This window comes from Oryctolagus cuniculus, chromosome 9, assembly GCF_964237555.1.
Source record: "Oryctolagus cuniculus chromosome 9, mOryCun1.1, whole genome shotgun sequence".
Taxonomy (NCBI): Eukaryota; Metazoa; Chordata; class Mammalia; order Lagomorpha; family Leporidae; genus Oryctolagus; species Oryctolagus cuniculus.
In genome coordinates this window covers 84,719,881-84,864,059 of record NC_091440.1, presented here as the reverse complement: position 1 = coordinate 84,864,059, position 144,179 = coordinate 84,719,881, and the positions used below count along the sequence as shown (strand labels likewise).

The 144,179-nt window shown below is 43.6% G+C and overlaps 1 protein-coding gene and 1 long non-coding RNA gene across 3 annotated transcripts in view; both read right to left on the bottom strand.

Annotated features, from left to right (window-relative positions):
* LOC138843702 (uncharacterized) overlaps positions 1 to 12,755 on the bottom strand; it is a 19,907-nt gene extending 7,152 nt beyond the window's left edge. The window contains exons 1-2 of one of the 2 annotated variants that reach the window (XR_011378662.1): positions 12,465 to 12,755; positions 2,851 to 3,039 (exon numbers count right to left, since the gene is read on the bottom strand). This is a non-coding gene — a long non-coding RNA (uncharacterized lncRNA). The remainder of the gene's footprint in view (positions 1 to 2,850; positions 3,040 to 12,464) is intronic. The other variant, XR_011378661.1, reaches the window with a different exon arrangement.
* Positions 12,756 to 37,395: 24,640 nt separating this feature from the next.
* UBL3 (ubiquitin like 3) lies at positions 37,396 to 107,057 on the bottom strand. The gene is made up of 5 exons (XM_008273523.4): positions 106,913 to 107,057; positions 51,077 to 51,185; positions 46,935 to 47,021; positions 40,480 to 40,557; positions 37,396 to 40,176 (listed from the first exon to the last, which is right to left on the bottom strand). The coding sequence occupies exons 1-5, from the start codon at positions 106,937 to 106,939 to the stop codon at positions 40,124 to 40,126; spliced, it is 354 nt and encodes a 117-aa protein (XP_008271745.1). The 5' UTR covers positions 106,940 to 107,057; the 3' UTR covers positions 37,396 to 40,123.
* Between the last annotated feature and the right edge of the window lie 37,122 nt (positions 107,058 to 144,179).

The window sequence follows — 144,179 nt, the reverse complement described above, 5'->3', positions numbered from 1 at the left end:
GCTCTCCCACAATATGGCGCTGGGAGAGGAGGAAACAGCTTCTACACAGCTGCCTCCAGTTCAACCAATAAACTGTAGGACCTGCTCCTGATTGGAGGAGAGCAGCGTGCTCGGCGTGTGGGTAGCAGAGTTGGGATTGGTGGAAGAGGACTATAAAGGAGGAGAGCGACAACATTCACCGGGAACATCTATCTGAAGGAACACCTGAGCAGCCCCCGAGAGAGCCGGCTGGCGGTGTGCCGCTCCCCCGCGGAAGTGGGGTGTCGCTCCCCCTCTTCGTGGAGGAACGACACAGGACCCTGCGCTGTTCTTTTGTCTGCTCGGCCCTCCCCGGGTTTGCTGCTGGTTCTTCCTGCTGGTTCCCCCTGCCGCGGGGGAGCGGCACACCGCCGGCAGGCTCTCTCGGGGGCTGCACAGGTGTTCCTTCAGATAGATGTTCCTGGTGCATGTTGTCTCTCTCCTCCTTTATAGTCCTCTTCCACCAATCCCAACTCTGCTACCCACACGCTGAGTATGCTGCTCTCCTCCAATCAGGAGCAGGTCCTGCTGTTTATTGGTTGAACTGGAGGCAGCTGTGTAGAAGCTGTTTCCTCCTCTCCCAGCGCCATATTGTGGGAGAGCAGATGCATAGAATAAGTCTTAATTCCAGTAACTTAGTCTAGTCCGAGTTGCTCCCAGTTGCTCCCCACAGTGGGGAAAGTGGCAGGGGGAACCGCCCTTCCACGGAGGTGGAAGGGACGGTAGCCAACCCGGGAAGAACCAGCAGCAAACCCGGGGAGGGCCGAGCAGACAAAAGAACAGCGCAGGGTCCTGTGTCGTTCCTCCACGAAGACGGGGAGCAACAATTAGGCAGACATTAGGAGACAGCTGGTAGCCTTTGCTACAGCTCCCCAGTCTACACCTCCAAGCCAGACTCATCTGTTGTTCCTGCAACCTTGGAATTCGAGGACGTCCCAAGCCCAAATAACCAAGGCCAAGCCTGTTCCACTCCTTGCAGTCACTTCCCCAGTGAAAGTTGCTGTAATCTATGCAGCTGCACAAGCCGGAAATGTAGGAGCCATTGCTGACTCCTCAGGTAGATAGTGAGTCCACACCGCGTCTTCACCAGGGTACAGTGTGATTCCCTGCCCCACTGTCTTTGGCCTCCTGTGGCACATTTAGGTCTTCTCCTTCCGAGGCTTGGAAGGTGCCTTGTGTTTTGGCATGGCCTCTTGCCCGTCTACCATTCAACATGGAAGGGCTTGCTCCTTGCAGCTGCAGGTCCCGCTCCATTAAATCCCACGATTGTATCTCAGCCAATCTTGTAATCCAGTCCTTGTCTCATCTCCAGTGTCATCGTCATCTTAGCTCAAGCTGCTGTCGCTTTTTGCCTGGGCCCTGGAACAGCTTCCTGTCTGTCTCACAGCTCTGCTCTGATTGCTAGCATCCAGTTCTCTTGCCAGCAGCCAGAGTGCCCTTCGCAAAAGGCCGATCTCATTTATACCAGGGCTGGGTCTCAGCGTCATCCTGGCTGCGGGTGGTTCTGCTACTCCCATCCCTGAGCAGAGCGTAACCCCAGGCACAGCAGCGGATCTCCCCCACCTGCGTGTGGCCGCGTTACTACAATCTCTCGGGGCAGGGAGCCTACATATGCCCGGTGCCATTGACTTGGGGATGATACTGTGGGTGAGCTGAACCTTCCTGCTGGGCAGGAGCTTCCTGCCACAGCGCCGGCCCCAGTGGTATGGGTTTTGCTTCTCCCTCCAACTAATTGTCCACGCTGGTTGGAAACCCAGCCGCTGTGTTCTGCCTTCTGAGCTGCCTCTGCCGCTGAACCCTCTCTCTGCTCTCCGCTCTTAATCCTCCTTCCCCGGGAAGGCTGGCCAGAAGCTCCTGGCCCGTGTGGGGCTCCCCCTTCTGGAATGTGCCTCCTTTGATCCGAGCTGTTTCTCTCCCCCTTGAGTGTGTAAACTGTTGGAGAACTGACGTGTGGTTCTCTGGCCTTCAGTGAAGGAGGGCATGGAGCAGACAGATGGACGGTAGCAGGAGAGGGAGGTCGGTGATTCAGACAATGCTGCTGCAGAACGCGGTCCTCCACTGCGGCCCATCAAAGTGGCCAGTGGACAGTGACTGTCTTCTGAATGGCCAGGGTACAGAACTGCCTTCTTACACTTTCCCATTCAGTATTACACCTTAGGGTTGGTCCTCGGAACCTACTACCAAAATTCACATAATTCTCAGTGGGTTCCAGCCTCATGAACTACATTTTAGGCAGCTGAGTTGACTGCTGATCCCTGGGTTCTAGGAGAATAGGGTTGAGGAAGCTAAGGAGATGAGGGGAAAAGGAGGAAGGGGGGGGGGGATCCGGAGGCAGCGGCAGACCCCTGAGAGGGCAGCCACGCCACCCAAGGTGTCACCAGCATCACACTCTTGCCAGGCTCCCATCCAGCAAAGATCATGTCTCAGCTTTGATCTCGCCCCACCCCCACTCCCACCAGCACCCAAGGAGCAGATACGGAAGCAGGAGAAACTTCTCCCCAGGTGAATACAGCAGAGAGACAGATGTTTCCTATTGGGCATTTCTTCTTGGAACACTTCTCTCATTTATCCATTCCCGCGATGCCGGTGAGCACCGACGGGGTGCCAGGCACTAGCAACACACAACGAACAAAACAGACACGGTTTTTACCCCGTAGGAAAATGGGTGGGAGCTTCTCCCAAGGGCTCTTAGAGATCTGGGCAGGGGTTGTCCTGGGTCTGCCTGGACAGGCCTGCCTGCCTGAGGTTATAACTTCCAGGAGGGGTGGGGGATGGGAGCTTGAGCTTGCTGGGAGGCAGGGGAGCCTCTGTGGGAAAGGAAACAGCACTAACCGGATCCTGCGTTAACCCCGATCCTGCCTTTTCCATTGCGGGTGACAGGGCGCGGAAGACGGGGCGAGAGCGCGGGGCGGGGTGGATGCTGCACTCCTGCAAACGTCTCCTCCGCAGTGAGCGGTCCTCAGCCGCCTGATGCTGGCCTGAGGCTTCCAGGCTTTGCTGGAGACAGAACAGACGGCCGCCCTGCAAAGCAGAGTTGAAGTGCTGGGGACACGAGAAGCACTTTCATTTGCTACAACTTGCTTCACTGGGTGCACCTCCTCTGGGTCCTCATCTCCAGCGCCTACCCATTTTCAGGAGTGTAAGGACAAGATCTTCAGGGCCAGCATCCTTCGCTTAATGAAATTCCTTTTCCTACGTTTGTCACACATCCTCCCTCCCAGGGCCTGACAGAGGCCAGGTACAAAATAAAGCCCCCTGGCCGGCGCCGCGGCTCACTAGGCTAATCCTCCGCCTTGCGGCGCCGGCACACCGGGTTCTAGTCCCGGTTGCCCCTCTTCCAGGCCAGCTCTCTGCTGTGGCCAGGGAGTGCAGTGGAGGATGGCCCAAGTGCTTGGGCCCTGCACCCCATGGGAGACCAGGAGAAGTACCTGGCTCCTGCCATCGGATAGGCGCGGTGCACTGGTTGCAGCGCACCGGCCGCGGCGGCCATTGGAGGGTGAACCAACGGCAAAGGAAGACCTTTCTCTCTGTCTCTCTCTCTCACTGTCCACTCCTGCCTGTCAAAAAAAATTAAATAAATAAAATAAACAAAATAAAGCCCCCTACGACTTCAGATGCAAGCTATGGAATCTCTGTAAAACACTGCTCCGCTGTGGAAAGTCACCATTTGTCCCTTAGCCTTTTCCCGTAACCTGGTCAGTTTTACAAAATAAAATCTGCAAAAATCAAACACCAAGACAACAGTTGTATCCTTTTTTTAAGATTTATTTTATTTATTTGAAAGGCAGAGTTACAGAGAGAGGGAGAGACAGAGAGAGAGGTCTTCCATCCACTGGTTCACTCCCCAGATGGCCACAACGGCTGGAGCTGTGCTGATCCGAAGCCAGGAGTCAGAAGCTTCTTCCGGGCCTCCCATGCAGGTGCAGGGACCCAAGGACTTGGGCCATCCTCCACTGCTTTCCCAGACCATAGCAGAGAGCTGGATCGGAAGTAGAACAGCCGGGACTTGAACTGGAACTCATATGGAATACTGGCACTACAGGTGGCGCCTTTACCCACTATGCCACAGCGCTGGCCCCAACAGTTGCATTCTTAAAAATTCTCCTTAATTTATGACTCTCATATTTCTCAGACTTTTATGGCCCATGTCATTGCTGGCTAAGCAAAAACAAACAAACAAACAAACAAAAAACCAAACAAACTGGTCCTGAACACTTTGAGAAGAAAAGAATAGTTAAGGTCTCTTGGTCTCAGAAAGGGGTGTGGAGCAAGGGCTTGGAATTCTCAGCAGGATAAGAGGATGAGGGCAATCCTGGGAGCCCGGTTAACAATGTCCACCACAGAGGTCAAGAGCAAGTTCTTCCCTCCCTCCTCTACCCTCACCCAGACTATGGGAGGAGGGCAGCGCTGGAGTGGAGGCGGAGGAAATGCCAGCTAGTCAGACAAGGCGTCCGGGCTGAGGTTGAGAGCAGCCAACTGGGGAAAATTAACATCTTTCTCCATGGTGTGGGGCTGTGCCCTGCACGCTCCCTGGTTGGCACTAAAGAAAAGCACTCGAAAGAGCTGTGTGCCAAGCGGTGTGTACTTCCTCCGCCATCCATGTCCCTGCCTTGCGCTGAGGCCCTAGCTCAGATCACCCGTGCCCTCCCTACCACCAGCTCCAGGGTTTGTTTTGTCTTGTAGGCGCTCTACTGGACAAACAGGGGCACTCCAAAAAGTTCACGGGAGATGGAGTTCAAAGATAAGTTTATCTTGGTGCAAAAACTTTGTAAAAATGCATGCATACTGTGCTCATTTCCCTTGGGCTTTTTGAAGACCTATGAATGGATTTCAACATTCTTTGCATCAAAATAAACTTGTCTTGTGATTTCCTTTTCCATGAACTCCTTGAGGCATCCTTGGCTTTGGCCTCTCCTTCAGCAGCACACTTCTCTCGTGAGCGCCTGAGCCTCTCTCAGAGGCAGATGCCGCTCCAGCCCTGTCTTGCTCTTGTCTCCTCCACTTAAGTCTTGCGTTCTGCCGTCTCCCACATGTTGGACTTCCTCAAGGCCTGATCCCAGGCCCTCTGCTACTCTCTACATTTGCCCTTCAGATGGTTTCATTTGGCAACATTGCCACTTAGGCCAGGTAGCGTGGGGCAGCTGTTTGTGACACCTGCATCCCATATCCGAAGGCCAATTTGAATCCCAGCTGCTCCTGTTCCGATGCAGCTTCCTGCTAATGCATCCCGGGAGGCAGCAGAAGGTGCCACGAGAGCCTGGGCCCTGCCACCCACGTGGGAGACCAGGATGGAGCTCTGGGCTCCTGGTTTTAGCCTGGCCCGACCCTGGCAGTTCCGGGCATTTGGGGTCTAGACCAGCAGATGGAAGATTCTCTCTCTCTCTTTCTGCCTTTCAAGCAGATGAAAATAAATAACCAATAAAAGCCAAAAACAAAAAAAACATTTCCACTGTTAGATGTCTCGCAGGCATTTAAAATGAAGATGTGGAAACACATTCCTTGAGGCCCCTTCCTCGTTCCAAACCTGACTGCCCCTTCCCGTCTCAGTAGGAGACGATGCCAGGCAGCTGGTGAGAAAGCGCTCAGTCCCGGGGCGGTCCTGGACTCCTGGCACTTCTGTCCCTCTCCCCCTAATCCGACAGCAAGTCCTATCGGGCAGCCTCCCACATCTATCTGGTCTGATCGTCTCCCCCTTCATCTCCACCCCAGCCATCCGGGTCAAAGCCACGGCCGCCTCCCTTGTGGTTGATGGAGCAGCTTCCTAACTTCCCTGCTTCCTCTCCTGCCCGTTCCCACCCTTTCCCCACAAAGCAATCATTGAAAGGCAAATGATGTCACTTCCCCACTTCCATCCCATCAGCCATGTTCCGGTGCCCTAGAGAAAAGCGTTCACAATGTTCGGCCTGTTCTGGCTTCATTTAACTTTACGACCTCATCCTATGACCGTCTCCTGCTCTCTCACTCTGCACCGGTCACAGAGCAGTTCCTCAATCTTCGAAATGCATAAAGCTCTGTCCTGCCCCAGGGCCTTTGCACTCACTGGTTTTCCTGTCGGAAACACTTATCTCTATTTTCTTGGTGGTTACTGTCTTTTTTTCTTATCATTTATCACTCAGCTCAGCATGAAAACCACCTCCTCAGAAAGAAGCTGGCTGGTCACGCCATTCTCTGCCCTAGGGACACAGCTATTTGTCTTTAAGAAGAAATCACCATTTGCTATTATTTATGTGTTTATTATACCTCACACAGGGAAAGTCACATCTATCAGGTTCTCCATTTGTCCTTAATGGCAGAGGAAATGTGCTCAAGGAATATATTTTTTAAAGCTTTATTTATTTATTTGAAAGGTAGATTTACAGAGAGAAAGGGGGAGAGAAATCTTCCATCCACTGGTTTGCTTCCCAAATGGCTGCAATGGCTAAGGCTGGGCCAGGCCAAAGCCAGGAGCCAGGAGCTTCTTCCTGGTCTCACAGGGGTTCAGGGGCCCAAGGACTTGGCCCGTCTTCTGCTACTTTCCCAGGTGCATTAGCAGACAGCTGGATTGGAAGTGGAGCAGCTGGGATGCGAGCCGGTGCCCATATGGGATACTGGCACTGCAGGTTGTGGCTTACCCTGCTGTACCACAGCGCCAGCCCCAGGGAATAGGTTTTGAATGAATGCATTGAACTAAGATCAATGATAACTAATACAATGGCCGTCAGGGCTCTAATTTTGAGTAATGAACTATAAATGTTTTTGTGAGATTTATTTTGGGAAATATTTACACAATCTGGAATTGGGGCCATGTTATGTCTTAAAATGTACTCAGAGGGGCTGGCGCTGTGGCACAGTGCGTTAAAGCCCCGGCTTGCAGTGCAGCATCCCACTTGGGGGCTGGTTTGAGTCCCAGCTGCTCCACTTCTGACCCAGCTCTCTGCTGTGGCCTGGGATAGCAGTAGAAGATGGCCCAAGTCCTTGGGCCCCTGCATTCACATGGGAGACTCGGTAAAAGCTCCTGGCTCCTGGCTTCAGGTTGGCCCAGCTCCACCTGTTGAGGCCAACTGGGGAGTGAACCAGCGGATGGACGACTTCTCTCCTTTCTCTCTCTTTCTCTCTCTCTCTCTCTCTCTCTCTCTCTGCCGCCACTCTATAAGTCTGCCTTTCAAATAAATAAATAAATCTTAAAAAAATAATGTACTCAGAGAAGTCTGCGTTAGTTTCTCAGAGGACAAAGCTACCTTCCTGTAGCAGGCATTAGAGGAGGAAGATCGCCAAAGCGAGATGATTTCTGACTCCAGTCAAAAGTGATCCCAGCAAGCTGGGCATTTAGCAGTTTGCTACTGGGAGGACGCGGACTCTGCCCTGGCACCTGCGTCTGTGAGCAAGCAGGAAGATGAAATAATCCTCTGGAAACAGAACCACATCTTGCTTCAATAAAACCTCTCAGTCTCTGCCTCGCCAACCCCCGCAGGAAAAATCACAAGGAATCACTTCAAAAGAATTATTTAGAGCTAAGAAAGAGACGATTCTTTGAAGAGGGTGTGAGGGGATATTTGAAGATAGCTGCCTCCTTGATTCAGCTGAGGTAAGGTGCAGAGAGCTTTGTCCATGGCAGCAGCATTTTTGACCAAACCATGTTCACCATTAAAAAATATACCATTCTGGCCAGGGCTGTGGCACAGCGGGTTAATGCCCTGGCCTACAGTGTCAGTATATCATATGGGCGCTGGTTGGAGTCCTGGCTGCTCCACTTACGATCCAGCTCTCTGCTATGGCCTGGGAAAGCAGTAGAAGATGGCCCAAGTCCTTGGGCCCCTGCACCTGCGTGGGAGACCCAGAGGAACCTCCTGGCTCCTGGCTTCAGATGGACCCAGCTCTGGGCGTTGCGGCCAATTGGGGAGTGAACCAGCGGATGGAAGACCTCTCTCTCTGTCTCTCTCTCTACCTCTCTCTGTAACTCTATCTTTCAAAAAAATAAAAATAAATCTTTAAAAAAATATACCATCAAGCCTCTTTGATTTTTATGACTGAACTCTGAGAAATGATCCGCGTTTATTTCATTTCCAACGATGCCATGAAGTGTACTTCATTTTATGTAGCACTCCCCTTATTTTTCAAACGTTTCCTTTTTAGTGAGTTCTCCTTTAATAATTTAGTAGTGAATGATAAATTTACCAATTAGAAATGCTACTCTTGCTCTCTGTAGGACGTTGATAATTTCTCTGACGCGCAAGGCATTAGATATTTGTTTTCACGGATTGCTTTCCAAGTTCGTAAATTCCACATGCTTAAAATGATCAGTGTCAGTGTCCCTATTTCAGCCTGAGTCTAAAAAGATGCTGACCACACCGCGGCTTCTGAGTTCTCCGGCAGCCATCACAGCAGTTGCAGGCGGCAGCAGACAGGGGGCGCTCTTCCCGCGACGCCCTCAAGATTTGCTGGTCAAGGCTTCCGTGGCCTACCTGCTCCGCTCTCGGCTGGTGGCAGGCCTGATTCGAACTGAGGCCACGTGATTACTCACCCAAGGGTAGGTATGCCTCTCTTGTTACCATCCCGGTAGCCCTGGCACATAGGTAGTATCGGGACTGGTTTGCAATTGAGGACAATCCAGGGCTTGAACATTTTTAATTTTAAATATTGTATTTATGTATTTGAGAGGCAGAGTTACAGACAGAGGGAGAGACAGAGAGAGAAGTCTTCCATCCGCTCGTTCACTCTCTAAGTGGCCACAGCAGCCTAAGGTGGGCTGATCTGAAGCCAGGAGCCAGGAGCTCCATGCGGGTCTCCCATGTGGGTGCAGGGGCCCAAGCTTTCAGGTCATCTTCCACTGCTTTCCCAGGCCATCATCAGAGAGGTGGATTGGAAGAGGAGCGGCTGCTGTCCATATGGGATGCTGACGCTGCAAGCTGAGGCTTCGCCTACTATGTCACAGGTTTGGCCCCAAGGGTTTATATATTTTTAAGTTGTATTATTATTTATTTATTATTTTATTTGAAAGACAGAGAGAGATCTTCCATCCACTGCTTCACTCCCTAAACACCTACAAAAGCTGGGGCTGGGCCAGGCTGACGGGAACCTGGAATTTCATGCAGGTCTCCCCCGCGGGTGGCAGGGACCCGAGTACTTGAGCCATCACCTACCGCCTCCCAGGGTGCACATTAGCAGGAAGCTGGAAGGCGGAGGCAGGTCGCAAACCCAGGCACCCAATGTGAGATGTGGGCATCACATGTAAAATCGTAACTGCTGCACCAAATGCCAACTCACTTTCAAAAAAAAATTTTATAGATTAAAATATTATTATTGAATTACTTTCATTTTATTAGAAATATATAGAGACAGAGAGAGGCAGACGGAGGCATAGCGGGCACGGAGGTATAAAGAGGTTACGTCATATCTCCACATTCTGCATCTGGGGAGGGTGAGAACCAGGAGTGGATTGCACGCCCCACACTAGCAATTCCCGCTGTGTGTGTCCCACGGTATGGGGAACCACCGGAAACTGCGGAGACCGCTCCGCTCCCTCTTCCTGAGAGAAAGAGGGGTCCAGCGGCTCTGCCCCGGGCCAGGACGCTGCAGGCGTCTCAGAAGCAAGCTCAAGGCTGCGCAGGCTGACGTGCGGCGCTGGTCACGAGCAGGGCCCGGCTCACAGGGCCCCATCGCCGTGGCTTGGGATGAGCCGACGGCTCGATGGAGAAGGGTGGTCTCATTCCTGCTCTTGTCTCCAAGGACATCTGGGGAGAGTCTTGTCTCTGAGAACATCTAGGGAGGCTTTTCTCGGAGTTGAACTCCTGTAAATATCAAAACCCTGTACCACTGGAGCTGCAGGTACTTCCTCTGCTCCAGTGCGTGATAATGCTTCCCTGACTGCTGCCGGCACCGCTCCGCCGGCCCACGTCAGCCGCCCACCGGTGCTTCCTCGTCCACCCAGATCCTCCCCGACCCTGGCGAGGAGCGGCGAGGAACACATAAGATAAAAGCTAAAGTGCAGCTTTGTGCTGAGAATCCCAAGGCTCTCCTATGCACGGGTACTATAAATAGTGGAAAGAAATATCTTTAGGGTATTACTATTTTTACAGTTGTATATCCCAACCACCAGTTACTAGGTACTTAATGTCAACTTGTGTCAGGATGTTCTGTATGCTGTTTGTTGGGAACTGATTTTTAAATGCAGTTTCTAGATCTGAAAAAAAATCCCTGTTTGTTTGTTTGTTTGTTATTTCTTTAAAAGCAGAGCAGTGGAGACAGAAAGGTGGGGGCGGGGGGGGGAACTAGAGAGAAAGAGAGCACTTCCACCCACCAGCTCACCCTCCAAATGGCCACAACAGCCGGGTCTGAGCAGGACTGAGGCCAGAAGCTAGGAACTCAGTCCTGGCCTTGCCCGTGGCTGGCAGGGGCCCAAGCACGTGGGCTGTCCTCTGCTGCCTTCCCAGGTGCGTCAGCAGGAAGCAGAGTAGCTGAGACTTGAACCGGCTCGTTGATACAGGATGCCGGCATGGCAGGTGGCGGCTCAACCCACGGCGCCACGACACCAGCCCCAGATTTGTTTTTATTCAGCACATATCCTATCAGATTGTTGTGTTTGCTTCTGTTTCAACTTCAAGTAAAATCTATTTGCGGCTAAATTGAATAGGTAAAATGTACAAGTAATAACTGAGCAAACATTTGTGACTGAGATAAAGCAGAACGCCTTTGGAAATAGAGGATGTTTGAACAATTGTGTGCACCCAAAGTATTGTAATACACAGAGTTAAATCTCTCTTAGGTAATGGCAGATTGCAGGGGCTGTCACATCTGGCGTGTCCACAGACCTAAAACAAATGATATCAGCTTCTTAGCCTAGGAGTTTTGATTTTAATTCAAAACCACCGAGACCTATACTGGGTTTCAATGACATGCAAATGGTCACCAGGCCTTGTATGTGCCCAGGGTTACAGCTAAGAGAGCGAAGGAGCAGAGTCCTACCAAGCCTTACCATCAACGGTCAATCTGCCTGTTAGGTAAATAAGCACTAACGAATCAGAAACCCATTTAGGTTTGGGTGTAGGTTCTATGTGTTGGAGAAAGTAACCTTCTTCCCCTGGAGTTTTTAATATTATGATTATTTTATTGAAACCATAAAATTAAGATTTTGCTAAATTCTTAAGCATCTGAAGCCTCAGGCGATGTTTGCACTGTTTGGAAGCATAGATACTCTATTCCAAGTAACTATTCTATTCCCTATGCAAACTTAAAGAAATCGAATGATTTAGGTTGTCAACTAGACCTAAAGAGCTATTTTCCCGAAGTAAAGGCTTTAATAACAAACATTTGAAACAATTTAAAAGCACATCAACACAAACAGTGCTAAAATGTAAAATATCTCAGAGCTAAGGCATTAAGCAAAAAATAAGTTGCAGAATAACGCCATCATTTTTATTAAAAAAAAAAAAAAAGAAGAAGAAGAAGAGAAGCATAAAACACTGTGAATGCAGGTACTTGTATGTTCCAGACTATAAAGGTTCCTGAAAGGAAAGAGGAGATGAGTGGCTGGCACTGTGGCATAGTGGATTAAGCTTCGGCTTGCAGTGCCAGCATCCCGCATGTGTGCCAGTTCAAGTGCCAGTTCAAGTCCCAGCTACTTCACTTCCAATCCAGCTCCCTGCTAATGGCCAAGGAAAGCAGTGAAAGAGGGCCCAAGTGCACCCGTTGGAGACCTGGAGGGAGCTCCAGGCTCCTGGCTTCAGCCTGGTCCAGCTATGGACGTTTAGGTAGTGAACCTGCAGATGGAAGAGCTCTCTCTCGTCCCTTCTTTCTCTTTAACTCTGCTTTTCAAATAAACAAATAAATCTTTAACAAAAATACATAGGATCTCAGGCGACAGGAATAAAGCCTGCTCCATGCGTTACCCAAAGAGTGCCCAATTCTACCTCGAAGGAATCACTTTTTTTGAGCGCTTAAAGTAACACTCTCCAGCAAGAAGAGTTTGGGTGGGAAGGAGCGAGCCCTCTTGCTCGCTTCCTCATACTCACAGCACAAACTGATTTGTGGGCACATATTTGTACCCAGCTCAGCCTCTGTTCTAGGTCCAGCACGAGTTGCCCGGGAACATTCAGTTCAGGCTTTCACACTTGACTTTGACCTTGGAGACCGTTCTCAACTGTTTACAGCAACTTCCGCACTTCTTACTCCAGAGCTGGTTTGGGGTACCCCCATAACAGTTTGGGGAACTGAGACCAGAGAACAAATTTGCCTGTCTGGGTCACGCACCTGCCCCACGTGCTGCCTTCCGAGTGTCCTGTTGCTGGGACCTCAGGCATCCTAGCAGCTTGGGACAGGCAACAGGAAGACCCCCAAGGTCAGGTTCACTCTTTGCTGGATTGTGGATCCCCTGCCTCCCTCCAAAGGCACCTGTGGGCACATCGGCAGAAACGAGCTAGCCCATCACAGAAAGACAACGGGAAGGAAATTCGCACATGTTGGGTGCTTACCGTGTGTCGGCTTCTGCACAGATGTGAGCTCATTGAATCGCAACAGTGCGAAAACCTGCCTGGAGACTGGGTGTTCACAGTGTGGGTTTCACAGGGAGAGGCTGGTGTTGGGGGAAGCCGAATCATGCGTCCACACCCATTTAACTGCTTTGTGATGTGTCTGGGATTCGAAAGCACCTGTCTCTGGCTTCCACCTTGTCCACAACCCCAGCAGGCTCTAAGCCAAGACTGGGCGGATGTTAGACGCAGGAGACCAGCTGAAGAGGGTGCTGCAAATGGAGAGAAAACAGAGCCGAGAGTTGCCAGGCAACCAAGGAACAGATTGCGGGGTTCTCATCTGATAAATAGGTCACAGCGATTCATCAGGACAAATCCACTTTCCAAGAAATGTGTTACAGAAATCGCTTGTAGTAATGAGATCGATATAATTATGTTCCATGCTCCCCACCTTCCAGGGACTTTCTCATCTCCCTCCCTTGGACAAGGTTGCACTGAGAGGATGTGGGTGCAGCAGGGGGAGGGGGCCAGGGGCCAAGCCCTGGGGAGAGTGAGTGGCAATTACTGGAATAAGAGGCCAAGGAGAGGCCAGGTCAGGCTCAGAGTGACCCGGGCATGGGCAGGTCTCCAAGCGGAATGGATCTGGGTTGGAGGATAGAATCAGAGTGAGCGAGGCAAGTTGCGCTTGTCCGGTGCCTTATTTGCTATTGTTGCTTTAATAGTTGCACCCCTACGGCTTCCTGATGCACCTCTCAGACCCCTGCGAAGAAACAGGCAGTAGGGGTTTCCAGCTGGCCATTTTTGACATCATCCCGTGATTATGGGTGGGCCATCAGTGCATCCCCTTTTCGACTCTGAAGGGAAGGGCTGGGTGTGACCTCCCACAGGGGCGGCCACTTCTGCCGGGTCAGTCATCTGCCAGGCTCCACAACACTTGCTCTTCGCCGCTGACTTTGGCAGAGCCGCTAATGAAGCCCAGCATGCCCGAGTCCTTTGTGCTCTGGGCCTGGTCGTCCGCCTCCTTTGGAACAGGGACCAGGAGCAGCTTTGGATGGTCACCAAGCAGGCCCTTGCTGTGGCCTGGAGGCCCCGGGCCACAAGCTGGGTGATTGAACATATGCAAGTTGTTTGCTTTGTCCCTAAAGCCCTGACCACGTTTGCAGGCAGACTGGCCTTGTTAGAGACCTGGTTCTCTTCCTTCTCGCTGTGCCTGGCCCTGCCCGCACCAGGGATTTGCTTCCTGGTAATTAAATTAAACAATTGCACATGTGTACCGTCAACCTTGCGGGTATCAGGAAATCAAGATGTCACAAAACTTGAAATAAAATGTGTTTATGAGCAGGGTGGCATTCTTGAATTAGCAAGTGCCTTTTCTTGGAGTTTCGGACTCAGCTTTAGAGTTAGGCGAGCACGTGGTGCCCACAGGCTCAATGTCCACATCTTGGCGGCGGAGGAAACAGGATGAGTTTCCCCGGAGTCACCTCTGGTCAGTGGAAGAGCTGAGACCGAGCCAGCCCCAGACTCTCTGTGCTGTCCGTTGGAGATGACGGGGGGCGGGGGGAGCCACAGGGGACAGAGGAGGCTGCAGGGAGAGATTTGGCTCAAGATCTTGGATTAGAGGACCCAGTGGGAAGAGGATCAGGTGTGGGGGAGGAGAGTGTGGTAGGGGCAGGCAGTGGTTAGACCCCTGGCTGGGACACCCGCAGTCCGTGTCGGGGTGCCTGGGTTCAAGCCCTGGCTCCACTCCCGATTCCGCTTTCCTGCTGCCGTGCACCCCGACACAGCAGCGAGGCTGCAGCCCTCGTGTCTGCTAGGTGAGAGGCCCGGGCTGAGCCCCTGCATCCCGACTTTGGCCTTTGTTAGCGTTTTGGGGAGTGAACCAGCAGATGGCAGCTGCCTCTCTTTCTCCCCACCTCAAATAAATGAATAGTGAGCATGGAAGCAGAGGCTTGGGGCAGGAAAGAGTAAGGGAACATCCCTGGGGCCAGAGAAGGGGCTGACCTGAGAGGTTTTTGGAGGAAAGTGTAAATGAAACTTGGAGAGGAAATTGATATGCATTCATAATTGCAAAACCCAGGCTCTGTGCTAGCTGGTGAAAGGAGGAAGGGCTTAGCACATAGATGTCCCCTGGTATTCATAGGGAATTGGTTTTAGGATCTCCCTAAGATACCAAAGTCCACGGATACTCAAGTTCCTCATATAAGATGGCTTGGTATTTGCATAGAACCTACACAGAGCCTCCCACCGACTTTAAATCATCTCTACCTTACTAATATCTATTACAACGGACATGCCAGGTAAACAGTTGTTATGGTGCATTGTTGTAGGAACACTGACTCCCAAAAGTCTATACATGTTCAATACAAATGCAGTTTCTTTCTTTTTTTTTTAAGAGTGTTTTAAATCTGTGGCTGCCTGAATTTCAGCATGCTATGAACAAACTATGCATAGATTTCAAAACATTTTTTGCTCCAAAATAATTTTATCTTTTAATTCGACTTTTCACAGAGCTTTATATATTTTTTTAAAGATTTATTACCTGGCCGGCGCCGCAGCTCACTAGGCTAATCCTCTGCCTGCGGCGCCAGTACTCCAGGTTCTAGACCCAGTTGGAGCACCGGATTCAGTCCCGGTTGCTCCTCTTCCAGTCCAGCTCTCTGCTGTGGCCCGGGAAGGCAGTGGAGGATGGCCCAAGTGCTTGGGCCCTGCACCCACATGGGAGACCAGGAGGAAGCACTTGGTTCCTGGCTTCGGATCGGCGCAGTGCGCCGGCTGTAGCAACCATTTTGGGGGGTGAACCAACGGAAGGAAGACCTTTCTCTCTGTCTCTCTCTCACTGTCTAACTCTGCCTGTCAAAAAAAAAAAAAAAAGATTTATTACCCTATTTGAAAGGGGGACTCACAGAGAGGCAGAGGCAGAGGCAGAGACAGAGAGAGAGAGAGAGAGAGAGAGGTCTTCTATCTGCTGGTTCCTCCCCAAATGGCTGCAACGGTTGGAGCTGGGCTGATCCAAAGCCAGGAGCCAGGAGCCAGGAGCCAGAAGCCAGGAGCCAGGAGCTTCTTCCAGGTTTCCCATGTGACTGCATGGGCCCAAGCATTTGGCCCATCTTCCACTGCTTTCCCAGGCACATAAACAGGGATCTGGATCAGAAGTGGAGCAGCTGGGACTCAAACCAGCACCCATATGGGATGCTGCTACTACAGGCAGTGGCTTTACCTGCTATGCCATAGCACCAGCCCCAGAGCTTTATTTATCTATTTTTTTTTTTATATTTATTAGGGCCGGTGCTGTGGCGTAGCAGGTAAAACCTCTGCCTGTAGTGCTGGCATTTCATATGGGCACCAGTTTGAGTCCCAGTTGCTCCACTTCTGATCCAGCTCTCTGCTGTGGCCTGGGAAAGCAGTGGAAGATGGCCCAAGTCCTTGGGCCCCTGCACCTGCATGGGAAGACCCAGAGGATGCTCCTGGCTCCTAGCTTTGGATCAGCGCAGCTCCAGCCGATGGGGCCAATTGAGAAGTAACCCAGTCATTGGAAGACCTCTCTCTCTCTCTCTCTCTGCCTCTCCTCTATTTCTGTGTGACTCTGACTTTCAAATAAATAAATAAATCTTAAAAAGACTTTATTTATTTTACTTGAAAGGCATAGTTAGAGAGAGAGAGAGAGAGAGAGGGAAGGAGAAGCAGAGAGAGAGATCTTCCATCTGCTGGTTCACTCCCCAAATGGCCATGATAGCTAGAGCTTGGCCAGGAGTTTCTTCCAGGTCTTCTATATGAGTGCAGGGGCCCAAGGACTTTGGCCATCCTCCACTGCTTTCCCAAGCGCATTAGCAGAGAGCTGGATTAAAAGTGGAACAGTCAAGACTCAAACTGGTGCCCATACAAGATACCGGTGCTACAGGCTGAGGCTTAACCTGCTGCACCACAGCGTCAGCGCCTGAAGGAGCTTTTTGAAGTCCCTTGGTACATCAGCAGATCTCCAATGAGGACAGCGCTGGCTACCTTGGAGTTCTCTTCCTCCCTCTCTCTTCTATTGCTTTGCTCCATCTCCTGAAAGTGCAGAACCCTGTAATCAGAGAACTGAGGTGTCAATCTGAGAAGGTGGAGAGCTGGTCATAGCTGAGAATCCAGTGCTGCCATGGAAGACAGACTCAGGGTCAGCTCTGAAAGCAAGCGAAGAGGAGAGAAGTGCGCATGGCAACCGAGGAGGTCACATCCACGGTGCAGGCATGGAGATGAACCAACACAAGAATAATTGTGCCCCCGAACTAGCGGGTTGACAGGTGGAGCAGAAGAGGGCCTTGAAATCACACACACAAAATCTCCCCAACAGAATGGAATCCACACCCTAACAGCACAGCCCATGTTCTTGGGGGCTTTGATGCTGAACATCCCGTGCCAAGGCAAACTAAGGAATCTCTAGGCCGCCGGAAGAATACAAGCCGACTACAAATGAGACTGGTCTCAATGCTGCACAACTACAGTCAAAGATGCACAGGGCTGGGAAGGGAAGCATTGCCTAAGATCCTTAGATCCCGTCAAGACAGCTCTCAGATGTGAGGACAAGAGGCAGGCAGCTCCAGACTGTATCATGAGTCTTCTTGGAAGAACATTTTATCATAAAACCGTAGCAATTGGAGATGAATCATGATTTAAAAACCAACCAAACCCATCAGGATATTGAGCTAAAACAGAAACATGATGAAAATATATCAGTACAGGGGCTAGCGCTGTGGCGTAGCGGGTAAAGCTGCCGCCTGCAGTACTGGCATCCCATATGGGCGCTGGTTTGGTCCCAGCTGCTCCTCTTCTGATCCAGCTCTCTGCCATGGCCTGGGAAAGCAGTAGAAGTCCTGCACCCATGTGGGAGACCCAGAAGAGGTTCTTGACTCCTGGCTTCGGGTCAGCACAGCTCTGGCCATTGCGGCCATCTGGGGAGTGAACCAACAGATGGAAGACCTTTCTCTCTGTCTCTCCCTCTCACTGTCTATAACTCTATCTCTCAAATAAATAAATAAATAAAAATAAAAAAAAAACAGAAACATGATGAAAACATATCAGTACAGAGCAGGATGTGTAGTAAGATGGAAACTATTGAAATCATATCATCCATGAATTTTGGAGGGGGTCAGATGAGAGAATTAACATCTCCATTTTTTCAGAATAGGCTTGATCAGCTTGGCCTAACGCTGATGTGTTGATGCAGTGAATACAAGCTATAGCCCTAGCCTCTACCCTCTTCCCTCCCCATAACTGCTCTTTCCTTAACTCCAGGGGGATCATTAGGAAACAACCCCTCTGTGGGGAAGACATTTTTATGTGACAGCCAGGGATTCCTTCAGTCTCACTTCAGTTTCTTTGACAAATTCAGCTCCAATTCAGTGCCTAGAAAATTAAGACCAGCTGCTAGTCTGTGGTCCCAAGTTGACAGGGGGAGTTTGCTTGTTAACTGTTCCAGCTGTCTACAGGGAGAGCAAATACACAGCGAGTGTTTCGGTTATGTGTGCGGAGCCAGCGGTCACATGAGGCATCTCTCCATGTGGAGAACCTTTGGCACAGCTTAGAGCTTGTGCTTTTTTTTCTTTTTACAAAAACAATAAAGTAATTTATAATTCACAGTGCTGAAAAAAAGCGGAGGGGCATGACCGTCTGAATCACGCGGGGTGATGTGAATTCGGACGGTGCTTGTGCAATGGGCTTGGAGAAAGCCCGGACTTCAAAGGCATTGGCAGAGCTTCCAAGGCCCCTCGCATCGTGTTCCTCGCTCAGCTTTTCCAGCCACATCTTCCCTCATCCCTCCCCATGAAAGTCCCGTGTCCCGTGCTCCGGCCGCTTGGAGCTGCTCCTAATTTGCTGGCTGGCTCGCCCTCTCGCACTTCTGTGTCTTTGTGTTCCAGCGGCTTCCTGTTCCTACTTCCTGCCTAGGTACCTGCTTTTTGGTTTTTTAATTTTTCTTGTGGTAAAATAGGTATAACACACAATTCACCATATTGGCAATTGTTAAGTGTCTGATTTGGGGGTTTTTAAAGACTTCCACCATGTTGTGCAACCATCACCACTCTCAATTTCCAGGACCCATTCATCTTCCCAAGCGGAAATCCACTGAAACGTTTACTCTCCTTTCTTCCCTCTCTGGAGTCCCAGCAGCAGCCATTCTACCTTCTGCCTCTGTGGAGGAGAGGACTCTAGGGACCTCCTAGGAGTGGAAGTCCTGATCGTAGTTGTCATGGCTTACTTTATTTGGCAGGATGCTCTGAAGGTTCATCCATGTAGTAGCATGTGCCAGAATCTCCCTCCTTCTCCAGGCTGGCTAATATTCCACGGTGTGTCGTTATCACACTTCGTGCAGTCACCCATCGATGGTCCTTTGGGTCGGTTCCCTCTTTGGGTGTTGTGAACAGTGGTGCTGTGAAGAGTGATCTAGGAGCCAGCAGTGAGCTGTCGTGGGTTAAGCCACACTCTGCACCACCAGCATCCCATATGGACGCCAGTTTGAGTCCAGGCTGCTCCTAGGGAACTTCTGATCCAGTTCCCTGCTAATGCACCTGGGAAAGCAGCGGAAGACGCCCCCACGTGCTTGGGCCCCTGCCACCCATGTGAGAGACCTGGATGGAGTTCCAGGCTCCTGACTTTGGCTTGGTCTATCCTTGGCCATGGCAGCCATTTTGGGAGTGAACCAGCAGAAGGAAGATCTCTCTCTCTCTTGCTCTCTCTCTCTCTCTGTAACTCTGCCTTTAAATTAATTAATTAAAGCAAAACAAAACACCCCTCACTGATCTACAAGCCCTACTGGTTTTCAAGGGTTCCACTTAGACATCATTGTCTGGAAGCCGTTCCTGATTTTCTTATTGTTCTCATGACATCTAGCGCATTGCCATCCTCCACAACTGATCTATCACAGCCTCCACTTTATGCACACTGCTTGCCATCTTCCCTGCTTAAGAGCGGGAAGCATTTCAGAAGCCCCAGTGGCTCACGGAATGCTTAGAGCACAGGCCGCTGTGTGTGGGAGGGTTCCTTGGCCAAGCTTGCCACAGCTGGGCCAGGAGCATCAGGGCCCGTGAGACTCCCACAGACGCTCTAACATGCAGACCTGCCAGAGTCCAAAGCTGGTATGGGAAAGAGGAACACGAAGTTACAAAAACGAGGAAACAAGAGAGAGTGAGGCCAGGTCTCTGAAGCTCTCAGGGTGGGAGAACCACAGGCCACGCGGGTTGCTGGGCCTCACATCTCTTGAGCAATTTCTGTAGCAGAGCAATTGTCAGAACTCTCCAGGGAAACGGAACCAACAGGATGTGCGGGGGAAGGGACAGAGAGAGAGAGAGAGAGAGAGGGAGACTGTAAGGAACTGGCTCGCACTGCTGTGGAGGCTGGCGAGCCGTGAGAGCCCCGGGCTGAGTCAGCAAGCTGGAGTCCCCGGGGAGCTGATGGTGGCAGGTCCAGTCCGGATGCCTGCAGGCCTGAGACCCAGGAAGAGGCAATGTTCCAGTTGGAGTTTAAAGGCAGAAAAGAGCTGAGCAAGCAGGAAGAAGTTTTTCTAACTCAGGGCGGATTGGAGGTTTGGGTTCTGTGGAGTGCGCCCACAGATGGGGTTAGGCCCCTCTGCTCCGTCAGTCCACGCGAGGCTCCGATGCTCATCTCACGCCACAGCACGCTCACAAGCCGCACATCTGGGCGCCCTGGCTGTGTGGCTCAGTCACGTGCAGCCCCAACAGCAACCGCAGCTCAGAGCTGTCCAAATCGTGCCTGTGCCCGGGTTTCTGGGGCTGAGATGGGGCAGTGACATTCAGAGGGGAACCCGCTTACCTTGCAGGGAGGTGGAGAGAGCTCCTCCCTCAAAGGCAGCTGCAGGCCACCCGCCGACGCGGGGTCAGGGTCATGGCCAGCTGGCTAGGAAAACTCATCCGAAGATAGGAAACTGAGAACATCAAACAATGACTATTGATTTGAATCTTATTTTGAGAAAATGGAATTCTAAAATTGAGTTAAACTAAACTGGGGGAAAATGAGGAGAAAGCAAGCTACACTTCAGCTCCTTACGCTGCCTCCGGTGCGGAGCCCGGGTCACACACACTTTCCTTCCAGAACATTCCGCTGAAGCTGCCTCCCAGCAACTGGAGACAGAGCAGCTATGCTGAGTGAATAATGAGCTTATTTGTCCCTTGGAGAAAGAGGACTGGAAAATATAACCCTGGAGCTTTCCATGGAGAGAGGTGTTCGTACTTGCGTTTCAGAATTCAAGGGAAGGAGGGGGCGTGCACAGGAGAAGTTGAAAGCTTCATCTTTGTCTCCTAAGACTTTGGGTGGTCAGTAAGTGCTTTCTTTGAAAAAGGCCAAAGAGTAAAGTCTGGAAGAGAATGACTCTTTTATTTTAAGATTTTATTTATTTATTTGAGAGATAGAGTTACAGACAGTGAGAGGGAGAGGGAGAGAGTGAGAGAGAGACAGGGAGAGAGAGAAGTCTTCCATCCGCTGGTTCACTCCCTAAATAGCCGCAACAGCCGGAGCTGCGCCGATCCGAAGCCAGGAGCCAGGAGCTTCTTCCGGGTCTCCCATGTGGGTGCAGGGGCCCAAGGACTTGGGCCATCTTCTACTGCTTTCCCAGGCCATAGCAGGGAGCCGGACGGGAAGTGGAGCAGCCGGGACTCGAACTGGTGCACACATGGGATGCCGGTGCCACAGGCAGAGGATTAACCCACTATGCCATGGTGCCAGTCCTGAAAATGATTCTTACAAACAAATTACTTGGCTGGAAAGAGGGAAGTTGCAGAGAAAGCGTGAGAAGTATTTGTGGCTGTAGGAAGGGAAAGGTATGTGAGTCAAACAGAGTTTGAAGAATGTAGGGCAACAGACAGAGGAATGGATAAAGATGTGGTATATATACACACACCAGGGTATTATGCAGCCACAAATAAGGGGGTGAAAACCTAGTACCAGCGGCAAAATGGAAGGTCCTGGGGATCTCTATGTTAAGTGGAATGAGCCTGGCACAGAAAGACAAATATTGCGTGCTCTGTCTTATATGTGAAAACCGAAAAAGTCAGCCTCAGAGGAGGAGAGAGTAGAGGGGTGGTCACTGCAGGCTAGGACTTGCAGGGCAGAAAGGGGACGGAGGGAAAAGGGGTACTGAAGACCAGAGCAGAATGAGATAGGAGGAACGAGTTCCGGTGCTGCACAGCAGGGCCGGCGGTCTGCGGTTTACAAAACTCCTTTATAGGTTTGAGAAAAATGAGAAGAGACTTTGGAGGCTGCAAACACAAAGAAATGATAAGAAGATGGAGATGCTAATGACCCATTACACACTGTATATGCCTTTTGAAACAGCACACTGTTTACCTCGTAAATATGTATGGTTATTATATATTAACAAAAAACTCTTTTTTAAACGTAGGGGAGCCCAATTGAGACGAATCCTCCTCTCCTGGGAGGCCATATTTGTGGAGAGACACCTGAGCTTTGGGGAGGTGCAGGAAGGAACAAACACTGTGAAACATGAGGCAAGCGCTCAGTGTTGCATGTGTCACACGCGTCATCGCCAGCTGTCTGGTGAAACAGACGTCCTAGGTCTCATGCTACTAATGAGGGAAGGCCATGTAACTTACCTGAGTTTACCTCGGTCTTGCGGTAGGACCCACAAAGATGCCCACGTTCCAATCTTGGCACCTGTGAAAATGTCACATTACACAGCAAACAAGAGGTCAAGTCACAGATGAAATTATGGCTGCTCCTCAGTTGTCCTTAACGCAGAGCTTATCCCGGATTCTCGAGCTGGACTCCAGGTCATCACAGGGGTCTTAAGAAGTGCAAAAGGGAGGGAGAGGATGGGGTCAGGGTGGGGCATTGTGTGCAGGACTCAACCCACCGTGGCTGGCTTTGAAGGTGGAGGATGGGGCCACAAGCCAAGGAATGCAAGTGGCCTCTGGAAACTGGAAAACCCAGGGAAGCTGATTCCTCCTTAGAGCCTCTGTGCGGAGGTGCAGTCTCTTCATCACTTACGTTTGAGTCCAGTAGGATGTTTTCAGACCTCCAGCCTCCAAAGCTGGAAGGCGAGCCATTTGCATTGTTTTAACCAAGTTTACGCTAATTTGTTACAACAGCAACAGGAAACTCCTAAGCATCCCTGTGATCTTTTTTTTTTTTTTTAAGGTTTATTTATTTGAAAGGCAGAGTTATAGAGAGGCAGAGGTAGAGAGAGTAAGAGAGGTCTTCCATCCGCTTGTTCACTGCCCAGATGGCTGCAACAGCTGGAGCTGCACCAATCCGAAGCCAGGAGCCAGGAGTCTCCTCCAGGTCTCCCACGTGGGTGCAGGGGCCCAAGGACTTGGGTCATCTTCTACTGCTTTCCCAAGTCACAGCAAAGAGCTGGATTGGAAGTGGAGCAGCCGGGACTAGAACTGGTGCCCATATGGGATGCCGGCACTGTAGGCGGCGGCTTTACCCACTACGCCACAGCGGCAGCCCCTCCCTGTGAGCTTTTGATGTCATGTTGTCTTTCCCATGGCCAACTGTGACTCACTTGTCCATCCAGGCCACTTAAAGTCGTGATGTATATCACGTATAAATACAAGGCATTTTTACACATAGCCTTTCATTTGTCCCCACAACACTTCCTACAAGCGCAGTGGGGTGAGCCTTCTCTTTCTTTTCTTTTCTTTTTTTTTTTTTTTTTTTTTTTTTTTTTTTTGACAGGCAGAGTGGACAGTGAGAGAGAGAGAGACAGAGAGAAAGGTCTTCCTTTGCCGTTGGTTCACCTTCCAATGGCCGCCGTGGCTGGTGCGCTGCGGCCGGCGCACTGCGCTGATCCGATGGCAGGAGCCAGGTACTTCTCCTGGTCTCCCATGGGGTGCAAGGCCCAAGCACTTGGGCCATCCTCCACTGCACTCCCTGGCCACAGCAGAGAGCTGGCCTGGAAGAGGGGCAACCAGGACAGAATCCGGCGCCCCGACCGGGACTAGAACCCGGTGTGCCGGCGCCCCGCAAGGTGGAGGATTAGCCTATGAGCCGCGGCACCAGCTGATCACACAGCTTTTACCGACTGAAATAATAACATGGGATCGTGTTGATGTCTTCAGGGTGCCGACAGCTCGTCAGGCCAAGAAAGGAGGAAATAGGAGCAGGTAGGAAGGGACAGGGGCGTCCAGGAGGTTCCCAGATGCGCAGGGACGCGCAGGGTTCAGGAGTACGGGGAGTGGTGAGGATCAGTGGTGAGAGGGGCCAGCCTAGGCCAGGCTGCCTGTGTGGTCTTGACGCTCCAGCCAGCTTGTAACACCACCCTGTGTGTGCCTTCACTTTATTCCAACCTCCTTCCCTCTTCTGGCTCACTCCTAGTGCCTTGGGATGGGAACTTGCAGAAAAGCCTTAAGATGTTAGCTTTTCCCGAGCCTCTATTTCGTTGCGACCCTTAGCTTAGACAAAGCTATAGGACAGTCACACTTTAGTTGAAGCATAAAAGTGGTTCCTCGGAGAAGCTGAGTATGTGAGGAAGATTAATGATTAAGTAGAGGTCCCAGGAGCATCCTGGATTGGTCTTGCGGGGAAAAAGGCAGTGAGGGGCTGCCTCCGAGTGAACGCTGGGTGAGCACAGGCAGCAAAATAACCTTGTGCAGCTCGGTCCTGCAAAGCCACACGGTCGGGAAAGAGCAGGGCGGAGGTGTCCTTTGCCCACAGAGAAACACCGGGTAAGGCTCCGATGAACATGTGCGTTTAACAACAGCCACGTATGCTTTTTAAAGAGCAGGGAGAATGGGACGTAACTAACTCAGGGGAACGCTAACTATAGGACAGAACCGACACTGGCGCCACTCTGCTTCTCCAGTCAGCTTGAAGGTCACGTAGCTTTGCAGGAGGGCCTGATGGGCCTGGGCCACACCAGGGAGCAGTTTGCCCGATTGGCAGAAGGCGGGGGTGGGGAGAAAAGTGCTCTGTTGGGATCGCCCACAACCTTGCCTTGGAGAAGAAGAGCAAGAATGGACAGAGAAACCCAGCAGGGGTGGAATCGGGGCTGGAAAGGAGCACAGGCTCATTGCACTAATTCATCCTAACACCGACGCCTGATCCTCTGCACCTCCCCGCAATGCAGGGCCCAGAGCTCTCCGTGGGGCCGGCGCTGTGGCGTACTGGGTAAAGCCGTCACCTGCAGTGCTGGCATCCCATATGGGCTCTGGTTCGAGTCCCGGCTGCTCCACTTCTGATCCAGCTCTCTGCTATGGCCTGGGAAAGCAGTAGAAGATGGCCCAAGTCCTTGGGTCCCTGCACCTGTGTGGGAGGCCTGGAAGCTCCTGGCTCCCGGCTTTGGATCAGCACAGCTCCGGCCATTGTGGCCAATTGGGGAGTGAACCAGTGGATGGAAGACCTCTCTTTCTCCGCCTCTCTCTCACTCTGCCTTTCAAGTAAATAAGTAAATCTTTCAAAAAAAAATCTACCTCCCTGTGAATTCTGTCCATCAGCTTTGGCCACTGTTGCAACTGACGTGAGATATAATAACACTTTTCTACATAGAGGCCCTGCAGATATTTGAAAATGGGGATCTGTCTCTTTTCTTTCTGTGGGGGTTGAACTTCCCCATTTCCTCTGATGGCCCCACCCACGGCATCATTTCTAGATCCTCAGGGTCCTTCTCGGTCATCTTTGAATGTACTCAGGTATGTTTGTGAACCTGAAATGTGGAACCTGGGATGGAACACCACATTTCTTGTGACCTCATGTGACCGGAGCACACTCCTGTTGCTTGTATGCTGAGATTTATTGTTTAGTGAACAAAGTGTGAGATCGAATGTACTCTTTGGGAGCCATTCAACCCTATTGAGCCATAACTAATGTAAAAAAAAAAAAAGTTTTGAAACAACTTCCTGTCTTCAGGTCAGAGCATATATCCTAGGGGTGCTCTGGTTATTTGATTTCCGTTTATTATTAAAAAATGTTAGGATGAGCACAGTATGGTGAACTTTAAAAATTATCCCAAGGAAGAGACTTTTTTTTTAAAAAAAGATTTATTTATTTATTTGGAAGTCAGAGTTACACACAGAGAGAAGGAGAGGCAGAGAGAGAGAGAGAGAGAGAGAGAGGTCTTCCATCTACTGGTTCACTGCCCAATTGGCCGCAGTGGCCGGAGCTGTGTTAATCTGAAACCAGGAGCCAGGAGATTCTTCCGGGTCTCCCATGTGGTGCAGGGACCCAAGGACTTGGGCCACCTCCCACAGGTTTCCCAGGCCATGGCAGAGAGCTGGATCGGAAGTGGAGCAGCCAAGACTCGAACCAATGCCCATATGGGATGCCAGTGTTTCAGGCGGTGGCTTTACCCGCTGTGCTACAGCGCTGGCCTCAGGAAGATACTTTTTAAAAAACAAAAGGTTATTTCTTATTCAGCATTAAAACTCCAGTGCCAGCATAGTTGCAGGCATAAAGAAAACTCTAATAAATATTTGATGAACGAATCAATTGCTCTCAAAAATAACAGACACAGGACTAGGGAAAATGATATCAGATGGAATTTGTAGCTAAAAAGGAGTGTAGACTTTTAGAACTGGTAAATATACACATAAACGTAAGAGCATTAGCAAGGAACTGGATCGGAAGTGGAGCAGTCAGAACTCGAACCAGCGCCCATATGGGATGCTGGTGTCACAGGCGGCATCTTTACCTGCTATGCCACAACTCCAGCCCCTAGATTTTTATATTTAAAGCAAGAACATACTATACGAGGCTGGCACTGTGAAATAGTGGGTTGGGCATCCATCTGCAGCACCAGCATCCTATATGAGCACCAGTTTGAGTCCCGGCTGCTCCACTCCCTATCCAGCTCCCTCTAATGGCCTGGAAAAGCAGTACAAGATGGGCCAAGTGCTTGGGGCCCTGCACCCATGTGGGAGGCCCAGAAGAAGCTCCCGGCTCCTGGCTCTGGCCTGGCCCAGCTCCGGCCATTTCAGCCATTTGGTGAGTGAACCAGCAGGTTCTGTCTCTTCCTCTCTCTGTTTGTAACTCTGACTCTCAAGTAAATAAATAAATCTTTAAAAAGAAAAAGAACATACTGCATGAAGTTTATAGGAAACACACTTTAAATATAAAAATATTAAATGCTTAAAAATACAAGTACGGAATGGAGTGGGCATTTGGAGCTGCATGTCACATGCTGACTGGGACAGCCCGCCCGTGTCTCATATTGGGGTGCCTGGGTCCAAGTCCCAGTTCTGCTCTGATTCCAGGTTCTTGCCTGTTGCACCCTGGGACGCAGCAGGTGATGCCTCAAGGAGTTGGGTCTACGCTACCATTGGGTCTACGCTACCATGTGGGTGACCCAGATTCAGTGACCAGCTCCTGACTTGAGCCTGGCCCAGCTCTGGCTATTGCAGGCATTTGCAGAATGACCCAGAGGATAGGAGATTGCTGCTTGCTTCTTTTTCTCTGTCTTTCTGTTTCTACGTCTTTCAGATAAATAAAATAAATACGCAGAAAAGATACACTTGGAAACTCCAGTCGTTAGAAAGTTGCAATGGAGATAAAACATCAAGGGAAAAGTGGAATTTAGGAAAAGTAATATCTGAAAGAAGGAAAGACATTTTGTGGGGCTGGCGCTGTGGGGTAACAGGTAAAGTCGCTGCCTGCAGTGTCATCATCACATACGGATGCTGGTTTGAGTCCCGGCTGCTCCACTTCCAGTCCAGCTCTCTGCTATGGCCTGGGAAAGCAGTAGAAGATGGCCCAAGTCCTTGGGCCCCTGAATCCACATGAGAGACCTGGAATAAGTTCTTGGCTCCTGGTTTCAGATCAGCACAGCTCTGGCCATTGTAGCCAACTGGGAGTGAGCCAGTGGATGGAAGACCTCTCTCTCTCTCTCTCTCTCTCTGCCTCTCCTCTTTCTGTGTAACTCTGACTTTCAAATAAATAAATCTTTAAGAGAAGAAAAAAAAAAGAGATTTTGTAATGCTAAAAGGTTCAAAGAGATATAGCAATCTTGATTGCGTATGCACCTAATTACATAGCTTCAAATGAAGACTAACCAACAAAAAGAAGAATTAAACAAACCCAGATTTATAGTTGGGAATTTCAACAGTTCTTTCAGTAATAACTTGAAAGGTAGACACCGGTTGCCCCTCTTCCAGGCCAGCCCTCTGCTGTGGCCAGGGAGTGCAGTGGAGGATGGCCCAGGTGCTTGAGCCCTGCACCTCATGGGAGACCAGGAAAAGCACCTGGCTCCTGGCTCCTGCCATCGGATCAGCGCGGTGCGCCGGCCGCAGCGCGCCGACCGCGGCGGCCATTGGAGGGTGAACCAACGGCAAAGGAAGACCTTTCTCTCTGTCTCTCTCTCTCACTGTCCACTCTGCCTGTCAAAAAAAAAATAAATAAATAAAATAAAAAAAAAAAAAGAAAGAAAGGTAGACAGAATATTAGTAAGACCTGAACAACCATACCAACAAATTTTATTTAATTGGTATTTATAGAACACTGCACACAAAAATTGTGAACTATATTCTGTCCATAATACACCTTCTAACCAAGGGCTCATGGAATTTCCACCAAGGTAGATCCTGTGTTGGGCCATGAAGCAAGTTTTAGTACATTTAAAAGACTTGAAATCATACAGAAATGTTTTCAGTCTCTAATGGAATTAAATTGGAAATCAATAACCAGGATAGTTCTTGGTAATAAAACATATACTGCTGAATAACCCGTGGGCAGAAACCACAATGGAAACTAGAATTCTTTTGACTGAATGAAAATGAGAATGCAGCATATCAAAGCTTGTGGGATGCAGTTTAAGTAGTGCTTAGAAGGAAATGTATGCTTTAATACTTACATCAGGAGGAAAAAAGTCCATCTAAACTTCTGCCTTAGAGGCTTGAAAAAGGAAGAGCATATTAAAATAATAAATTGAAAGAAAAAAACAGTAGAGATCAATGAAATAGAACATTTGTAAGTAATATAACCAATGAAAAAGGCTTCAATAAAATCAGTAACATAGCTGGGAGAGAGAGAGAACAAGTGGGAGGGAGGGAGGGAGAGAGAGAGAGAGAGAGAGAGAGAGAAATTACCTGTATCAGAAGTGGGAAAAGGTCATATTGCCACAGCTTTTACAGGCATGAAAAGGATAACAGGTAACTATTATTCACAACTTTGTCAATAGGTGTGCCAGTTGTAAAATGAACACCTTTTTTGAAAGACACCTAATAACCACAACCGAAACATGGCAGAATAGAAAATATGAATAGCAAATTGATCGTGGTGGCAGCTACAAGGCTGCAGACATTCATCAAACACATTGAATTACATACTTAAAATAGGTGTGTTTTATCTATGTAAATTATACCTCAATAAATCTGACTTAAAAGACCTAGAGGGGTAGGCTTCTGGCACGGTTGGATGCCTGCAGCCTGTGTTAGAGTGCCTGGTATCAGCTCTGCTGCAGCTTTCTCTCTCTCTTTCTTTCTTTAAAGATTTATTTATTTATTTGAGGGGTAGAGTTAGAGAGAGAGAGAGAGATCTTCCAAATGCTGGTTCACTCCCCAAATGGCCACAATGGCCAGAGCTGGGCTGATCCGAAGCCAGGAACCAGGAGTTTCTTCCGGGTCTCCCATGCGGGTGCAGGGGCCCAAGGACTTGGGCCACCTTCTACTGCTTTCCCAGGCCACAGCAGAGAGCGGGATCGGAAGTGGAGCAGCCGGGACTCAAACCTACTACATATCGCCCGCCCCTCAGTTCTGCTTCTGATTTCAGTTTCCTGCTGATGCACACCCTAGGAGGCAGCAGGGGATGGTTCAAGCACTTGAGTTCCTATCACTCTCTTCTTTTTAAAAAACTTTAAGACATACAACTTTCATGTATTTTATGTATACAGATTTGGGAACATAGTGATACTTGCCACCTTACCCTCCTTCCTGCCCACACTCCCACCCGTTCTCCACATTCCTCTCCTTTTCCCTCTCCTAAGTCTTACATTAGTCTGCTTTCAGTTTACTTCATACTCAAAATTTCTGTCTCTCTGCCTTTCAAGTGAGAATGGAAGTTTTTTAAAAATTAAAAAAATATTGGCCAAAGCCGCGGCTCACTAGGCTAATCCTCCGCCTGCGGCACCGGCACACCGGGTTCTAGTCCCGGTCGGGGCGCCGGATTCTGTCCCAGCTGCCCCTCTTCCAGGCCAGCTCTCTGCTGTGGCCCGGGAGTGCAGTGGAGGATGGCCCAGGTGCTTGGGCCCTGCACCCCATGGGAGACCAGGAGAGGCGCCTGGCTCCTGGCTTCAGATTGGCGCAGTACGCCAGCCGCAACGTGCTGGCCGTAGCGGCCACTTGGGGGCTGAACCAATGGAAAAAGGAAGACCTTTCTCTCTGTCTCTTTCTCTCACTGTCTAACTCTGCCTGTCAAAAAAAATTTAAAAAAATACAAAAGACATCGGTCACAGCTGGAATTGTTAAGCAGGGGGTTTTGCTTTATTTGCTTGGAGGACTGCATGTTTCTGGGCTGGAGGAAGTGGCCCAGGAGAAAGGAAGAAATTCAGGAGACACAGGCAGTCGCCAACTTCCAGACATCTTCAATAGAGGGAATGGGATCTATGGTACAGCTTGAAAAACTGGTCTCAAAGAGGAGCGGCTAACAGAAGAGGGCGCAGAACTTGCATGTAGATCCTGACCATTGCACACATGGCGGAGGGAGGCGGGACTTGGGGAATTCCTCTTCTGTTTGTTCCCATGGGGTCTGCACAGAAGTCAGTATGTGGCGAGGGCGCCAGTGGCTGCACCAAGCCGTGCACTTAGACCAGTGAACGAAATTTATGTTTTCCTTTAGTCCTATCTGGCTGTGCAGTTGCGAGTGCAGAAGGGGTCGAGTTGGACTTAACCAGGTTTAGGATTTTGCCTGCAAAGCAGGAGAGGGATGAGAGAGCTGAGGGTATTTGCAAACAGCAGGATTAAAGGAGTGTCCACTGCATTCAGCTCTGTGGGGGAGGGAAGGAAATACACCAGGAGGGGGCCCAAAGAGGAAGCCCAGTGCTGTGGCGCAGCAGGTTAAGCTGCTGCCTGCTACAGCAGCATCCCATATGGCTCCAGTTCGAGTCCCTGCTTCTCCACTTCCGATCTAGCTCCCTGCTATGACCTGAGAAAGCAGTGGAAGATGGCCAAGTCCTTGGGCCCTGGCACCCATGTGGGAAACCCTTAGCAAGTTCCTGGCTCCTGGTTCCTGGCTTCGGCCTGGCCCAGCCCTGGTGGTTATGGCCATTTGGGGAGTGAATCGGTGGATGGAAGATAGAGATCTCTCTCTCTCCCTATCTCTACTCCCCCAGTAACTCTGCCTTGCAAATAAATAAATGAGTCTTTTTAAAAAAAAAAAAAAAAAGAAAATAAAATGCACGAGGAACAGAGAAATGCTGTCGGGTTGTTGGCTACAGACGGAGGTGAGGCTGTTGGGGTGCCGGGTGGAGTGACCCAGGAAACGGGGGTAGGTTTCACACTGAGACGGTGGTGGGGCTGCTGGCAGGGCGGAGGGGAGGACCTGGTCATGAGGATTCTGAAGTCATCAAGAATGTAGCAGGAAGGAGGACTGAAGGGAGTGGGGTCCTTGGATGAGGACAACAAGGAGGGGGACCGTGATGGGGGGAAGTGGAGGTGCTGATGTGATACGGTGACACCCGGAGCAGCAGGCAGGATGGTGGTCCCTCGGGAGCACGGAGGCCCGAGGAATGCCAGGATGCGGGAGTGAAGACCCCCCCGACCCCCAATGTCTCTGAAGAGGCTGCGCAGCAATAGGCTGGGCTCTTCAGAGGCGTCCGTGTCTTGGGAGACGAAAGGCCTCTGGGAGTTGTTCTGAGTGAGAGAATGACGCGGCCTGCCAGCTGCAGGGCACTGCGGGCCAGCGGGTTGGATCCTATGCGGTGGGGAGCAGGGGAAAGAAATTCTAAGACATTTCTAGGGAATCGGGGGTAGAATTTGGTACTGGCTGTGTTTAGATAGTATATTTAACCCCATGTGACATTTCTTGGAGAGAACTGGGATGGAATAGACCCATAGTATTAAGGGATAAAGCATCAGGAGATGTGCACTTTAAAAAAGATTTATTTATTTATTTGGAAGGCTGAGTTACACACACACACAGAGAGAGAGAGAGAGAGAGAGAGGTCTTCCATCCGCTGGTTCACTACTCAAATGGCCGCAACAAGCAGGAGCTGTGCCGCTCCGAAGCCAGGAGCCAGGAGCCAGGAGCCAGGAGCTTCTTCCAGGTCTCCTACAAGGGTGAAGGGGCCCCAGGACTTGGGCCATCTTCTACTGCTTTCCCAGGCCATAACAGAGAGCGGGAGCAGAAGTGAAGCAGCCGGGACTCAAACCGGTGCCCATATGGGATGCCGGCACCACAGGCGGCAGCTTTACTGGCTACGCCACAGCGCTGGCCTTGAGATGTGCACATTTAAGAAATTCACTTCTTGCCTCCAAACTCTCTGTCTCTATCACAAGTATCTAATTTCTCTCTATATAGAAACAGAGAGAAAAAAATGAGCCAGATATGTGGTTAAGAAATATATAGATTAGATTATTTTATAATTTTATGTGTTTCAAATTTTTTACACAGCTGGGGAAAATTTTTTAAAATGTATAGTCTTCATGTAGTCAAACATTGGTAGTTTCCCCTATGTGAGGAAACATTTGAAAAAGCATGTGGTTCACTTTTGAGCTCCGGTAAGCTCCAAGGTGGACAGCGCTATGACCATTATATCCTGAGTCTTGTGTACTTTCTGGCACACTGTAGGAACTCATTACTTGTTTCTTTTTACATTGTTTTTATTGAGATCCAATGTATGCCCAGAAATTATATGCAGTAAGTGTACTCATCTGTTATAAGTAGACAGCTTAATGATTTTTTTTTTGTTTTGGACAGGCAGAGTTAGACAGTGAGAGAGAGAGATAGAGAAAGGTCTTCCTTCCATTGGTTCACCCCCCAAATGGCCACCACGGCCAGCACTACGCCAATCTGAAGCCGGGAGCCAGGTGCTTATCCTGGTCTCCCATGCGGGTGCAGGGCCCAAGCACCTGGGCCATCCTCCACTGCACTCCCGGGCCACAGCAGAGAGCTGGAGTGGAAGAGGAGCAACCGGGACAGAATCTGGTGCCCCGACCGGGACTAGAACCAGGGTGCCAGCGCCGCAGGCAGAGGATTAGCCCAGTGAGCCGCGGCGCCGGACAGCTTAATGAATTTTTAAATGGTGGTATTAAATTAGTACCAGGTGGCCACAAACATTTCGATACAGGACATTTTCAGCACCTGGAGAGCCCCCTCATTCTCTCCTGGTTAACAGCACACCACTACCTCACTCCCCACAACTGAAGGTGGTCACTGATTTGACTTCCATAAACTATTTTTGCACGTTTTTGCATTTTATTTAAATGAGCACATCCAGTGTGTATTTCTTAATGCCTGGCTTCTTTCCTGGATGTTGCATGCTGCAGGAGTGGGCTCTTTGCTTCTGTTGCTTTGGTGCGGCTCACTGAGAATATCCTGCTATTTCAGAATCCATTCTGTTGCTGATGGGTATCTGCGTTGTTTCTGGTTTGTGAAGACAATAACTAAGAGTATCTTGCTTCTTATGAACAAGCACAGTTTTCTGTTGGCTACTTATCCAGAAGTAAAATTGCTGGAGCAGAGGGTGTACAAAATGTTTAGCTTTGGCATACACTGTATACAAGCCCTCAGTGACATGGTTCGAGTGTCCACCCGTCTAGGAATATATGAGCACTTCGTTTGCACCCACATGCTTGCTAACACTTAGTATTGTCGGGTCTTTTCATTCTGGCCATTCTGGTAGAATGTAATGCTATTCCATGTGGTTTTCACACTGGACATTAAACAAATAAATGAAAATGGCATGCCAACAAAATGGAGTATCACACAGCCACAAGGTATGCTTTAAGAGAACATTCTATGCTGGGGATATGCAAAGATGAAAAATATAAACTCTGTATGTAGTGTATTTAAATTTTTAAGATTTATTTATTTGAAATAATTTATTTCTTTGAAAGAAAGAGAGGAAGACACACACACACACACACAGATAACCTTCCATCTGCTGGTTCACTCCCCAAGTGGCCACAACGGCCAGGTCTGGGCCAGGTTGAGGCCAGGAGCTTCTTCTGAGTGCAGGGGCCATCTCCCACTGCTTCCACTGCTTCCCCAGGCCATAAGCACAGAGCTGGTTTGGAAGTGGAGCAGCCAGGACTCGAACCAGAGCCCATATGGGACGCCAGCACTGCAGGCGGCGGCTTTCCCTGCTACACCCTAACACAGGCCCCTAAAATTTTAATGTAGGCATGGGAGTAATTCCTCCAGACGCCAAGAGCTGATTTGAAGGTGGGCGTATGGAGCATCAGTTGAGGTGCTCTTGGAACGCCTGCTCCCATAACAGAGGGTCTAGGTTCCAGTTCCAGCTCTGGTTCCTAATTCCAGCTTTCCTGGGAAGGCAGGGACTGATGGCCCAAACGCTTGAGCCCCTGCCCTCCATGTAGGAGACAGGGACGGAGCTCCTGGCTTTGGCCTGATCTCGTCCTAGCTGATACAGCCATTTAGGGAGTGAGCCAGCAGATGGAAGATCTGTCTCTGCCCTCTCTCTTTCTCTGTCTCTCTGCTTTTCAAATAAAAATGAAAACAATTAAAAAACTTTAAAAAGAGGGCCATGTTAAAGCGGGAGGCAGCATCTCCCAGTGGGCAGGGTCGGCAGGCCCAAACCCCCACCAGCAAGCCAGCGAACAAAACCAAGAGCAGCGTGAAAGGCATCCCTCCTTTTAATTCATGTTGTCAAAATGGACTTTTGAAGCCAGGAGATGCCACCCAGGCTGCAAAGGAAGAGCCTAGGAGGAGAGCACACTGGGAATGCCTGGGGCCTCGGAGCTGGAACACGAGTTTCCTAAACAAACTGCGCTAACGGCTTAGGACGATCCCCGGGAGCCCTCTGCCGAGCAGCCTACACCCAAAGAGTGCCACCTAGATTTGCCTGCTCTGTTCTAGGCCAGCCTTAAACCAACCCCGGAGCAACTGTAAGCACCAATGGACCCAGCAATTCCTCAAATACCAAATTACAAGCCGAGCAGAGTACCTAGCACTCTAAAAAAAGAGGGTCATGAAAGCAATTCTATTTTCAGAAACAGTTGATTCTGGGTGATGACATTACTTTTCTTCCTTCAGACTTTTCTATAATCATGAAATGTTCTACAATGAATAAAAATCAATTAAAAAAACCTTTTATTTATTTCAAAGGTAGGTTGACAGAGAAACAGAGGTCGCCCATTCACTGGTTCACTACCTGAATGGCTGCAGCCACCAGAGCTGGGCCAGGCCGAAACCAGGAGCCGGGAGCTCCATCTGGGTTTCCCATGTGGGTGGCAGGGGCCCAAGTACTTGGGCCATCTTCTGCTGCTTTCCCAGGCACGTTAGCAGGAAGTGGAGCAGCCGGGACTTGAATTGGTGCCCATATGGAGTGCTGACGTCTCAGGAGGCGGCCTAACCCACCAGGATACATCAACCCCAGACATCAATCTTATAAGCAGAAAAAAACAATCAGGCATATATACTAAGGCATACTTGCCCAGTTCACTGCCCAAATGCTGTTATCAACTGGCGCTGGGCCAGAACTCAACCTAGGTCTCCCACGTGGGTGGCAGGGACCTAACTAGTCCAGCCATCACCTGCTACCTCCCAGGGTGCACATTGGCGGGAAGCAGGATCCCAGTGGAGGGGCTGGGACTGGAACCAGGCACTTGGATGGGAGGTGTAGCCACGCCAGGCAGCGACTTAAGGGCTTCGCCAAACACCCACTTCCAAGAGATTTTTTTTTTTTCTCTTAGCAAAGTGAACACAAACTCATCTTTGTATTTTCTGACCTTTTCGCGAGCTCATTTCAGAAAGCTTGGAGTACACGTTGGCGTTGTATCACTAGAGACGCTTTGGACTTGCCCTAGCAAGTACATCAGGTTACCCAGCAGGCGGCCTGGGCGCTCCAGGGCCCGTGGCTTCTCCTGCTGTGGCTCCCACTCGGTGAAACTCGTGGCATCTTCACAGAGCAAGGCCCACCCAGCAGTAAACACAACCTCGCTCTCCCACCGCCAACCAGCCACATCAGAGCTGGGGTAAGGGCCAGGCTTCCTGGAGTCACAGGAAAAGAAAAGCCAGGGCCCGTCCAGCTTGGCAGCCGCCAGAGTGTGCTAGTGTTATCCACGCGAGCCCACGAGGGCACACCCACCCCCCTCCTCGGCGGGCTCCCAACTCCCGCTGCCTCCTCCTCTCCCTCCGGGCCCGAATGAACCCAGGAAGAGCTCCTTGCTGCCCTTAGCTCTGCTAGCCCCGTTGGGTGGCATTCTCAGCAGGTTGAAGAGCTACAGACTCTGAGCAAGTAAGGCACAGGTGGGTTCTGCTCATTAAGCCACTGTGTCACCACAGGGTCTTGCCTCCGTGTTCATCTGAGCAGGCTCAGAACAGAACTCCCCAAGCCCCGGGGCCGGCGTTGTGGCGCAGGGACAGTCCTTACTTCACCCCAGAGCTGGTCCCAACGTTCCCTAAGACTTCTTTCTGTTGAACAGCCTGTGTGCGTGTTTTTCTACCTTAGTAACTAACAAACCCCACCTCAGATTCCCAGCCAGCTTCCATCCTTAGGGTCAGCATGACCAGTTCTGCGTCCTGTCCAAGCTCTTAACAGGGTGCAGCTGAGGCCACGTCTCACTGCTGAATTCCTGCATCCTCTACTCAAATACATGTCTTTGGACATAGAACCATCCACATATTTTCCATGGCCCTTCTGTGAACTACTTTTCTAGTCCACATTGGTGCCCAGCACGCACTGTGTATTTCCCACATCCAGCCCTAGGCAGGTTTGCCGGGCACTGGTTCTTAGGCAAAGTCGTGCTTTAAATATCCACTGTAAAGTAACCCTCGTAACAACCCTACCGAATAGGATGATTTTACGTAGGAAAATCTGAGGCTGCCTTAGTAGCTGGCTCAGTCACCCAGCTCAAACCCAGGCCTGACTCCCAACTCCAGCTATTTTTGTGGGGTTTCTGATTTGAAATCTCAGGTGCTACTGGATGACTGCAAGCTTCTCCCGCCACGTCGCAGACTTCTCTTCCACCCAGTAAGCTTCAAGGAATGCTTCACATACTGAATGTCGGGATATGCAGCAGCTACCTTCTCAAACCAGTCATGCGCTCTGCCCCTTTAGGAAGCTTACCCAGCCCCTCGCTCACTGGCCAAACACTGGACGAGAGTGACACGCCTTCGTGTCGATTTACAATGTCTACTCTGTATTTCTTAAAAGCTGTCATTTTGAAAAAGAGGCAGAAATATAAACATTTGTCCCCATGGTCAAGGACCACAGATGAAACTATTTTTCACACTGCAGTATTGGCTTACAGCTGGAAATCTAAGGGCTGGATGTTTCTCACTTCATCTCGGCCATCAACTGTTCCCGAAGTCAACCATGCCCCCACCCTGTGCGGACAAGAGCTGTAACCCGTTGCAGACTTCTGGGGGGTGGGTGGCCGGGTAAGCTAGCAGTCCCAGAGTCACCTGCCTCACTTGGGGCACAGACCCTGTGCCTAGGAAACCGCCAGGAGTCTGCGGTTTGTTTCTGCCCTGGTGACAGGCTATGTACTATGTACTACACCTCTTTAACGCTCCCTCCCGCCTCTATCACTCTGCTAGTAAGTGACTCTAGTAGAAGACGATAATGGGAGAAAGTAGAGTGCCTCTAAGATGGGGTTCTATTGACTGGGATGGGAGGAAGGCACGTCCCATGCTGGTTGATCACTTCTCTTCCATTTAGGTAAAATAAAGCCACAGTAAAACCTGAATTTTACTCAACAGGATAATAAAATATATTGGAAAAAAAAAAAAAGAGGAGAAAGATAGCAGAGAGGTAAAGGACAGGAAAATATACCAACATTATGAATGGAAGTCACTGAAAAGAAGAGAGAGATTCTACAATAGATGAAGAAAGTTTTAATTTCTTTTCACATTAAACATTATCACAATCAGCTAACAGAAATTACTTTAACATTGGTCACGATGACGTCATAAAACTAAGGATAAAAGCTTTGTTATGGAAAAAAACCTCCTTTAATGTGAATGGTGATGTTAGGTTCGTTAACTTATTTAGAGAGAAAGCAGAGTTCAGACCAGGAGCCAGGCTGGGGTCTGAGTGACGGAAAGCTGCTCTCCCTGCCCAGGAGCCCTGTGGGGAGGAGCGGAGAGGGCAGTGCGAGGGGAGGGGCACTAGCGCAGCCGTGACGCAGGCTTCCGTCCCCAGCGGGGTCTCTGTGGCCCTCGCCTTCAGGGAACAAAGCTGCTGTTTTTGGCAGAAGGATTTTCAATAGTAGCCTTGGAAAAGATCAATCATATTTCATCCATCAGGCGGTCCAAGGAGTTATTTTCAACGGGACAGCTGAGTTTTTTTTCACATATACACTATTAAGGCATTTAAATTTTTGGTGTTTTCAGTATATAATTTTACTGATACTTTTTATTTTTTTCATTTTGTACAATATGATATTAAGTGACATAATTCTTTCTCTATGAATGAACCAGTTTATCTCACTTGGCAAATTCTAAATCGAGGTCTTATTAAAGGGAAATATATAATGTGGGAACATACAGAAAAATATATTGAAAACCAAGAGAGAATATTTAACCATCATTAAAAAATCATAATTAACTGACAATCTTTATGGAAAAACAGAAGAGTAATTAGAATTAAAATAGGTATTAAAATAATTACCAGTAGTTTGTCTTACAAAAGAACAGAGCCATAAATGGCTTCACTGCCCAATTAAGTAACTACCAGATTCTTCTTCTTTCAACACCAACAGAATTCACATTTGAGCTGGTTAACAAGGCATATAAATATTTAACATCTCCCGACTATAACACTTTAGTGAAAACAGAGGCTACATAATTCTATCTGTTGTGTGACTGCACACAAATTAACTAGATTAAATATCAAAGACACACTGGGAATACTCCCAAAACCAAGAATAGAATATTAATTTAATGAATTTTTAAAGACTCAGAAATAAAACTAGAAAACATGGATGAGACGCTGCATTAAACAATTAACCTAATCAAAACCTTTAAAATTACCACCAAAATGCACTACAATATTTTTTATTTAGTTTACATAAAGAATCTATAAGTACAGGTTGCAGAAAGAAAATGTTTAGTGCTATTTACATTCGTTTTAAAACTCTGCTCTATACAAATTTAATTCTGATCAGTAGGAACAGTATCTTCGTAGATCTACTGCATATAAAGCCTCGCATCAAAGCATTAACAATGAATAAAATAACCTGATTACATTTAGACAAAGCTGACCATCTGAAACCACTTACACTTAATGTTTGCAAGGGTCATGGACATTCCTTAGAAGGACAGAACATAATGTCAGCCTGCAACTTCATTTTTAAAAAGGCTAAAGTTATTTATACGGATTATTGTTCTATATTCTACACGCCAATCTATATTTAGGTTCTATAGTTAGGTATTTTATAAGTCTTTTATTAAATATATTCTACATATTATTTGTAATTTCATCCAGGAAGAATTTCTTCCCAGTGAAAAAATATAAAATCTTTCATATTTTTACAGGTTTGGATGAAACTAGCTCATGCTTTAGTGCTGTGCAAATTGTTTTTAGCATATCAATCTTTAAATTATTGGTATAAAATAAAAGGGCATTCTTAATCATGTATGCCTTTAAAAAATCAGTTTTTGATTTTAATACAACTGCAAGCACTGATACCCAATGCAACTACATAAAGAAACAGAACTAGTTATCATGGAGATGCATCTTTGAATGGTAAGAATTCACCTGAACTCTCTACTGAGTATGCCTGACACAGGGACACTGTTACAGATGAGCAAGTATTAAGGAAAATTTCAATTTGCTGATATTCAAATACACAAAACTGATCAGTCAACGAGGTTTTCTGTTTCCGCACAGAACGAAAGCCTCCGGGCGACTGGAGCCCGCTCCCACATTAAGGCTCGGAGGTGCAGGCCCCCTCCTGTGCTGTCTCAGCAGGCACTCCGCTAGCGCAGGACTCAGTGCTCCTGCTGAGGGAAAGCTTGGTTTGGTCAGCCCTCTCCCGAGCGCTTTAGCAACAGGCACGTTTTGTTTCTGTGTTTCCATTAGTTGCAGGGAGAAGTCACACTCAGGGCAGCATCCTGTGTCTGCACGCTGGATCCACCCAGCATTTGACTCCCTCTCCCATATTTTTCCCTCTCCAGTTGGCCCAGTCATTAATTAACTTCAGTAACTGCTGGGTGTCTTCCTGTGGGGAACTGTACGTATGAGTATTTCTAGGTACCACAGACTGTTATCAGTTCTCCTGGTGAGGAAAATAGTGTCAATCTTTTTTAGTGCAAACTGTATTTGGAACACCTGATTTGTTAGTTCTGGTGATGAAAACCTTCGTGGCAGCAAAGTGGTTTCTGCTACGAGAGGGAACTTGTTAACTTTTTTCCTGGAGATTGACTACTTTCAAAAACCAATATATTTTAAAACTGCTCAACACAATAATACAAGAAATAAGAAATGATAGTGAAGAATGTTCCTGGTTCTCTTTAGCTCCTTGAGCAAAGACGACAGTCCGTGAGTAGTTCAGCTCTGGGATGCACAGGCAGGCTGCGCCGCCAGGTCTCTGGCCCCATGGCTACAGGATCACACAGCAGTTGCTCTCGCCCGTCTTCTCACGGTTCCTCTGACCTAGGAACGGAAGGAAAGCTGAGCTCACAGAAGTGCCGGAACCAGAGGCGGTGGCAGCAAGGCAGCCACGCACAACAAGAACTGTCTTGTTTCACTTTCTTTTTACGTTTGCATTTTTTAAATTAAAAGGCCAATACATGCTTTTTTATTTTAGCATGTTTCCAAAGTGGTTATTGGCTTGACAAGCTCTATTCATGAACTGTGAAGACCTCCTTACTCAGAATTTCCAAGGAAAACCCGGCCACCGCTGAGCGTGACGTCTGTCTCTGTGACTCAAGTGAGCCACCTTGGCACGCAGCTTACCTTGGGAGTTTGGCTCTGGCAGCGTCTCCCTGGCCACCAGATGCATCACTGTCGTTTTGCCGAAAGGAAGTTTCAATGCTATGTGAAAAGTAGGAATAAAACCGTTACATATACAGTGACCCACTAAAATTACCAATCAGAGCCAAAACCATTTAAAAAACTCAATTGCTTTTTGTATGATCTCCTCAACAGATCGAACTTACCAAATGGAGCATCTCCTCTACAGAATTAAATTAGGTTCATATTTTCAGAAATAATATTTACAATTTAGAAATCACTCTTCCCAGATATGGCCATTAGCTTGACACAAATATCCACATTATTTAGGAAGAGGATACAAGAAAAATATACAATCAGTTAATATCAGAGATCGCCTTTAGAGGAGAAGAGAAATAGGAGTAAGAAAATTTTTAAACATGCTTTTTGTAGATAAAGGACAAAAAAAATCTCACATTAAGAGACATGTCTCTCTATATAATTACATGTCTAATTAGCTGCCTAACAAAATTATTGCACTGAAAAGTGACTTTAATGTAGAAATATAAGAAATGACAAATTATTTTAAGCATTTATTCTCAACCTTCTATTCTTAAATTAGAAAATAATTTGAAAAGGTTAGATAAACAAGAATGTTTGCATTACTAATAATCACTGTTTTCTAACCAAGTCTTTAGATGTTTTTTCACTCAAAAGTAACATTTACTATGTAATATTTCAGACACAGAGACAATATCAAAATATCCATCCACACATCAATGAAGTGAATACAAACCTTGAGTTTTATGACAAATCTTTCTGTTCTGCGTACAAAAGTAGTCAGTATATCTCACTTCTAGAGACGTCCCCACAGCTGGGATGCTGCAGTTCTGACACCTCAAACTGCCTTCTCTTCACTAACTACAAACTTAAGTAAGGCTTGGGACCAAGACTTGAGCAAGTTCTGATCCTCCTGCTACCTGCCTTTTCAGTCTTGTCTATTTTAATCAAGGTGAGTTTCTATCTTATTTACAGTAGGCCAGCATAATTTAGCCCATTAACTTCTGAGGTTCAAATGAAGCAGAATGGCTCGTACACACGTACACACACAGAAAAATGAGTCTTTTAACTTACTATGTCTGATTGAACACAAAAATGCAAACAAGTATTTTTACAGAATTAAAAGTTCACCAAAGTTTTGGTAAACATGTTAAACTCTGAAATGAACTTAAATAGTGCATGTAACAAGCTATGAATCACTCACATCCTCCTCTTGATGGCATGGATGATCTAGACTGGGCTAAAAATGGTCTTCACTCCTGACCAACTGCATAGCTCTGAGAGAGTTATTTATCACTGCCTAAGCCTCCACTTCCTCAACCTAAGTTGTAGATGTATTTCTTGCCTCTTACAGTTGCGCCCACTAAATGCAGCAATCTAAGAAAAGTACCTTGGCCAGGGCTTGGCAAAAACAAACAAATAGAAAAAGCATTAACTATTACCACCATCATTAGCATTTTGTGAAATCAAAGGGAAACAAATCTCAGAAAACAGGCAGGTGGAATGGAATTGAAAATTCAAGGAAAGGCCTGGAAAGTTGAGCAGCTTACCATCTGAAGTTACAAAGTTAACTGTGCAGGGATGATTACTTTTCTCTGCCATTTGAATTTGAACTAGAAATGGTACTTATTGATGCTTATAACATTAAGGGTGAAGGAAGAGAGATACTAGAATCTAAAACGTGGTCTCATTCCTTCACTGTGAATGCTTCCAATACTGGGCAATATACGGAACAGAGGCTTTCAACCTTTAATGTATATTAAAAAATTACCTGGTATATCAATTCAGTAGTGAAACTGGGAGATGAGGGTGAAGGATGAGGGGGACATACATAAATCTGTATTTTAAAGAATTTACTTGAAAGACAGAAACACAATTAGAGAGAGAGAGTGACAGAAATCTCCCATCCACTGTTACACTTGCCAAGCACTGGGGCCTGTCCAGGCTAGGCCAGGCCGAAGACAGGAGTCTGGAACTCAATATGGGTCTCTGTGTAGGCGTAGGGATACAACCACTTGAACCATCCATCACCACTGCCTCCTCAAGGCACACATTAGCAGGAAGCTGGAACCAGGTTTGGAGCTGGGACTCAAACCCAGGCACTCCTACATGGGATGTGGGCATCCCAAATCTGCCAATCACCATAGAAATATGCATTTTTTTTTTTTTTTGGACAGGCAGAGTGGACAGTGAGAGAGAGAGACAGAGAGAAAGGTCTTCCTTTGCCGTTGGTTCACCCTCCAATGGCCGCCGCGCTGCGGCTGGCGCACCGCACCTATCTGAAGGCAGGAGCTAGGTGCTTCTCCTGGTCTCCCATGTGGGTGCAGGGCCCAAGTACTTGGGCCATCCTCCACTTCACTCCCTGGCCACAGCAGAGAGCTGGCCTGGAAGAGGGGGCAACCGGGACAGAATCCGGCACCCCGACTGGGACTAGAACCCGGTGTGCTGGCGCTGCAAGGCGGAGGATTAGCCTAGTGAGCCGTGGTGCCAGCCAGAAATGTGCATTTTAGTTTAAGTACTGGGGGGTTTCTCATGCCCATATCTCAACACTGTATTTCAGGAAACACTGAGCTGGGATGTACTGAACATCAAAGCTTCAGCTGATCATCTTGAACTTCCAGTTAGTAAGGCTGTCACATCTTTCCTTTAGTGGACTCAAGTTCTATATGACTAAAAGGTTACACCCCAAAGAGGATTCTGGGCAGTTAAAAGACTTCATTGCCAAAATTTCCTATCTGAAACTTACTAAACACAGAATCTCAAGACAGCGGAAAATGCCCAGGCCTCCTACTTTAACCTTTCTCAGTGACTGAATTCCATCAATGGCTGAATCCCTGACACTTCACAATCACCCACTGTTGACCATCACCTATGACAAGGCTGTTACTCTTTCCTGTGGTGCATCATTCTTTCTCTAGGCAGCTCAACACATTCAAATATTCTTTCTTATACTGAATAGAAAACTGAATGCCTTTGATTTCTAGCTATAGGTCCTAAGTCTAATTCACAGGGCTATGCTGAGCAAGTATGGGGTGCTGACAAGTCTAAGTCTGTTTCCACACTGGCCATTCAAAACAGCGGTTACCAGTCTGTTTTATAATTCACATTCACGAACACAGGAGGAGGTAGGTGTTTGGCCTAGTGGCTGACACTGATGAAGATACTTGTGGGCTGGTACGGTGGCACAGCAGGTTAAGCCACTGCCATCTCATATGAGTGCCAGTTTGAGTCTTGGCTGCTCCATTTCTAATCCAGCTCCCTGCTTAATGCTTGGGTCCTTGTCACCCATGTGGAAGACCCAGATGGAGTTCCAGAATCCTGGCTTCAGCCCGGCCCAACCTCCACTGTTGCAGCCATTTGGGGAGTGAACCAGCAGATGGAAGATCTCTCTCTATTTATTTAAAATAAATAAAGAAACAAATGTTAACAGTAATAATAAGATACTGTGTCCCACAGTAGAGTGCCTCAGTTGGATACCCATAGCTACTGCACCAGGGAGGCAGTGGTGATGGTCCTAGTGACTGGGTTCCTGCCACCCATGTGGGAGACCTGGACTGAGTTCCTGGCTCCCAGGTTTGGCCCTGCCATTATGGGCATCTGCCTTTCCCTGTCTCTCAAGTAAATAAATGAAAGATTCTTAAAACTGCCACAGGGTGACTAGCTGTGTTCATCAACTTGAGAGAACCATCTACAATCCTAGGTTCCCTCACTAAATCACCATGGTCAGAAATGGTTCGTTTTGCTTTTTAAAAGATTTGACAGTAACAAACACAGAGTTACACTAATAATGATATGTCAATTTGTTACTTATCCTAAAACAAGTTTTTAAAAAATATCAGCAAAAATTCCTATCTTAGAGGGAATGAATATTTTAACGTCAATTATTATTATTTTTATTTTTTGTTTATTTGACAGGAAGAGATATAGTTAGTGAGAGACAGACAGAGAGAAAGGTCTTCCTTCCATTGATTCACCCCCCAAATGGCTGCTATGGCCAGCACTGTGCCGATCCGAAGCCAAGAGCCAGGTGCTTCTTCCTGGTCTCTCATGGGGTGCAGGGCCCAAGCACTTGGGCCATCTTCCACTGCCCTCCTGGGCCACAGCAGAGAGCTGGACTGGAAGAGGAGCAACTGGGACCAGAACCCGGCACCCATATGGGATGCTGGCACCGCAGGCAGAGGATTAACCAAGTGAGCCATGGTGCCGGCCCCTTAACCCCAGTTATATGCTCTTTAATATGAAGTTGCAGTTGGAAGGACACAACAAAAAGGAGTGGAAACTGCTTACAATGGTCAATATTCAAAGAGAAAAGGGAAATCTCAAGATTCACTCGTTTATCAAGAAATCAAATTTAACCAAAATTTACAAATTTTTAATCCACACAAGATCTTGTGTGAGCCACAGAGAATTATAAAAGACTAAAACATGGCCTCACCCTTCATGAATGTACAACACAGCCAGGAAGCGAACAGTCAATGACATTGAGGCCTGGTCTATCTAACTACGCAAAAACCATACACCGAAAGCTTCTGTTTTAAAATGGAAAATACTGCTTAGAAGAAGTACTTTTTAGGTCAATTTTAATACTGCCACTCAAGTTTGATAAAGTGTGATAATACATCTTGAAATGTTCTGTTGATTTGATGTTGTCATAAAAGCATTTGCGTTCATCTACTCTAGAACTTATCACATAGTGGATTTTATCTCTGTCCTATGTAATACCTGAGTGCCTTGAATGGAGAGATTCTATCTTACTCACTGTGTTCAGCACAGTGTTGGCACATTAAGTATTCAATGAATATATGCTGAATGAATGAATAAAAATATTCTACTTTTAAGGAAAAACAATTGAAATGTTTCATTGTTACATTCAGAGAAAAAAGACTATACTGAAATAAAGGTATATTTAAATAGATCATTTCATTTGCCCACAAATTTCCAATTATCTGAGTATAAGTGAAATACATTTATTAAAACAAAACAAGCAGGGCTGGTGCTATGGTACAGTAGGTTAATCCTCTGCCTGAGGTGCCGGCATAACATATGGGTGCTGGTTCTAGTGCCAGATACACCACTTCCGATCCAGCTCTCTACTATGGCCTGGGAAAGAAGTAAAATATGGTTCAAATGCATGGCCCCTGCACGCAGTGTGGGAGACCTGGAAGAAGCTCCTGGCTCCTGGCTTTGGATTGGCGCAGCTCCAGCCATTTGGGAAGTGAACCAGCGGACAGAAGACCTTTCTCTCTGTGTCTCCCTCTCACTGTCTGTAACTCTACCTCTCATATAAATAAACCTTAAAAAAAGCAGCAATATTTATTTAAAAAATAGAACAAAACAAGCTCTGTTGATAGCAGAAAATGCTCCCCCCTAAGGGGGCACTATTGAGCTACATTTCTCCAATCACATATAAAGACCAGTATCAGCTAACAGTGTTTACCAAGCACCACTTGCTTGCTACTCTAAGGAGTCTAAGTGCTCTAATACATAAACTAATTTCTCTCTCCCCATCTAGGTGGTAGGCACTATTGTTATTACATTTTACTGATGAGGAAACTCATTGGCTAAGACACTTGCCCAAGGTTACACAGCAAATAGGCAGTGGAGTCAGGATACAACTGGGACAGTCTGGATCCCAAATCTGCTCTTCCAATCTCCTTAAGATACTGCTGCTGGGGGGAGGGGGGGAATGCTGTGGGTAGAGCACTGCCTGCAGTGCTGGCATCCCACATGGGCGCAGGTTCAAGTCCTGGCTGCTCTACTTCTGATCTGGCTCTCTGCTATGGCCTGGGAAAGCAGTTGAAGATGGCCCAAGTGTTTGGGCCCCTGCACCCACGTGGGAGACCCAGAAGAAGCTCCTGGCTCTGGACTGGCCCAGCTCTGGCTGTCGTGGCCATTTGGGGAGTAAACTAGCGGTTGGAAGACCTTTCTCTTTGCCTCTCCCTCTCTGTAACTTCAAATAAATAAAAAAAAGATACTGGTATTCTCCTAAGTCATTTACATTCATTCTCACATAATCCATAATTATATCAGTTGAAATCAAATGGAAAATATTCCCTCATTATTACATTTAAAAACCAATTATCATAAATTTTTCCCAATTAATATCTCCAGTTTTAACTTCAAATATTACATCTAAATTATATTATTCAGAAATGCAATAAAATTATACTTATAAAAGAGTAGGTATGAACTCTATTATACAGGGACAGAGTTTATTTCATTAAGTAAAGCACATGAATCAGAGTTAAATTAGATCTAATAGAATGCAAAATATAAAGGAGTAGCCATACCAAAAACAGCCAGAAGTCATAGTTTGAATTTATTATTATTTTTTAGTAAACTGAAGATATTAACATTCAAAATGAAGAGATAAAGCTACACACCATGAACATTAAACCCATTACAATGGTGGTTATTACCTCCTAATGTGACGTTTCCATGTAGAAATCGTCCTTGATAAATAAGTCGTAGAATATTTGGACTGCTGACCTGTTCTTCTTCCCAGTCTGAAAAGAATCCAGTGATCTGGTTAGGTGCATTTCACCACATAATTAAGGTTTCAAAAATTCATACCTAAATCAGTTAGAGTATGTCGAAGAAAAGACCTAGAGCTTCCCATAAGTGAGATACAGGTTGAGCATTCTTAACCCAAAAATCCAAAACTTAATGCTTAGAATCTACAGCTTCTTTTTTTAAAAAATATTTATTTATTTACTTGAGAGGCAGAGTTATATAGGCAGAGAGAGAGAGACAGGGAAAGGTCTTCCATCGGCTGGTTCACTCCCCAAATGGCTGTAATGGCCAGAGTTGGGCCAGGCCAGAGCCAGGAGCCAGGAGCTTCCTCCGGGTTTCTCATGCGGGTGCAGGGTCCCCAGTACTTGGGCCATCTTCCATTGCTTACCCCAGGCCAGTATCAGGGAGTTGGATCGGAAGTAGAGCAGCTGGGATTCAAACCAGAGCCCATATGGGATGCAGGTGCCGCAGGTGGATGCTTAACCTATTACACCAATGTGCTGGCTCCAGAATCTGCAACTTTTTGAGCAATGACACTAAAAAGCCCCTGAACCCATGTGGGAGACCCAGAAGATCCTGTCTCCCGGCTTTGGATTGATGCAGCTCCGGCCGTTGCAGCCATCTGGGGACTGAACCAGCGGATGGAAGACCCCCACCCCCACCCCTCGCTCGCTCGCTCTCTCTCTCTCTCTGCCTCAGCCTCTCTGTAACTCTGCTTTTCAAATAAATCTTTAAAAAAAAAAAAAAGTTTCAGAGTTTGGAACATTTCAGATTTTGGATTTTCAAATCTGGGATACCCAACCAGTAACCACTGAGGTCTATTTTAAGTATTTCAAAATCCGAAAAAGCTCTAAACTCTAGAACATTTCTTTTCCCAAGCATTCTGGATAAGCAGCACTGGCTCTTGCTTATTCTCCTCAGCAAGTGCTACAAAAGTACTAGTTTTAACTTCTCAAAGAATACTAAAATGTCCCAAATTGTAACCCATAGAAGTTTATAAAATGCGAACGAGTTAGGAAAAATCTAATCCTAGTAAAAGATACGTCCTTTGAAGATTAATTTCAGGGGCCAGCACTGTGGTGCAGCAGGTTAAAGCCCTGGGCAGCAGTGCCGGCGTCCCATGTGGGCACCGGTTTGAGTCCCGGCTGTTCCTCTTCCGGTCCAGCTTCCTGCTAATGAGCCTGGGAAGGCAGCAGAGGATGGCCAAGCAAAGTGCTTGGACCCCTGCATTCACAGGGGAGACATAAAGTAGAAACTTCATGATTTTTGAGTTTTCAAAATGATGAATTTGAGTTGGATAAAATCATGGCCTCTCAGGGACTTGAGCCCAGCAGAAATTGGGAGAGGGAGAAATGAGTTTCAATCATTCCCTGGTCCAAACCCTAGGCCTTTCCCTTCCCCTTCTCTCCTTCTGACAAGCCTTTTTGTCTTTTATTCCTCTGTTCCCAGATTTTTTCCTCTTCTGGAAGAAATTCATAACTTTCCTAATTATTGTTTAATAAAATATTTCTGACCAAAATGGAAACATTCCATAGACATAAAGGCGAATGACAGTAACCATTTAATTTAGAGGGGAGAGAGGTGAATATTCCAATAATATTTAAAATACTATTTTAAGATGCAGAGACTTGGGAGTCTCACATTGCATTCTCTTACACTGCACTGTCTTACACTGTTCATGATGTCCACATCCTGCTCTGGTTTAGTATACTATTTCTCTTTCCCTCTCTCCAAAGATCTGAAATTGAGAGAGGCCTTAGAACAAGGCTTACATGAGTATTTTCAGGCATTATTAGTATTTCTCCAATAACAGCTCTGTGCCAGATTTCTGCCTATTAGCCGTATTTCCAGTAAGCTACATAAAGGTCTGCTAAAGTAGATGAATTCCTTCCAAAAGCACATTTTACAAAGTATTTCCCTCTACTGATTTAATGTTTACTACACCTTTGTCATTAGCATCAATATGTGCACTTGTGACCTTCAGTACTTTACACAACATAGCAGATCTAAGTCTTTAATTTAAATATTTCATATAAAATTATTCCTTCACATTTCCTATAGAGTCTAAAATTGCTGAGTAGATTTGGCAAACAATGAAAATTAAAAATTTTTCAAGTAATATTTAACTGATATGATTAATACTCAGCACCTATAACAGTTCATTCACTTCAGAATATGCATTGGATTCTTAGCTTTGTTTATCATTAACCAGAACTTTGTAAGGAATTAAAACTAATTTTAAGTCAAATAATTATGAAAGTAAAAGCATTTTTCACCTCAAGTTATTATATTGCCCAAATAAATTTTTCTAAATATCCATGTATCAAGATATCTGTACTCCATCAAAGCTCCATAAAAGTGAACTTTTACATCATACTTAGCACAACATCACTCCTTCCATTTATGAAAATGCCTGTCAAACTGACAGTTACCTATCCCGCCTGGTTATCAGGAATATGTAACATTCTTAGCTCAAATTTCATCTACTTTAGCTTTTCTGAAATTCCTTCTTGCTCTGTTAGCTTTACTCCCTTCCTTTTTTTACGAACTAGCCCCCTGGTTACCAATGGGAAGAAAGACCCAGTAATTCAAAGTATTTGTCTAAATCAGGGTTTCTTAAACTCAGGACTGTGGGCTCACAAAGACATGTTCTTATGGTCTCAAAGTCCTCATCAAGAATTTTTTTAAATGATGTTTTCATTTTAACAATAATCTGGAACAGATTATCTGGATGATTCAAATAATTACTTTATAACCAAGCGCAGCCTTGGGATTTTAGTGCCCATGAATGCATGAGGTTTACGACTGTACTGGCGCCGAGCAGCCAGCACTCCTTTAATTGTCAAGAGACTAATGAGAAAAGAACAGAGGTTCATTTACTGCATATATTCTAAGAGAAGACTGAATGACAATTTGGTACACTTATGAATGAAGGTTTTGTTGTGAACCTACAGATAACCTAGCTGTCACACACCCACAGGCAGGCCATATTCAACAGCACTCATGATACAAGCAGTGGGGTTGCCTTTAGCAAAAATACATTATTGGAACATTAATGTTAATTTGAACATTATTAGTTTTAGAGTTACAGTTGCATTTTCTTTATAGATCTGTTTTAGTTCCATGGATATAGTTTTAATTGGGTTTTCTGTTTCTACATTTAAAATTATACATTATAAGTAATTTAAGTCACTACTAGGGAGAATCTGTAAGAATTTTTTTCCTATAAAAAGATTCTACATATTATTTAAGGTTAAGAAACACTGAACTAATCTGATTCATTTTTTGTATATATACACTGTTTTCTCTGTTAGAAAAAAAAGTCTTGTCCTCTAAAAGTTCAAATTGCTCCTAATAATGTAAAATCAGCTGTTTAACAGTCATAGCCCTAATCGTATATGCCACAAAAAGGGCCAAAAGGACAACTGGAGAAGTTTAAAGGAAGAAAGTAAATCAAAGATTCATTTAAGGAAGGGAGGTCAGAACCACCACATAGAAAAGAAATCAGAGAAAGAAGGAGACCCCCCACACACTCTCCAAATTTGCTTGTTATAAACGCTGGCTTGAAAATGGAAAGCAAAAATGGACTGCACATCTTCGTCACATTTTAGTAGTTCAGAGAACATGAACTGACACAAATTAGATGTTAACTTTGTCTCACTCCTAACTTTTACATAAGCTTTGTACAGAGTAGACCAATGAGAACAAATTAGAATCTGTGAAAGACAGCTTTTCTTTCCTTTCACTTTGTGTTTTGATGCAAACAGGTTTATGGATATAAGTACAAATATATTAACTATTTTGTGGTTTGCTCTTTAATACTTTCCACTAAGGCAAAAAACAGGGATTTTGTGCACTGGGCTCTTTCATCTTTTGGAGTGAGATAGCTGAAATACAAAATCTAGGGAATGATATAATGATCTCCTTTGAATGAGGCTTATACCTTCAATTATTTGTTTTTCGATATTTGTAATATTTTCAAAATGTGAAACAAGGTAGAACATAAAGAATTAACATTATTTGTTTTTAAGAGAAAAATCCCACTCACCCATTGGCCAGTTGTCATACACATGCTTTGCAATGTCAGAAGCAGAATCATTAGGAGAAAACAGGAACTCTTTTGTTTTTCCGCTTACCAAGATGAGGCGCAAATTTATCTGAAAGAAGAGAGTGATTTTTTTATTGTAACTCTTAAAAGATTTTTAAGTTAAAAAATATGATTCACAGGTTTTTTCATTTCAATCACATTCTAAATATTATCAATGCCAACTTGTGGTTTTACTTACTTAATTCTAAAGCTTTTTTAATGCAAAGAATAGGAATTTTGCTATGATTTTATTTTCCATTAAGACATATGTGTATGTATGGCACATATGTATATGTATGAGCAAAGGAAAACTAAAGTTTATTGTACTTTCAAATATAACTACCCCAACAATGTTCAGAATTGGACTTTTGCAGGTTTTCACTATTACCACAGAATACAAATTTTGCATGTCTTATCCCAAACAGAAATATATCCGTAACTAAGAAAATAAGTATTATACTTTTACCTTTCAAAAATTATACAAACCCAAATTAACCAGAAACTATAATTTAAATTATTTCATCATGATTAATAGGAATCTATTAATACCTGCATACCAAGTACACAATCACTTATTATTTTGGTAGCTGGTTGGGGAATGTGGAACAAAGGATGTAAATTTACCCTCAGAGAAAATAGACTTGAAATGTTTGAGACTTACTGGATTCACACTTTCAAGTAAATAAGCATTTCTTATACCATCCTCAATATATTTTTCAAAATGTTCACTTTTAAATTTTTATCTGGCATAATTGTTATTTGTAAAAACTACCAAACTTATTCATTTCCCCGTAAGTCATAGAAACATGGCATGGTTTCCTACAGCTCTGGGCCTCTGATTAAGGGGTAAAGACGACCTTCCTGGAAGCTGAGCCCTGGGACTGGGCAATCTAGCCTCGCTTCTTTTCTACAGAACAGAGAATGGCATTGTACCAGCTGAATTGTGCCAGGTCCCAGGTTGCACCCAGACTCTCCTCTTCAGTTACAATATTGTTTTCCTTATTAAAAATACCAGAAAATCTTTTAAGATGCCAGAGTCTACAATAAATAAATCGGCAGCTACTGCAGAACCATCTAGATACTACTGAAGACCAACAGCACTCCCAGAGCCTCACCACTATGAAAATGTGTTGAACGTTCTATCTTCTCCAGAAATAAACAACTGCATTCAGTGGAATGCAACTGGACTCCATATTAGATGAGTGGAACTGGGTTCCATATAAAACCTGCATTATAACTATAGATACTTCAATAAAAACTCATTTTAAAAATTTATATTCATCTTCTGATACATCCAGTAAGAATTTCTTACTGTTTTTTCTAATCAGAATGAAAGCACACCAAAGAGTCACATACAGGAAGAGATCTGATGAAATCACAATGCTGTAAAGTAATATGATCCAGAAACTGTGTGTTCCATTTGAGCAAGTTCAAGTTTGCAAAATGATTAAACAGTAAAATAAATAAAAGTACCACTTTTTTTATTTCTTATAGCAAATAAGTAATAAGTGATTCTTCAAACAAAGTACCCAAGATTTATGCCACACAAGGTAAATTTTAGTTCTCATGGAGCTATTATTATTCATGGCTATCTCCTTACATATGAATATTAACAAAGATATAAAGCCTTCAGTCATTAATGCCCAAGGAATTATGTGCTTTAAAATAGTCTGGCTATAAATGTTTATTTAAACAGGGAAAAAATTAAACTCAAGCTTCCAAAGAACTATGTAAATTATATGAATCTAGTATTTTTGGGAATAGTTTTCTAAGTTTAAAAAATTAATTTCCTTTAGACTTTTATTCAAATTATAATATTTAAAAATAACAAAAGGAAAATTTAGTCGTTAGGACCTATAAAAGTACCACTAAAGCATACTTTCAATTCTTCCTGCTGTCCACGACTACATTAGTGGAAAGCTCAATGATGGTAGTCCCTACCATGGAAATCCGAGCAGTTGTTAGTAACAGGAGACACAGGTCTAGGTGATATGACCTGAGAAGATGCCCACCATATATCACATGAGAGAAAGCTAACTGCTTCGTCACTGCTGACTGACCGGTATCTTCTGGAATCCTTGTATGTTGAAGCCCTGACCCTCACAATGTACTGCACGTGGAGACAAGGTCTTTAAGTGCTTCTAACAGTTTACAAATCTAAAATACAAAGCAGAGTTTGCTTATACTTTAGTAGTATAAACGTCTCTCTCTTTTACACACACACACACACACACATCCACACACCCAAACCAAAGTCTAGAAAGATGTACCAAGTACTAACAATAGTGACATCTATTAAAGTTGGATTCTAGTTTCTTCTTTATGTATTTCTGAATTTCCTTTCATTAAATATGTATTACTTTTAAGAGAGAATATGACACTATTTCAAAGAATATCCTTAGTCATCTCAGGATATATCTCACATACTATTAAGATTTTAAAAACTGGCCGGTGCCGCAGCTCACTAGGCTAATCCTCCACCTGCGGCACTGGCACCCCGGGGTTCCAGTCCCGGTTGGGGCGCCAGTTCTGTCCCGATTGCTCCTCTTCCAGTCCAGCTCTCTGCTGTGGCCCGGGAAGGCAGTGGAGAATGGCCCAAGTGCTTGGGTCCCTGCACCTGCATGGGAGACCAGGAGGAAGCACCTGGCTCCTGGCTTCGGATTGGTGCAGCGCGCTGGCGGTAGCAGCCATTTGGGGGGTGAACCAATGGAAAAGGAAGACCTTTCTCTCTGTCTCTCTCTCTCACTAACTTTGCCTATCAAAAAAAAAAAAAAAAAAGATTTTAAAAATTGTTAAACATATCAAGTGCTGTATCAGGATGGGCTTACAAAGCAATTTAAGTATTTTCTTGCATAGATATTCCCCTTGAGGATATAAAAATAATAATAAAAGCACACTATGCACTCTAACAAATGTATCATTTGGGTGAGGGGTGTTCCTAATGTGGCTGGGCTATACACTGTAGGGGCACAGGGTATTTGAGAAATGTCCAATGCCTTTCTCTCAATTTTGCTGTGAAACCTCAAACTGCTCTAAAATAAAGTCATCTTCTTTCTCTATAGCTTTTTTTTTTTTTAAAGCTAAGCATAGAGATACAGGACTACAATGTTTTAATATGAAGTTGTAAGAGTTTGTGAATCCTCTGAACACTATGCAGTGAACTAAGTTAAGGTCTTTTGTTCTAGAAGTTTGGCATTCCCAGTTACTCTCTGAGTTCCTTTCAGCAGCTTAAAAACAAAACAATACACACACATCTCCATCTATAAACATTCTGGGTTCACGCTGAAAATTTCTCAGCATTCCCTAATTTTAAAACTGACACACAACACTGTCAGCAATGCACTGGCAGGTAACACAGGATCCTTCCTAGGCACACTGGCCTGTTTCACACGCTTAGGTTCTGTCTAACCCCAGGGAAAGCTGAATCTGTAACTTAGGGTGGAGGCTGAAAGTGGCTTCAGGCTCTGAAAGTCAGAATAAAAAGCAGCAAGATTTATCTACTCAGGGGGCAACTGACCATGCCTCTGGGGAGGGGGGAAGGGGAAAATATGACAGCTCTGAAGAGTAAGTCAGTAAGTACATAAATCTTAGAATTTACTAAGTCAGACAGTTCAGGGAAGAAGCTTCCATTCCCATTACAAAGAGCAACAATAAACTCTCAACATTAAGCTTTTAACTGAAATAACAAATTGCCTGAAACATTCTCAGCGCCTGCTGCATTCCGCATTCCAGGTGGTCAACCAGTATTTACTGAATTTCAGTTTCTCTCTCAAGAAGCAAGTGCAGACTGGAAAGGTCACAGCTAGGATTTCACTCCTGGCTTCAGAGTTCTGGACTCCATAACAATGACCAGTGCAGTATACAGACAGGGACCGGACAATAATGCTTTCTTAGTAATGCTGTGGACAGGTGGAGTGCATACTTGTGAACACCTCAATCTACAATTTGTTGTGTTAGCAACATGCCACAGTTACTATAAAGGCTATCATTTATCAAAGCATTTTGAAAAGTAAAATTCTGAGCCAACATATCAAGACATGTATATTGGGCCTCATTTTCAAATGAAGGCAAAAACTGGACTATTGATATGGGAGATTAACAGATTGGTCTTGACTTATTATGCTTCTACTGATGGGACAAACTTGCTCCTACACTGGAAACACGAATCTGCCTCAGAATTCAATTATATCTTAGGATTCAAGTGCATCTTAGGACTGTAATACCAACGAAGAAAAACCCTGACTTCCTTCAATTTCCTCTAGAAGAAATCTTGAAAGTAATCACCCAGATAAACACTGAGATACTCAGCTGGTCACTAGTTAACTGTTCCTCTTTTATAGCAAGGATCTCCTCGGGCTTATTCCTAAAATCATGTCAATTATAGCTTTTTGCAGTAACCGTTTGGTAATTTCTATAAATATGAGCTAGTTCCATACAAAACATTAAATATTTATTAATGAAAGATCTTTTTAATTCCTTGAAGCTAAGCTAAATCAATCTATAAAATACATGTAAAAACCTCTGCTTCTGGGGCAATGGGATCTTCTACAAATCAACAGTAGGTTAAAAACAGGACATGCATAGCTTAAAATATGATACACTTTGTATTCATACTTGTCTAAAAAGAAAACTTAATCTGGACTCTGAATGACTTGGTAAGAGATGGAACTCTTATTATTTAATAAAATTCCCAGGAGATAGAATTTAGATCTTCTGAATGAATATGTATTTTATAATTATTTTTGTAGCAAAACAAATCTTAACAAGACTACTAATGAAGAAGAATGGCCATGATCCTTTCCTGCAAGGCCAGTGGAAGAATGTTCCAGTGCATGCAATTTCAAGTTTATCAAAGTTTTAATTCAAATTTCCATTTCTACTTGATAGAGTACATCTATTTGGAGAAATCTCATCCACAACTTGATTCACACAATAATGTGTTTTTAACTGGTCAGGGTGGAGAAAATGAGGGGAAAGAGACAGGAAGAATGGAAGATGGAACAAACAGCCTTTGGAAATGAAGCAGGCAATCAAGGTGATGGACCACACCTTTCACAAAGAAATAGACACTACTGTTTCAAACAAAGAAACCAACACACTGACCTGAAAGACTTCCCTCTTCTCTTCAGAGTTTTTGAGTACTGGCGTCCTTCCCTTCAAATGTGCAGCTTCCTTGTGGGCAACGATGCAGAGAAGCACCTCTGCCCTAGTAGCTCTCATTCCTGCCATTTTGAGTGAATGGCTAAGTGGTGAGTGGGGAAAGATGTGGGACCCTCTTTGCAAATCACTTTTTAAAAGCCATCAACTTTTCTCAAGGAAATTACGCTGAGGGGAAAAAAGTTAATCCCAAATGGCTGCAGCCTGTATGGTTCCCCTTGCATGACAAAACTACAGGGACGCCTGGTGGCAGGTGTCGGGAAGGGGAGGTGGAGGCAGGGCTGCGACTTCTATACAAGGGAAGCATAAGGGGCCTGGTGATGGCACTGTTCTGCATTTTAACTGCGGGGGCAGTCACCTGTCACAACTAAAAAAATACATATATACACACATATATACACATACATATATATACATATATGTATATATACACATATATATATAAACACTCTATACAACACAAACACACAGACAAATGCCCGTCAAAGTAGACAAATCTCAACAGCCTGTGAGTTTTATCAGCCTGTGATATTCTACTGAGGTTATGGAAGATGCTACCATTAGCGAAAACGGGGTGAAGAGTATGTAAGGTTTCTCTGTATTACTTATAATTATCCCAAAATAAAAATATTTTCTAAAAACTAATAAATTTTTCAGAAATTCATATGGTGTTTATTGTGTGTCTTGCCTTTGGTTATTCATGTTATTTGCATTTGAAGATGAACAGTGCCTTCAAAAAATAATTCTGTATATTAAAATAGCTACTTGATCTAGAAAAAAAGGACACAAACCTATCTGAAAACAGGCAAATTTCTTTGTCCTAGAGTTATGGGTTTATAAATGGTATATTTTGAATTTTTGTTAAGTGTCCCATGAAGCAAAAAAAAAAGACTGAGGGAGAAGAGAAACGTGTTCATTTTTCTACTGATTTAAATTCATGGGGCAGGTATTGTGGTGTAATGGGTTAAGCTGTCACCTGAGATGCCTCCAGCCCTACTTGAGTGTTGGATCAAATTCCAGTTGCTCTGATTCAGACCCAGCCCCTGCTAACACATCCGGGAGGCAGCAGATGACGGCTCAAGCACTTGGAACCCTGACTCTCACGTGACACACCCAGATGGAGTACCTAGCTCCCAGCTTTGGCCTGGCCCAGCCCTGGCTGTTGCAGGCATTTGGGGAGTGAACCAAGGGATGGAAAACAGAGTGAGCTCCCATCTGCTGGTTCACTCCCCAATCATCTATATGGTCAGGGCTGGGCCAGGTTAAAATCGGGAGCTAGGAACTTAATCCAGGTCTCCTCCATGGGAACAGGAACCCAATTACATGAGTAATCAACACTGCCTTCCAAATTACATTAGCAGGAAGCTGGAGTTAGGAGCTGGGGCTGGGAGCTGATACTCAGATACAGGCCATAAGTATCTTAACCACTAGATTAAACAACTGACCCCATCAGCTTTCCTTCATTCATTTATTCAAACATTTTCTGAAACAGAAACTGTGCTGGATGCCTGGATTACCAGAGATTTCAAGATTTCATAACCTTGAAGCTATGACAGATAACTATGGGAGAGAGGAGCAGCCAGGATAAAAAATTTGAGTGTCGACCATGTATCTTTTGCTGAATGAATGTTTAAAATGACTGGCCCAGCTGTGACCATTTGGGGAATGAACCAGGGATTGAAGACCTCTCTCTCTCTGTCTCTCCCTCCCTCTGTAACTTTGCCTCTCAAACACATAAATCTTAAAAAGAAAAAAATAAAGTAAAAAATAATGACCTCTACTGAGTGGCTTACTATAGCTCAGATAGTGAACTTTTAATTGTCATTATTCCTTTACATACAACACGTTTATAGTGTGTTTATATATGTACATATATAAAATACACTTACATGTAGTTATATTAGGTATTACAATTAATCTAGAAATGACAAAGCATACAGGAGAATCTGCCTAGATTATATGCAAATAATAGGCCATGTTATAGAAGGGAATTGAGCCTTCTCAGATTTTGGTGTCTGAGGGGGATCCGAGAAGCAACTGTCAGTGGATACCAAGGGAGGACTGTCTGCCAAGTTCTTGGGGCCTTTACACACATCGTTCCTTCTGCCTGCAGAGCTCTGCCCCTGCACCTCCTATCCCAGCTCACATGCTCTGGTGTATTGCATATGACAGAAGATGACAAGAGAAATCCCCCTGAGCCTAATTATCTGGATGAAGCCATCAAACTAAATTTTTGAAAAAGGGAGTAGCAGAAGAAATTCAAAATAGAACTGGAGGAGCCAAGAAAGCATTTCTCTTCCCCACTGCAATGGAGCAGCAATCATATTTGTAAGGAAGTCATATTAGGCAGCCATAAAACGGATTTTGACCTTTAAGAAAACATATCTGAATCCCTGCCTACGAACGTACTTGTATTTGATGGCTTAAGAAATGCAGTTGTAAACTAAGGTACACTGAGATTTGCTTAACAGAATGGAGCTATGGGATATTGTTCTATATTCTCTTCAGCACTTAGCACGATGTAGATTCTACTATATGTTAAATAGGAAATCTTTATAGGTGAAATTTCAGTGGGACCACTTGTTTTTAATTGTAGAAACACTTACCCACCATAACAGGAAGATAAAACAAAGTCAGAGAGCTTTTGAAGCTTAAATTTCCATGTAAAAATTTTACAACTTCTCATTTACTTGGAAGGTGAATTTCCAAAACATTTTAATGCATAACAAAATCCAGGAGGAGAACCACAATTTAAAGCAATATTTAATATTTTATTAATCTATGATCATTCAACTATTTAATTAACATAATTTTGAACACTGAACATGAACAAGAAACTGCTGTAAAGATGAAAGAACAATAATAGTAAATTACTTGCCTTTTATCCAGATTCAATTTTTTTCTCCAACTCGGTTCATAATATAAGTACATTTCAAAGTATGCAGTTCAGAATTTGTAAGGCATTTAGTGCCCAGCATATGGTAAGTACATAATTAGCTGGCTATTATCACAAATTATATATCATCACCATCATAATCATCAACAATTTAGAAAACCACATAACACTATACAGTGCTCTTTGCTTAAGTACTTTACAATGTATATTTACTTTAAAATAAGTTTGGGAAACTTTTATCAAATCCATGAAAATACAGACAATATATTTTCTTCAGAATTCTTGCAAATTATTCTTAAAATTACAATTTTTTCAAGTTCTAAATCCTTTAAAGATATGAAACACACTGTTCTGAAATTAAATTACGGCCTGTATCCCTTTAAAAACTGCACGTAGGATACTAACCAGCTGCTTTAATGTGTTATCAATATGCAAAGGTAGCAGTCTAATTTTCTATAGGTACTATCAGCTAAACAACAAACCTGAACCAAACCAGAGTACTTTTTCCAGGACACTGGATTTGTATCTAAGCAAACTTTTGTTTTGAGCAGTTGTTTCTGGTCTCATGGCTCACTAAATTAACTGCTGCATCAGTACAACTGTTTCTGAAGCACCAAAGCTTGTTTCACAAGGGCTGAAGATATTAAACTAGAGATGGGAGGAAAAGGGCTGGCAAAGGAACAGAGGGAGAGAGCAGATTTTTCCAATATATGTGATATATTTTCACATCTTTTGGGGAGATGATCATTCTGCCTACCTCCCATTAATGCAAACATGATGACAGAAGTTCTATGGTTAAGACAACCAGAAATCATGGGGAAGGAAATTCACATTTACTGAATATCAGTTAGGTACCAGAAGTTTTCCTTACATGTATTATGTCCTTTGACTAGTTCTAGCACGTATCCTATTTCAACATCTAATAGATAGTACTTTTAGTTCCCTCTTATCAACTAGGTATACCAATAAATCCTAGCATCACACAGAAAAATCTTAGATGGGGGCCAGCATTGTGGCATACTGGGTAAGGCTGCCATCTGTGATGGCATCCCATATGGGCACGGGTTCAAGTCCTAGCTGCTCCACTTCCAATCCAGCTCCCTGCTAATGCACCTGGGAAAGCAGAGAAAGATGGCCCAAGTGCTTGGGCCCTTGCACCCACATGGGAGACCCAGAAAAAGTTCCTGGCTCCTGGCTTTGGACTGGCCTACCTCTGGTTGTTGCAATTATTTGGAAAGTAAACCAGCAGATGGAAGACCTCTCTCTTCTCTGTAACTCTGCCTTCCAAATACATAAATAAATCTTTTAAAAATATTACATGCCTTTAACGATAGTCCTCAGTTATTCAATCCTGAATAACTTTTAAAGCTGGACAGTCTCAGAATTCATCCAGTTTATAAACAGGGTCTATCAGAGGCGAGATGGTAGCAAAGCACAATAAAGAGCCCAGATTTTCTCTCTCCTGGGCCAGGAAGTATCCCAGTATACTTCAGTACCACCTCAAAGCACCTTCTCAATACTCTCCCAATAATTTTTTAATACTGCATTTCTGTGCTATTCAAATAGTCACTCCATAAGGGCCTTTCTCCTAAGAGTCACAAAACTTTTGAGATGAAATATTCTATAATCTTGGAGCTGGTGCTGTGGCATAGTGGGTAAAGCCTCCACCTGCAGTGCCGGCATCCCAGATGGGGGATGGTTCGAGTCCTGGCTGCTCCACTTCTCAACCAGCTCTCTGCTATGGCCTGGGAAAGCAGCAGAAGATGGCCCAAGTCCTTGGACCCCTGCATCCATGTAGGAGACCTGGAAGAAGCTCCTGGCTCCTGGCTTTGGATTGTCGCAGCTCTGGCCATTGTGGCAATTAGGGAGTGAACCAGCAGATGGAAGACTTTTCTCTCTGCCTCACCTGCTCTCTGTAACTCTTTCAAATAAATAAAATTTTTTAAAGAAATATACCATAATCAGTGTGCTGCTTATTAACTGAAAATTAATCTTGCATTCCTCTGAGCCATGGAATGTGTAAGGAATTCAAGTAGATATTAAGTGAAAAGTGGTTGGAAATGGTGGAAAAATTCAAACAATGTTGTTGCCAGAGGCCAGGGGATGGGATAATAGAGTTACTACTTGACGGATATAGGTTTAGCTTTGCAAGACAGAGTTTCTCAGATGAATAGTAGTGATGGTTGCAAAACATTAGAAACACACTTAACATCATTGAACTGCACATTTAAAAATAGTCTATATGGTAATATTTATATGTATTTTATCACAACCTAAAAATCAACCAAAAATTTAAGCAAGTTTTTTCACTGCAAGAGGTCTTCTTACATGCCAAATCCTGAGGGTAAAGGAGTCCTACACTAGAGTGTTCAAGACTGTTCTACCTTAAAATGACACTTAAAAAACTAAACACACGAATGTGGGTTAACAGGCACCAGGCTAGCTGCTGGAGAAGATACAAAACATAGCCACTAACTCTACAGTACTCTGGTTTTGCTTTTTTTGTCTGATGGCAGGAGGCGGTGGGGCTAATACAGATAGGCCACTGACACTCAAGTCTGCTTACTCATTTTAAAATTTGTTGGGAATGGTATATTGCCATAGAAAGAAATTTTACTTGTAGGGGCCAGCTCTGTGGTGCAGTGGGTTAAGCCACTGCCTGCATTGCTGGAATCCAGAATGGGTGCTAGTTCGTGTCCCAGTTGTTCCACTTCCAATCAAGCTCCCTGTTAATGGTCTGGGAAAGCGTCAGAGAATGGACCAACTGCTTGGACTCCTGCACCCATGTGGGAGACTGGAAGAAGGTCCTGGGTCTTGGCTTCAACCTGGCCCAACCCCAGCTGTTGCGGCCATTTGAGGAGTGGATGGAAGATCTCTCTCGCTCTTTCTGTCTCTTCCTTTCTTTCTGTAACCCAGCCTTTCCAATAAATAAATAAAAATCTTAAAAAAAAAATTTTACTTGTCATGGAAAGTCAGTCCTACAGTACTGTACCTTTAAAAATGCTGAAATAACTATAACGAAAATAGTCAACTTGTGTGTGACTTTCTCCCTATTATACTATAATGGAGAATTAAACATTTCTATCACTGTTCTATGGAAGTGTAAAATATACCCAGAGATGAGATGAAACTAAAATTCACATTAAATAAACACATAAAAACATGAATTGAATAAGGCTTCTACTTCCCACATCCTTTTCAGAAAACATGGGGGGAAGGATTTAGACTTGATGCCATGGCTGTGGTTAGAAAGGAGAATACTTTTTTTTTTTTTTCAGGCAGAGTGGACAGTTGAGAGAGAGAGAGAGACAGAGAGAAAGGTCTTCCTTTGCCGTTGGTTCACCCTCCAATGGCCACCGCGGCCGGCGCGCTGCGGCCAGCGCACTGTGCTGATCCAAAGCCAGGAGCCAGGTGCTTCTCCTGGTCTCCCATGGGGTGCAGGGCCCAAGGCCTTGGGCCATCCTCCACTGCACTCCGGGGCCACAGCAAAGAGCTGGCCTGCAAGAGGGGTAACCAGGACAGAATCCGGCACTCCGACCGGGATTAGAACCTGGTGTGCCGGCGCCGCTAAGCGGAGGATTAGCCTGTTGAGCCATGGCGCTGGCCTAGAAAGGAGAATACTTTTAATGAGTGCCTTTACCTTATGAAAAAGAAAACTAATGGTTCTCAAAGGGATTGTTCTAGATGACTGTTCAAAGTCTCATCTGGCACTAGTATCATATGATTAGCCCTAAACAAAAGGGCATGTTATTTAGAAATATAAAAATTTTATTATATAATAAAAGTAATATACATAGGACATATAAACATTCAGTAATGATCAAATCATTCCTATCAGTCACACTTTACACTTGAATTAATAAAGCTGGAATGATGCAAGCTCAATGTCTTTATTCCCTCATCATCAACTCTTTATCTTTGATTCACTATAAACCTGTGCTATTGAAGTCATGCTCTGAAATCCTACCTTTAAAGGTCACTTATGACTAATAAAAATGTAAAAAAAAGCTTCTCATTACTCATATTCCTTAGTTTTTTGGCAACACAGCACATAATTTAACTCCTTCCTTCTTAAAAATCTTCCTTCATTGAGTTTCTGTAATTCCTGAAGCGTGTTTTTGGAACATGAGCCCCCATGAGATATTCTGGAGGAGAAAAGGGTTCAGCAATCCATACAATGCCACTTCAGATATCCTCCTCTTGGAGACATATGCCATGCATGGTTTCTAAAGCCCAGAGAATTCCTATACTTTTAACATGGTTCCAATATTAAACCACAAAACTATTTTTCTTTCCTACCCCAAAGATCTAGCTTTTGGTAAAACATTACCTAGGAAAGAATACTCCTATTTCCTTAAGTCTATGAGTCTTGCTTTTTGTTGTTGTTTGTTTTTTTTTCGTTTCATAATAAAATATGGGCTTTTCCAAGGTTCCCATATTAATATTTCCCTTTCTTACTACTCCATCTTTGAGAGACCTCACCCACTTCCAAGGCTTCAACTGCCACCAATTTGGAATAGTCACACACTGTATGGTGATGTTTCAGTCATCATTGGAGTACATATACAATGGTCCTACATTAGAATGGAGCTGAAAGACTGCTATTGTCTAGTGACATCGTATTCATCACAAGGCCCCAGAGCAATACATTACCCCCACGTTTGTGGTGATAACACACTGCCAGTCATAAAAAGCAAAGCACATACAATTATGTACAGACATGATTTTTGATAATTACAATAAACTGCAAATGATGTACATATTTATTTGCAAGGCAGAGTTAGAGAGAGAGAGAGGCAGAGACAGAGACAGAGAGAGAGAGAGAGAGGTCTTCCATCAGCTGGTTCACTCCCCAAATGGCCGCAATGGCCAGAGCTGCAACGATCCAAAGCCAGGAGTCAGGAGCTTTTTCCGGGTCTCCCATGCAGGTACAGGGGCCCAAGGACTTGGGCCATCTTCCACTGCTTTCCCAGGCCATAGTAGAGAGCTGGATTGGAAGTGGAGCAGCCGAGACTCAAGCCGGTGCCCATCTGGGATGCCGGCACTAAAGGTGGTGGCCTTACCTGCTGTGCCATAGTGCTGGCCCTCAATCCTTATTTTAGAGTGTATTACTACTTATACAAAAGTTAAAATGGGGCATGTCATGTCATCTTGGCAACAGACTCATCCATCTCCTCTTCACTGCATCTCTTAATTGTATCATTTTCTTGTGCTCAATTTAATCTCATGTTGTTTTGTGTCGTGTGGACCTAGGAACAATAGGCTATGTTATACACACACACACACACACACACACACAGCCTGGATGTGTTGGCTATGCCACTGAGGTGTGTGGAAGTACAGTGAATGACATGCACACAATGGTGAAATTGCCCAAGGACACATTTCTCAAAAAGTGTGCGCACTGTAAAGTGAGGCATGTTTCTATTCTCAAATTCTATGGAGAACCACTTTCATTTCCCCAACTGTTGGCTGACTATTTCCAATTAGGTAGCGCTTACTGTCCCCTTAAAACTGATTAGGTTTAAAAGTAAACCTATTTCTGCTTAAATAACAGGTTAAATTTTCTGACTATTTCTAAATTCTCCTGGTCTCCTCAGTCATTCGGGCTTGAAAATCTAGGGTCATCATTTAGTCCTGCCCTTTTTCTCACCCCTCCTTATCCAGTTAGTAACTTTCAAATTCTCTCTGCTGTCAGGGTCCTGGTGAAACTCATCTTGCAAACTGTCACTCTTCCCAGTAAACTGTGGTCTAGATAGGTAACACATCCTGATTGCTTGAAAGTGCTACACAGTACTTGGCACGAGGTATACAGTTAATCAGTAGTCTACTCTGAAATACGTACTATTCTCTTCATGTTACAGATGGCAAACTGGAACCCTGAGGTTAAGTAACCCCTAAGAACACAGAGTTCGCAATTCAAACTCTTCAGTCAAACTATTAGTATTTCTCTACCCAAAGTCCTATTTCAGCCAAATTGACACGTTCATTATCCACCCATTCCTATCAAGAATCACCAGAATGACTTCCTGATTGCTCTCCTCTTATTCTGAGGCCTCCTTCTAAGCCTGTGTGAGCTCACAAGCCCTTACTACTCTTTCTTTCCTCAGAATTTCTACTCCATCATTGCTGTCACCTATCACTGGTGAGTTGTCCATGCCCAACTGGGAACAATTTTGATTTGCTTCTTGTCTCACTATTATTATGAATAGTGTGTCCTCTTTTACTGCCACTTTAAAGGATAACTTTAAGGTCATTCTACATATACCACACCAGTAACTGTAGCAAGATACAGTTTATATAGGTGTCTTAATTCCTCTGGAAAATCCACCTTAAAACTTCTTGTATGTTTAGCACCAAGAACAATGTACCCTGTATGTGGTTCCAGAACAATTTTGGAGATGATGTGCTTTGGCTACATTTTGTTTCTCAATTAAATCCTGCTTTTAGATAAAAAAAAAAAAGAAAGAAAAACAATGAATTTTAAATAAATCATATACTTAATCCCAATCATAGCACCTGAAAAAGTAAGTAGTTACTATGTTGGAAGGAAGAACTAATATTGTACCAGAGTATGCCAGGAGGCAGGCAATATTCCTAAAGTATTTTAATATTGTACCTGTAATTAGATATTTTAGGTATAAGCAGGAAATGAATCTACCAACAGTTACCCTGAAATGTTTTCTAATTTTTTTTTTTTGCTGGCATGCACAGTTAAGAATATAATAGACTATTTCCACATATGGAATACATGTTCTAAAACAGACCACACTATTTTAAAAAAAATTGCCCTAAAGTTGGCTAGAAGAAAAAAAGTTTAAAAATCACCCTATTCTTTACTACAAGTCTGTCAGTCAACTCATTATTCACAAGTGATAGCAAGCTCTCCTATTTAAGAAGAATACATTCTGTTTGTCTATGAAGAAAACGATTGTTTCCTACTGCCTGTGCTTTGCTGTGCTATTCAGCTTGCACAGACAATTTGCATCAACCTGTGACTAGTGATACTGTCACTTAGTGGTGCCCCAGATAACCATGACCTCATGTGCTCTAATATTGAGATTCTTGTTATAAATTAATGTTCTGAACTACTCATGAATTCTTACTTGCATACACGGCTCTTACTAATTACTATTCATTAAAATTTAAAGTCCTAATCATTTATCAAGCTACTTAGGATTGGTGTGACAAACTATCCAGTAGGAGAGCTCTGCATAACAAGCAGGAGGAGGCAAAAGTGAAAAACGTCACTGTGTGACATTAAATACAGTTATCAGTAGAATACAGCATAAAATTCTGTGTCTATGCATATTTTCTAAGCTAAGAATGCTAATTAACAAAATCATGAAGTGCTAGTCACTGGAGGTAAATACATCATACCATTTTTAAAGTGAATGTTCATAAACTATACTTGTAAAGAATATAAATCCAGCAGCATCAAACACTTGGTATTATTATAAAACAGAAAGCAAAACAAAGGGCAAGATATAGCTTCCAAGACAGGAAATAAAGAAGACTATATTATACATAGGGGCCTATTAGAACAGCTTTGCTACTTTATGAGACTTGGGAACTTTCTATAATGAAAACCAGAGAGATAGACATGAAAAGGCAGAGTTCTCCAAGTGAGAAGGAAAGGAAGGATCTCTGAGTCAGTGACCAGGAGCTGAAGTGTGGATTACTTGTTGACTCCCAACTTGCAGACAATTAAGGTCAACACTGGCTGCCTTGTGTTGGCACAGGATGGTGAAAGAAAAATCTTGTCCGCTTACCAAGGTATAAATGAAAAGATGAGTGGGAAATTTCCTTCCTAGTGGAAGAACAGTGGACACACAGCTGTAATTACACCGCATTAACCCTCAAACTATAGACGATGCCTCTTATCACAATGACTTGCAACTTAGCTTCAGAGAAATTAAAATCTGCTTAAAACTGATGTTATTCCTTGTGAATCATACTGGCACTCTTGAAATCGCACTTCTTGTAAGTCAGTAACTTGGCCAAAACTGTTCCAAGACAACAGATCCAAGCACAAATTAAACTAAAATGTCACAATCTCTATCAAGTCAAAACCTCCAATTGTATATAAAATCAGGATTTAGGATGTCTTTAAAAAGTGTGTTATGAGTGATTGTAGTGAGAGATGGTTTTTTAAAATCTTTTAAGTTTTTAATGCCAGCTTAAAAAATTTAGTTCTGTTGATCAGAAAAGCCTGAAAAGAGAACAGAAAACGATTAAAAGACAAAGGAAAAGGAATATTACAAGCGGTCTAACAGAAATAGATAATAAAAATTAAACTATTTGCTAAGAGGCTAAAGATAGAAGTTGCTTTGACAATACCTGAGATAGCTTTGTGCACAGAAAACACTATTTAGAAATTTCCTTCAAGTTTAGTATTTTAAATTAATACTTGACTTACAAAAGTTACAAATTAGAAGTTAATTCTAGTTTTAAAGTTAGCGTTAAGCTTTTATTCAATATACAAATCTGTCAAAATGTGTAATTTATCCATGGCCTTCAAGTAACTACCAGCCATCACTCATTTGTGAGTTCTGCATCAGCAGACTCAAACAAGGATCAAAAAAATATTTGGACAAAAACCAACTATCTGTATTGACCATGGGCAGATTTTTTTTCCTTATCATTATTCCCTAAGCAATACTGTGTAATAACTATTTACATATTATTTGCACTGTATTAGGTAATGTAAGTAATCTAGAGAAGATTTAAAGTTTACAGGAGGATATCTGTAGGTTATATGCAAATACCATGACATTTCATAACAGGCTTGAACATCTGCAGATTTTATTTATGAGGATCTTGGAACCAATTCCTGACACATATAATGAAGGATAATCGTACTTAGATTTTAAACTGCAATTTTAAATTGAATAGCTTATATTTCCCTTCTAGATATTTCAACTACATGATGGCATGTCTTTCCAATAACCTAATAATTCTTATAAATCTATCAAACTAAACATATAAGAATGATGAACCTTAAATTCCCACAAATGTTACAACACTGTAAATAATTTGTAAGCCTTTATCCTAAAAATCACAAACAAAATCTATACTCAATTACATATCTTAAATTGCAAGTATAAAGACCAAAAAAATGTTCACCATTTAGTCATTAGAAGATACCTTTCCAAACCCTCTAGGATGGCTATAATCAAAAAGACTGTCAATAACTTAACAGTTATCCTGAGATTCAACAAGTCCAGGGGCCGGTGCCATGGTGTGGTGGGTTAAAGCCCTGGCCTTAAGTGCCGGCATCCCATATGGGCGCCGGTTCGGGTCCCAGCTGCTCCTCTTCCGATCCTGCTTTCTGCTATGGCCTGGGATAGCAGTGGAAGATGGCCCAAGTTCTTGGGCCCCTGCACCCACCTGGGAGACCTGGAAGAAGCTCCTGGCTCCTACCTTCGGATCAGCGCAGCTCAGGTGTTACGGCCATCTGGGGAGTGAACCAGCGGATGGTCTCTACCTCTCTCTGTAACTCTTTCAAATAAATAAAATAAATCTTAAAAAAAAAAAAGTCCAAACCCAGCTACAGTCAAACGTTGCTATTGTGGTAACGAAGTAGTAGTTACATATCCTTATCTGTTAGACATTTGTTTCTGAAGATTTAAGGTGAAATGACCAGACAGCTAGGGTTTCTTTCAAAATACTGGATTAGAAAGAAGTGGCTGGGGAAGGTGGTGTGAATAGGTGTAACAAGAATCATGTATGTTGCTAATTGTTGATGCATGGTGATAGGTACACAGGAGTCCATTAGAATGTCTCTTCTGCTTTTAAGATTTCTGAAAATTTCCACAATGAAAAATTTTTAAAATTTGGAACTTTAAGGCATTCTTAACTTTCCAGGGACTTTTATCTGATAAGAAAACAACTCTATCATCACAATTTAACCATGAACTTTTTAGGGTTTGCCTCACAGTGGTAAGTCTTCCTCAGGATCTCAGAGGCCTTGTTGGGATCAGGATGTACTCCTGCCTGCAACCACAACTGCAAGGCTAAGCCTGTTCTCCTGCTGATACAGTAATGACTCCATAACTTAAACGAGAAAGCCTTTGGTAGACTATCATGAGCCTAAACGATGTCTTCCTGACCTCAGACAAGACACCCATCTGCTAGAAAGTTGTCAGAGAATATACAAATCACCCTTTTTATAGTCAATAAAAATATGAAAAAAAAACTTTCAAAATAATCAAAGACCCAAATGGTACCCCAGCTTTGATGGAACAGCCCGTTGAACAATTGTGTATAGAAACTCTGATGCTCAGATTCAAGTTATTTAGTCAATATATATAATACCTAACTTTTCTGCCAAATGAAAATCTTTAAATCTTACTAAGATGGCTGCCTCACTGATTAGATTTGGTATTTATTTAAATCATGATGTGTAACTGTCTTCTTATAAAACTACAGAACTTTAAACTTGCTAAAATATGCATATTTCCATGTATTTCCTATCTTTTAGAACTTCAATTCTTTTAGGGGATAGAATGATTTAATCTTGGATTTCTATCATCACTTGTTCTAAATTATGATGACAACAGATAAGGCCATTCTACTAAAAGATATCATTTGAATATTCTTTTAACCTTCCTAAAAGTACTATTCTACTACAGCCACAATACCTCAGGGTTTCACATCCCAGACTTAGAGAAATTACAGTAAGATTTAGAGAAAAACCTAAGGGCAGGAAGTACCTGTCAAAGAAAGTGAATATAGTTTAAGTACCTTTTCTCTTTAACTACTGACATTTCAATTACAGTGCCATGGAATAAGCAGTTAATATATTTATAAATTATTGATAAATTAATTAGTAGAAATGCTTTATGAATGCACAACTTATCAAACAGGTTCTTAAGAAAAGCAATTGCTAATATATTCTTGTTCTCCACATTTTAGTACCTATTTTCTGTTGGTTTTTCTTTATTTTTGTCTCCCCATCAAAACTGTGTGTCTCTTCAGGTCACAAAGGGGAAAGCAGAGGAAATTATGTAAGTCTCACAGCCAAGGAAACAGGCTTAGCTGGTGAGTAAAATGTGGTTTGAAGAGTACAGACAGAATCTTACAACTGAAGGTCTCTGTAAGATACTTTCATCAAGATGTGGTTACCTGGTGAATCCCTCTAATCCTCTTTGAAGTCTCCTAATGCATTATCTTCCACTGGCCAGGACACATTTCTAATGCCACACGAATATTTCCCTATGTATTTTCACAACCTCAACATTTTCAAACCTATCACTTAATTGGCCTTACATACATTACCTATAGGCATTTGAAAGACATTCTTTGTAGCTGCTAATTTACCTCTTGTAATTACAAATAATTACAAAGATAAAATAAAACAAATACAACATTTAATGTGTATTCTAAGTCCTTAAACTGTTGTTCATTTTGTATTTATATAGTAAGGAGTAATTAATCTTTCATCAAAGAAAATAGCTGTCCTTGAACTGTCTTTATCCTAACCTTACTCAACTCAACTTCCTGTCTTATTTATGAAGTCTGTCATACATTTAAACCTGTAAATCCTTTGAGAATTAATAAAACACCTATTCAAGTCTCATATCCTCAACTACAGCATAAACTCTGTAACAGCAGGATCAGGACACTTTCTATTCCTTCTGTGTCTGTCTGTTCCTACTTTTCTTCTCCATTGTTATGTTAGACAGTGTTCCAGTGGGTATTTGTGGTAGTAACATATTAAACATCCTTAATGAAGGCATGGGAAAAGTACTGAACCAGCAGATCATCCTCCCTAAAGTGCGTCAATAAAATCATCAGGGGGTCATTAGAGAGGAAGAGAAAAAAGCCTACTACAGAAGAGGCCTTCAATAATCTCTAACAACTACTGCAGAGGTACCCTAAAAAGAAGAGACTACAGGCAAATGCTTGCTATTGTACCCATTCTGAAGACTCAAGATTCTTTAAACATCTGCAGTCATTCTATCAATTTTTGCAGTATTTATACCATTATTATTTTGATTGCTTAAGTTTGAACAAGGTCTTCCAAGGCACATGACTCATTAGAAAGTATGTGGAAAACAAAAACTTCTAAGTGATCTTACTTTCTATTTACAACGATTACAACTTTATTTATTTCTATATACAACTATTACACAAGATACCTGAATTATTTGTCAAATGAGGGAAATTAGCAAAGAAACCCCAAGCTTTTAAATACTTAACAAACTTCATCATTCTAGTAATTACTGACATGTGTGAAATTTGTGATTATTTGAAGTGATAAGAAGAGAAATACTTACTGACTGCTTACTATGTATCAGAAATGGTGCTAAGTACAATTACTCTGGTAGATATCATCTTTACTTTCCAGATGAGAAAACTGAGGCTTAACAGGTTAGACAACTTGCCAAAGGTTAAGCAGAAGACTGGATACAACTTTAGTTCTGAACACAAGATCTGAAAACAGGCTTTTCCAACCTCTACACGATATTTTAGACTGGGTAATTCCTTGTTGTGGGAGGCTGTTTTGTGCACTGTGGAAAGTATACTACCGTTTCTTGTGTCTGTCTGTCTATCTATCTATCTGGATATATACTTTGCCATATATCTTCTAAGTGGCAACATCACCTTGGATGAGAATCACTGGGCTAAGCCTTTAAGTTGTTGAATCATCAAGACCACATTCTTAGAAAAATCTAGGGCAACACATTAACTTTATATTGTAAATTATTCAGTAAAAAAGGATTACTCCAAATCATTCAAAAATAAGACTAACTGAATATATATAGTCATATAAAAAGATCTTAATAGTATCTAAACTCAATAAATTACATTATCACACATTATTGTCTTTGCTTTTAAATACAAAGACTGTAAGATTATAAGTCTGGCAAAAGCAAGCCTTTTTGAGGGTGATTTTTCAAAGTAGTCTCCCTGGACCAGCTGCATACAACTGTTGCCATTGTGAGGCTGGCGGTGAGAGTGGGAATAGCCCCACTACCACCACCACTGTCCCAGTGTCAAATCTTACATTTTGAAAGTAATTGCAAACCCAGTTTAGGACCACTTTCATTTTCTGTTCTCGATTACCTCCTTTCTACATCACATTCATATATAAACTTTGCCTCATTATTTTACAAATCACATTTGCCTTTTTCTGAGCCTAGAACAGTATTATGCAGTTTATCACCATTTTATTTCAGATCATGTTTTGAAAGTTTTTTCTTATTCTTAAATCCAGATCTCAAAAGACAAATTTGCCACAATTGTGGATATTGGGGGAGGCCAAAAAAAAAAAAAAAAAAAACAAAAAAAAACTCCAAATTGGGAAAGACTTGACCTAATAGCAGAATCAACAGATAGAGGATAAAATTTCCTAAGATGATGGAGGGGTATGTTAGTAAATAAATCACTGAATTTCACATGTAAATTTAAAATATTTTTTTGAAATTCTAGTTTTGACATCTTCCTTGAATATGAAGAGATACTAACAAGTAATGACTGATGGGTTAAACTTCAGCCTCTCATTTCTCCTTCTAACTTGAACTGGATGAATTAATGAGTTCTGTTTAACATGATCTTCAGGCTATGCATATAGTCTGTGCAGTATATGAAATATAAATGTATATAAATGTTGTATAGTATATGAAATACAAATGAATTTCATGTTTAGAGTTGTATCCATCCCCAAGATATCTCATTATATATATGCAGATATCTGAAATAAAAAAAATCTGAAATCTGAAACACTTCTGCTTCCAGGTATTTTTATGATGAGACAATTTACCTGTACCACCAACATCAGTGCTATAGGGTTTTAAAAAATATTCACATATATGAATTCACTGAATATTCATACCACCCTCATTTTCTCATTTTGTAGTGACTCATCCAAGGTGACATGCAAGACAGGGCTTACATATAATTAATACTCCGTTCAGAAGACTACTTTGAAGCTCAAGTGAGATAATAGGTATGTGAAAGTATTTTGTAAACTCAAACTTTTTGCAAAAATGTGAAGTAGCATGTTGTCCATGTTCTCTTATTAGGGAGATTATAGAGGTTGAATTCAATGAGCTCCAAAGTTATGTCTCAATATAATACTGAAAAGGAGCTTTCTTTTCTTGTTAGAAAAGTTAACCATAAGGAATTGCATTCCGAGGGCAGGCATTGTGGTGCAGTGGGTTAGGCCCGTACCCCATATAAGAGTGCAAGCTCAAGTTCCAGCTACTCTGCTTCCAAACCAGCTTCCTGCTACCATGTATGGGAAGCAGGTGATGGCTCAAGTACTTGGGACCCTGCCACCAATTTGAGAAACCCATCTGGATTTCCACGCCTGTCTGTTGCAGACAACTGGCAAGTGAACCAGTGGATAGACAATTTCTCTGTCTCACAAATAAATAAATCTTTTAAAAAACTGGATTCCAACTACCTAAAGACTATGAGCATTGGTAATATTGTATGATCATGCTCAACAGAACACAAAATTTTCTTTTCTTCAGAATAATTTAAGTACCTCTCCATGATACGAATCATGTGTTCAGAAAAGAATTTTTCTGAGCACCTACAACAGACACACAAAGCACACAGGCTGAACAGCACATACGTCTCTGACAACATAGAGCTTACAGTATGGTGACAAACACACAAAAGGCAACTGGAGAGAAAACCCAAGGAAACAACAGGGCTCTAGAATAGGAATCCAGGGAGAGAGAACCTGAGGACGGCCTTTGCTGAAGACCTCATTGAGGAGCTAACTGAGACCTGAAGTAGGTACCAGAAATGCGAGGAAGAGATGGCAGAGTATTCAAAGCATTGGGACTAGAATGTAGGAAGACTTCAAGCAGAAATGAAAAAAAAAAACAAAAAACAAAAAAAAAAAACCAACTTGGTACATCTGAGGAAAGAGAAGTACAAATGTCAGAACAGGAACTGAGGAACAGTGAATGGTACAAAGAAGGCTTAAGAGCAGGCACGGGCTGGGAAGGAACCCACACTGAGAACGAGTTAAAACGTTTTCATCAGGGAACAGCACATACTCCATCATTTACATTTAAGATCACCTGCTAAATGGATAAATAATTCTTTCTTTAGAAAAAAACAGAGGTAGGAGACCAGTTAGGGGCTGTTAGAATAGTTCTGTTCAAACAGCAACAGCCTGGACAGGTGTGGGGGCAGTGAGGACATGCTTAGGTTAAGGATATATTTTAGGGGTAAACAACACAGTTTGCTGCAGTACCAGGTGTCAGTAATGGAGAAACTGAGGAATGAAGGTTATTGCACACATGCATTTGAGCAACTGGAGTCAATGATGGTGGTCCATCTCTTGGATCAATGCTAAGTTTGAAATATCTGTAAAATATAAAGAAAATAACTGCAGATGTACACAACTGGCTAAATGACTTAGGAATTCAGAGGCGAGAGTCTGTCTGGGCCAGAAATACAAATTTGGAGGTCATCAGCATTTAAGGTGCATTTGAAGCCTGGTGACTGATTCTGTCACAGAGAATAAAATTAGAGATGAGAGCTCAGACTGAGCCCAGAAGACGACTAACATTTAAAAAGCAAAGAAAGAGCTGGCAAAGGAAACTGAGAGAGAGTAGCAAATGAGATAGCAAGAAAACCTTAATGTGCATGCATGGGAGCCAAGAGAAGAAAGCGGTGAAAATAGGCCAGATGAAGTTGGTGAAGCATCTTCTGGATTTACAATCTGAACACCAGTGACCTAGACTAGGTCCACGGATATGCAGTATATTTTACACACTTTTTTTTTTTTGCAAATATTTACTGACTACTTAATATTCTATTGAGTGGAATATATAGGTATCATTTATATAATGGTAGGTTTTTTACACATGAATGAGGTATTTTAAACTCAATTAAGGAAGATGATTTGCCATTTTCGAGCTGGTACTGCTCACAACACATTCTGCTATGGCTGAAATATGGTTGGTCCCCACCAAAATGCATGTTATGGCTTAATGCTTCAGTGCAGAGGTGGGGCTCAGAGGGTGTGTCTGGACCACGAGTAGATTGACGGCATCTTCCAGGAGTGAGTTCAGAGCTCTCGCAGGACTACATTTGTTACTACAAGCCGGGTTATGAATGCACTCTCTGTTCCACACAAACCACTTGCCTTTCAGCTTTCTGCCAAAGGAGACCCCCACCAGATGCAAAACACATGCTGGTGCTTTACTCTTGGACTTCTAGAAATAAACATCTTTCTTATCCAAATCACCCAATCTCAGGTATTCTATTAGAGCAACAGAAAACAGACTAAGATACAAATATGATTGGGAGCCAGAAGTCTGCTTAGGAAATACTAGCAGCATACAAGACACAGAGGGACACAATACAAAACTACTATTTAAAAGATGGCAATTATGTGGATGTTGTATTCTTTGTTCACCATTAACAATTAGAAATTTTGAGATTTTAGAATGAAGACCAAAAGGAAGTACTAAAATTTCTGGTACCTAGTCATGGACCCTTGATATATTTCAAGTCAGTGGGGCGTTAGGTTAAAATACTTGCTTCTCAAATGAAATACTGCTGAGGAAAAGCCTTTGCCTTTCCATCTTTCACTAGCTGCAACATGATATGATGTTTAGAATTACAGTAATCTTTGGGGGCCAGCATTGCGGCATAGTAAGTTGGGCCACTGCCTGAGACACTGGCATCCCTTACAGCACCAGTTCCAGTCCTGGCTGCTCTGCTTCTGGTCCAGCTCTCAACTAGTGTGCCTGGGAAGGCAGTGGAAGTCGGCCCAAGTGCCCTGGCTCAGCCCCAGCCGTTGTGGTCATTTGGGGAATGGACCAACAGACGGTCTCTCTCTGTAACTCTGCCTTTGAAATAAATATATCTCAAAAAAAAAAAATTTGAAAGAATTACAGTACTCTTCAGCCCATGGGGAGACCAGGGCAGGGAGGAACAGGAGGAGTCTGGAGTCTGGACCCCCAACACACTCTCTGGCTACTGTCCTTGTCCTGAATTGCCCCCTTCCAGATTTCTTGCTACAGGAGGAACTGTGAACCCTTCATTTGTTTTAAGCCACCAAGTAGAATTCTTGTAGTTACTAATAACTGCAATAACATGCTGGTTTAAAGTATTTTCTAACAAAGTAATGTTTAACAGCACAGCACCAGGCCATTAGAGCTGTGGTAAAACTCCACAGAAACTAGCAGTGGCCAGTGTGACCTAGTTCTGAATACCAGGGACTGGCAGGGACTTCTAGGAAATTTAATCCTTCATGGACAAGAGAGATCTGTGGAGTATGGTGGTTGAGCTGTCTCTGCCATACTCTGCACTCCATCCCTGGCCAATGCCCTTTCTGCTTTAGCACTCACTGTGATACCTGGAACCCCGTAGATCAACGAACAGGAAGATGTAAAGTCCATCTCAGGGCCGGCGCTGTGGCATAGCAGGTAAAGCTACCGCCTGCAGTGCCAACATCCCATATGGGCGCCAGTTCGAGTCCTGGTTGTTCCACTTCCAATCCAGCTCTCTGCTATGGCCTAGGAAAGCAGTAGAAGATGGCCCAAGTGCTTGGGCCCCTGTACCATGTGGGAGACCCAGAAGAAGCTCCTGGCTCCTGATCAGTGCAGTTCCAGTTCCAGCCGCAGCAGCCATCTAGAGAATGAACCAGTGGATGAAAGATTCTCTCTCTCTCTCTGCCTCAGCCTCTCTGGAACTCTACCTTTGAAATAAAATAAATAAATCTTTAAAAAGCAAAATGTCCATCTCCAATAATGAAAAAACCTGGCTGCATGATAGTTGTTTGCTAGCCACAAACTGCCTTCCTCCAAATCTCCTGGTAAGTGGGGTGATTAAACGTCTAGTGACAATCATTGTTAGTTGTGTTTATGTTTTGCTCACATACACCTTCCTACATACCTCCACCTCCGCAGAGCTAAAAGCATTCCTAGCTGACACACTTTACATTTTTTCTCAAACATCCATGTGTTGAGGTAGGTGCCATGGCACAGTAGGTTAAACCTTTGCTTGGAGTTACTGGTTACTCTGCACTCACTATTCTGTGCCTCTGATCCAGCTTCCTGCTAATGCACCTGGGAGGCAGTGGATGATGCCCAAGTACTTGGGTCCCTGCCACAAACGCAGGAGGCCCAGATGGAGTTCCTGGCTCCTGGTCTTGACCTGCTCAGCCCTTGCTATTGCAAGCATTTGGGGGAGTGAACCTATGGGTAGAAGATCTCTCTTTCAAATAAATAAACCTTTATAAATAATAATAATAAAAGGTCCACGTGTCTTCATACTGTCCTCTTACTGAGCAAAATTTTCTCCCTTACTCTGGTTTGTCATTTCAATATATTCTCCAATATATTCTGAAATTGTACTAACATTCTCATACTTGGAATACTAACCAATCTAAACTTCATCAATTTTTAGAAGGCCTGACTGAATTCCTGTGTCCTTCAAGAAGGCTCTCCGACCCTCTCTCCCACTCCACCCTACTCCTCATCTGTAACTTTCCTTTCAAGTCAAGTCAGGAACCAGCCAACTCACAATCATTTCCCAGGGTTTTCAGGCTGGGAATGTTGCACTTTGGCTCCTACTATTTACTATCTTTTCTCAAATACCTAGTTGCAAAATCCACTACTCTTTCTTCTGGAGATTGATTCTTTGCTAAGAGTATAAATCAGAAGATACTGGGAAACTTTCCTAAAACACATATGGCCAGGCACCACTCTAGATCTACTGAGTCACTTTCCAGTTCACATATGCTTAAGACCTCAGGAGATTTTGATACGTACCCCTTGGTAAATTTTTTCTAACTCTATATAGATTTTTAGAACTGCACTGTTCAATATCGCAGCTGCTGAAAGAAAATAAACAATATAGTGGCTACTGGCATTACTGAACTATTGAGTGAGATTCAGTTACTAGAAAACTTTTAAGTATGTTTGGAACTTGGGTATTCAAATTTAGTTTCTGAAGTGGAAATTTTATGAAATATACAATTTTTCTAAAGAAAATTTAAGATCTGAATTGAGATGTTATGAGTATAGTATAAAAAAATAAAATACCATTAATAATTTTATATTGAAAGCCAAATTACATCAAATTTCATAATTATACAGAATTTCTAATAGGGCCAGGGCTGTTGCAGAGTGGGTTAACACCCTGGCCTGAAACGCTGGCATCCCATATGGGCACTGGTTCGAGACATGGCTGCTCCACTTCCAAGCCAGCTCTCTGATATGGCCTGGTAAAGCAGTAGAAGATGGCCCAAATCCTCGGGCCCCTGCACCCAAGTGGGAGACCTGGAAGAAGCTCCTGGCTCCTGGCTTCAGATCGGAGGAGCTCCGGCCATTGTGGCCAATTGGGGAGTGACTCAGCGGATGGAAGACCACCCCCCCCCCCATTCTGTGTGTGTGTGTAACTCTTTCAAATAAATAAGTAAGTCTTAAAAAAAAAAAAAAAGAATTTCTAGGAAGACTTTTCTAACAAGTCTAATAATAGTATTCTATGTTTTTTGGGGAAGGGGGTCAGATTTTCTTTTGGAAAGTCATAAATTATTATTTTTTTGCAACAAGGAAGGGAATTATCTTTAACAAGAATCAAAGCCTGGATAAACACTAAATACAACTTAAAGCAAAAGCAAACTTATTAAGTAAAATAAAACCGTTGTATTTAATCCATTAAACTGCTATGTTCTAATTCACTCTGCATTTTCAATGAAAATAAATAAACCTGTAAACAACATACCATAATACTCTCACATGCGAAGAAAGCCAGAGCCATTTTTGAAATCAGATGAAAATCCTACTCAGATGCCCATCAGCAGATGAATGGAAAAAGAAAATGTGCTATATATATACAATGAAATACTACTCAGTAGTAAAAAAAGAATGAATGAAATCCCACCTTTTGCAATAAAATGGATGCAACTGGAAACCATTATAGTTAGTGAAATAAACCAGAACCAAAAAGGCAAACTGACATTTTGAGAACTGATTATTGTTTATAGCCCTTGTCTCTATTGTTGAAGAACTGTTTTTTCTTATTATTATTTGTTGAATTCTTTACTTAATGGAGGGTTAATCTTGTGATTATAAAATGAACTGAAAGTATGTCATAAAAATTAAAAGAATAAGGAAGGAAGGAGGAGGGAGAGTGGGAGTGTGGGTAGGGTGGGAAGTATCACTGTGCTCCTAAATCTGTATATATGAAATTTCTTCACTTTATTAAAATTTTTTTTAAAAAAGCACTGAAAACCAGACAGGCAAAAAATCCTCAGAAGAAAATGATGCCACTAGTGAATGTTAGTAATACTGTTCTGATTATCTAATGAAATAATATTCAGAGTTACAAAAGAAATGCAAATCAGCCTTCTTGAATTCATTCAAGAAGTTAATTCCTATTCAGTGATTAGATCTAACCTAAAACAGTTGTTTCAGATCCAATTTAGAAGCATTTTTAAAATAAAGAATATGTAATGTTATTTTGCTTTAGATTTTGTGAAATTATCTCATTTATTTTATAGCCAATGTGAATAAATACAGATTATTCAATTACTTCAAATATGTTAAGCAACAACAAGGTTTCTTAGCAGTGACATATTTCACTAGAAACTGAGCCTGCCTGGTAGCTTATAGGTATTATTAAGAAAAACAAATTCATATTCTAACAGAAAACTTAATCTAGGAAAGAAATTCATAGTAACAATGTGAAAGTTTCCTAAAAGTGCTTATAATTCACATGCATAGATCATTAAATATATAAAGATATACAGTTTACAATTAAATCAGATAGCAATCTTATTTCCCAGACTCCAAGCCTAATTTTGCACAAATGGGACAAAAACTAGAATTCTTCCCACAACTGATTGAATGTGATCGCACATTCTTTTTTTTTTTTTTTAATAAAGATTTATTTTATTTATTTGAAAGAGTTACACAAAGAGGTAGAGACAGAGAGCGAGTCTTCCATCTGCTGGGTCACTCTCCAAATGGCCACAAAGGCCGGAGCTGAGCCGATCTCAAGCTAGGAGCCAGCAGCTTCTTCCCGGTCTCCCATCTAAGTGCAGGGGCCCAAGGATTTGGGCCATCCTCCACTGCTTTCCCAGGCATGCATTAGCAGGGAGCTGGATTGGAAGTGGAGCCGCAAGGACTGGAACAGGCGCCCATATGGGATGCTGGTGCTGCAGGCTGGGGCTTTAACTTACTGTGCCACAGTGTCGGCCCCTCACCTATTCTTTTCTAAGCACTGGAATAGGCCCAAAATAGAAGGCTGAATAGATGCACATGTTCCATGCTCTCACAACACATCAGCTACAGGTAAAGACCAAGCCTGATTAAAGTATGGCCCAGGTGGACTCATCTGAAAATACAGATCTCCAAAGGATTCTAAAGTATCACTGAAACACACTGGTTATGTGTGGTTGCAGTTAGTGAAGGTCCAAAATTAAAGAGCATAGAGGTTTTTTTTTTAATCAGAGTTAGTAAATTTTACCTAAATTTTAAATGTTCTAAACTTAAAAGTTGTCTAGCTAATAAAAACTATTAAACTAAGAAATTAAAACTACCAATACCTGGAAGTTATTATCTAAATTTTTCTAGAAAATTGGCTAGTAGAAAAACTATTTAATTAGTTAAGGCATCTGTTTCTATAGAAGTGTTATAAAAAAAATAAGTTTACTTCTTTTCTGTTAAACATATGTTGAGCAAGTATTTAAGGAATATTATTGGGGCCGGTGCTGTGTGCAGCAGGTTAATGCCCTGGCCTGAAGCTCCGGCATCCCATATGGGCACAGGTTCTAGTCCCGGCTGCTCCTCTTCTGATCCAGCTCTCTGCTGTGGCCTGGGAAAGCAGTGGAGGATGGCCCAAGTCCTTGGGCCCCTGCACCACGTGGGAGACCCGGAAGAGGCTCCTGGCTTCAGATTGGCACAGCTCTGGCAGTTGCGGCCAATTGGGGAGTGAACCAGCAGATGGAAGACCTCTCTCTCTCTGCCTCTCCTCTCTCTGTGTAACTCTGACTTTCAAGTAAAATAAATTTTTTAAAAAAGGATTATTATTATTATTCCCCAACCATTAGTTCCCAGTCAATCAGAATTGGCCTAACCTTCCTTGGGCAAACACAGTAACAAGTGAAATGTCAATTCACTATGATCAAGCATTAGGACTTCAAATATGAGTTAGTCAAGTGGGAAGGTGATGGTTGAAAATATTTATGATAAATTTGATTTAAACTTTTGAGATCACTTCGTTCAGATGTTATAAAATTGTAAAGACATGTACTTGGGGAAATGGCCTTGAATTACCAACCTAGACAGATCAAAAATATCAACATTAAGCCAACTTTATCAAAGTTAGAACTTTGTTAACTTCCTAAACACATAAATTTGTGAGGGCCAGCAGCCAAGGAATATGTATAACCCACAGCTAAATTTTAAAACAAAGATCTTCATTTTATTATTGCTCTTCTGAATGTCACTTTATTCCCAAATACGTATATCTTCCCAATGCAGAACCATAAAACAAAACTTCAGGCATTACTGATATTTTGCAGGAATTCTTGGTGTTTCTGGTGTTTTTACTAGAAATCTATCATTATGTTACCAGATGATTTTCTATACCTAGAGAAACAGCTGGTGATGTTATTCACATGGTAATTAAGCAGAAAAACATGTGCGGAAGTTGTCTAGAAAACTCCCAGAATGCAACGAAGAAACTGAAACTTGTCTAAGCTTTTACTTCTGAGGCTACCTTAACTTGTGAACAACTGAATAATCTATACAATCCTAATGTAATCCTTCAATATCTATCTCTGCAGAGAGCCATACAAATGTCACTTATCACAAATTTAGAACATCAGACAGGTGCTCAGGAGTATTTTCCTCTATACTTTCAGATTGCTATGCTAGGAATTCTGACAGCTTTTCAAAAGTTTTTTCTTCACTGTAATCAGGCTCTGACTTAAAAGAAATGATTTTTTAAAAACGCTTTAACTAATTTATTTTCATTTTATTTGAAAGGCAGAGGGATACAGAGAGAGCAAAAAAGAAAATAAACATCTTCAGGTTTACCAAATGCTCTCAACCGCCTGGGCTGGGCCATGTCAAAGCCAGGAGCCCAAACTCCATCTGAGTCTCCCATGTGGGTGTATTGGAGCCATCACCTGCTGTCTCCCAGCATGCACATCAGTAGGAAGCTAGATCAGAACAAGAGGAGCCAGGACTCAATGAGGCACTCCAATGTAGGGGTGTCCAAAATGGCCACTTCACCACAGTGGTCAAATGCCTGCCCCAATATTGTGTTATTTAAAAACACATCAGGGGCAGGTGTTTCACACAGTAGTAGTGGGTTCTCTGTAAACCAAGGATTTAAAATTAGATTTGATCCAGAAAATGTTTTAAACTTTTGCTTTTATTCAGTTTGAGTTACAGAAAAAATAACTTGTTCTAGCCTGAACTGATAGCAAAAGTTTATTTTTAAAATTTGATGCAGCTGCTAGTCTAGCAAATTAGTGTAGTTCATTCAGAAATCTTATTTTAGTCCTTGTTACAAGTCCCTGGCATAGAATGCCACATCACACCAGCACATAGCTCTGACAAAAGGAAGTTCAAAAACAACAAAAGCTAAAAATGAGAAAACAGTCATATCCTACTTCTTGTTCACATATGCTCACAAGCTTTCTAATTCATGATCAAGTCTAAATTTAGACAAAAGAAAAAAAGGATACTATCACACACATCCTTTTCAGTCAGGAAGAGAAAGTTAGTATCTGTAAAGCCTTCAAGCCACAGGAATTCAGGGACACTTAGCATCAATTATTTACATAACTACTGTTCTCTTACAGAGCAAAGGAAAGAGAGAACTGTTTTGGGCACTCAACCAGAGGTAAAAATACTATTTATAAGACAGAAACCTAATATTTTCTCAAACCTAATACTTTCTCAAATTAAAGCCAACTGAAGACCTGAAGGATTTTTTTTTATTCAAGAACTATTTCTAAATGTTGCGGTAGTTTTTGTAGCCTTTCAAGAAACAGTTACCTTTCTTAGAAAGGTCTTAGTTTACACAATACCTATGTCCAAGCATGCTTATGCTCAACATTAGTGGCCTATGTATAAGTTTGTATATTCTGATAGCAAAGTAAGACTTTCTGCTCATAGTATGTTAAAAAAATAAGCTGTCTCATGAACTTTCCCCATGCTGTCTAGCCTTCCAACGTTCATCAAGACAAAACTCACTGTAAAGCTAAGCCCATTCTGAAATGTCAATTTTTCAATGCCTTCATATTATTATGTTTGATAATATTAGCTAACTACTGCTAGTTTTTGAGGCTGAGATATGATCATGATTGTTTTCAAATATATATATAGTGTGTTAAAATGTTTACCTGGAAATATTAATCATTAAAAAAAGACATGTGTGATTTGTTTCAAAACATCCAAGAGAAGCAAACAGAATAGGATTGGACTTAGACAAACTGTTATTACTGGTCATGAGTTGATCACTGCTGAAAGCAGCATACAGATACATGGGGGTTTCATTGTAACACCACACCTCTGCATATGTTTGAAATTTTTCTAAATGTGTTTACAAAATCCCACCTTGGTGACTCTCTGAATGTTATAATCTGAAAGACATGAGTCAGATCCCATGTAAAGATAGTCATTTAGCTTTGGGACACAAAATGAAAAACAAGGGTTTTCAAACACTTAGTGGAAATGAGATTAAAAAATTAATTTATTTTGGTGCAAAGATTTTGAAATCCATGAATTCCAGGGGTGTCTTCAACAAGTTTATGGAAAATGTGTATCATGAAAAAACTATACATGGATTTCTAAAAGACATTTTTTTCCAGGATAAATTTATCTTGTAATTGCAGTTTTCCAGGAACATTTTGAAGCCTCTTCCCATGTGGTATGAAAGATGAAAGGGCAAGGTCAAGAAAGGTTATCTTGCTGCATATATATATATATCCATCCCAAAAGTCCTGGAATAAAAAAACATGGTCATAGAGTACAAAAAAAAAATTAATATAAGATTCCAGCAAACCCATATAAACTAGAGAGTCTGTTACAAAGATACTTCTACAAATCCCTAAAAAAATTAACCTATCAAGTCATGGGATTAGAAGACTTGATATAATAAAGCACTTATATTTGCAGTAACTGATCCTGGATAACTACAGCTTATTTAAAATAATGAACTGAAATCGAGGGGGGTGGGGCAGGCATTGTGGCGCAGTAGGTTAAGCCCCTCAGTATCAGAATGCCTGAGATAAGATTCCCACCCACCACTTCTGATCCAGCTTCCTGCTAAAGAACACTGGGAGACAGGAGATGACAGCTCAAGTACCTGGGTCCTTGCCGCTGATAGGTGAGATCAGGATGAAGTTCCCGGCTCCTGGCACTGGCCTGGCCCAGCCCCAGCTCTTATGGCTATTTGGGAATTGAACCAGCTCCAGCTGTTGGGGCCATCTGGGGAATGAACTAGCAGATGGAAAACCTTTCTCTCTGTCTCTCCTTCTCTGTAACTAACTCTTAAAACTGTGTCATTTCTAATGTACTGGATAATTCAAAAACTTTACGGAAAACTCAATTAACATAATGAGGGATAGGAGTTTGGCCTAGCAGTTAAGGTACCAGTTAAGATGCTAGTACCCCGTATCAGAGTTTCTGGGGTTTTATACCCCCTTCCAGCTTCTCACTAAAGCAGACCTTCGAAGACAGTGGTGATGTCTCAAGTAACAGTTCCTGCCACCAGCGTGAGACCTGTATTGAGTTTCCAGCTCCCAGCTTCAGCTTGGCCTAGTCCTGGCAGTTCTGTTAGGCAGAAGTCAGGAATTAGCCTATGTGTGTTCAAGAAGGGCTTGAAGACCAGCACCTACTGTGGAAGCTCCAGAAGCCCAGCATCTTGCACTTCAAAGTCTTGCTCAGACCCTGATAACCTCCCAGGAGGTCTCAGCCCTTCTCCCCAAGGAAAGCTCCCAGGAGAATTCTCTCTCCTCAGAACCAACTAACAGGAGGCAATAAAACCTTCACAGATGCCCCAAGGGAAGCCCCCCTACTACTCTGCTCAGTGAAAATCTTGGGAGGAATTTGCTAATTTTCACCCAACAAACTCTTCTGCTAGGTCTCCCCATCCTTTGTCCTGGAGGAGAGGGGGGAGGTGGGTAAACAGACTCCCTTAAAAACCTGGGAGTTTAAACAAAGACTGAGCACTCAGCCTTCTGCTCTCTGCTGAGCCCCTAGCCTGGCCTGCCCAGGTGTATTCGCTCCATTCAACCATGTAACTTTCTCCCTATCCCTTATCTCTATCTCATGCCTGAGTTCTTTCTTGCATGAAGACAAGAACCCCAGGGCTTCCATGGCCTTTTCTCCAGTGACAATTGCAGGTATTTGGGGACTGAACTAGTAAATGGGAGTTCTCTTTCTCTCAAATAAATTTTAAAAAAATAAAGAAAAAAACTATGAAATGTGAGACACATTTCAGTATGTTGAAATGCTTATTACGCAAAATCACAGGGAAAAATAAAATGCCTTCCCTATGACACAGCAAAGCTGAACTTGTATTTACTGTTTACAGCTATGTCATTTCATAATCACCAAAGTTCTTAGGAAACTAATCAAATGGTTTAGAAAGCTTGATGTACTACTATCTTTTGCAGCCATCCTACAAAAGTTTATCAGTAGCATTAACTTAAACCCCGTAAAAGTAATAGCGTGGGCTACAATGGCTCCGCAGATGCTAAGGTTCCCTTGGGACCCGAAGACGCTGTCCTTTCCAAAAGAACATGCTGAATTCTTTCATTGAGCTAATATTTTCTGTGTGTATCATTTATTCACTGGATATCTATTCCACAGGTAGTAAAGTTTAATACGCCAATAAAAGCCTTTTACTTGCTTTGTTTCTCCACTACAAGGCCATTGAAAAATTGATTTTCTTTAAACTTACTTTTGCTTTATGGTGTTCTACTGGTTTTATTTTTTTCCCCCAACAGGCAGAGTCAGACAGTGAGAGAGAGAGAGAGAGAAAGGTCTTCCTTCTGTTGGTTCACTCCCCACAATGGCTGCTACGGCCGGCGCGCTGCACCAATCCGAAGCCAGGAGCCAGGTGCTTCCTCCTGGTCTCCCATGGGGTGCAGGGCCCAAGCACTTGGGCCATCCTCCACTGCACTCCCAGGCCACAGCAGAGAGCTGGACTGGAAGAGGAGCAACCAGGACAGAATCCAGCGCCCTAATTGGGACTAGGACCCGGTGTGCCGGCGCCACAGGCAGAGGATTAGCCAAGTGAGCCACGGCGCCGGCCCGTTCCACTGGCTTTGTAAAAACAAAATACATTAACAATACTGTCACTGGAATATGCTGCCTTGGTTGAACATATCTAGCAGGAAAAGTAGCTTATAAACAGGCAGACACTGAACCCAACCAATGAACTTTCTAAAATGCAGTTTCTGCAAAGTAAATGATATGTTTAAATTTTATAAATCATACAATTAGGCTTTTATTTCCTTTTTCACTTTTGGTAGGTGGGGTAGATAAAATTTTAAATACAAGAAACTTTTTGCCGGCGCTGTGGCTCACTAGGCTAATCCTCCACCTGCGCGAGCCAGTACCCTGGGTTCTAGTCCCAGTTGGGGTGCCGGATTCTGTCCCGGTTGCTCCTCTTCCAGTCCAGCTCTCTGGTGTGGCCCGGGAAGGCAGTGGAGGATGGCCTAAGTGCTTGCGCCCTGCACCCGAATGGGAGACCAGGAGGAAGCACCTGGCTCCCGGCTCCTGATCAGCACAGCGCGCTGGCCGTAGTGGCCATTTAGGCGTTGAACCAACGGAAGGAAGACCTTTCTCTCTGTCTCTCTCTCACTAACTCTGCCTGTCCAAAAAAAAGAGGAAACTTTTTAAGAATCTTGTGTTCTTGTGTACCACAGAGACACAACTTATAGATATGTATTTTATTAAAAAAAGATTTATTTTATTTTGAAAGGCAGAGTTAGAGAGAGAGAGAGGGAGGGAGGGAGAAGTAGAGACACAGAGAAGTCTTGCATTTGCTGGTTCACTCCCCAAATGGGTGCAATGGCTGGGACTGGGGCTAGGCCAAGTCATAGCCAGGAGCCAGGAACTTCATCTGAGACTCCCACATGGGTGCAGGGGCCAAAGGACTTGAACCATCTTCTGCTGCTTTCCTAGGCACATTAGCAGGGAGTTGGATCCGCAGTGGAAAAGCCAGTACTGGAACCAGCACCCATATGGTGCTGCAGGTGGTGACCTTAACCCCCTACGCCACAGCACCAGCCTGGCTGCATTTTAAAAATGGAAAAATGGTGGCCAGCGCCACGGCTCACTAGGCTAATCCTCTGCCTTGCGGTGCCGGCACCCCGGGGTTCTAGTCCCGGTCGGGGCGCCAGATTCTGTCCCAGTTGCCCCTCTTCCAGGCCAGCTCTCTGCTGTGGCCAGGGAGTGCAGTGGAGGATGGCCCAAGTGCTTGGGCCCTGCACCCCACGGGAGACCAGGAAAAGCACCTGGCTCCTGCCATCGGATCAGCGCGGTGTGCCGGCCGCAGCGCACCAGCCGTGGCGGCCATTGGAGGGTGAACCAATGGCAAAGGGAAGACCTTTCTCTCTCTCTCTCTCTCTCTCTCTCACTGTCCACTCTGCCTGTCAAAAAAAAAAAAAAAAAAAAAAAAAAAGGAAAAATGGTAGATATAATATGTTAACAAGAAGCTGATTTTATCCTAAGAAAAGTTCAGGGGCTGGCATTGTGGTGTAGCATGGTAAAGCTGCTGCCTGCAACACTGGAATTCCACATGGCCACAAACCTATTCATGTCCCACTGCTCCACTTTCAATCCAGCTCCCTGCATGGCCTGGGAAAACAGTAGCAGATGGCCCAGGTTCTTGAATCCCTGCTCCTGTCTCCTGGATTCCACTTGGCTCAGCCCTGGCTACTGTGGCCACATGGGGAGTGAACCAGCAGATGGAAGATCAATCTCTTTCTCTGTAACTCTTTCAAAATAAATAAATAAACCTTTTTTTTAAAAATTCAGACTTAAAGGTTTTCTTAGTGAATATAAACTTCCCATAAAAGGAAGTATTAAGACCTCCTCAAATCAGAACACTTCAAAATGAGTCAACTGTGTATATACGAACATAGAAAGTCTAGAGGGCAGACAGCAAAAACACTAATAGCATTCATTTGTAAGAAGCAGAATCTCATAAATGGTGTTATTTAATATATCTTCTAATTTACAAGCTTTATGACAATCCCATTGCTTTTCCGATTAGCAACAAAGTTAGAATGAAGCAATAAGGGGACAGTGCTGTGGTGTGGCAGTTTAAGCCACCATCTGTAGTGCTGGCATTCCACACGGGGACCCGTCTGAGTCCAGCCGCTCTACTTCTGATCCAGCTCCCTGCTGATGGTCTGGAAAGCAACAGAGGAGGGCTCAAATGCTTGGGCCCCTGCACACATGTGGGAGACCTGGAGCAAGCTACTGGCTCCTGGCTTCAGCCTGGCCCAGTCCTGACCACTGCAGTCATTTGGGGAATAAACTACAGATAGAGTCAGTCTCTCTGTCTCTCTCTCTCCCTCTGCAACTCTTTCAAGTAAAAAATAAATAAAAAAAAAAAAAGCAGTAAGTTTAGATTTTTAAACGAAAAAAAAAAATGAATAGAATATGGCCAAGAAAGAGCAAAATGGGAAAAGCCACACAACCACTTCCTTTAGGAATTGCTGGTCAGGCACAGTGAGGGATCACAGACAAGGTAAATGTCATGCCTTTTACTATGGAGGCTAAGTTACATTTCACTGATGCTGAATGGCACATTAACATACTTAATAGCACACATGTGTACTATTTTAAAGTATATTTTTAACAATCTTATTTTCTGGTACATTTCTCAGGTAATTAAAACTTACCCAAGTTATTCAAGTTATCTGGGAAACCAGAAAAGGTTTTTACCATTTCAGGGCAGAATCATTTTTACCCATTTTGAGATAGCTGCTTAAACTGTCCCAAAAAAATTCCAGCTGCCTATCTAGTGCTTCTAAAATGACAAATGAAATAAGTAAGCATTTCTTCCAGAAATGACTCATGAGTTGGCATAATTTGAGAATCAAAAGTATAAGCCTAGCGCTCTGCACGACATACACCCTAAGAGTAAACCAAGAATAAAGAATCTAGAGCAAATGTTTTCCCAGTTTTTTACTTTTTCTTGGCTGCCTATCCTAATTCCCAATGGCATAAGGTAGACAGTAGTTTGGGGAAGGAAAAAACTGTTTGCTTGCTTCCTATGCCAACTTGGAGTTTGTCTGCACCTCTGAAAAGCAAGATGTCCCTATTTTTTAGTAAAACTTTCTTTCTCTAGGTGCAAACTAACAAGCATCAAAGCATGATATGAATAGCTGCTACCAAAAACTCAACTATGAGGTAAATTTATAATTTTTAATCCTTCTCTCCATTTTTATATTCTTCTGGAGTTAAGAAGACATCAAAGATAACTTCCAGGTTCCTACAGTACTTGTTCTTTTTAAAAAGATAATTCATCAAGCTTGATTATATGTCATTCTACATCAAAGTAGACTGATGACAGTACATATGATGATAGAAGCAAATGATGGATGCAGACACTAAATGAAAAAAAAAAAAAAAACTAGAAAAATCAGAAAGTAAAACCCAAGGCTTAGCTTTCAGTGACCATCTGAAACACAAGACAAAAAAAAAAAAATGTCAGAGATCTGTTTTGTCCATTGAGAAAATTAACTATGCAAACCATTGTCCAATATAGTAGCCACTAAACTCAGTTCCTCAGTCATACTTGCTACATGGTAAATATTCAACAACCACATGTAGCTAGTGGCTACTTCATTGGACAATACAAAAAGAATATCTCCAACCTGTTTAAAGTTCTATTTAACAGAATTGCAGTGCTAATTCGACATTTGTTGAGTATTTTGTATCTCCTAGACATTATGCTAGGTACAGGGGAATAGAAAGGAAGGGAAGACCTCTCTCTGTCCTCAAGAGTACAGTCTAATGGAGCAAAGAGATTAAAGTATTTACCATTTACAAGTACTAGTGTAGAATAATACTTGTGAGAGAACAATTGATTCTGCAGCCCAGATCTGAGTTCAGGCCAATTACTTAGGATTCCAAACCTTTTACCTAGCTTCCTTCATCCACTTTCCCTGCAGACTTGGCCTTGGTCACCTGAGCATTTTGATGGTACAGTAAGCAGTGCTGAGAAGCATCCCTATCTGGAAGTTCCTAGACCATCAAAGCAGAGATGTTGACACCTGATGAGGATTGAGGTTAGTTCTATCTGTATGGAGCTACTTTATACTGCTGGCAACCCCTGAAGGAAAAAGCCAGCCTGTATCTCTGGCTATTCTTCCTTGGTCCCTCCCAGGAGGCAGCTTTGCCTCAAGGGTCACTTTGGTTTAGAGCTACTGGACTTAACTACTAGCTGCCTGATAAAGTCTTAAGACTTCACCAAGGAATTAACAGTGCTGTTGAAGACAAATCTCAGGTGCAAACAGAGTGAGAAAAGAGGCACATTCTGCGGAAATGCTTTCATCTGCAAGGATGCAAGAGAGAAGCATAAACATTAACAGAAAGATTTGTGGGCAAGCAGGGGATCATCACAACGCAGAAAGAGGATACACGCAAGGGAGTAATAGCAGCAGATGAGGCTGGATTGCAGCCACCACCAAGAGCCTTAATGCCACATGGGAAGGAGCCTGGCCCGGACTGACCTATGAGTGATAGCCAGCCATTATTAAGTAGAGTGATCAGATGATGAGATCCCTGTTTTTCAAAAGACAAACCTGGGAAAAGGGTGGTAAGCAGACAGTAATGGATAAAGGAGAAAGACATCTAGATGGAGAACCGGTTGAATATAGTGGTGATAGAGAAGAAGAATTGATTTCAGAGACATTAGGGAAAAAATGGTTGTCTCTTGACTATTGACAGGATCCATCTGGTACACTGGGAATTAAAAAAATGTATGCTGCCCAAATTAATGAGGAAAATAATGAGATCATATTCTGGTTTCTCTTCAGGTCGTAAAATAATGAGATCACTTAGATCACATAGAGGTCAGAAATAAAAAACACCAGAAACACAAAACTTTAAGGGACTGGCAGAAGAAACAGACTGAAAAAGAACAAAGAAATCAAATGAGGTAATATTCCCTCTGCCTAGAATACAATTTCCTAGGATAGCTGCCTGGCTCGCTCCCCATCTCCAGACCCTCAAACACCAACACTACAGACTCCTGTCCCTGGTCACACTACTTAACACTGAACACCAAGGGCAATTTTAGCACTCCCCAACCTCCTTTCCTGCTTTATCTCTCTCTGCAGTACTTCTCACCATTGAATATACTAAACATAAGGAGACTTTTTAAAGTTCAGGGAAAATGGAATTTGAAAATAAAAATATGGGGCTGGTGTTGTGGTATAATGGGTAAAGCTGCTCCTGCAATGCTGGTATCCCACATGGGTGCCATTTCAAGTTGTGGCTGCTCCCCTTCAATCCAGCTCCCTGCTAATGCACCTGGGAAAGCAGCGGAGGACGGCCCAAGTACTAGGGCCCCTGCACCCATAAAGGAGACTAAGAAGAAGCCCTGGACATTACAGCCATTAGGGCAATGAATCACCAGATGAAAGATTTCTCTCTCTCTAATAAATAAATAAATCTTAAAAAAAAAGATTCAGTCAAGAAAATAAGAAGACATGAAATAAAGGAGGTGAAAAATGGTCAAAAGGATAGAAAAGTAACACACACACACAAAATCTAAGAATATAAAAAAGTCCACCTAACAAGCTGGCTTCAGGAAAATCAGCAAGCTTTAGAAACACTCACTTCCCTCAATAATAAAGGTAGTTAACACTAGACCTATGTGGTAGGCTTGTTCTGACAGTTTTTTGTGGTTTTTTTGAGACTTAAACATGCTTCAAGTAATGAGCTTGGCACAATGCCTATAAGTTATTTAATCCTGTAATCCACAAACATTTACTAAGAACCTAGCAAACAAAAGGCATCCTACCAAAGTATTGGTTATAGTGGCAAATGGAAAATATATACCTCCTGGAATTTGTGGCCTACTAGAGAGATCAAATGAGCAAACTACAGAGGTCAACAAGTGCTATGGAGGCCAGCAAGGGTCTTGTGACAGAAGTTAAGCAGGTGAGGGCAATCTGAGATACGATTATCTTACAGAAAAGCTAAGATGCTAGTACTCATGCACAGAGGGTATAGAAATACATGGATAAGTAGCCCAGGCAAAAGGACTAGTGTGTACAAAGGTTGAGCATAGCTGTGGAAAAGATCCTGCTGCATGTCTAAGGAACTACGAGGAAATCAGACTTGGCCTAACTGAAATACAGTAAGTCAAATGAGGCGAGATCATTGAAAAAGGCAGTCAGACCATGAAGGACCCTGAAAGGCCATGTTAAGAGCTGGGAATTTATTCTTCAATGGAGACACTCGAGCTATTTTTAGAAAAGGTATTACAGGGGAATGTAAATGGAAGTAGGATTAGTTCCAAGACCAAGGCAGCAGTCCAGGAGAGAGGCAGTGCTTCCACTTGAGTTGCAGAATGGAGAGGAAGAGAACTGGATGGATTCCAAATACACTTTGAAATGAATTAGACATGGGGGACAGGGGAAAGAGAGGAATCACAGGTGACTCCTGAAGATGCCGACTTCAAGCAACTGCTTGGCTAATAGTGTTATAGTAACAGTTAAGTACTGCGTTCACTTTAACTACTCTTAGTATTTGAAGGATGGAAGAGAGAACTATCAACACAGCTCAAACAACAAAAAATAGAAGGCACAAAAAGAAAGGGTACTTAAATCTAGCTATGAGGGAATAGCAATATCAGATTGAATTTCCTACTGAAAACAACTATCAAGGTGAAACAAGAGCTGCAAATGATTCACAGAAAATACACATTATCTTTAACTCCATTTTCTATCTTTAACTCCATTCTCTGTTCTGAATAAGAAAAATCTCCATTATATAAAGGCATAGAGGGAGAAATCAAGAGCAAGGACATCAGAAGCAAAGATCCCCCAAGAAGGGGAACTACCTTTCCCCTTTCCCCTTGAGATAATGTCAACTACTAGCAAAGGGTCAGAGGCCAAGTCAAAGGCAGCATCCCAGAATTTGTATCCATCTATGGGACCAGGCAGAGTAAAAGTGGTGCCAGCTTTTGGCACAGGAATTAAAGCACCACTTTGGAAGCCTGTGCTCCCTATCATGAGTGCCTGTTCAAATCCAGGCTCCATTCCTCATTTCAGCTTTCTGCTAATGTGCACCCTAGAAGACAGTGGGTGATGGCTGGAGTAATGGGTTCTTGTCATTTATGTGGGAGACCCAGACTGAGTTCAGGGCTCCTGGCTTCAGTCTAGCTCACCTCCACCTGTTGCAGGCATTTAGGAGTGAACCAATGGGTATGACTGGTCTCTTTTTGCTTTCAAATCTGAAAAAGAAAAAAAGGGAAAAAAAAAAAAAAAACACCCTGGAATTCTATGAATTCTATACTAGCAAGGTAGCCAAGAATTGAGGATCATAGACAAAAAGGAACTTCAGAGACAAGTCCAACGTTCTGCTCAACTCCTGCCCTTGAGCACTGTGCTGAAATCACAGATACAGACTGAAATTCAGCAAAAAGATGGCTCTAAAAGGGCTAAAAGCTAAGCAGCTTTCACAATACATGAACTTCAGGACTTGCTAAGGAAGAGGGATCTTGGTAAATACTTCAATCTTCCAACTGAAGTTTAAAAGGGCTATACAACAGAGGGAGCCCTATTAAAAGTTCTAACTTCAGCTATAATGTCATATCAATCACTGATGAATTAAAGCGATCAATGTTCTTCTAACTGCCTGTCATAGAATATTAAATATATCTGGAAGAAGATAACCATCACTCACATCCATAATTTTTCATCAGGATGTTAATAAAACATTAGCAGGCATCCATGGAAAAAGGATCAAATGATCAAAAACCAGACAGTAAAAACAGACTCACAGATGAACTGGGTATTACAGTCATTAAACAGGAATTTTGCAAAAATGATTAATATCCTTAGGAAAACAGATGAAAAAATCATGAAAACTTGAATCCATTTAGTGATTAAAATACAAAAGCCCAAACTAAGAAATCAATAATTAGGCATAACTGCATACTGGATATAGAAGATACAAGTGAGCCTGAAGACAGGTTAATAGAAAATACTCAAAGTGACAGAGGAGAAAAAATGGAATGGAAACAATGAAAAAACCGAACAGTCCCATAATTGTAGTTCCAGAAGGAAATTAGAATTTAATACAAGGAATTAAAAAAATAGAATTCAACAGAAAAAATAAGGAATTTTGGCTAACATTCTTTAAACTGAAGGCAAGGGGCCAGTGTTGTGGCATAGCAAGTAAAGCCACAGCCTGTGATGCCCAAATGGGCACCAGTTCAAGTCCCAGCTGCTCTGCTTCCAATCTAGCTCTCTGCTAATGCACCTGGGAAAGCAGCAGAGGATATCCCAAGTGACTGAGCCCCTGCACCCATGTGGGAGAGACCCTGAAGAAGCTCCTGGCTTTGGACCAGTCCAGCTCTGGCTGTGCAGCCATTTAGAGAGTAAACCCTCTCTGCCTTTCAAATAAGTAAATCTAAAAAAAAAAAAAAAAAACAAAAACACAAAATGAAGACTTTTTCAGGCAAACAAAAATAGAATTCATTATCAGAAGATTGCACTAAAAGTAATACTAAATAAAGGAAGTTTCCTACTTAAAAGGAAAACTATCCAGCTGCAAATACACAACACAGGAAGAAATGAAGACCTCTAGTGTGGGGAGCAACTCGGACTAGACTAAGTTACTGGAATTAAGACTTATTCTGTGCATCTGCTCTCCCACAATATGGCGCTGGGAAAGGAGGAAACAGCTTCTACACAGCTGCCTCCAGTTCAACCAATAAACAGCAGGACCTGCTCCTGATTGGAGGAGAGCAGCGTACTCGGCGTGTGGGTAGCAGAGTTGGGATTGGTGGAAGAGGACTATAAAGGAGGAGAGAGACAACATGCACCGGGAACATCTAAGGGGAACATCTGAAGGAACACCTGTGCAGCCCCCGAGAGAGCTGGCCGGCGGGTGTGCCGCTCCCCCGCGGAAGTGGGGAAAGTGGCTAGGGGGAACCGCCCTTCCACGGAGGTGGAAGGGTCGGTAGCCAACCCGGGAAGAACCAGCAGCAAACCCGGGGAGGGCCGAGCAGACAAAAGAACAGCGCAGGGTCCTGTGTCGTTCCTCCACGAAGAGGGGGAGCGACATAATGGTGCCGTGACTCGGATATGAAGCCTAGGCAGGGTTTAGTGTCGTTCCTCCATGAAGAGGGGGAGCGACACTCTAGAACAAAGTGAAGTGAGTAATGACTATATTAAACAATACTATAATTGTTACCATTATCTCATCAACAATGGTTTGGGGTTTAAAAATAAAGCAAGGGTGGGCATTTAGTATAACAGTTAAGATGCCAACTGAGATATTCACATCCCCTACTGGAGGGTCAGGGTTCAATTTATGGCTCTGCTCCTGATTCCATCTTCCTATAAATGCATACTCTGGAAAGCAGTGGTGATGGCTCAAGTGCCTGGATCCCTGCCACCCACATAGGAGACCTGGATTGAGTTCCTGGCTCCTGGTTCTGGCCTGGCTGAATCACAGCTATTGTGGGCATTTGGGAAATAAACCAGGGGTTAAGAGTTCTCTCCCTTTCTCTCTGCCTCTCAAATAAATAAATAAAATAAAAATTATAAGATAAAATAAAATAAAGCAGGGGTAGGTGTTTGGCTTAACACTTAAGACACCAACAAACCACACTGGAGTACTGAGCTCAATACCCAGGCTTCAGCCCCTAGCCCAACTTCAGTCCTTTGGAGCATTTGGGAAAGGAACAAGCAGAAGGGAGCATTCATATTCTCCCTCTCTTTCTCTACCCCTCTCTCCCTCACAAACAAGAATTTTGAAAATAAACAGTGGAAAAGGAGTAAATGGGATTAAGTTGTTGTAAGGCCCTTCCATTATCTTGGAAGTCATAAAGGCAATAACCTATGACAGACTCAAATCAAAGATGTATATTGTAATCTCTAATCAATAAAAGAATTTATAATAAATACACTAAACTGGGAACTATGGAATAAATGCTTGATTAATTCAAAAGAAAGCAAGAAATGAGAGGGGAAGTTATAAAAGACTCACCTAATATGGTCAATTTAAACCCAAATAACCTTGTACATAATTATATTACATTTAAAGTAAAGATTATCAAACTGAATAAAAAAACAAAACCCAATTATATGATACTTAAAGAAATTCATCTTCGGTATAAGGACAGAGATAGGCTGAAAGGAAAATGGAGAGAGAATCCAAAGGAAAAATCTAATATAAAAAACAGACTTTAAAGCAAAACAGTATTACTAGATATAAAGATATAGGGTTGAGCCAATAGAAAAATGCAACAATTATAAATTTATTTTCAGCTGATAATCTAGCCTCAAAATATATGAGGCAAAATCTGAGAATACTAAATAAAGGAAGTTTCTGAGAATTCTGAGAATTCTCACATAGTTGGAGATTTTATTAAATTTTTCCTCAGTTAATAGTGATATAATAGGCTGAACATGATTAATAAACTTGATATATATGCACACCACACTCAATTTTTGAAAACTGAAAACAGGTGCCAACAAATTATCCACAACTGGAATCATAAGATGAATGGTTCCAGACCTCAACAGAATTAGACATCAATAACAAAAGACAGGTGGAAATCTCCCAAATACTTAAATATTCAGCAATGTAACCATAGGTCAAAGAAGAAACCACAAGAGAAACTTTAAAATATTCTGAATTAAATAACAAAAAATAATATACTTGTGAGACCCAGCTAAAGCTAGCTTTTAGAGGAAAATTTCACAGACATAAATGTACACATTAAAAAAATATCTTGACAGTCCAGTGCTATGGCATAGCAGGTAAAACCGCCACGTGCAGTACCAGCATCCTATATGGGTGCCAGTTTGAGACCCGGCTGGTCCACTTCTGATCCAGCTCCCTGCTAATGGCCTGGGAAAGCAGTGGAAGATGGCCCAAACACTTGAGTCCCTGCATACGCATGGGAGAGCTGGAAGAAGCTCCCTGGCTCCTGATGGATTCAACTCTGGCTGTTGCAGCCATCTGGGGAGTGAACCAGCGGATAGAAGACCCCCCCCCCCCGCCTCTGCCTCTAAAGGCTAAAAATTAATGACTTAAGTAGCCATTTCAAGAGACTTGAAAAAGAACAGTAAACTAATTTTTAAATCAGAAAGAATTAAAAGTAAAAGCAGAAACCAGTTGAAAAGAACGTGATAGGGGCCAGCACTGTGGCACAGCAGATTAAAACCCCAGCCTGCAGCAATGGCACCCCCTATGGGCACCAGTTTGTGTCCTGGTTGCTCTTCTTCCAATCCAGCTCTCAGCTATGGCCTGGGAAAGCAGAAGATGGCCTAAGCCTTTGGGCCCCGGCACCCACAAGGGAGACCTGGAAGAAGCTTCTGGCTCCTGGCTTCGGATCAGCTCAGCTCTGGCTGTTGCGGTCATTTTGGGAGAGAACTAGCAGAATGGAGACCCCTCTCTCTCTCTCTGGCTCTACCTCTTTCTGTAACTCTTTCAAACAAAATAAAATAAATCTTAAAAAAAAAAAAAAAAAGAGTGATAAAGAGGCACAAATCACCAATAAGCAGACTTAGAAAGCAAATATCTTAGATACTATAAATACCAAAATTATAAAAGGATACTGTGAAAAACTATCAAAATTGACAAAGAAAAACAAAATGTGAATAGTCTTTTCTGTATTGAAAAAAAGAGAATCAATTTCCATAAGAAAACTCCAGATGGCTTCACAAGTGAATTTTTTGGAACATTTATGGATGAAATAAATCAATCTTCACAAATTTCTAGAAAATAAAAAATATTTTCCAGTTCATTTTATGAGGTCAGTGTAACCTTGAAGCTTACATCTGCCAGATTTTACAAGAAATTAAAATTGTTAACCAATCTTTTCACAAACAAAAATGAAAGCACTCTAAATAAAATATAACCTAGCACATTAAAAGAATAATAGCACAATGAAAAAAAAAACTAGGTTTATACACAAATTCAAGGATGCTTTAAAATTAGGAAACACGCATCTTCCCCCCTGCCCCCGGCCACCCAATTTATCTATCAGCAAAAGCTACATTTCTAAGAATTTTATCTTAAAAGAATAATCAGACAAGGCATGGAGACATGTTTAAGAATATTCATTATATTAAGGTTTATTGTTGCCTTTCAAAGTTTATTTACTTCGATTTATTTGAAAGACAGAGCAATAATGAAAGAGTAGGGGGGAGAAGGAAGGGCAGAGAGAGACAGAAAAGAGAGAAATGGACCATCCATTCACTGGTTCATCCTCCCAATGGCTGCAGCAGCCAAGGTTGGGCAAGGCTGAAGCCAACAGCTAGGAAATCTATCTCGGTCTACCACATGGGTGGCAGGAACCCAAATATTGGAGGCATCACCTGCTGCCTCCCAGGGAACACATTAGCAATAAGCTGAGTCTTGAACCAAGGCTTCTGAATGTCCCAAGTGGTGGTTTAACCAGCTATATCACAAAGCCTTCCCTTGTAATAGCTTTCAAATGCCTGCCATGGTTTCAGGGTGGCCCCTAAAATTCATGTGTTGAAAACTTTTCCCTAATACAATACTGCTGACAGTTGGGACCTTGAAGAATGACAAGGCAAAGAGGGCTCTGCCCTCATGAACAGATTTAAAGCTTTTACAGCAGGAGTAGTTTAGTCATTGCAGAAGTGGGTTAATTAAAAAGAGGAACTGTGGCAGTGTTGTGGCGTAGTGGGTAAAGCATCCCACACGGGCACCAGTTGGACTCTGGTTACTCCACTTCTAACCCAGCTGTGTGCTAACAGCCTGGGAAAAGTGCTTGGACCCCTGCCACCCATGTGGGAGACCTGGATGAAGCTCCTGGCGCCTGGCTTTGGCCAGGCCCAGCCCCAGCAGATATGGCCATCTGGGGAATGAATCAGCAAATGGAAGATCTCTCTCAAATAAATAAATAAAAATTTTTTTAAAAAGGGGGGGACAGTTCAGCCCCCCTCTCCTTTCTGTACCTGCACCCCTCCACCCAAGCCCACCTGATGCATTCTGCAGTATTAAAATGAAACAAGAAGGCCCTCACCAGCTGTTCCTCCATCTAAGATTTCCTATCCTCCAGAAACTAAGAGCCAAACACACTTCCATTGTTTATAATCCATGCAGCCTGTGGTCTTCTGTTACAGCAGCAGAAAACAGACTAAAACAATGCCCACGAATGTGGAATTAGCTAAATCATTCATATACATATGTCAAAATCAGTTCAAAATTATAAAGTGGTTCTATACATGTATCATGAGAACATTTTGTCTAGACACAATTGCCGTCTTAAGTACATAAACAAGATTCAATGCCAAATTTTGACAATTTTCTTCAGCACAAAGAACATTTTCTTCTGAAATCTAGTCATAAAAAGATAAATAAAAATCTAGTCACAGAAAATTATCCAAATAAAAAAATGCCATTAGGTTTGAATCAATCAATATTTAAGAAATTATATAAGACAAAAACAAAACCCCTGAAGCACTAAATCCTTTACGAGTCAATCTACTTGTTAGATATATAAACAAGCCGCTGGTGCCACGGCTCACTAGGCTAATCCCCTGCCTTGTGGCGCCGGCACACCAGGTTCTAGGCCCGGTCGGGGCACCACCTGGCTCCTGCCATCAGATCAGCGCGGTGCGCCGGCTGCAGCGCGCCGGCCTCGGCAGCCATTGGAGGGTGAACCAACGGCAAAGGAAGACCTTTCTCTCTGTCTCTCTCTCTCACTGTCCACTCTGCCTGTCAAAAAAATATATATATATACATATATATAAAAACAAGCCAAAGTAGTACATTTACAGGAAAATTCCTATTATATTAATGCATACATACACAAGAGGACTCAAAGTTCCAACAAGTTGACAGAAAGCTCCCTTTAACAACTAGTAAAATAGCCAATTTAAAAGCATTCCCTTCTACGTTACACATTACAAGAATATATAAAATCAGTTACATTTCTGCTCCACCAGGCTAACTCAAGTCGGTAGCCGAGTCTTGAACCGGTGCCCTTATGGGATGCCAGCACCCCAGGCCAGGGCGTTAACCTGCTGCGCCACAGTGCCAGCCCCCCAAATACTATTACTTTTAACAAGAGAGCATCATTATTGAATAAGCCTCCATTTTTTAAATTCTTAATTTTCTAGTGCATGAAAGCTGGTTTTGGGAGCTGCCAGTCACAGCTGACACACTTAGCTCACAAAGATGCACAGATCCACAGAGAAGACGATGTAGCTTACTGGCTTACCAAATCAATACTTTTTTCCATTCTATCACCAATTAAGCAAAACTGTGTTAAAAGTCAGAGTTATTAAAATTTTATTTTCCTGATGTCAAATATCTTTGTAAACTAAATCAAGTACTTCCTGCTTTTGGTGTTCCCAATATAAAAGTGGGTCCGAAGTCCACTGAAATTCTTTGTAAGAAAGATTTTAACAGATCCAAAGTATTTAAACATGCTTTCAAAATGTTCTCTTCGTAACAGTTTCTTCTGAAAAGCAGATTCTTTTCCTTACTCCTTGTTTAAAATGTCAATTTTCTTGAAGAGACAACTTAGTGTGTTTTTTTTTTTCTCAAAAATATCTGCTAGATGACATACTATTGAAAACTTCTTGTCATCATGGAAAAAGATCTATGTCTAGAAATCTCTGTTGTAACATAAATATGGGATCCATCTGTAAATTCTCTTAAGGGGCAAGGTGTTCAAGCCAGCAATTAAGATGCTTGCTAAGAAGCCCACGTGCCACAGCACAGTACCAGAGTTTGCTTCCCAGCTCCAGCTTCCGATCTCAGCTTTCCTTCTAGTGCAGACCATGGGAGGCAGCAGCCATAGCTCAAGTAACTGGGTTACTGCTGACCATGTGGGAGACCAGGATGGAGTTCTTGAGCTCCTGGCTTTGGCCCTGGCTCAGCACATGTCATTTGGGACATTTGGGAAATGAACCAGCAGATGGGAGCTCTCTGCCTCTCAGACATTTTTAAAGTAACCGTATAGTATAATAGAAAAATTCTGAGAAACCCCTGGCACTGCTGTAAGCTTCTACATTACAAAATTCCCACTTCTTCCCTCAAGAAACCACACTCACTGTGATAGCCTGAATCGAAAAACCTAGTAAAACCTCAGAGCCAATCCTTCACTGATAGAAAAAAATCTAGCCCTCCACCATGAATTTCGGGGGCACTACAGAAGTTCTAACATTGTGATTTTCACATTTCTACTGACTTGCTTCACCTGATTTTGTAAATCACTGACCTAGTAAAGGAGACATGCAGCTTTCCAATCTATATTAAGAACTGAGAGCATCTCACTTGTGGCCTGCAGATTTAACACTACATTACACAGGCAGGTAACTTACAAACACTACTAAGTACAATCAATATTATTCAGATGGTGGCGCTGAGTCACCGAAAATAAGTTGTGTGTAGTATATTCTACTTAAGTAAATACAACAGTAGCCTAAAAATATTAAATTAGGCTATCTTAAAACACAACCTCCATGTATTGAGATTTACTAATTCAGAATGACTTATTATCCAAAGTGTCCAGGTTAACAAGAATTCTACAGTCACCTATAATTTTTTTCCCCAGAATGAGAGGAATCTGAAAATCAAAGAGCATATTTAAGAAGTTTATCTGTCAGTTCCTAAAGCACATTTCCTATGAGATATTATGAAAACACAGCCATCAGGTCTTCACCCACTAATTTAAAATTTCAAGTTTTATTATTTAAAAAGGTACATTTCATTGTCAATATGATAATAGGAGCAGACATCACAGGCTTCATATTTAACACCTCTGTCAACAGTACTAGTATGAAACAATAATTGTATTTTCCATAAATAACAATGAGAGTAATGCTTCCTGAGTCAAGAAATGTCTATTCTACTTCAGAAATTTCAGGAGATGTAACAAATAGAAGATATTTATATCCATATAAACTTGGCATCTGTCAGAGTCCAAAGCACTGAGGGAAAATGGTTCACAGGAAGGAATGCTCACTGTGGGATGGAAGGAACCAAAGGCTGTTTCACAGAGGAGGGCATGTGAACAGCGGTAGGATTCCAGACTAGAAAGAAGCCACTCAACGCTGGGGAAAATAATTTGTCATGTTTCTTAATAAAATGTCTAATTCAAAACACCAATATAAGACACATTCAAGGGCTGGCACTGTGGCACAGCGGGTAAAACCACCACCTGCAGTGCCAGCATCTCATATGGCCGCTGGTTCAAGTCCTGGCTGCTCCAAACCAGATTTGGGTCTCTGCTATGGCCTGGGAAAGCAGTGGAAGATGGCCCAAGTCCTTGGACCCCTGCACTCGCATGGGAGACCCGGAAGAAGCTCCTGCTTTCAGACTAGTGCAGCTCCGGCTGTTGGGGCTATTTGGGGAGTGAACCAGCAGATGGAAGACCTCTCTCTGCCTCTCTGTAACTCTGCCTTTCGAATAAATACATAATCTTTTTTTTTTTTTAAAAAAAAGGGACATTCAAGTAAAACAATTTAGAAATACATTAGTTATTAAGGCACTCATTATGCCATACACACACATACCCTGCCAAAACCAAGACCTGTGGATGCTCAAGTACCTTTTATTTAATGGCACAGTATTTGCACAGAACCTATACACCTCTGCCTCTGCACTTGAATTCATCACTAGGTGGCTTATAATATCTCATACAATGCAAATGCTATAATAGTTACTCTGCATCACTCAGGCATAACGACAAGAAATGTCTATACATGTCCAGTACAGATGAAAACCTTATGATCTGCAGTTGGTTGAACCCTCAGATATAAAACACATGGTTAACAGAGGGCTGACTGTATATGGTATTTATCTATCCTTTAGCTTCTATTACCTCCCACTTACCCTAAGAGTCTAGCAAAAGAAAGAAAAATAAAAAGCAGCCTAAGTATAAGAAGACTCTTTTGACATTAGCGATCTCGGTATACTTTTCTCATGGTTAATAATTTCCTATTCTTGGAACTTTTTCCTAGCATGGCCTTTTTCCCTTGTATTTCTGCATCTATCATTTCACTTCAACTTGGAAAAGTTATAAAAGTTTACTATGAAAGGAAATTCATTTTAGTAATTTCCTGTCCACAAGAGGGCTCCAATATTTCTTCCATGAATGGAAAATGCATACCAAAAATTACCATAGGTACTGTTTTAGCACATGAGACACAATGAAAGATCTGGAGTTGTCATGATCTCCTTTAACCCCAGAACACAGGTTGTGACAATTTCTGCTGCAGTCTACATTAATAGTTTTTAAAGATACAGAGCTTTTCTTTAACTTTAATCAACTGTAACGTTTCAAAGATCAAAATTGCTTTGCCAATATTCTCTCAATGTCAATTTCTCTCTCCGGTAGATTCTTCAATTTTATGGACATCATAAAGTATAATTTAAATTCAAAGTGCTGAACAGTAGCACAAATGCTATATACAATACTTTTACAAATATAAGAATCTATGTCAGCATCCTTCCCAATCCAGAAAGCAAAATTACTACCTTATCTATCCTGTCTTAGGCCTTACTACTAACACCAGTAACAAACATTTTCCTGCAGAAGATCGATGGTTATTAACATAAGTCATGCTACAATTATATACAAGAAATACTGCCCCCTCACGAACTATGATTTGGGTTGATAAAAAAAAAAAAGTAAAGGAATTGAATCCTTTAAATACAATGTATAATATTCTGTCCACATATTTTCACATTTTGCACAATTACTACACTGAGAATGTTTAGTACATCCATTCAAATTCAATCACTCTTAGCAAAGGAAAAATCAATATTTCATATAAACACTTTTATATTTATACGACACATATATTATAGAATGTTAATTGGAAAAGTACCAACTGCAAATTTTTCTTAAGGATACACTAAATTTCACTAGAGTGCACTGCCCCCCTCCAAAAAAGAGACTAAATTTGGATGCCAAAAGTGAGACTCTGTGCTAAACACACAAGTTTATTGAATGTCCTGTCTAATAATAAATTTAAATGTAAGTTCTATTTACAAAACAAAAACCGGCATTTTTCTAAAAACCTGATTCTAAAGTCAGGATCACAGCGGTTAGAAGACACTACCAAAAACATCAATCGATTTAGCAAGTCCTATAGCTTAAGAATGAATTACTTCTAATGAAAACATGACAGGGGTTATAACTTCACTGCCCCACCCCATCTCTCCAGTAGGATTTTCCTATAAGGCTGACAAGCACCATTAAAATGCAAAAGAGCGTAACATTTGTTTCCGAATAGCACAACATACTAGCTGTCAACACTTAGAAAGCTTAACATTTTACTGCACCTAGCAAAAAATGCATATATGCATGCTTGCAAGTTTATGGATCGTAACAATACACATCCTAATCAATTCAGAGTTGTGCTGCAAAGGAAATGTTTTTGATGTGGGAGTGGTGACACAGGCTTTTGCAAGATCCAAAGAGTGGGAAACTGCTCTCAGTTTAAGTCATGAAAGGTAAACTCGAATTAATTGCTGACAAATATGGAGCATTTGGTCAACAACTTCTAACCATTATGTATGGTGGTGTATTTCAAGATGAGAATGCTAGGCATATGACAAATTCAGGTACTTTTAAGCAAAAATGCCATGTAAGTCACAGCAAATGACGGTTTAAAAGGCTTCATCAAAGACAATGATCCTAACCTCCAGCAAGCTGGCCAGCTAGAAAACAAGACATTAAAAACTACTCAGAACAATCGAACTTGTGCTGTTCCTTAGTACTCACTCGCAAACAGCATCACCGGGGCATTATATGTTTATTACATAATAGAGCTTTGCCCTTGCATATCACCTTTAATCAAGGGATCTCAAAGCACCTCAGAGCCATCAAGGCCTTAACATACAATCTAAAACAGATAGCTGTATTTTATAATTGCAACTATTAGCAAAAGCCTGCCCCTACTTCCCAGTCCCCGGATCCCGACGTCGGCTTCCAAACCCTCCAGTGACTTAGAGACGGTATTCCCCCAAATTATCTCCATTTGTGACGGACGCTACGCACATTTCAGCTTTCCTTCGTCACCGGGCCTGAGGAAAGCATTCGCACGGTCTTAACGACTTAAATCTACTGCATCACAACTTCTGTGCAGGGTAAGTGGTACTCAGGGAGAACCTATCTTGCACGGTGATGACATAAAATGGAGGCTTTAGAGAGAACAAATCTCTGCTGGAGGCAGCGAGCCCACAGAGCCCTCATCGAGCAGGGGAAGCGGCACCTCCCCCCCACACACCACCCCGGTCCAGAGACCTCCCCAGGTAACTTCAAGAGCAGCGTAGAGGAACCCGCGTCCAGCTTCCCCTCGCGGTTCTCAGGTGGGCGCGCCAGGAAGAGAGCGAAAACTACAAGGACAATGCAGGAGCCCTCCTACTCAGAACAGAGGAAGGCTTCCCGAGGCCACCCAAGAGACAGAACCCCGTGGTTCCTTTGCATTTAAATAGCGCACTAAATGAGAAATCAAACACAAGCAAACGTCTCTGCACCAAGGTCGAAATATCCCGCTGAGGAGTCCTTTAATCTCTCCAATCTTAAACATCTGCAAAGGAGGTTTCCTCCCATAGAAGTATTTGACATTTTAAAATGCAGTCATCAGCAAAGTTCCTTTTTATTTTTTCGCAGGAATACACACTCAAATGCTAACTCCGGTGAGCACATCCGCATTAACTTCCATTCTCCATAAAGCGAGTTCTTCAACTTCCTATTAACTGCATTCTCTGAGTCCTTAGGGCTGCAAAGTGTCATTTCACACTCACACAAAGCGCCCGCCAGCACGGTAGAGCTACACCGTGACTGTCAACAGCCTCACAAGCCTAACCTTTAACAAACAAAAAGAAAAGCGTCAATAAACAAGAGAGTTCTCGAAGCGACCAAAGCTCAAGAGGCCGTTTCTGCAGCTTTCAAAGTCTACGGATGTAATAGCACTACGTATCTGGCACTGCAAATCCTGGGCTAGACACGAAAAGTACCGATAGGCGGTCAGCCGAGAGTTGGGTAGGAAAAAAAAAAAAAAAAAACTAAACATCTGAATGTTTCCGTCTCCACAGTCGCCCGCTCAGACGCTGCAAAAGGCTCGCAGCAAGTGCTGTGCAGAGCCCCGTTCCTGAAAAAATACCAAGCTTGCGCCCACTGCGAGAGTGACTGAGCGCGATTGTCCCCGGCCACCTCCGGCTCGAGGAGGGCCGGCCGCCCTCGGCTCTGCCCCCGGGCACTGACGTTTCCCGAAGCGCTAAAACACCAGCGTCCCCAGGCTTCTGGCAAAAACAGCCAGACGGCTCCTTCCCTGCCAGGCTGCCTGGCTACGTTTCTCTTACTTCTTTTTCCACGGTCCTCAGCGATTGAGAGAACACGCAACTGCATGAGAAAACCCATGTTCAAAGCAGTCCCTTTTCGAAAAAGAGAGAAATCGGAAGCTCCAACTTCTCCAAATCCGCCACCGCGGTGGCTTCTCGGCAGCCCCCGGCAACCCCTCGCCCCACGCCAGCGTCCCTGCCGATCAAACAAGATGGGAAGCCGCAATTAAATCAGAGTGTCACAACTTCACTTACCATATCCGCCGGGACATTACTGGACATCTTGCCGTTTGGTATGTACTCGGATGTTTACGCCAAAAAAAAAAAAAAAAAACACCCCCCCCCACACAATATAAACAAACAAAAAGACCAAAAGTCTTCGAGCTGCAGAAATAACCCTTCGCGATGTCAACTGGTCCGCGATGTGCTTTCCAAAAAAATAAAAACAAGAAGTTATTTCGGAGCCAACGTGCTGGCCCGGCCGAGGTTCCGTGCGAGGAGGAAACAATCCCCAGGAGCCGGGCGGCCGGAGCGGGGGGAAGCTCTCGGGACAGCGGCGGCCCCCGTTGTCGTCGTCGTCGTCAGCAGCAGCCCTAGGACCGGCCGCGCCAGGTGAACGGAGCCGAGTGACACACGGACATGGAGCGGGGTGGGAGGGGGTTAAATCCGCCTTCCTCCTTTCCCAGCCCCGGCAATGATTCACACTCGCTCCCGAGTCAAGTCCTCATTAAGCAGGAGAAAAATGCCCCGGCGTGGATGTACATAGATAGCTATGTAGCTACACATCGACGCGTGAGCCGTGAGTGGCAAGTGGCCGCGGACCCCGCCGCGCGGGGAAACGGCTCAACTCGCGCCGCCGGGGCGGAGAGCCGGGCCGCGGAGAGCCGAGCTCAAGGGCATTTAACTCGTGGCGAGCCAAAGCGCAAGCTCCGGGCCGAGAGGCAAGGCGCAGGGCGGCCAGGACACCGCACGGCCCCGCCGGGTTCAGGCCGCGAGCGCCTCCAGGCAGCGGCGGAGGTCCCGGCGCATCGTCTCCGGCTCCTCGGCGCTCCTCTTCTGCCTCCGCCTCCCCCGTCCCCGCCTTCTCCTCCCCTCCCCGGCCTCGCGAGCTCCGGCGTCGCCGACTTCGGCAGCTCCCCGGAAGAGGCCGGGTCCTCCCTCGCCTCAGCCCGGGAATGGTTTCCTCTCCGGGCTTTTTGTCTCTCCTCCTCCACTTTTCAGCCCCACACGCCGCGGCCACCTCCTGTCATCGCCTCTCAAACCAACATGGCGGCGCCGGCGGCGGCAGCGGCGGGGGCGGCTGCCCGAGCGCGAGTAGGGAACACCGGGAGAGCGCGGCCCCCCTCACAGCCGCCGCCCCCGCGCTCCCTCCCTCGCGGGCACCGAATGCGTCACTACGGAGACCACCCTCGAGCATCACGGGAAGTGTAGTCCACGCGGGGGTGGGGTGCAGGAGGGGGCCGCCGAACGCGTCCTCGGCGCACTTCGAAGCCACGCCCCCCATAGCAACAGTTACTAGGAAAGAAAAGCTCCCTTCCTGGCTACTGCCCAGGAGTTAGGGGATACCCTGCTTCAAGGAATGCTGTGATCCTGTGAATTGTTGGTTGTTGAGGCGAAATAATTCTGCAAGGAGACATTCCCTCATGCATGATATGCACACAGCGTTAAAAATACGGTCTACGGAATCATTCCTTTTCATTACAGGAAGCTTTCCGCATCTTGCAGTCGCAAACGGTTTGGTAGCAGGATTTCATCTAGTTCCTCTCAACATTACATTTTGAAGATCAGAAGCAACCATTGATTTCCAATAAGGTCATGGAAGTTCAACAGGAACAAGGATCTCATTAAGCAGTGAGAATGTTTTAACATGTGTTTCTTGGCGACCCAGCGCTGTAAAGCTACAATCTAGTTAATTGAAATTACCCCAAACTGCATTAGATACAATAGTATTATCACGACAAATCTATATCAGGAAATAACTACTACACACTGCATGGGGATTTGATTTACCAGACTAGCTCCTGAATTCTAACTCCTGATGTAATTGAAGACTTAGGCATCTTCTGCAGGGGCTAATGAACGCCAGAGAATAATGCCATTATTGAGAAGACTCAGGTGGAGAATGTGTCTACTCTAGATTTAGGAACCAGACACAGAAACCACAAATGTTCATCTGAATCCCCATTCATCTCTTTCTTAGTCCTTAGGCAAAGTATTTTTTTAAGGGGGGGGGGCAGCTCCATAAGACACCTGTATAAAATGCCGATGGATTTAGAGCTGAGAGCCAGCTCTCCCACCTACAGCTCTGTGACCTCATCTGTGAAACAGTCTTGCCTACCTTCCAGGGCTAAGGATGACTTCATGCATGGGAAGGAACTCACTTGGTGAATAATCACGCATCCTTGGATGTGAAATGTAACCTAACTCATTCTCTCACTCAGCATACAAGCGTGCCAGGCACTCTGCTGGGCACTCGGAGATGAAAAATGAATGATCTAGTCACTCTCCTTAGGGAGCTCAGTGTCTGGAAGCCTGTGTCATTCCCCACAGCAGTCTCTCCAGATGGGTTCCTCTCTCAGATGGAAACTCACAGAATGCTTTGAGTGCCTGCCTCTGCCTAGCCTGGCTGGAGCAATTCCAAGCAAGACGCGGGCCCCACATCTCCCGGGAGGCAAAGAGATCAAATTCTCAAAGAGATCAAATGGCACTGGAAAGCAGGGACCCAACCTCACCATGACTGGGCTCCAGGACTTTGTCCAGATACTTCTCAGTCTGTTCACGGTGGGGCGGTTTTCCATGGTCTCTGCTATGCTGTGTAGCTCTCATTCCCCATGTTAGCCGCCACAAAGCTGCCATCAGCCGGCCCTCCCGGGAATCAGGGAAGAATAAAACCCTTCAGTCGCCAAGCTCAGGAGGGATGCTGGAACACATCTGGAAGGATCTCACCCACAAAGCTGGTCCCTCTCCCCGACATGGATCCTCTGACAGCCCTGGCCCTGGCTCTGCTGGGCCTAAGAACTACCGGAAGCAGGCAGACAAGAAGCATAAGATGACAGCAGGTATCAAAACACCAACTCGCCCTTTCTCTGCTGCTTTTCAACAGCCCTGTAGTCAGGGATGGAATGACTCCCTCTGCCTGCCCGAGACCTTGACATTTTTTTGCCTTGTAATGTTGCTGCTTGCTCCTGCTACCACCACCAACCTCTCTGAAGGCCACATCTTTCCCCAGGAAAATCACTGCGCCTACCTGTGTTTCCAATTACTCTTCTAAGAGAGCTGAGCCATTACTCTCCATAAAACTCATTATAACTCTTCCCTGACAGAGTTAAGGCACAGGGAGCAGTCCGGAACACACTTGCAGATGTTCCTCTCTCTCCTCTCTTGTTCTCTGCCTGCAGCTCAGGTGGGTGAGCCTGGGGCTGCAGACCGGAACCCAGCTGCCTACAGCAGGGAAGGGTTACATCTCTATACCATGAGTCTATTGTCAGCATCAGACAGAAGGAAGTGAATGACACAGCATTTTTTGTAACAGGAAAAATAACTTCATAGGAAATCAAAAGACCTGGCTCTGCCATGAATTAGTTGTGTGACCTTTGCCAAAGCACTTTGCTTTTCTGAGCCTCAATTCCATCGGAGGAGCTTGAACTAAATCTCTAAGGTACCTTCTAAAAGTCTATGAATGTCAAGTGCTAGGAAAACAGAGCGTAGCATCCATGGCCTGTTCAAAAAAAAAAAAAAAAAAAAAAAAACAAAACACCTCTCCCAAGTGATTGCTTATGGATATGAGGGTTTGTTTTTATTTGGAGGAGGGTGATAAAAATGTCCTAAAATTAGATTATGGCAATGGTTATACAACTCCAGATATTCTGAACTGTACCCTTTAAAAATATGAGTTGTTTTTGACATTTTAAGTGGTGGCAAGATACATCTAACAAAAAAACAAGCAGTTTAACCTTTTTTAGGTGTACAGTTCAGTGTTAATAAGCACGTTCACATTGTTGTGAATGTGCAACCATCATTATCAGCCATCCACAGAACTCTGTTTAGATTTTACTTATTTGAGAGGCAGAGTTATAGAGAGAAGGAGAGGCAGAGAAAAAGGTCTTCCGTCTGCTGGTTCACTTCCTAAGTGGCCACAGCGGTTCTAGCTGAGCCAATTGGAAGCCAGGAGCTTCTTCTGGGCCTCCCACGCAGGTACAGGGGTCCAAGCACATTTTTACTGCTTTCCCTGGCCATAGCAGAGAGTTGGATTGGAAGAGGAGCAGCCAGGACACAAACTGGTGCCCATATGGGATGCTGGCACTGCAGGCAGAGGCTTAGCTCACTATGCCACAGTGCTGGCCCCCCATGAACTCTCTTCATCTTGCAAAACAGAAACTCTGCACTCATAAGACATTAACTCTTCTTCCACCACTCCCTCAGTCCCTGGCAACCAGCATGCTACTTTCTGTCTCTAAGATTCTTAAGCACGCTAGATCCCTCGCATGAGTGGAATCATACAGTATTTGTTTAGTGACCAACATTTCACTTAACATGAGACTGTAGGGGCTAACAGAACTTCTCTTCCATCCCTCCATTCCAACAGATTCAGTAAGTGAACTTGTTGAAATAACTGACAGTACATGCACAGGAGAAAAGACGTGCTTGTTTGTTGAGCACTCATAGGAAACTGAATACTCAATAACCCAATGAGGTCTAGGAGCTTACATACCTTCTTCATAGGGGACAGGAGAATGCGGAGGGCATAGACTTTTAGAGGGGGACTAAATGAATTTCAGGAGAGATGAACAGGTTCAAAAAGAGCACACCAAATTCGCAGGGCACTGGGTATGGTGTCAATGCTAGTCTTGCTTACCTGGGAACTAATCTTTCCTCTCTGATGAGCTTGTAAGAGGGGGCCCAAGACAATTGCACTCCTCTGGAGGGACTTCCCATGGTCACATAAGGGAGCCTGAAAGAAATCCAATCCTTGTGTTTCAGGGAAATGTAGGATGGAGAGACTGAAGTGCAGGAGGAAGGTCAGAGAGACTTTGAGTACGCCTCTTCAGGCCAGTGTACTTGCCACTTACCATATCAAGTGCCACACTTTGGGGTTTTGGTTGCTGAACCCCCAGGATCTCTTCAAGATTCATCCATGCTGTAGCATGTGGCAAAATTTCCTTCCTTTTTAAGATTTCCTGGGGCTGGCGCTGTGGCGTAGAGGGTAAAGCCACCGCCTGCAGAGCCAGCATCCCACATGGGTGCCAGTTCTTATCCTGGCTGCTCCACTTCCCGTCCAGCTCTCTGCTGTGGCCTGGGAAAGCAGTAGAAGATGGTTCAACTCCTTGGGCCTCTGCACCCATGTGGGAGACCCGGAAGAAACTCCTGGCTCCTAGCTTCAGATCGGTGCAGCTCTGGCTGTTGCGGCCTTTTGGGGAGTGAACCAGTGGATGGAAGACCTCTTTCTCTCTCTCTGCCTCTGCCCCTCTGTAACTCTGCCTTTCAAATAAATAAAAAAATCCTTTCTTAGAAAAAGACTTCTCAACATTCCATTGTATGCATATCTCTTTTTTATGCACATTTTGTTTACCCACGCATGCATGGATGGACCCTTGGGTTGATTCCACCTTTTGACTATTGACAAGGGGGTGGGTTTTATAATATTTAAACCATATTTCAGTAAAATTGTTGAAATATGCCTACCCTGTTTGCTGTGGAAAGGGGTCTAAAATGATTCCCATTTTAGGATTATTCCTTAAGGTCTTCTCCAGGAAACACATAGATTTAAGCTGAATGGAAACATTACTTTCTGTGAGGCCAGTAACCTGAGTTGATTGTCTCATGTTTGCCATCCATTGTCATTTACAGAAGATCGAGGAGTAAGTACACGTCACGAGAGGCAGTGGACTGTATGCCACAATGCCTGGGGTGGGGACCCCACAGGGAAGAATGCGTCCTTTTTTTATGGAGCTTTTCTGGGAAGACCACTCATTTTAGAGATCGCTGGAGGATTCTAGACTCATTGGGTCAACTAGTGAAAACCCTTGGTTTTATAGGCATTTGATAGAATTTGGAAATTAGATTATTATTTACAAGTAACTTACTAACACAACACAGCTCCCAGGCCATGCATCATGACGACATAAGGCAGCAATGCCCAGTTTTGTACAGATTGGCAGCTTTGCTGTCTGCCTCTTACACTGTCATTCGTCTTCCCATCACTGTGTGTCTTGGGTCTCCCACTGTAAATGAACTCTTGAAGGAACAGGGTGGGTCTTATCCATGTGTGTATCTCTAGGATGTAACATAATGAATAGCACTCAAAACACCCTGGCAGTAGGGCGTCATTTCACCGAAGAAATGAACATGTGACCTTTCAAAATCCTCCCCAGTTTGGTGATTCTATAGTTGAGGCTCACTTTTTTTTTTAAAGGTTTATTTATTTATTTGAAAGTCAAAGTTACACAGAGAGAGGAGAGAGAGAGAGAGAGAGAGAGAGAGAGAGAGAGAGGTATTCCATCCACTGGTTCACTCCCCAATTGACTGCAACAGCCAGAGCTGCACCGATCCGAAGCCAGGAGCCAGGAGCTTCTTCCAGGTCTCCCATGTAGGTGCAGGGGCCCAAGGACTTAGGCCATCTTCCACTGCTTTTCCCAGGCAGTAGCAGAGAGCTGGGTGGAAAGTGGAGCATCCAGGACTTGAACCAGCGCCCAAATGGGATGTTGGCTCTGCAGGGGGCAGCTTTACCCGCTACGCCACAGCATCAGCCCCCAAGGATCACCTTCTTAATGTTATCTTCCGACCTTGAGGTGTTTTGTTTACCCAAAAATGATTCCAAGGTTTAGCACAGTTCGTCTCCAAAGACTAGGAAAAAATGCTAATGGAAAGGAAAGTTTTCAGATTAAGTCTGTAGAAATTGACCTTGGAATCAGTGAGAGTTACATCCTTTAGTGATAACATGTTTTTAGCTTTTTTATTTGTTTGTTTGCAAATATAAATCCATGTGAGTTGGAAGGTTTGATTCAAAGATCACCAGAAAAGTCACACAGTCCTTGCGTTTTGTGTCCTGTTGATACTCCATGATTCATTTCTTCTGACCTGATCCCACTTCTGCCCACACTTTGGGTTCATTAAACCATTCAGTGTTGGAGCCGGCGCTGCAGTGTAACAGGTAAAGCCACCACCTGCAGTACCGGCATCCCATATGGGCGCCGGTTCTAGTCCTGGCTGCTCCACTTCTGATCCAGCTCTCTGCTATGGCCTGGGAAAGCAGTAGAAGATGGTCCAAGTCCTTGGGCCCCTGTACCTGCATGGGAGACTTGAAGGAAGGAAGCTCCTGGCTCCTGGTTTTGGATGGGTTCAGCTTGGGCCATTGTGGTCACCTGGGGAGTGAACCAGTACATGGAAGACCTCTCTCTCTCTGCCTCTCCTTCTTTCTCTGTGTAACTCTGACTTTCAAATAAAATGAACAAATCTTAAAAAATTTAGTGCTGGAGCTAGAAGGAACTTTAGAGATGTTGTCATCTCCATCCCGCCCCCTCCCCATAAATGAGGAAGTACCAACTTCTTGAGAAGCAGTCACATTTTCTTTGTAGTTTTTGAATGTAGCCAAGAATGAGTTTCCTCTAAGACATTTCACAAAAAAAAGCCAGACCTGATTCCTAGTGGTCTTATGTACTTGTTGCATTATTATCTAACTTTATGTTGAATCATGATAGATATGTCAAATAAGTATAGAATTTACTATCAAATTGGTATCATGAAACACAGTCACCAATACTGGTTTTGATTATAATGAAAATCACCGCAAAATCAAAGGGTTATTCAGTCAGAAAAAATTTTAGTGCCTAAAGTAATAAAATTCTATCAAAAATTTTTAATACCATGTAAGCATTACATTTCTCTCAGCATAGGCCTGGGAATGCTCCTTAACATTAATCTTGTATCATGAGCTATGTAAATTCTTTTGTCTTGTACCTCCATAACCTCTAGCTTAGTCAGTCTGTGTAGACCTTTTACTCCAGTTTGTTGATTGATTGATTGATCTGTAATTATTAGACTTGTTCAAATTGTGTTTTTCTGTGTGTTCACCAAGGAGGTAGTGGTATTGTTTACCAATAAATATATTGTGCATTATATTAATATTTAGCAGAGCTGAAGAACGAATCAGAAAGAGCTTCCTTCAAAGTCTCGTGTTTGCTCTTGAGGGCTTCCACGTTGACAATGGACATCACCCAGGTAGAGAATGACTGTAGCCACAGAGTGATCCCTGTCACTGCTGATTCGGTTCTTGAGTCAGGCCTTGTTGGGCAATTGCCCACATGGTTGAGTTTCATGATCCTATTTCCTAAACTGAATAATCCAGTTAGCACGCTGGTTAGAGACCTCACAGAAGAGCTGGGAGCTCAGCTGGCCTGCAGGGGCAGCAGCACTGTACAGAACTGATTCCCCCATCTCACTTGGCATCTACTCCGGCCTGCTAGGAGCCTTCGTCTCAGATTACAGGCTCATCTCTTTTGGAGGATTCAGACATGATTAATTTATCACAATGACAACCTTTGACTTGATGCCACAGAGAAAATAGAAGACCTGAAATGAACTTGACTAGATGAGAGACAGAGAGAGAACACATTGGGTAGAAGTATGGGCTCTGGCTTCAAATCCTGGCTCTGATATTTGCTAGATGTGGAAGCTAGGGCAAGTTGCTCCATTTCCTCTTCAGTTCAAAGAGAGAAGAATGTGATGAGAAATGAAAGCATGCATGAATTTAGGACATTACATGGAAATATAAATTTCGGACAGCACTTTCCACAAGCTCCCAGTTAACTACCTTAACAATTGTCATGATGAAATGGGACACCACTATTCATAGGTGATAGAAGCCCTATTATACCAACCTCTCTTAGAACATGTGTTGTCAGTAATTTGTTCATGCTCAGCACAGATCTATCCACATTGCCCGTCTTTCCTTCTAGAGATTCCAATGGAGCCACATTTATGCAAATAGTGACTTCATGACCTGGAAATCTGGACCCCAAACTTGTGTATTTCCCTCAAGCTGTGCAGGCTGCATACCACACACCTCGAGAGCAAATGGTTGGTATCAGAATTTATGTGAATGGCGCCCCCTGTAGTTATGTAATGCAACCAATTAATCAAGGTCAAACATGGTGGACCATTCACTTCCACGTGGCATTCCTGCTCTTCTTCCCTCACACTTCACCCAGACTCTCCACTGCCAATACCATGGACGTCTTTCTGGCTTTGTCACTGCTGACCAGCACTCTGATTCCTTGACACTGTAGACTGATCCCTTGCCCTCGATAGGCTCTCTAGTCAGACTGGGTGGGACTGGATGCCAATTATACCACTCACTAGCATTGCAGCACGTTTACTTAATCTGAGCAAAATGTGAGCCTCTTTACCCTCTAGTTTGGTTCATGGTGGCTTCTACTTCACAGGGTGGTTGGGAGGGCCAGAGAAAATAAGAGAAAACTTCAAAAAATTCATGAAAAATGGAATTAAAGGATGTTGATTTTGGGACCAAAAATTTAAAATCCATCCACAGCTTATTTGAAATATGTCTTTTCCATGAACTCATTGAAGCTCCCTTGTGCACTCAGGTTAGAAGGCACTCTGGGGCTGGTGCCACGGCTCACTGGCTAATCCTCCACCTTGCGGCGCCAGCACACCAGGTTCTAGTCCTGGTCGGGGCGCCGAATTCTGTCCTGGTTGCCAACTCTTCCAGGCCAGCTCTCTGCTATGGCCCGGGAGTGCAGTGGAGGATGACCCGCATGGGAGACCAGGAGAAGCACCTGGCTCCTGCCATCGGATCAGCGTGGTGCGCCAGCCACAGCGCGCCAGCCGCGGTGGCCATTGGAGGGTGAACCAATGGCAAAGGAAGACCTTTCTGTCTGTCTCTCTCTCACTGTCCACTCTGCCTGTCAAAAAAAAAAAAAAAAAAAAAAAAAGAAGAAGAAGAAGAAGGCACTCTGGAAAGGATCCCTATCACTTTTTTAAAAATAACCCACAGTTTTCTATGATACCATCTTTGCCAGGTTTTCTACCTCTTTGTTCCCTCTTCATCTCCTTTACTAATTTCTACACATCCGACCTTCAAATGATGATGTTCTTCAGGGTGCTAGTTTTGGCCTCTTTCTCTTCCTCTCCCTTCTCGCTTCCCACTCACTCCCCTCCTCTATCTCCAACTCCAGTGGCTTCCAGTTTGCAACTCAGGCATAGATGATTCTCTCAGGCTCCAGACCCAGATGTCCTAACTGTTCATTAGAACTCTCTAGCGGGATGTCCCACTGGAATTCCAAAGTTAACACATTGCAAACCAGAGTGTCACAAGCTTGCCCACCAAACCTCTTTCTCTTCCTCTTCATTGTACCTCCTCATTCTCATGGTCCATCCTTGAGTTTTCTCTGTCAGTCATCTCCAGTATCCAAGTCCTAGTGTCCACTTTCTTAATATTTCTTGAGTCAGTCGTCTACACTTCTGCACCCATTTCTACAATCCTAGTTTCTCTCTTCACAAGTTATTCCTGGGGCCTTGCCAGCCCTCTATCTTTGTTCATACCCTCTAATAAAGTTTAATATCAGAGGCTCTCAGATAATAATCCAAGATGAAGTTTTCATTAACCTGTGGGAAAGTGCTGAAAATAATGCAACGAAAAGCAATCTATTTTTCAATTTAAATATTCTCCCTTTGTTTGGAGAGAGTGTTCTTCCTACATTTTCAGTGTTAAAATAATTTCTTTGAAATGATTGATAGGAGATTACATATATTTTGAGTTAATTTTCCTATATATTGGTCCCTGAAAATACCTAAAAATGTTTTATAAAGTTGTATACTTAAAATGTGTGGGAGCAGGTGTTTAATGCAGTAAAGACGTCACTTGGATTACTCATATCCCATGTCAGAATGTGTGGGTCCAAGTCCCAGATCTACTCCAAGTTCTAACTTCCTGCTAATGTGCACCCTGGGAAGCATAAGTGATGGCCCAAGAAGTTGTATCCCTGGATTGTGTTCCTGGCTCCAAGACATTTGAGATGTAGATCAGCAGATGAGAGTTTTTTCTATCTGTCTCTTTGCCTTTCAAATTAAAAATATATGTATTTTAAAAGACAAATTTTTATGCATCTATTATACTTCAATAACATTTTTTGAAATATTTCTTTTTTTAAAAAGAATTTTATTTATTTATTTATGTGAAAGGCAGGGTTACAGAGAGTCAGAAGGAGATAGAGAGGGAGATTGATCGATCTTTCATCTGCTGGTTCATTCCCCACACAGCACAATGGCCAGGGCTGGGCCAGGCTGAAGCTGGGAGCTAAGAGTTTCTTCCAGGTCACCCACCTGGGTGTGGAGACCCAAGCACTTGGATGATCCTCTGCTGCATTCCCAGGCACATCAGTAGGGAGCTGGATTGGAAGTGGAACAGCCAGGACTCATTGGAACTGACACCCTTAAGGAATGCTAGTGCTGCAGGTGGTGACTTAACCCACTGTGCCACAGCACTGGCCCCTTACAAATCTTTTCTAGTAATGAAATCTATCAATTGCTCTGTCCAGTACTAGAGGGCTCTTTCAAAGTGTAACATAATAATGCCATACTCAGTAATGATCATCCAAACTGAAAATGATTGCATTTGTTTATGTGCCTAGCACAAGGTTGGATAACTTTACATGCAGAAATCCTCACAACAAGTTTGTGAGGTGGGTTCTACCATTATACCCAATTTATTGATTAAGAAGCTGAGGTACAGATATAGCTCATAATAGTTGATTATATAGTCGATTACATAACTTGTAAGTAGTGGAACTGCAACTAGGACCTAGGTTTGAATGACTAAAATTCCAATGACTGGAGCTGATATTGCAGCACTGAGTTAAGCCAATGATTGCAACACAGGCATCCCATATCTGAGCTCTGGTTCCAGTCCTGGCTGCTCTGCTTCAAACCCAGCTTCCTGGTAACACACCAGGGAAGGCAGCAGATGACAGCCAAGGACTTGGATACCTGCCACCCATATGAGATACCCAGATAGAGCGCCTAGCCCCCAGTTTCAACCTTCCCCAGTCCTGACTGTTCTATCACGTTTCTGCCTCTCTGTCACTCTGCCTTTCAAATAAATAAATAAATGCAAGCCACTGATTGGTCTTTTTTTCCCAAAGAAACATTTTATTTAAGGAATACAATTTCATGATTACAACTTTAGAAATATAGTTATTCTTCCCACCATACCCACCCTTCCACCCCTCCTCCTCCTCCTTTTTCCCTTGACCGTCCCATTCTCCATTAAGATTCATTTTCAATTAACTTTGTACACAGAAGACCAATTCTATACTAAGTAAAGATTTCAACAATTTGCACACACATGCACACACACAAAACTAGTTGAGAACAAGTTTTATAGTCAGCTCTCATAATACAACTCACTGAGGACAGAGGTCCTGCAGGAAAATTAGTGCATAGTGACTCCTGTTAATTTAATAATTAACATTCTTATGTATGATGTCAGTGACCACCCAAGGATCTTGACATGAGTTGCTTAGGCTATGAAAGCCTTTTGAATCCACAAACTCCATCAATATTTAGACAAGGCCATAAGCAAAGTGGAAGTACTCTCCTCCCATCAGAGAAAAGTACATCTTTCCTTGATGGCCACTTCTTTCTGCTGAAGTCTCACTCACAGAAATCTTTTGTGTAGAACATTTGTTGCCACAGTGTCTTGGCTTTCTGTACCTGAAAGGCTCTCATGGGCTGTTCAGCCAGACCGGGATGCCTTAAGGACTGATTCTGAGGTGAGAGTGCTATTTGAAGTGATTCTCACTCTATGAGTCTGCTGTGTGGACTGCTACCCATGTTGGAACATTCTCTACTTTTTAATTCTATTATTATCAGACACTTGATCCTATTTATATGATCACTTTAACACTTAATCCTATCTATATGTTCACTTTAATACTTAAGATGGCATTTTTACCAACCAGCTTAATGGGATTTTGGGTCCCAATGGCAAGTTTTTAAACTGTACCATTAGAAGTAAGTCTGGGGGCCGGTATTGTGGCAAGAGTCGGTTAAAGCCCTGGCCTGAAGCACCAGCATCCCATATGGGTGCTGGTTCTAGTTCTGGCTGCTCCTCTTCTGATCTAGCTCTCTGCTATGGCCTGGGATAGCAGTGGAAAATGAACTAAGTCCCTGGGTCCCTGCACCAACATAGGAGACCCAGAAGAAGCTCCTGGCTCCTGGCTTCAGATCGGTGCAGCTCCAGCCATTGCGGTCATCTAGGGAGTGAACCAGTGGATGGAAGACCTCTCTGTTTCTACCTCTCTCTGTAACTGTCTTTAAAATAAATAAAATAAATCTTTAAAAAAGTCTGTAGGAATGTATGAAGAACTATCTAGCTTTACAGTTATAAACTTCCTCCTCCTCTTATTCCTACTCTTTTTTTATTTATTTTTATTTATTATTTGAAAGACACAGACAGAGAGAGGTAGAGACAGAGAGAGAAGTCTTCCATCCACTAGTTCACTCCTCAGATGGCCACAACAGCCGGAGCTACGCTGATCTGAAGCTAGGAGCCAAGAGCCTCCTCTGTCTTCCACATGGGTGCAGGGGCCCAAGCACGCCATCTTCTACTGCTTTCCCAGACCACAGCAGAGAGCCGGATGGGAAGAGGAGCAGCCAGGACTAGAACCGGCGCCCATATGGGATGCTGGCACTTCAGGCCAGGGTTTTAACCCGCTGCGACACAGCGCCGGCCCCTATTCCTACTCTTACTTTTTAATAAGATCCATCCTCAATTGATTTTATACATATATGATTAAATTTATGTTAAGTAAATAGTTCGACAAATATTATGAAGAAAAAAAAAAGCTGTTCCTTAACAGTCAAGACAAAGGCCGTTCAAGTCATCCCTTCTCAAAGTGTCAATTTCACTTCTACAGATTTCCTTTTAGCTGCTCTATTAGTTCTCACAGGTCAGGGAAAATATATATTATTTGTCTCTTGGGAACTGCCTTATTTCACTAAGTATGATGTTTTCCAGATTTATCCATCTTGTTGCAAATGACCGGATTTTTTTTATTGCTGTGTAGTATTCCACAGTGTACATATCCCATAATTTCTTCATCCAGTCTTTGGTTGACAGGCATTTAGGTGGATTCCATGTCTTAGCTATTGCAAATTGCACTGCAATAAACATGGAGGTGCAGATAGCTCTTTTATTTACCAAATTCATTTCCCTTGGATAAATTCCCAGGAGTGGGACAACTGAGTCAGATGGTAGGTCTATATTCAGATTTCCGAGGTATCTCCATACTGTCTTCCATAGTGGCTTAACCAGTTTACATTCCCACCAACAGTTGATTGGGGTACATTTTCCCCATATCCTTGTCAACATTTGTTGTTTGTTGATTTCTGTATGAAAGCCATTCTAACTCGGGTGAGGTGAAATTTCATTGTGGTTTTGATTTGCATTTCCCTGATGGCTAGTGATCCTGAACATTTTTCATATATCTGTTGGCCATTTGGACTTCCTCTTTTAAAAAATGCCTGTTTAGGTCGTTAGCCCATATCTTCACTGGGTTGTTTGTTTTTGTTATTGTGGAGTTTTTTGACCTCTTTATCTATTCTGGTTACTAATCCTTTATCAGTTGCATAGTTTGCAAATAATTTCTCCCATTCTACCAGTTGCCTCATCACTTTTCTGAGTGTTTGTTTTGCGGTACAGAAATTTCTTAGTTTGATGTACTCCTTTTGTTAATTTTAGCTTTGATTGCCTATGCCTTTGGGGTCCTTTCCAAGAACTCTTTGCCTGTGCCAATGTCTTGCAGGGTTTCCCCAAAGTTCTCTAATAACAATTTGATGGTGTAGGGTTGCAGATTTAGATCTTTAATCCATGTTGAGTAAATTTGTGTGTAAGGTGTAAGATAGAGGTCTTGCTTCATCCTTCTGCATGTGGAAACCCAGTTTCCCAGCACCATTTGTTGAAAAGACTGCCCTTGCCCCAGGGATTGGTTTAAGCTCCTTGGTCAAATATAAATTGGTTGCAGATGCTTGGATTGATTTCTGGTGTTTCTATTCTGTTTCACTGGTTTATCCATCTGCTTTTGTACCAGTATGAGGCTGTTTTGATTATAACTGCCTTGTAGTATGTCTTGAAATCTGGTATTGTGAGGCCTTTGGCTTTGTTTTTGTTGTATAAGATTGCTTTAGCTATTCAAAGACTCCTGTGCCTCCATACTATATTGAATAGCAATGGTGAGAGTGGGCATCCTTGTCTGGTTCCAGATCTCACTGGAAATGCTTCCAACTTTTCCTCATTAGGACACTGGCTGTGGGTTTTTCATAAATTGTTTTGATTGTGTTGAGGAATGTTCCTTCTATACCCAATTTGCTTAGATTTTTCATCATGAAAGGGTGTTGTATTTTATCAAATGCTTTCTCTGCATATATTGAGATAATCATATGGTTTTTGTTCTTCAGTTTATTAATGTGATGTATCACATTGATTGAGTTGCGAATGTTGAACCATCCCTGCATAACAGGGATAAGTTCCACTTGGTCTGCTTGGATGATCTTTCTGATGTGTTGGATTCGATTGACTAGAATTTTGTTGAGGATTTCTGCATCTATGTTCATCATGTAAATTGGTATGCAGTTCTCTTTCTAGGTTGAATTTTTTTCAGGTTTAGGAATTATGGTGATGCTGGCTTCATAGAAAGAATTTCAGAGGATTCTTCCCCTTTTCAATTCTTTTTGAATAACTTGAGAAAAATTGGAATTAGTTCTTATTTAAACATCTAGTAGAATTCAGTAGTGAAACCATCCAGTTTTTTTTTTTTTCTTTGTTGGGAAGGTCTTTATTACTGATTCAACTTCTATCTTGGTTATGGATCTGTTTAGGTTTTCTATGTCTTCATGGCTCAATTTAGGTAGGTTGTATGTGTCCAGGAATCTATCCATTTCTTCTAGGTTTCCCAGTTTTTTTGGCATACAGCTCTTTGTAGTAATTTCTGTTGATTCTTTTTATTTCTGTGGTGTCTGTTGCTACATTTCCTTTTTCTTTTCTAATTTTATTAATTTGGGTCTTCTCTATCCTTTTTTTTGTTAGTTGGGCCAGTGGTGTGTCAGTTTTGTTTATTTTTTTCAAAAAACCAGCTGTTCATTTTGCTGATCTTTTTGCATTTTTTATTTCAATTTTATTGATTTCTTCTCTAATTGTAATTATTTCTTTTCTCCTACTAGTTTTGGGTTTGGTTTGCTGTTGTTTTTCTAGATCCTTGAGATGTATTGATAGCTGATTTATTTGACATCTTTCCAATTTCTTTATATAGGCACCAATTGCTATAAACTTTGCTCTTAACAATGCTTTTGCTGTATCCCATTAGTTTTGATATGTTTTATTGTCATCTTCATTTGTTTCATGATTTTTTTTAACTTCTCTTTTGATTTCTTCTATGACCTACTGTTCATTCAGGAGCATGTTGTTTAGTCTCCATGTGTTCGCATGTGTACTGGAGATTCCTGAGTTGCTGATTTCCAGCTATATTGCATTGTGGTCAAAGCAGGTGCATGATATGATTTCAATTTTTTCTTAATTTGCTGAGACTTACCTTATGGCTTAGCATGTGGTCAATCATAGAGAAAGTGCCATTCACTAGTGAGAAAAATGTGTTTTCTGTGGCTGTAGAGTAGAAGGCTCCATAGCTATCGGTTGAGTTCATGTGGTCCATAGTGTCAATTAACTCTGTTGTCTGCTTGTTGATTTTCTGTCTGGTCAATCTGTCCATTGCTGAAAGTGGGGTATTAAAGTCCTCCATTACTATTGTATTTGACTCTACATCTCCCTTTAGATCTCATAACATTTCCTTTAAGTAGCCAGGTGCCCTGTAATTAGATGCATATACATTTATAATAATGACATCTTCCTGTTGAATTGATCCCTTGACCCTTACATAATGCCCTTCTTTGTCTCTTTTAAGAGTTTTTGTGTTAAAGTCTATTTTGTCTGATATTAGGATGGCTACACCAACTCTTTTTTTGCTTTCTGCTGGCATGAATTATCTCCTTCCATCCTCTCACATTCAGTCTGCATGCATCTTTGTTGGTGAAATGTGTTTCTTGTAGTCAGAAAATAGATGGGTTCTGTTTATTAATCCATTCAACAAGTCTGTGTTTTTTAACTGGACAGTTGAGGCCATTTACATTCAAGGTGACTATTGATAAATAATGACTTTGTCTTGATATTTTTCCAAAAGCATTCTTATTTTTTATTTTGGATTTCCTCTGCACTTTTACTGGAAGATTTTCTTCCTTTACGTTCTTTCACAGTGATGACCATGTTTCTGTGTTTCTGTGTACAGCACATCCTTAAACGTCTCTTTCAGGGCTTGACGGGTAGTGACAAATTCTTTCAATTTCTGTTTGTTATGGAAGGTCTTTATTTCACCTTCATTCATAAATGAGAGCTTTGCAGGGTATAGTATTCTGGGTTGACAATTTTTTTTCTCTTAAGACTTGGAATACATCTTGCCATTCTCTCCTAGCCTGCAGGGTTTCTCATGAGAACTCTACTATGAGTCTAACTGGAGAACTTCTGAAAGTAATCTGGTGCTTCTCTTGTGCATATTTTAGAATTTCTTTATGTTTTACTGTGGTGAGCATAATTACAATGAGTAGTGGTAAAGATCTTCTCTGGTCATGTCTATTAGGAATTCTGTGTACTCCTGTACTTGGATATCCCTTTCTTTCTCCAAATTAGTGAAGTTTTCTGTTATTATTTAAATAAAAAGGCCTTCTAATCCTTTCCACACTTCAGGAACCTCTAGAGCTCATATGTTGGTTGGTTTGATAGTATAATGTAGATTACCAACAGAGTTATTTTAGTTTTCTAATATCTTCTTCCTGTTTTTGGTCTGATTATATAATTTCCTGTGCTTTATATTCTAAGTCAGGTATTCTTTCTTCTGCTTCACCAATTCTGTTGTTAAGACTTTCCACTGCATTTTTATTTGTTTTATGGAATTCTTCTTTTCATTTTGATTTCTCTTTAAGATCTCAATTTTGTGGGAGAAATTTTCTTTCATGTGATGTATGGATTTCCATAGCTCATGCATTTGCTTCTGATTACTTTAATGTAATCTTATCAATTTTTTGAATTCCATGTCTTTCATTTCTTCAAGACATCTCATCATCTTCACAATCTAATATTGAAGTGTTGTGTTCTTTTGGGGGTGTCATGTAGTCTTCCTTATTCTTCTTTCTTGAATCGGTGTGCTTGTTATTCAGCATTGGTGCAGATATTTGTTTTTTCTTTTTTCTCACTGTGGCAGCTTTTATCTTTGTACTATGCCTATGTACATTAATGGAGTATATGCTTTCAGTGAACATCTATAGGCATGTGGCGGGTATGTCAGGGAGCTCTGTTCAGTTCTCCAGGGTGAAGGGCATGTCTAAGAGGACACACCCAGGTTTGGCATGGTGAATCTCCACTTTTTTTTTAATCAGAGGGGAGATTTATTCTACTCAGGTGAGCTCCTCTCCCTCAAAGGAGACCAATGCTTGAGCACTAGCCCCAGTGGGTATAATATTCACCCACTCTACCACAAGGACCTCACAAAGGACCTGTGCAGTCCTCAATGTACACTCTGATTGCCCAGCACTGTCCCTCACCAGGTAACCAGGGAGCCTTGAGCATGTGGAGTCTTCCACAGTGACTTCCCAAAGTCCCAGCCACACTGTGAGCCCTCCCATTCAGTCTCAATGTTTTCACAGTCCTGGCACACAGCTTCCCACAGTCATCTGCCTGTTAGTTCTCCCCACCAGAATCAGGAGTCTTGACTTGTTGCTGGTTGCTGGGCATGGACACGAGCTGGTACAGCTGTTACATATGTCCAAAATGGTGCCCACTCTATTGGTTTGTTACAGGACACAATTGCAGGGTTATCAGATAGAGAAAAATGTGCCCCTTCTTTTTTTTTCCTCCTCTGGTTTGGCAGGTACACTCTCCCCTATGGGGGCTCCGAACCAGGTTCCCTGTAGGCTCTTCCTGCAGCTTTATCACCACTGGCTTGGGCTGCTGCAGTCTTGGTCTCACCTCACTCTTCTACGATAGTGCAGTAGCTCTCGGCTTCTAGAGTTCTGAGCTATGGACGTCCACACCTTCCACATAGGTCCACCATGTCCCTCTAATTTTGTAGAGTTTCCTCTGCCATTTTCTCCTCAACTTTTCCCTGAGACTGCACTTTCTCCGCTTTTTTTAAACTATCTTCCCCTAGACTAGAGCAGTAAGCTCCCTCCCTACTCTGCCATCTTGGAAGCCCCTCCACTGATTGACTGATTGGTCTTTTTTTTTTTTTTTTTTTTTTTGACAGGCAGAGTGGACAGTGAGAGAGAGAGAGAGACAGAGAGAAAGGTCTTCCTTTTGCTGTTGGTTCACCCTCCAATGACCTCCGCGGCCGGTGTGCTGCGGCTGGTGCATCGCGTTGATCCGAGCCAGGAGCCAGGTGCTTCTCCTGGTCTCCCATGGGGTGCAGGGCCTAAGCACTTGGGCCATCCTCCACTGCACTCCTGGGCCATAGCAGAGAGCTGGCCTGGAAGAGGGGCAACCAGGACAGAATTTGGCACCCTGACCGGGACTAGAACCCAGTGTGCCAGCCCCACAAGGTGGAGGATTAGCCTATTGAGCCATGGCACCGGCCTGATTGGTCTTTAACACCACGTTTTGGTGCCTCGTTTCTTGAAATTCTGTACATCACATCCCAGCTATCTTTATCTCCTTCAGCATGTGGTCTCTTCTCTCCTCCCTGCCTCCACTCCCACCACCTTCTGCTTCTCTTGGCTCTTTAATGCCTGCTTCCTCATATCAACAAACTTACAGAGCAGAGACTGTGCCCAAATCTTGCAAGAGACCCTGCCTTTGTGTGCGCTGTCCTCTCTGTCTGGTGTACCTTCCTCCTGCTTTGTCCCTTGGCTATGTCCCATTCATCCTCTGGAAGTCAGTGCCTTCAGGGAACTAGCCCAGCACCTCCCTTCGAACCTCAGCCAGTCAGAATTTCAGCCCCCGAAGGATCAAGGCGAAGACTTTTGAGTTCAGCCATGGCCTTGTAGCACCCTTGAGTGATATTGCTTTGACAGGTGTGCCCTCTGCTTTTGCATCATTTTTCCTGCGGTGTGGCAGGCACCTGGCAAACAGAACTGGACCATGAGCCCTAGCTGTCAGGTAGCTGGTATTTTAGAGTGAGACAGCTCATAAACCCAACAAGTACACAAATAAATAGACAACATGCTTTTAGGTAGTTTTAAGCCTATAAGGAGCATGAAATGAAGTAATGAAATGAACAATGACAGAGGGTGGACAGCTCAAGGGAGGATGTCAGAGAAGGTTTTGACAAAGATGGCATTTAGCGAAGAGAATGAAAAGAAGGAGATAACCAAGAAAAAAGCTGGGGAACAGGGGTTGGCATTGTGGCGTAGCAAGTTAGGCTGCCATCTGTGATGTTGGTGTCCCATATGAGCGCCTGTTTGTATCCTGGCTGCTCCATTTCCGATTTGGCTCTTTGCTAATGTGCCTGGGAAAGAAACGGAAGATGGTTCAAGAGCTTGGGCCCCAGAACACATGTGGGAGACCTAGAAGAAGCTCCTGGCTTCTGCTTTCAGCCTGACCTAGCCCCAGCCATTGCAGCCATTTGGGGAGTGAACCAGTGGATGGAAGAAATCTCTCTCTCTCTCTGTAACTCTACCTTTCAAATAAATAAATTCAAATAAATAAATACATCTTAAAATTTAAAAAAAAAAAGCTAGGGAGCAGAAGTTTCTAATTATTTCTCACTTTCAGGAAGTATCAGGCATAAGCTTCTAAAATTTTAACCTTGCCAGATATGCTGTCAGCTCAGCACACGCTCGTTGTTCAATAATTGCAATGAATTGGATTGTTAAGCTGAAGAAACTAGGATATTTCTCTCTCTGGGCTCTCTATCTCTTAAGACTCTCTCACATGCCCCTGTGGGGGAAATATTACTTTACAAGTTTCACTGGATTATCTTGGGTAAGCAAGGTAAGCAGTTTCTAGTGGGGAACTTGCTGCACCTGACTTGTAGAAGAAGCTTGCCCTTGGTCCCTGGCTATGCTCACTTCTGACAGTTTCAAAGTCACTTGGGGATTTGCAGAGGAATCTACCAGTGTTCTTTGTGGGGAGGGTAAGTAATGTTCCTTTCCTCCCTTCTTACTCTTTGTGTTTCCTCCTGTCACTTTCCCTTCCCTGACTGTGCTCCCAGTGAGGTCAAAGTGTGCCTAGAGGTATGTCAGTGAGACCTGGAGCTCCTGGACGAGATGGCAACATAGCAATTTTGTTACTTTTTCAAAACTCCAGAAACACATTTCATAATTCTTAGTGGAAAGTGCATCCTGCCATCTTTAAACAGAACTAAAATCATAAACAGGGTTAATTGTAAAATTAAAGTACACATAGGCTTTTTTATTTTGAAGAATTGTTTTTATTTATGTGAAAGGCAGACTGATAGAGAGGGAGAGACAGAAAGAAAAAGATCTTCCACCTGCTAATTCACTCTCCAAATGGCTGTGATGGCTGGGGTTGGGTCAGGTCAAAGCCAAGAGCCGGAAACCTCATCTGGGTCTCCCACGTGAGTGCAAGAGCCCAAGTATTTGGAGCATCTTCCACTGCTTTCCCAGGTGTATTAGCAGGGAGCTGGATTGGAAGCAGAGCAGCGGGACTTGGACCAGTGTTTCAATATGAGATCTTGGTGACCACGGCAGTGGTTTAACTTGCTGCACCACAAAGCCAGCCCTGCATGCAGGGTCCATGGTCAGCTTCAAAGTTGAGAAAAAAAGTTATTTTTGATTGATATAAAACCTAGTATGAGACAGTTCCTTAAAATACATAATTTTGTAAGTATTTCAAAACACTGCAGCAATTCGAACGAAGTTTTACTGGGTGCTGGTTGTATGAACATGATGATGATCAGAAATTATGTGTAGTTAGCTTCAGCAATTCCCATTACTGAGTGGAATCTGCATTGTTGGTTATCTTTTTTTTAAGATTTTATTAATTTATTTGAAAGGCAGTGTTATAGAGAAGCAGAAGCAGAGAGAGAGAGAGAAAGAGAGAGAACGAGGAAGGGAATGGGAGAGAGAGAGACAGAGACAGAGAGAGTCTTTTATCTGCTGCTTCACTCTCCAGTTGGCCACAATGGCCAGAGCTGAGCTGATCCGAAGCCAGGAGCCAGGAGCTTCTTCTGGGTCCCCATGTGGGTGCAAGGACCCAAGGACTTGGGCCATTTTCTACTGCTTTCCAAGGCCATAGTAGAGATCTGGATTGGAAGAGGAGCAGCTGGGTTTTGAACCGGCACCCATTTGGGATGCTGGCACTGCAGGCAGCAGCTTTACCTACTGTGCCACAGCTCTGGCCCCAGTGGTTATATTTTAAGAAAATTGTCTTTTTCCCTAAATTCTAGAGAGCTCAGAGCACAGTTTATTGCCAAAACAACTGGGTACTACATAGAATCCAAGTTGAACATGAACAGAAGGGAAACAAGAAGGAAGGCAGGGCGCTTGCACAGAAAGATGTCAGGAGGGAGCTACCTGTAGAAACAGCTGGAGCAAACACAGGTGCCACGCCCGGGCAAGAGGCAGAGGAGGAAGGCCACCCTCTTGGCTGCTCTGCTTCTCCTTTGAGGGCAGGGCAGGTGTCCTTGACCTTCTCCCTCCTCAAGTCCCTCAACTCCTGTATCGAGGTTTTATGGTAGGCTGTATCCTTACCTCATCTACAGGAAATGACGTGTGTTTTGTAATGTTCTGAGGCTTTACATGCTTCATCTGTTACAGGAACCCCAGGAAGGTACTATACTACACCCACTTTTAAAATGTATTTGTTTACTCATTTATTTGAGAGGTAGAGAGATATAGAAAAACCCAGAAAAGCACTGTCATCCACTGGTTTACTCCCAAGTGGTGCCCATAACAGCCAGGAGGCCGAAGCCAGGAACCAGGAACTCAGTCCAGGTCACCCATGTAGTGGCAGGAACCCAACGAGCCATCATCACTGCTGCCTCCCAATGTCTGCCCTAGCAGAAAGCTGGAGTCAGAAGCCAGACTTGAGAATCAAACCCAGGCGCCCCGATCCGGGATGAGAAATGTCTTAACCACTAGGCCAAACGCCTGTCCCTATAATGTCCATTTTTACACTTTTCATCCAGAACAGACAGGTACGGAGCTTCAGGGGCCCAGAAGCAAATTCTTGGCTTAAATAAACTGCTAGTCTCTGATTTACTTTCTTCTAAGGACACCACTTCTCCATTTCTTCATTTTTTATTTTTTGGACAGGCAGAGTTAGACAGTGAGAGAGAGAGAGACAAAGAGAGTCTTCCTTCCATTGGTTCACCCCCCAAATGGCCGCTATAGCCGGTGCTGCGTGGATCCGAAGCCAGGAGCCAGGTGCTTCTTCCTGGTCTCCCATGTGGGTGCAGGGCCCAAACGCTTGGGCCATCCTCCACTGCCTTCCCGTGCCACAGCAGAGAGCTGGACTGGAAGAGGAGCAACTGGCACAGAACCAGCGCCCCAACAGGGACTAGAACCTGGGGTACTAGTGCTGCAGGCGGAGGATTAGCCTAGTGAGCTGTGGCGCTGGCCTACCACTTCTCCATTAAATCCACTCCTGGGTTTGTCTTGTTCTTGGAAAGGTGTTGCCTTCTATATAAATATGATTAGAGGCATTTTACCATTTATTTACAAATTACCTACTTTAAAACTTTACCATGGATTTCAAAATTAACCGTACTACTTAAATGTGTTGGTAAAAGTCATAGCAAGCTTAAACATATGTGTCAACACTATGAAACACTTGGAGGCCTAAACGAATCTTGTGACTTTTTACCCTGCCTTTTCTTGCCAGCTCTGTACGTCCTGTTAGGACACAAGCAAGTGACCCAAGGCACCTTTCTTTTCTTTTGAGGATTCCAAGGAAGTGCTTGTCAAATTTCAAACTCAGATTTCCTGCCAGGTTGCCCATTGAAGAAAATGCAAAATGATTTTTTTGGAAGCGTGAGTGTGCCTCATCCCACACCTGGTGGTTCTTTGGTGCTCAGGCTGTATGGTAATTAAATTAACAGACTCTTTTTTTTTTTTTTTTTTTATTCTCAATATGGTTATTCCTTTGGCATGGGCCAAATACTCATTATAAAAATGCTTTGGGGAGGGTTTTGTTGTTACTGTCACAAGTGTTCTTTTTAGAGGCTCAACCTCCAATTACAGCTGCACGTATGGATATTTTTCACATGGGCACGTGCTCTTTTTTTTCTAGTTCTGGCGGTAAATCAAATATATGAGGGCTCAAGTTGACAAACAAATCGTATTAGCAATGACTCTTATGAGGCTGAGTATGAAATTAAAATTCGTGGCTAGCAACCATCGATCCCTCATTGTGAGAGGTGTGCTGGGCTTCGGGAACAGATGCTTGGTGATCCTCCATACTTCAGCACCGTGGGTTGGTTCACCTTTGAGCTGGCTCCCTCCTCACCCTTATTTGTAGCACCATGGGTGTGTTTACTTTCATTCTTGTATAATTTTTTTTTCTGACTGCAAAGTTATGACAGATACCCAAGGATAAGGATTTACGATTTTAGGAAAGGGTCATTTATTTTAAAGAAAAGATTTATTTTATTAATTTGAAAGGCAGAGTGACAGGGGTGGGCAGGGGGAAGACAGAAAGAAAGAGGTGAGATTTTCCATTTCCCGAATGGTTGCAATGACCAGTGTTGGGCCAGACCGAAGCCAGGAGCCTGGGACTCCATCTGGGTCTCTCATGGGTGGCAGGGGCCCAAGTACTTGGACCATCTTCTCCTGCCCTCCCAGGTGCATTAGCAGGGAGCTGGTTTGGAAGCCGAGCAGCCAGGGCTTGAACTGGTGCTTCAGTGTGGGATGCCAGCATTGCGGGCGGTGGCTTAACCCTCTGTGGTACGACATCAGCACCAGGAACAGATCGTTTTTTATGAGAAAATTCACCAACGACTTTTCAGTTAAAAAAAAAAAAAAAGAAGTTTGAGGTTTTTTTTTTTTTTTTTTTTCCTTTTTGGTTCAACTAACCCAACTGATTGTGAGCAATGATTTCATTTTGCCCACACAAATAAAAGAAGGTGTGGCCCTGGGTGGGGGGAGGGTTGATCTTTTTAGTGTTTGATCAGTAGATATATTCTAGTGCCCCACAGCATCATAGGATCTTCGAGTGGCAAAACTGTTAATAGTTAATGTACTAGGTTTCCAGATTGTGTTTCTTGATGCCAGGAATCTAAATAGATGTTGATGGTACAGAGTGGAGGGAGGAATCCCTGGATACTTTAAATATGCTTTAAAAGTTAACGGAAATTGTATATTTATAACTGAAAAGGTTTCTTGGGAGACTCAAATGTCAGATGTCTTGGATTTGGGCTGTAACATGACGGCGCTGACTATCTCATGAGAAGTCTATTAGTGAAAACGTTCTCAATGCAGTTCAGGAAATAAGAATCTGTTGGAAAAAATGGGGTGCTGCTTACTGATTGCTTTAGTACAAACCCTGGTCACCTGTGGGGAGCAACTCGGACTAGACTAAGTTACTGGAATTAAGACTTATTCTATGCATCTGCTCTCCCACAATATGGCGCTGGGAGAGGAGTAAAAACAACTTTTACACAGCTGCCTCCAGTTCGACCAGTAACCTGCAGGAGCTGATCCCGCTCCTGATTGGAGGAGAGCAGCGTACTCGGCATGTGGGTAGCAGAGTTGGGATTGGTGGAAGAGGACTATAAAGGAGGAGAGAGACAACATGCTCCAGGAACATCTAAGGGAACACCTGAGGAACATCTGAGCAGCCCCCGAGAGAGCCGGCCGGCGGTGTGCCACTCCCCCGCGGAAGTGGAGGAAGTGGCAGGGGGCACCGCCCTTCCACGGAGGTGGAAGGGATCGCAACCAACCCGGGAAGAACCAGCAGCAAACCCGGGAAGGGCCGAGCAGACAAAAGAACAGTGCAGGGTCCTGTGTCGTTCCTCCACGAAGAGGGGGAGCGACACATATGGGCACCGGTTCAAGTCCCGGCTGCCCTTCTTCCAATCCAGCTGTCTGCATATGGCCTGGGGAAGCAGTAGAAGATGGCCCAAGTGCTTGGGCCCCTGCACCCATGTGGGAGACCCAGAAGAAGCTCCTGGCTTTGGATTGGACCAGCTCCAGCCGTTGCAGCCATTTGGGGAGTGAACCAGCAGATGGAAGACCTTTCTCTCTGTTTTTCCCTCCCTCTGTCTGTAACTCTACCTCTCAAATAAATAAATAAAATCCTTTAAAAATGATTAAGACTTGAGCTATCTAAGTGGGAGGGAGCAGAGTTGGTCAAATGCATTCTGCATAGGTTTAAGGGATGGCGAGTTGACAGGACCAGCCAAATTGTCTCCATCTGCTGCCCTCTAGCAGCCATGACAGGTGGTCCTATAAGGGGAAGGATTACAGAAAAGACAACGATGATATTACAGAGACAAATTTATATATCGAAATACAAATGTTCCCAAGGCACTACTGCAGTGGTGATAAGGAATGCCAATTTAATTAGCATTGCTGCGTGTGGCCAGTATATCCGTGAGCAGACTGCCGCAGCACACAGCTCTCCGCCTTTGCTTTTATCTCCCCAAGAGCTAGAAATTCTTCCTTCTACCCTTGGCCAAAGTCTCTTCCTGCCTGTACTTTGCTTCCTGGGAGGCCGTCACTGTGATAGCAGCACACATGCTGGCCAGTCTTCGTGAGTCTGCTGATGAAAACGGCTTTCCTCCCACTGGTAACTGACAAGGGTGCGCTGGCCCGCGGCAGGTGGTTACAGGTAATAAAACAGAGTCTAGTTTAGTTCAGGTGACTCAGATCCCCAGGTGTGGATGGCTCTGTCCAATTCTATGAGTCAAGTGTGTCTTTAACAGTGGCCACCCTGATTTCTGCCAGGCCCCTGCAGAGTCAGTCTCTCTCTCTCTCTCTCTCTCTCTCTCTCTCTCTCTCGTTCCCTCTCCAGGCCAAGCAAGCTCCTCTTGCTGATTCCCTGAGCAGTGTTTCTGATGCGCCCTCGATTCTAGTCCCAGTTCCGGCAGAGCTCCCAGTTAAACGTCCCTGACCCGGAAAGCAGGTCTCTTCTGATGCTCAGCCTCTATAGAAATAACACTTAAGTCTCTCCCTGGGAACGGTCCTACTGTTTTCTGTCCGTATTCTCTTTTAAGCTGTGGTTCGCTAGACTTCAAGCCATCTGGATTTTTCCTGGAGGAATAAAGAAGGTATCTTTTATGTACCCAGTAGAATGTAACCCTTAATAATCAGTGACAGGGGTCAGTGCTGTGATGCAGTGGGTTAAGCCACGGCCTGCAGCTCTGGCATCCCATATGGGTGCTGGTTCGAGTCCTGGCTGCTTCACTTTCCATCCAGCGCTCTGCTAGGGCCTGGGAAAGCAGTGGAAGATGGCCCAAGTTCTTGGGCCTCTGCACCTGTGTGGGAGACCTGGAAGCAGCTCCTGGCTCCTGGCTTCGGATCAGCACAGCTCCAGCCGTTGCAGCCACTTGGAGACATTTCGTTCTCTCTCTGCCTCTCCCTCTTTCTCTGTAACTTTGCTTTTCAAATAAATTAATTAATTAAAAAAATACATATATGAAAGTAAAAATTCTCACTAGATAGAAAATACGAAAGGATGTATAGCCAGAAAAACAAATCCAATTTGAACATAACCCCGCCACTGACTCCAATATTAGTTTGTATATTTCTTGTAAATACTTAAACTCATACTATGGAAGGGGTTAAAGATGTGCCATCCCAAAGTGTGCCACACTGGCGCGTGGACTATTCCGAGCTGAAATCACTCGAGGAACTGCAACTTCAGAAAGGGCCAGTTGGGCCAGCGCCGCGGCTCACTAGGCTAATCCTCCGCCTAGCGGCGCCGGCACACCGGGTTCTAGTCCCGGTTGGGGCGCTGGATTCTGTCCCGGTTGCCCCTCTTCCAGGCCAGCCCTCTGCTGTGGCCAGGGAGTGCAGTGGAGGATGGCCCTGGTGCTTGGGCCCTGCACCCCATGGGAGACCAGGAAAAGCACCTGGCTCCTGGCTCCTGCCATCGGATCAGCGCAGTGCGCTGGCCGCAGCGTGCCGGCCACGGCGGCCATTGGAGGGTGAACCAACGGCAAAGGAAGACCTTTCTCTCTGTCTCTCTCTCTCACTGTCCACTCTGCCTGTCAAAAAATTAAAAAAAAAAAATAAATAAAAAAAAGAAAGGGCCAGTTGGCCTGTCTTCCCACCCGGAGCCAGCCATCGGGATTCTTCTGGGGCAGGATGGGGGTGGAAGGGATGTCTCTTCCATACCAAGGCTAGAAAGCAGCCTGGACCATGAGAGACTGGTATTTGGGGCTGCAATCTGTCTTTCGCTAGTATCTACAACTTCCTCCCCCCACCCCCTACATCTCTTAGTGACAGCCCTAGAATTTATTACCCTAGTCCCAAGATTCCTGCCATTCTTATACTTCTGTATTATTCTTTAACCTAAAAATGATGAACACACCATGCTTTGGTCATTTCTTTAGACTTCACTCTCTCGTGAAAATCCCTGCCTACATTTTAATTGTATGAAACTTGTGTATTTTTCCCCTGTTAATCAACTCTTAGAAAACTCTTAGAAAATTGTGTTCCTAGATGTAGATTCAAGAGCCCACATCAGAACTAGGGCAGGTAGAGGATGTCTCTCTCTTTTTTTTTCTCTGCAGTATTTCTAACATTTGGAATCGTGCCTTTTTTTCACTATTGTGAACCCTATGCCAGCTACATGGAGTAAATATCATAGTGAATGGCTCCATATTGTTCCATTGTAAGTCTGTGTACTTATAAGTCTGTCACACACATGCACACACATTAGCATTTAGCACAGGACAGATATCTGAACCTGACATTCAAATTCTTTCTCTTACCAAACCCAGCACCTTGGAAAGCTTTTCTGGAGAAATTGCCTGAGGTCCAGATTAATCAGGAAGAAAAAAAGTCCATAAATTGTATAAATAACTTTTAAATAGAGTTGGATGTGTTTCAAATGGTCATTTATTTTTTCCTGTTGAAATTTAAAGCTCTATCTAACATCATTTGGACCTCAGGACTTTAGAGTCTTAGCAAAGATTTATATTTTGAATATGTACACAGAACTATTCTTAGTCATTTTAAAAGTTCATTGAGGGCTTGGTGGTTAGCTCAGTGGTTTGGGCTTTGCCCTAGGTTCTGGCTCCAGGCTCCAGCTTCCTGCTAATGCAGACCCTGGGGAACAGCTATAACGGATCATATATTTCAGTTTCTTCCACCCACATGGGAGACCCCGATTGAGTTCTAGGCTTCTGAATTTGGCCTGGCACAGCCCCAGCCATTGCAGACATCTGGGGAGGGAACCAATTGGATGGGAGACCTCTTTCTCTTTCTCAAATAAAAAAATAAAAATTAAAAGTTCATGGAAAATGAAATTAAAAGATAAGTTTCTTTTTGGTGAGAAAACAAAGTCTATGCATTTTTTTCATAACATGCATTTTTCATGCGAGGTTTTAAAAATTTTTTTTGCTCCCAAAATATGTTTATCTTTGAATTCTACTTTCTATAAACTTTTTTTAAAAAAAGATTTATTTATTTGAAAGGCAGATGCAGAGAGGCATAGGCAGAGAGAGAGAGAGAGAGAGGTCTTCCATCCCCAAATGGCCACAACAGTTGGAACTCTGCTGATCTGAAGCCAGGAGCCTGGAGCTTCTTCCGGGTCTCCCACGTGGGTGCAGGGGCCCAAGGACTTGGTCTATTCTGCTGCTTTCCCAGGCCATAGCAGAGAGCTAGATTGGAAGTAGAGCAACCAGAACTCAAGCCAGCACCCATATGGGATGCCAGCACTGTAGGCAGCAGCTTTACCCACTACACCACAGCGCCGGCCCCACCACAAAATTTTAAAAGTTTCCTCGTACTTATATAATTGGTGATTGATGCTTCTGCCTCTTCATGCCACTTCTCTACCTTTGTAACTGAAGTATGCAAAAACTTTTGAGGAGGGGGGTACGGATTTTACAGTATCTTTGAAGTAATTGGCATAACCTGGGACCATTACAACCTAGGGCCTTGAAGTACTGATGAAAGTTGTGCTTATATATCACGACTCCTGCATCAGCAACAACATTCCTTCTATTTTGATGGCGCAGTGGTCTTGAGGCACCAACAGAGGGAAAAATGACATTGTTTGCCAGTCTGATTATAAAGCTTCATTTTCCGGGAACGGAGTTCATTTAAATTTCATTATAGGCAGTTTTTAGTTATTACATTCTAGTGATGGAAGAGTTTGTAATGTATTCATAGGAATAATTAAATGCTTATAATAGTACTTTTGTTCACCATTTCTGAAAACAGCATTCTTTTAAACTATAAAGGCTCGGAACCTTCCTATTATCTCTGATTGATCTCCTGAAATGCCCTGTGCTCAATTTCGAGCTCCAAGCACACGCAGGATTTAGAGAACCCAAAAGGAAAGTTCAAAGGGGTTGATTGAGCAGGGAGCAGGCAGAGTTGGAGGTTTCCTTTTGAAAATGCATCACCTTGAAGAACATTCAGCTAAAAATCTCCGGAAAACTTCAGACAGCTAGAGGGGCAGGCTTCTTGGGTAGGTAGATTTATTTTCCCCCAGTAATTCCTGCATTGCCCATCGTACGGTCCAAGTGGGGGAGCTTGGAAGGTGAGCAGGGGCCAGGCTCCAGTTTTGGCACAGGCTTCATCCCTGGGGAGATGACTTGAAAGTTACTCTGCGCTGACTGCAGGAAGGAAAATTCTTTTTTTTTTTTTTTTTTGCCCAGCCTGCCCGGATTCCCACCATCTGATTTCCTCCAGTGTTTAGAAACTGTATCAGCATTTTGTGAAGGGGAATGAGCTCCAAGACAAAGGGCTACGTTTGCTTTGAAGGTCTGGCAGGGGCCGAGTAAGATTCTTTTTCTCCCATGAGGATCCCATGGCGGCGGGACAAGATAGAGACGCCTGTGAGTGAGGGGCAGAGAGGATAAATTTAGAGGCCACGGGCCAACCTTTGCCGATAGGAAGGAGAGCTTATTTTTAGTTTCCTGTTCTCTTAGAAAAACACGCCTCTCCAGCTAATTTCGTCCTTGTCCATCCCGGCGGTTTTGATTGACAATCTCCATTTCGATGTTTGCTTGTTCTGCTCAGGCTGCATCTTTTATTGTGCTGGATTATTGCACCCTGTTGCTGCCCATCCATGAGCAGAAATCATTCACAGTTTAGCTTTCCTTTTCCAGTGATGTGGAAGGTTGTGTTTTTGTTTCTTTCTTAATGGAGGATATGGTCTCCCAAACGACCGGGTAGAAGGAAAGAGAAAAGCAAAGGTGTTCAAGCCCCAGCTGCACCATTTTGCTCTGAGGTTCAGCCCCGCTCAGCCCGGCCCCAGTGCCGTCCTTTGCCTTCTGTTTCCATCAGTCGCTCGCTCTTTACATCCTGATCATCCACTTCTGTCTGACAGCAATCTTGTCTGGGTTCTTTTTGTCTTTAAATTAAAATTAAGCCAAAAGACCAAACCTCAGGTTAGCAGATAAAGAAGAGGCTACCCATTGGGAGGACACCTGGTGGTTTAAATTCCAGAATTGCAAACCCCATGCATTAGGAAGTCATGATTGGATTTGTAAGAAAATCCTTCATTTTGCCAAGGAGTGACTACAGATTGTGAAAGCTCTAATGCATTTAAAATAATCCAGTTTGCCTGAATTTGATTTATACCTAGAGCCCTTTTAGGGTGTAGCCGGTCTGAGTAAGGTGAGTACCATCCTCAAATGGCCAAAGATGCTAATCACTTACTAAAGAGAGTGTGGGAGACACAGGCTGCTGCAAGCACTGCAGACATCAACTGGGCCAGCGGTATTTATTTATTTATTTATTTATTTATTTTTCAAGAATGAATGACAAACTGTTGCACTACCAAGTCTCCACTTTGGAGAAGCAGAATGTTTAATCAGTTGATGAAGACCTGTTTGACACAATGAGATAATTCTAAGTTGCAAATCTGAGCTCTTGGCTGGGATAGTGTGGTTGTAAAGTATCTAAAGGAAAATTAGCTCTACTGCAGACTCTTGAGATAAGTGAGAGTGATGCAGAGGGGTTGGCAGGATTTAAAACCTGACCATTTTCAAATGGTTCCCATGTGTGTGGCAGACTCATCTAAGTGGAAAAACACAGGATGAGAGAATTCATGAAAAATGTGGACTGTTCAATAAGCCTGTGGATTGTAGATGAAACTGTTTTGTTAAAAATAATAAATGAACAGTTTTTTTTTGGTATAACAACTGATTTCTTTTTTCAGAAATACAACTTTAGGAATATAGTGATTATTACCAATGTACCCACCCTCCCACCCCTTTTCTTCCTCCCAGTCCTATTCCCATTCTTATTTTTCACGAAGATCTATTTTCAATGAACTTTATACACATACAATTAACTTTGTACTAAGTAAAGAGTAATGAACAGTTTTTGAATCCCATGCACTGTGGCCAGCCAATGGTGTTGGGCTTTTTCTTCATTATTTAATACAAAGTCATAAGTCAATGGACTCAACACTTCTAACTTTGTTTAAAGTCAACCTTTATGTAAACCTGGAATTAGCAGCAAAATCTTACACCTTGCAGACTGTATTTTCCTTCCTACTGGCAATAATTTTTACATTTGCAAAGGAACAATGTATTTTGAACTCATGAGTAATTAAATATTGACTATAGTACATCTGAATTATTACTCATTTTACAAAAGATTAGCACCAGGCATTATTATGCGTAATAGGACATGGAAGTAAGATGAATTACGTTGTTAGTATTTCTCTCTAATGGCTTTTTAGTGGAAGTGTCTCTCTTCCCTCCCTCTGCTTGCATCCTGAGAGACTTTGCTGGAAAAAAGCACCCACGCTCTCCTGTGGGTGTGTTGGGAAGAGCGGGGAGGGTCACACCTCTGCTGTGACCTGAGTGGTTTCTCAGGGACAGAGGAGCGAGAAGGGCCACACAGCAGAGTCCTTGTCATCCTTACCACAGCTCAATGCCTCCAAACTGAACAGGCCTAAAATTCTTCTTAAAGAATGAAGCTCTGGCCTACCCAGGAGCCTTTAGCAGTTTCCAAAGGTCTGTCTGAAGTTGGCCATCTCACATCTCCACCTCTCTACCCACCTAATTCCTACTCCCCTGAGCTCTACTTTTTAGGCAAGTAGGGTATTTCAAGGGCTGATTTATAGCCTGACTTCACGGCTGATGATCACCCCCCCACACCCCAGTGTTTCATCCACTCTGTCTCTCTCCACAGGGCGACTGGTGAGATCTGGCAGCCAGCACCACAGGCCTTATCCGCCTGCACGGCGCCTAGGGTTGTGCAGCCAGCCAGGTGTGCTTCCCAACTGTGTGTGTGTGTGTGTGTGTGTGTGTTCAGGGACTTTGATCTCTGGAAAAGTCCCTTCTAACTTACTGAGCTTAGGAAGTCAGGGCTTAAAACAACACTACCAACAACACAGTAAGGGATGTGTCTTCATTTGGGAGGAGGAGAGCAACTTAAGATATATCAACATCCACATCTATCTTTATATATAATGGGTCTTCAAACAGCTAACAGAAAAAGTGCATGCTATGAAAAACTATGCATGGCTACAATATTTTTTGCATCAAAACAAACTTATCGTTTCATTCTATTCCTCCACGAAGGCTTTTGAGATGTGTAAATCATTGTGAGTAATTTAACGTATTTTGATAATTTAACTTATTTTGACATTTCTTTTTTCTAACTGCATTTCCTGCCAGGGTCCCCTGCTGGAAATAGTAATGGGATGAAAGAGAGGGAGAAGGAAGAGGAAGAAAGATAAGGGGCACTGAAAGGAGCGATGAAAGGTTTAGCAGGAGGTTGCTGGCTTCTCTACATTTCAAGATACCGCTCCCCTGAAAGAAGCTGGTTTACAATTACAAGTCTTTCATAAGCTGCCGCTCTGGGGTCTGGCACACAGGCTCAAATTGCTGTATTTCTGTTGGAAGTGATGCCAGGTGGAGGTTTATTCAGGCGGAATTAGATGACCTAGGCAGGCACTAAACTTCCTTACAATGAGTGTATTTCCCTGTGAGCTAGCCAGGAGTTGTAAGATGCTGGGGGAAAGCCTGTGAAGGCAGCTACTGACATCACAACAAACCGTTACTGTCTCACCTCCGCGTAGCAGGTGTGGCTTTGCTGGTTTAAAGTAGAAATCTGGTACTGTGTCAGTGGTAAGTGGTAGCTCCTTAATTTACAAATGGCAGTTTGTTGAGGGCGGGGGGGGGGGGTGCCCACAATTTTCTTGGAAGGACCAGAGTTGAGGGACTTGTGTAGAAGCAGCGTTTCCATACGGAGCGCTTGGGTGAGAGCTGGCTGATGGAGATTTGTGTGCAGAACCTGCCTCCAATAGGCAGTGTTGGATTGGATATGGGAGCCTTCTTCAAAGCACTGCTTCTAATTTCTACAGTAGCAAAATTAAAAGAGTATCATTTCTGGAAATGTGTGAAGGAAGCTTTCAAACTGTCATCTTTGTGTTTCCTCATGCCAGGCTTGATGTATCCTATCTTGAACACCGCTGGTATGGTTTCGCACCGGTGAGCCATGGCAGGAGAAAGCTGAGATAGATATCTGGACATCCTAATGGAATCTGACATGCTAAGTATGTCAGCCCGACAGTTGGCACGGCGGCATTTCTTACATCAAATGTCAAAAATCCTGCCTGTCTGAGCATCTCTGCCCTAATTGTCTGCCAGCATGCCCACGTTGGTTCCTCTTGGGTCTCCCCACCCGAGCTCCTGTTAGCATACTCTGTTGGAATAAGAGCAACCTGTTATTTCCCACTAATAACTTAGTATACATCTTACGATGGCATTATCTCGCCAGTAACTGGCCGGATCCCACAGGAATGGGCTACAGGACAGGTAAATCTGAACATTAGAGACCACAGGAGCTGCCCTGGAGAGCATGCGGGCAGAGGTGGGCAGGGGCGTGAGACGGAAGGCTCTGGGAAGAGGATCACAGAGGGAGCCAAGAGGGCTGACAACCAATTCATTTGGTCACTGATTTGACTGTGGCTAGCTCTGTATCTTTGATTTATAGTTAGAATTAAATTTGGCTGGAACTAACATAAAGGAATGGTGGTATAAGCAAGGGAGAAGGTGATTTCTCCTTTTATGTTCTGTAAGTACAGAAACAGTTTTGAGCTGGATTGTACACCATAGTGTCAGCAGAACCCAAGTTCCTCTTTTTTTTTTTTTTCTTTGTCTCTAATTCCCATTCTCCAGGTAGTCTCATGGCTCAAGAAAATTGCTGGAGCTCCAGCCATTGCATTTACATTCTTACCTGCAGCAAGGAGAAAGGAGGGGAGGGGCATAACTCTTCTCTTCCATTGCCACTTAATCCCTCTGGCCAGAACTTAAACATGTGTTCTTACATTTAAATGCAGAAGAATCTGGAAACTGTGGCCTTTATTTTCAGTTAGCTAAAATCCTGTCTTCTATTACTATGGTAAAGGTGGGCAAAAGGACACTGGGAGACCTGCCACAGGCTGACGGCTCCCATCTAAACTGGTTCCACTGTTGAGGTTCAGTCGTGCCTCAGCACTTCTACCAGTCCTGCAGCCAGCACTGGACAGGAACGCATGATTTGTGTCAAAAATGAGGCATGAGGCCGGGGAGCCTGGGCATGACCAGTGGAGCTGGAAGGGAGGTGTAGAGGGCTGGGGCACACATGCACCAGCTGTCCCTGGGGGAGGCGGGGGAGGCCAGGCCAACAGGATGCGTGGGAGAAGAAACAGCAGCACAGCCAGCCTCGCGAAATGTCATGAGGTTTTTTTCTTGAACTGCTGTGGGGACTCCAAGACCTGAGAAACGGTTTGGGATGAGGGGCAGGGGATCCTGCTTCCGGAGGGATCCACTGTCAGTGGTCAGGGTGAGAGCGAGTGAAACACTGGTGACAAAGAGCTTCAAGAAGCAGTTTGAGGAGAAGGTCACCTGCGTGAGGGTGTTCCCGGGCAGCACGCAGAGCAGCACGTTCCGCTGGGGAGAAAATGTGCCTGCTCTGTGCCTGGCAGGCTTGATGGCGGTGTAATTCCCCCCAGGTGAACTGTAGCAGCAGGCGAGGTGTGCACGGGCCTTTCTCTGTTGTTGTTTTTTTCTTTTTTCTTTTTAAACACTGTGAAGGATTAGCATCAAAGGCTGCACAGACTTGGTCAAGGTGAGTGTTACAGGTACCAGCCTTTGCCACTCCGCTCTCTTACTCCCTCTCTTGCATAAAGACATGGGAGCATTTCAAAGCTATGGTCTGAAAAAACTAGGACTCTTAGGGCAACATTAATTTATTTCCCTATTTTCCATGTCCCTTTCTAAAATTTTGCAATTAGTAGGCTAATTGGTGATTTAAAATACCATGCTCAAGATAGCTGATTTAACATCTCTCTCTCTCTCTCTATATATATATATCTATCTGCTGACACTATATATACATAATATATATATGTATATATATATATAAACTTAGATGTTCTAATTCCATAGCTTTTAGTGCTTTATGGGTTTATTGTGGGGGCTTTGCAAGGGTTTTGTTTTAATATATGTGAAAGTTTATAACAGTCACGACTACTGACGTCGATTTTACTCCTGTTTGACCATAGCAAGCACTGAGTTTGGCGGTCTGCAACACACAGGGTTAAAGGAACCTTGGTGATGTAAATTATCTCACTAGACATTAATGGCTTCTGTTCCCACTGTCTGAAGCATGGCCGGCTACTTCTGCATCTGTAGGTGGTGTGTTGCGAGCAGGACGGTGCCTTGGGCACAGAGTGTGGGAAGTGGCAGAGAGAGTTGCAAGTGTCCCAACTGTACTGTTTATTCCAGACTTTGACCTTGGGAAGGGATGAAATTTCCCGAAGTCTTTTGCACTCAGAGGCAGCCGCAGGCTTCAGTTCTGCCCAGTGCGACTCAGGGGACCACTCCTCAAGGGGAGAGTACACTCTTCCTCTGGGTCCTTTGCAGCTCTCACGTCACGAAGGCAGGCACTAAGTTTGGCGAAACAGTAAGACAAGAGGGCGCCCAGATTTTGGAGGACCAAGGGCCTCCAAGTTAGTCTTGGAGGTCAAGTTTGGTTTTTATACCCGAGAGAGAGATGAAGTTTTGTCCAATGGAGACCGTTGTTATTTAGGGGCCTCCTCAGTTAGGTGTTCAAGGTGAATTCCGACCGATGGGATGCAGGAACTTGGGATGTGGGATGGTCAGAGATAACTAAACCAGAACATTCCAGAAACAGCAGGCGTGTGTTGGGCCTGTAGAGTCACCTGTGAAACTTCTAGAGCAAGGGCCATTGTCCAACTTTGTAGCCTCCTCAGAGACTAGAAAATCCTGTTGAATAAATACATAAAACAGGTGAATAAAATGAAAAAGATTTGTTTGGGCTGGTGGGTGTGGAATGAATGATTTTTGCTCATTAAGCCAAAAAA

Excerpts from the sequence above, each read along its gene's own strand:
- UBL3 (XM_008273523.4), bottom strand. The coding sequence starts at position 106,939 with ATGTCCAGTAATGTCCCGGCGGATATG. Across the intron at positions 40,558-46,934 it reads TGGAAACGTCACATTAGGAG|CATTGAAACTTCCTTTCGGC; the intron begins GTAATAACCACC and ends CTTTTCACATAG. Across the intron at positions 40,177-40,479 it reads GCCAGAGCCAAACTCCCAAG|GTCAGAGGAACCGTGAGAAG; the intron begins GTAAGCTGCGTG and ends TTCCGTTCCTAG.